The 107,888-nt window shown below is 35.9% G+C and overlaps 2 protein-coding genes across 3 annotated transcripts; one reads left to right on the top strand and one right to left on the bottom strand.

Annotated features, from left to right (window-relative positions):
- Window positions 1-39,029: 39,029 nt before the first annotated feature.
- Window positions 39,030-57,443, bottom strand: LOC149835775 (uncharacterized). The gene is made up of 5 exons (XM_090010659.1): window positions 57,343-57,443; window positions 55,427-55,550; window positions 52,124-52,223; window positions 41,446-41,532; window positions 39,030-39,442 (listed from the first exon to the last, which is right to left on the bottom strand). The coding sequence occupies exons 1-5, from the start codon at window positions 57,440-57,442 to the stop codon at window positions 39,308-39,310; spliced, it is 546 nt and encodes a 181-aa protein (XP_089866785.1). The 5' UTR covers window position 57,443; the 3' UTR covers window positions 39,030-39,307.
- An 11,272-nt stretch (window positions 57,444-68,715) lies between these two features.
- On the top strand, window positions 68,716-97,800 carry LOC149835774 (serine/threonine-protein kinase/endoribonuclease IRE1b-like). 2 transcript variants are annotated; one of them, XM_090008740.1, is made up of 7 exons: window positions 68,716-69,225; window positions 69,832-70,099; window positions 70,191-71,806; window positions 72,639-72,811; window positions 72,957-73,203; window positions 73,331-73,634; window positions 97,314-97,800. In XM_090008740.1, the coding sequence occupies exons 1-7, from the start codon at window positions 69,017-69,019 to the stop codon at window positions 97,458-97,460; spliced, it is 2,964 nt and encodes a 987-aa protein (XP_089864866.1). In that variant the 5' UTR covers window positions 68,716-69,016; the 3' UTR covers window positions 97,461-97,800. The 2 variants fall into 2 exon arrangements, with proteins under 2 accessions (XP_089864866.1, XP_089864865.1); XM_090008739.1 differs by having other exon boundaries at window positions 68,753-69,225; window positions 69,829-70,099.
- The last annotated feature ends 10,088 nt before the right edge of the window (window positions 97,801-107,888 follow it).

The following is a 107,888-nucleotide window of genomic DNA, read 5'->3' as shown; positions in this document are numbered from 1 at the left end:
CTTTTTCAATCTTTTGCACATACCCTGACCAATCCTGAATATGTAGACCCCTTTAAGACCTTCCTAAAACTACTGCATAACCCATGAAATTGATTACAACCTTAGCTAAAATCCTACCCACATTTGAGACCCGAAACGCCAAAATTGCACCCTACTGATTTGAAAAAACATATATTTTGGCTTGTTTAACCTCATTAGCCTCGTTCATCACCCATCTTGATATCCCTAAGCCCTAGAACCTATATTAGACCTCAATACACATCTTTAAGTAACCCAAGAACACATGGGCCAAGTCCTTTCAAATTTGGACCAAAATCCTTACTTGAACCGCTTATCGAACCCAAACCACACTAACTCAACTAGCCGATTGACCTTTTCTGTCCATGTATCTCCTAACCCGAAACCACAAGAAACCTTAAATCACTTCCTCACCATGTCAATCAAGTCTTAGAATCCTAGACACATCAGTCATAGGCTCCAACTGTAGGTATTATCCACACACTTTCACCGGGCCCCAACTGCAATATCCATCTGTTACCGGCCCGGGACTCCCTACCTATCTAAATTTTGAACCTTCTATATTAGATGATTTGGAAGGTGCAACAGTTGTTGTATTTCTTTAGAACCGGTGCATTCATCGACATTGATGAAAAGATCATTCATGCATTTTACGTGCAACTTGTGTAATATCTGAATTATGTCGATGACTTTACATGGGCTAGCTTCACTTGCATACATATATACAAGTCTAACTCAGGTAAAGCAGGGCATAAAAAACTTAGCTAGCATGTTAGTTTTGTTGAAAGTATGAAAAGTAATATCTTGATTTGATTGATACAAAAACATAAATTTGTGATCCTTAATGTAATCCTTGTGGCACAACTTATCCACTTTGCATGTTTGGATATAAAAGAAGATAAACATTGGAAGGCCTTTTAGACGTAACTAAATGCATAGGTTTTCACGTATGGTAATGTAGAGCAGGTCACGTAAGAGAGAGAGAGAGAGAGAACAAAGTTGAAGAGGAAAAGAGAGAAAAAAAGGATGGAAGAGGGAAGAGTTATACCATAGGAAGTGCCCTTTGCTATGCGAAGTTACACATGCTAATTGAAACCCAAGTGAGTATATGTGAAGCAAGAGGTTCTTGATTTTGTAAATAATACAATAGACTTATTAATGATTTAAACTTTATTATGTATGTAACATGGTACCCCTACAGAGAAAATAAAGATGATGACGTGGATATGGTTGTCCATGTGATGGACATATGAATGCATAACATGAATAAAGTTGAATGACAATGGAGAGCCAAGTAGTGCAGCAGTTTGGCTATGATCAACCACCACCCAATTACCCTCATTTTGTGAAAAAAAACATTTCATGTTGTCTAGAGGATCAGTCGAATGATTACCCTACCATGTTCTTGAAGGAACTACAAAACTAGTGCAATGGTAGAGATGACATTTCATACTACTTGATGTAGGTGTTTGGCCAAGGTATGTAGATACTTAAAACCAATAGTTGTCTGGCAGTTCCAGCATCAAGAGGGGTAGTGAGATGGTAATACACATTATATATTTTGATTACCTCATACACACTATCATAGTGCATGATATTCATAATTTTAGTATTAAACTTATATACTTTATTTACAAATGCAAGAGGACAAGCAAATCGAGGTTATGAGTCTGAAACATAGGACTTCAAGTGAAGTGGGAGTTGCAACTGATAAGATGGAAGCAAAGACAAAATTAGCCATTGTAAAGGCTAAAATCTCTCAATTGCATGCAACTCCAATGGACTTGAATCAATTACTTTTGACAAAGGAGAAGCTTCTACAAGCATAGTAAGGTGCACTCGCTACAAAAGAGAAACTTTAACATGCCCAACAAGAGTTGCTCGCCATGATGGATAAAGAGCTTCATGACCTTAGAGCGTGAGTGTAGGATTTGCAGCATCCACATGAGTCGTAACCTATAGATTTCTCAGCTGCGTGATCTTTCATTTTTAAAAAAGCATGAAATGTTTTGTAAATAACATACATTTTTTATACTATGATTGATATGTATGAATGTATTGACAGCTACTTATTACATACATACACATCTAATTCTTTATACAGAAACATAAGGTATTATGTAAATAATAGAATTTTTATATTATATTTGAATGTATGGATATAATGGCAAGGTTTGAATGAATTGATGTATTGATAGGATTTCAAAGAATAAATGTATTTTTATAAATATGAGATATTGTGTAAATAATATTTTTTATATTGTATTTGAATGTATGGATGTATTGACATGATTTGAATGAATGAATGAATGTATTGATAGTGTTTAAATGTATGAATTTATTGGCAAGATTTGAAGGAACGAAAGTACTAACAAAATTTTAATATTTTTTATAAAAACATGAGATGTCTTGTCAATATATTCATTCCATCAAATCTTGTCAATACATTAATTCATTTAAACTGTATCAATACATTTATTTATTCAAGTCCTGCCAATGCATCCATGCATTCAAACCCTACCAATACATATATAAAAATCATATTATTTACATAACATATTATGTTTTTGCAAAAAAAATCATAAAGAATTATAATATTATAAAAGCTATGTTATAAGTAATTGTCAATACATTCATACATATCAATCACATTATAAAAGGTATGTTATTTAGAAAATATTTTGTGTTTCTTTATAAATTAAAGTATACAACAATTCATTTCAAATCTTTCAACATTTCTTTAAGACTAACTTCTTCATCATACACCTATAGCTCTACCTCACTAGCTATATTGTTCATTGTCACGGTTGCCTCTGCATTTTTTTTGGCCTATTCTTGCTTTGCCTTCTTATTCTCCAAATCCTCGTAATATGTAACCATTGACATCCTTATATATTTTACGTCAATCTAAAAAGGCTATTCACAAACAACTATTTAGTTTACATTTTAAACACCCAACAAAACTATATATGACAATGTACCTGCATGAAACTGGGTTACATCATCTTTCTCAAGTACTTTATGTATATTAACATAAATATGTCACAATCACATATGTAAGAATTGCATTATCAAAAACATGCATGTATGCATACATAAGTTAACAATCATTTACAATAATAATCTTGTTGAGGAATCCCTTGCACAAAACAAATATGTCATTTAGTATAAACAACGTAGCTAAACTGCTTTGCAAAATAATATACCTAAAACTCAAGATTAATCATACCTAATATGAGAACAAACTAAAGACATTATTGAATAAGTTAACAATTCATACTAGATCCACGACGTCCTTATTTGCACTCTTAATGGTCTCAATAGAATTATACAACCTTAACTCTTTTGCATTCATGTCCATATCCCAAAGAACCCAATGTTGATTGCCCTAGTTGACATGAATTAAAATGCATGACATAAATTAGATTGAAGACATAAGTACATATCATATTTATTATAAATATAAATGTAAGTATGCACTATAATAGATATTCAATACACCATGAAAAATACCTTGTCACTTTCTGTAAAAGGATACCACAAGTTATAACTCTTCAAAAAAATATGAGTCACAAATTTTTCATCAGGTTTGCTGTAAGCGGTTAGTTTTATGAGTCAGGGGAAAAATAAGATTATCACTTTCGGGATTCACTAAGAACCACAGGTTGAGGTAAATGGTTTTTGGTAACTCATTTTCTGTTGACTGCTCTCTCTTATGGATGCATTCAATTCTGGTCATGAACCTTTTTAAATGCTATATAAACAACATTTGTAATGCATTTATGTTAGATTTAAATCAATGTATATATATACAAGCAAACAAACATGCAAACCTAACACTTACATCACTAGTCAATAATGTCTTCATGCCAAATGCATACTCATGTTTTGTTTCTTCTAATTGTTGTGCTGGCTAGTTCTCATCCAATTGTTTTCATGACAACTTGAAATTGAATATGAACATGCAAATGTACTACAAATAGGGTTGGTAAATGAATCGAGATATTCATCATTCAGCTTGGTTCGACTCACTCAAAGCTCATTTGTAATTGGCTCATTTAACTAATGAGTCGATCACAAGTTGGCTCGACATACCTTACTGAGATAAGCACGAACAACGCATGTTCATCTCGGCTTGACTCGTTTAGGCTCATAATCTTATTGAGCCACTTACGAGTTGTTCAGCTCATCTAATGTTCATAAACTATTTCGGTGAGATTGCAAATATTTTTTATGCTTCACATATGGAAAAAGATAAATTGTGTTGTTCTTCACAGTTACCTGTAATGGGACCCATAAACTATATATGCTCATCATAAAACTGTTTCATAAATAAATTTTTTTAAAATTTTGTTATATAGTGCAACAAAATTTATTTTGTTTCTTATTTTATATAATTTAATTGTATCAAATAAGCACATTTTTTTATTTATGTATTTGAATTCAGGAAGCCGCTCATGAACTTGTGAGTTCATGTTGAGCTCATACGATCTTATGAGTTAAACATGTTCATGATCTTGTGAGTTTGAACTTGAGCCGAGCAGAAACTCAACTTATTTAGTTGTTCGAACTGTTCATGAAATGAGCATGAACACATAATGTTCATGATAGAATGAACTGAGTTCGACTCATGATGAATACAATCGAGTTCGAGTTATACAAAATGTTCAAAGAGCCAAGCCCGAACACCTTTTGTTTGGTTTGTTTTGCTTGATTACCAACCCTAACTACAAATAAATGTATAATCATACAACTTGTTTTCTTATACATCTTACCAACTTTGGTTGCATGTCGACATGTGGTTGTTTGATTGCAATCCTTCTTTTGTCATGTTTTCCTTTAGGTGATTTGTCCATATTTTGTCCACTTAATGTCCCCTATCACAAAAGACCTAAGATATACATAGAAGACATATATGCAGTAAATTTATCAACTCTCAATAATGACATTGGATTAGTTTATTAAAAAGCCTTGATAAATACATAGAAACCATTCATTCAATAATACTTAACAAACACACACATATTTTATAAAAAAAAGTATTCAATCATACTTTTATGCATGCTTCCACCTGTTGTGGTCAATCTCATAACACATAATGCACTTGTATAAAACAATATCCTTGAGTGTAGTTTTTTGTCTCTTCACCTTAGGTCACTCTGGTTTATGCATCACCTTTGGTAGATAGACTGGAATAAGAGTCAATTGAAGGTTGTGTGTGACATTATCCACCATTGAAAAAAAATTAATGTATGATATGTAACTATATATAATCAACTTTAAAGTATTTACTGCAATAATCTTCTAGTAGCTTGCTCTTATACAAAATGCTAGCAATTGCATGTTGAAATAGAATCTCACTCACCTACTACTTATTATAATAACATTCTCCCTTCTCTAGATCATTGCTACAACTTTGACATTAGTCACGGGCCTCATACTGACGTTGGTGGCAATGTTGACAACCACACATATTTGTTGCTGTTTTTTAAGTTCCTCTATATTTTTTTTCTACCTCAGGCACAATAATGCCTGACATTTTCTATCAGATATTCTTTTTTTTCTCAAATAATGTCATCAACATAATATAAAACCTTTTAAAAATAGGCACTAAGAGCTTGTCATATATGAGGACAATCCATAAATTGAAGTTATATGTTATATTAGATGTTAAACACCTATGTTTTTTTCTTGAAAGTGATATGTAGCCAAAAACTTTGGTTACATGTCGGTGACAATATAATCATATGCACTTTGATTTTGCTACCAATTTTTTTTAAGAAAATATGTGCACTATTGTGGCATGACTGCTTGAGCTATGCTCTACCAAAGTGCACTGAGTGGTACTCCAATTTTTTTTGTAAAGTTTCATGTAAAGTGTTTCATGCAATATCCAATATAACAATTATGCCATCTGTGGGAGATAATATACAAAATCCCTAGGTGACTATCTGAGATAACTTTAAATTATATTCTCTCTCTAAACTCATCATAGTGTATGAGTTTTTGCTCCAGATACTCTAGAAACTATGCCCATAACTTCTTAGACTCCTTATCTACAACTATAAATATTATATGAAACATTTCACTAGAAGGATCAATATTATGTACTGACAACAACATACTCATGTATTTTTCTTTTAAAATATGTCACCTAACATAAAAACTGGAGGGTATCTTTTTAAAAAGCTATCAATGCATGGATAGAAGGATAAAAAAATATACTTAAATCAACATTTTTTATCAGTCTCAATGGCCCCTAGAGTTTTTGAGTTTAATTTATCAAATGTTCTAAATAAGTAGAAAGTGTAACGACCACAACTCGTACCCATTTAAAAGAGGCATTTTTTTTAAATAAGTGCAGAAACATTCCCAGAAACCTAGGGCTCATACAATTAAACACAACCACCACCATAAGGGATCTTATACTCATCTTTCAAACCATACTAAACCCAAACTTTATTTAATAAAATGCATAGAGTTTGAGACATAAACAAATAAAATATAAATAAAGAAAAAAAATAGTCATGTTGTCCAAAAGAATCTGCCAAGCAGTTGTGTAGTCCTCTCGTAGCTCCCCTCAAAAGAAAGTCGTCTCACTGGGCATCTGAGGCTGCGAAAGACACAAAAATAGGGGTTCAAAATAAAAAAAAATCTATGTACGAATACCTCTAATAAAATAAATGAGTAAAAAGAACACAAATAAGATTAATACAATATTTTAGATAGATGCAACTATGACAAATTCATAATTCAAGTAATTATTTAAGCAACTAAGAATAAGTGCTAAACAAAAAAGAATAATTAGTATCAATAGAGAATGTCAATTATGCAGTAAAGACATTTAACATGCATTAGGGAACAAACATCATGCATTCACCAACATATAACAATTAAGGGAACAAGTAAATATGCATGATCTAATGGATATTAGAAATATGCATGATTTATATGCACATGCATGAATAAATTATTACCTTTTATTAGAGTTTTCTGTTCATATGCATGTTTCTATTAAATACACACAATTTAAGTTCATCTTTTTAATTACCGTTGCCCGCAGATACTCTAAACGGGTAAAAATTTCTGAGGTCAAGTAGGGTCCCTAAAGTAACTTAGCACACAAGTTGTATTTTATTATTGGGTTTTAAATTTAGCCCTCGACCGATATCAGGAATCAACAATATCTATCAGAACATTGAAAATCAATATCCAATGTCAGCATACTATGAAAATCAACAACCATAATGTCACTTTCTTGGTATACCAAAACAACAACTGTGTATACACACTACCCCAAGGCAAAGTGGAAGATTCTTCCTAAAACCATGGCCAAGAGAAGAACCTCAATATCGGGTTCAGGGGCAACAACAACGCACATGGAGTTTTAGTATCCTCACGGTTCTTCAAAACTATAACGTTCAAGATTCTCATACTATAGAAGGGACATCAAGAAAACGTAGATTATACTGTTCTTTTAATTTATTTTATCTTATTATTAATTCATCTCTTTTAATTTGTAATTCAACATGCAAAATTAATAACACAAGCTCGCAAATCAATATGTGAAGCTCTTCACGGGACCACAGCCCGTGGTGACATAAAACAGTGCAATACGAATACTAATATCATATTTGATTTTTGCAATACATATAACAACATCTCAAACAAAGAGCAATATATGCTCAAGGCTCGCACAACCCATGATGATCGATTTTGATTATCGATGCATTCATATGCAAAAATCATAATTATCATGCCATGATGCATTTCTTTTTAAATGTTTCTCAATGCACATTCATTTATGTCAATTTAAAGATGTGCATGAAACAATAATATTCATATGCATGTATATGAGTTCACACAACAACACCAAGGGCATGCTTTCATTCATGAATCACTTTACTTAAAACATGTGAACACTCATGCAATTATTTACATGCAACAATATATCAATTTTATGTACGCTCATGTATAAGAAAATAACCTTATATTAACACTTTAACTCAGCATAGAATATCCAGTTTAAGCATGTGAACATTCGTGCAATTACTTACATGCAGAACACATCAGTTTCAAGAATGCACGTGCACATAAGAGCAATTGTGCATTAATACTTCAATTAAGCATGATATACTAATGTGCAAGCATGCAAAATTTGTATTCCTTTACATGCATACAACCAAGCACAATTTGAAATAGTGAATCTAGAAATTTAATTGCATAACTGAACACATCCACGTTATGCATGCACATGCACTTAAAACAAAACTTGAAATGACATATTGCTTAAGCATGTCACACCAAGCCAACACGTGAAAATTCCATTCTTAGCATGTATAAAAATCAAAACGCATTCGCCTAACAAAATCTGGGATTTAACATGCATGTTGAATTCAAAATTTCAGCTTTAAACAAACTCAAAGTGTTAAGAGTACATTTTTTTTTTACCCCATGGCAGCCCCAATACATGCCCAGCTGACAGTCAGTCGGATGGGGCTAAAAAATATATATTTTTTATAAGTGTCTGCTCAGCCGAGCCCACTCGACTGGGTCCGTGCGGCTTGGCAGGCTCGTCATGGCACTGCCAGGTCAGGCCAGCTGAGCCGAGCTTGGCTGGTCTACTGACCAGACCGCAACCCAGAAAAAGAAAATTATTTTATTTTATTTTATTAAAAAAAAAGAAACTACACAAAATATGTATTTATATAACATGCAAGAACACACACATTTAGATTCAATGATGCATGCATATGCATGTTCAAACTAGGCTGCATGTATATGGAATTTAATTGCTCAAGTATGCATATAAATACATGAGTCCACTCAGTTTTGACATGCTTTAACTGATTCATATATCAGATATGCACAAGCATACATATATCTATTCAGTTATGCACAATTCACAACAAGCAAACATGAATTTACAAATTTTCAGATTAGGCATGCATCTATCAATACATCAAATTACAAGAACACGTGTAACTACTTATTATTGCACCCCGTTATAAAAATGATACATGCACTAAACCTCGACCAGATTTGCGCTTGTTATAAACATGAAAAATATGTCCCGATTTAGGGATCCACCGATACAAACATAAACATATGTATCTTCCCCACAAAATAACCCCACAAAAGAGAAATATAAAACCCTTATTAGAGTAAATATTCATATTTGCTCTTTTCTCATAGATTTTTACTAAAATCTCTCATGGAAAGCATATCCATGCCCTTTTTCTTATTCGAAATAAGAGAAAGACCCGTACCTTATGCAAAGATCGAAAGAAAGCTAGAATACAATGGTGTAAAATGCCGGATGATCAAAGAAGGAGACTCATTCTTCTTCCTCTTCCTCTCTTTTCTCTTTCTCTCTTTTTCCTTCCCTTTCTCTTTTCTTAGTTTTTTTTTTTGAGGTTTATATAGGCTTTAAGGAGGGTGACGCCCCCCTCTCCCGCCCATCTAGAAGGGGCTGGAGAGAGAGAGAGAGAGAGAGAGAGAGAGAGAGAGAGAGAGAGAGAGAGAGAGAGAGAACTCTCCCCCTCTATGGACTCTTTTCTGTCTTGGGTTTTCCGAAAATTTTGGACTCTTAAGTTAACTTCTTAAAATTTTATTTCAAATAGACTCTAAGTCTCTCAAACCTTCTTAGATATTTATAGATGTGTTTAAGGGCTCTACTAAGAGTCCTAAACAATTGTCAAATTAAATTTTTGGAATGAAAATAAATAATTAATTGATTATTTATTTAATATTAAATAATAAATAAATTTTTAGAAGCTTCAAAAAATTACCAAATTAACTTGAGAGGCTTCTTAACATTAATTAACTTCAATTTAAAGGTTTTTAATGAATTTAAAGGTGGAAAATTGTTGGATATGGATTTAGATCTGGATCCAGATCTAAGATCCAAATCCATCTCCAAAAATTCAAATGGGTCTTGGGTTGGATCAAATCTAGATTAATATCAGTCTTGGATAGAATCCAAATCCATATTAATTTGGATCAAATTCATCAATTCTAATCTGATCCAAATCTGGATCTGAACCGATAAACTCCTCAGTTTTTAAAAAAATACAATTTTTGGGTCAACCATAGCTTGAATCAAAGAGAATAAAATATCGTTATGCTCAGAATTTTAAGATTCATCCAACAATATATAACTCAAATTTCACTTATAAAATTGACCCAAAAATAACTTGAATTTTGCTTGAATTTAAAGGTAAAAAATAAAACTTTTTCTCATATTCTGAGTGGCTCGTTTAGGCCTTGACAATGAGACATGCGCCAAGCCCAGACTCAAAAGCATCAGCTTAAAATCAATAATCTACCAATTTTTCTTTTATACTTAGCCAAATTTTTGAAAATCTCAAATTTAACTAAGTGTTGAAATACATAATATTACAGAAAGCATCTTGAAGGACTCTTCATATATACCACATAGCTTTTCCTTCAAGTGTTCTCGTCCACACCATGCTTGTTTCTAACTAATATCTACACCTTCCTCATGACGGTTGTCATTGATGATTTTTTCTTGAAATTATCTTCGGGTTATTCTGTAGGTGTTTGCGAATAACACTTACAATTTATGCGAAAGACACTTTTTTCACTCGAAAGTTGTCTAATGAACCACTACATATATGTTCTCTTTCGTGCATTTTTACTTGAAAGAACATTATTATGTGCACATTTGTATAATAAATCTTTCAGGGGCAATCAACCATAGCTTGTGGGTTCTTTCTCGTGCATATAACAATCACTCTATTACTGCAACTCTTCAAGAATTTTATTTTATAGTTATGCTTGATCATATTATCTTTTAAAAATTCACTATAATTCTTTAGATCAGTGTTGTACATAATACAATATGGTACGACGATATCGTTACTTTTGGGTTTTGCAATATGATACACACTCATATCATGATACGAGTGTGTATCGTACCTATATCGAGTATATCATATGAAACACCCCTATATCGTGTTGTATCGTATGATACAGAGTGTATCATAAGATACACCTTCGACGCACTTTAAAAAGGTCAAAAATGATTCTTTTTTATTTTGAGTTTTAAATACCTTTTGAGGGTCGACTTCTAAATTTGTCTAGAGGCCACTAGAAGTGCATTTCCACCATTTTTTCACCCAAAGAAGTGAGTTAAGGTAAAAAAAAAAGTGCATTTTCATGATTTTTTCACACAAAAAAATGGGTTAAGGTAAAAAAATCTTTATTATGAGTAAAATTACAAAGCCAATCTTCAAACAAAATTTGCCTTGGGGGGGTACGACCCCTACTCACCAGAAGTTGGATTCACAAAAATTAAAGATTTATATCAAAGTAAAAATCTGGTTTTATACTCTTTCAACAAAGATGGCATTAGATGATCTGGCATAGTAATGTGGCATTCGAGTAATGAGTAAAAATCAATTGAAGATCGAGTGCAACTATTGCCATAATATTTTTATTTATGTAATATGAAAGTATGAGTCTTGTGGCATGTTCTTAATTGTAAGATATTTAATATTTTGCATTGTTCTTATGAGATAATTGAGGTTTGATGATGTCTTATGCAACTCATAGAGACATAAATGCTTCATATGTGATTTTGTGGTTGTATTTTGTGCAATTCATTATTGTCTTATGTGATATGATTTTTTTTTAAATTGCTATATTTTTATTTTTCCTGATTTTTTGAATCTTTTAGAAAATTTTTAGTAAAAATTTATCATACGTTTACATTATGATACAAAATGGTTACTTTGGACCCAACTGATATGGGTAATGTTGTGATACTTGCAACCTTACTTTAGATCATTAGATCTTTGGTCAACATCAATGTCTTCATCATTTGAGTATGTTGTTATCCATTGAAAAGATTTCTAGTCAATAAGTTTTTTGTTACTCAACTCATCAATTTTTTTAGATGACTCTGCTTCAATGATTTTTAATTATTTTTCATTGTATGAGAATCTACAGAAATAGAACCAATTTAACCCTATCTCATTAGTAAAATATCAATTTTACTGATCAATAAATGTTCATATAGCTTACACAATATACTAAGGGTTTGACTTTTCAATTGACATTTTTGCATCATTTAAATTTGTCATTAATTGTCCCATGTCATTAGTGTCTTAGTCCTCTCCTATTATTTGTATAAGACCCACAAAATTTTAGTAAATTTAAACAAGACTTTTTGAGGAAATTTCATTTCACCTATTCAAGTTAGTCGTGTGATGAATTCGGGAAAGTATCTAAGTTCTAATTTTTTCATAAGCATTGTGATAATTATTGTTCTAACTTAGACTAATAATAATAATAATGAGAAAATCAATCAATTAGCCAACCAGAGGAAAATAAAAAATTGGCTATGATAGTGGATTAATACTTTGATAAAAAAATTTATTACCTAGATGCATTGACCAAAACTATGATTGATGATGACTTATACTAAGTATAAATGAATTAAGTAAGCTTGAATTGGACTGGACCCAATTAGAGTCGGATCCAATTGTAGACCCAATATAGAAATTTTCTAATTAGGGATTTCTAAAATATGAATAAATGAGATAAATAACTTTAAGTAAAATAATTATATCAAATAATATAATAACAAGGTTAGTTGGACTTAGTTGGAATGAAACCAACTAAGCCAACGAAGGTGGGGTGATTTTGCCTAGAGAACCAACCTTGGAAATCATGTGAGGGGTGAGAACGAAAAAGCCTCCTCACATGGTATCCCAAGGGAGGATCTCTACTTTCCCAAGGAAAAACAAAAGTAGCAAGGCATGTGGTAAGGCCTTGTAGTAGCTTACCAGTTGTGTGAAAATTCTCATATGAGTTGAGAGAGAAGAAGTCAAACATGAAAAAATGTTTTTAGAGTAGAAGATGGACTCTACCACAACCCTCCATCTTCCCTCTTGTGTGCACAATTACACATCTCACATGGTCTCAAATTTTCTTATAAATACCTCTTAAAAAGAAGACTAGAGTCATTCTTTCTCTCTCTCTCACATCTGCCGAATTTTGGAGGACTCTTCTCCTCTTTTTTTCACTCAAGTGTAGTGTGGGGTACCTTAGAGGGACTTTATTCTACACAAGTTTGTGGTAGAGGATTATTTTCATAAGGTCAAGCAACATTTCATCAAAAAGTGTAAGTTAAATCCTTCACTCATATAGTATTTGGAATATATCTTAGTTTCTTCTCATTTTCATCCATACATACATGCATTCTTGTAATGCATGTGGGTGTGGACAAGGATCTTTATGGAAAAATCCATGAATGCACATACAAATGTGTTTCCTCTTACATTAATGGTATTTTTAATTTAGAACCATGATAAAAAATGATATCCACCAATCTAAATGGCGTTTCATCATTTTGACCCATGTCTTATGTAAGAAACCTTATTCTTATGTGGTTTATTGTGGTCTTGTCATTTTTTAAACACATTCATGGTTAGAAACCTTGCGTATCAATTATACATTATGTTTTTTCTTCATTTTGAAACATATTCATGGTTAGAAATTGTGTTTATGAATTATTTAGTATGTCTTATCATTTTTTAAACACATTGATGGTTAGAAACCTTGTTCATAAATTATTTAATATGTCTTATCATTTTTGAAGTACATCCAAAGATAAAAGCCTCGTCATGAATTATTTATTATGTTATATCATTTTTGAAGCAATTCATTGTTAAGCACTTTGTTTATATATCATACATACATTGTGTGTTATCATTTTGAAGCACATTCATGGTTAAAACCTTGTCTATTTACTATTCATTATGACTTATCATTTTTGTAGCATATTCATGGTTGGGAACCTTGTTTATGTGTCATACCTTGTGTCTTATCATTTTTGAAGCATTTCCATGATTAGAAACTTGATCCAAAGATGATTTAAACTTATAAGTCAACTCAAGTGCCTCAACACCAAGGTCCTTTAGCTAGAGCTTCCCTCAAGATACTCTCACAACAACACAAGAAAAACCTCAACCCATTCAAACCAAGCCCTTGGTAACATATTTTCATTCTGGGATACCCTCGAGCTAGACTCGCGGTAACATACTCCCCTCGGGAGTGCCCTTGATCCATATCTCTCTTGAGGTTAAAGAGTATATATGCATGTATTACAATTATCCATTACAGGGTGTACACCAACAACACAATGGTTTCATCAAACCTAGGCTCATTCTTGAGCCATATGGACATAGGGTCCCTCATGACCCATGTCCCATCCCACATGCTTTGCATACAACTTTCAACACAATAGATGATGGACATACCTTATAAATAAATTATTTATGCATTATTCATGTAATTTATCATCATACATGGCTTATCTCATCATGATTCATCACATCATGATTCATCACATCAAGTAACATGACATTCACCATAATCATCATACATACACTTATCATGTTGTCACATATCAATCTTATACATTTTATAGACTATACACAGATTCATACATTGACTATGTGCATGTGAGCATGATAGGCATTGAATCACATAGGACCATAAAACATAGTTAAAATAGTAATTAGCATAAATCACTTTGTTGTTATAGGTACTACTACGGCTCATACAGAGCTCTAACAATCAATCAAACATTGTAGGTAATACGTACAAGTGTTCCCTAACATCTCGAGTTTACAGATCCAGAAATCCTCTTATACTTTTACTGTAAAAATTTCTGGACTAAAACTAGTTTTCTGTCAACAGACATAGGTGCAGAATTCTGCTCCATGAAGAAATAGTGATTCAGTAGACTATTCGATGACCTATAATTTTTTTGATAATAGCCTTATCTGTTACCTTTCAACAAATCCATTCTTGTTGCAAAACCCCTTGCCAATATTTTTAAATTTATTTAGACCGACCTCTGTTAGGGAATTATACAGGTCTTGATTTCGTATAAGTAATATATTTTCACCAACTTGGATGAAGTTTCGATACTTACTGGAAAGAGTTATAATTTTTTCCTTATTTTTTATAGGATGTTCAACATGTCTAATAATACATGTCCAAAAAACAATAGAAAAATACATAAAGCAGATTTACTGGATTTTTATGGTAACTTCTACTAGATCTGGCTCTATACACATGCTAGATTTCCTAGTTTGTGTTATAGAAACAATAACTCTCAAACGATATAGATCTTCTGGCCAAACCCTATTTACTGAGACTTTGTGTATATGTCTACATGACCCATATAAAAGGATTTCATCAGAATCTAAATTGTTTGAGCGCTAGAATTTTTCCACCGACGTTGCTCAGTTAGGAAAATATAAATAACATATATCCAATTTTCTGAATTAAAGTATTTACATGAAAATAATTATGTAAATATGCTTAACATGGATTTCTAAGCATGATACACACATAATCTATCTAACATGATGTTGTAACATGTTAAAGAAATCAATACATTCTTTGAAACATAATTGAATTCATGCTTTTGTCAAGATCTAATTCACATCTTTAGAAAAATACCATTTTCATGAAACCACATGGGATTTTAAAAAAATGATTTTATTTCAAATCATTTAAAACCTCTTACACAATATTTTCAACATCATTCATTATTTGATTATGCGTACAAATCAGTAACATGCTCATTCAAAACTGATTTGCATCTAAAAAACAAAACTACATATTTTTTTGAATATCGATTTTGGTAAAACCTTGAATCAAATAACATTTTTAAAGAAATCGATATTTTTGAAATATATCAGCATGAGATACGTCATATATAAACATTTAAAACCTCTCTAATGCAAGATATATGGTTGATCCACCATGAATCACCCTGGATCTTGATTTTGCATTTTGTACGTACCCGAAATCCATTTTTGAGCCTATATGATAAAGGTACCTACCTCAAACATGAGTTCCAACATATTAGATGTCTCCTCCACTTGATGAAACCTTCAATTACAGTTCCAATGGTTGTTGAAACCTCCCTCAAAATTGAAGAAGAAGAGAGAGAGAGAGAGAGAGAGAGAGGGGTGGGGATGCCCCCACCCTTATTCTCTTCTTTTAAAGTGAGAGGGCATGGCTAGGCAACTCATTGGCTTGCCTTAGCAACCTACAAGGAGAGGAGAAGGATGGCCGGTGTTTACATGCAAAAGTTTCGCTTTTGCATTTCAATTGACCTTTTAAAAAAGTTTTTGTTTTAGAAAACTCGCCTCCATTTTAAAAACTGCAGAAAAACTTGAGAGATGGGATCTCCCTATGGGTACATGGTTCAACTGTTCCTGGCACCTTAACCAGGTGTAATTGAACCAAGGATTGAACAATATATCTTGTTTATTCAAATTCCTAAGAAATTATTCTAAGTCCTAGAATACATACATAAAGAAACAAACACACATATGATATGTCCTTTGAAAAAGTTTATTGAAAACATGATGCAAGCTTAAAATTCTTGAAAAATATTTTGAAAGGAAATTTGAAGAAATCTTTTGAGATATTTTGAAATTGAATTTCTAAAAGGGCCAAATAATTGGACGTGTGGCCTTGCAAGCCCATGCATGATGCAACCTAAGTCTAAATGATGCATAGATATAATTTACTAAAATACCCTTTTAAAAACTTGATAAAATTAATATACAAATTCTTTTGTTTTATAAAACTCTTTCGATGAAAAGGAGTTTTGTGCCTTATAGAATTCAATAAAGATGGATTTGCCACATATTCATGACTATGGCCATGAGTATGTTTTAAATACATCTTATTAAATTCTAAAAGGAAGGTTTTAGAAAATATTTTGAAAGCCTTTAGAAATATGCAATGATTTTTGAAAAATAGCCTAAATATTTTAGGCTTTTGTGACCTAAAAGATATTAATAAAACTATAATTGTATTTGTATTTTGACTATGGCCACAAATACAAACCCGATTAAGTTTTATTAATTTCTAAAAGGAGGGTGCACGTGCCATTCGTGTTTCACCATTATGGAATTTATAATGTGCTTATGCATGACAAACAATGATAATTAATATTAAGAAAATAAAATATATGCTTATACAATCCTAACTATGCATAAAAGAAATAAAAGAAATTCTACTATATTTGGCCTTTGATTACAATTTACATTGAGTAATTGAATAATTGAATAACAAAATAAAGAAATAAAGGAAAAAATAAAACTTTAAACTTTCTTGCAAAATTAACACTCATGTTAGTTGAAAAATGTAGGATTTTTGAGATTTATCCAACAATATCTAGAAATTGTAGGATAAATTCCAAAACAAGCCTTTTCCATGCATTTATAAAGTAAAATTCCTAAGTGGTCTAAACGAGAATGCATTATTTAATAGACTATTATCGAAGCCCATTTCAAAAAATAAAATTTTGGAACTAAGGGTAAAAGGACCAAAATATCCCTAAAAACTTAGTCTAATTGCCAAAATTATCCTAAATACTAGAGTTTTAAAGACATATTTTGAAATATACCTAATTCTGAAGATTAAATAAACTCAAATGGATACCAAATTTGGGGGTAGGCACCCTGACACAATCAGAGACATAATCAAATTTAAAAATCATTAGAACAATTCATAAAATTGAAAATGTAAACAAGGAAATGTCAAAAATGCCCCTATTTCTACAGAATGGAATTATGCAGAAAATCGAGTTTGGAAAAACAACAAAATAAAATATCAAACAACATCCTAAAATTATGAAAATTGGTAAGAATATTTCTAACAACCCTAAATACATCATACAATCAAAAAATAATTTTAATAAATACCCAAGAAAAAGATACTAAATTAACAAGTGGAAGTGGGTTACAACACAAAACATTTTATAACCTATCATGGTTCTAGGATAAAATAAAATAGCAAACAAACATGAAAAATTACCAAACTTACCAGGAATAAACTAAACATGACAATGAAGAAGTCCCTATTTACGGATTTGGAAAATCATCTTTGGTTAGGGAGATATGACTCTGACAAGTTGACCCTGACTATGAACAACGACCTGACAATGCAGTAAAACAGGTCCCGGTTTCAATTTTTGAAATTTGGTCAAAATATGTTGAAAAATAGTGAAACTTAGCCAGACTCATGTGAACACATGGATGTACACCTCACAAAAAAATTAGCTTAAAAAACTAAAAATAAATACATAAAATAACAACATTAACATCAAAGCTAGAACCAAAATTTCATAGCAGTCGTTAAATAAGATCAACCTAATTTATCAATGCATAAAAAAAAATCAACTAACTATTGTTGATTCTATATGGATGTAAAAAGTAATGCAAACTTAGATCTAGGATATGTACAAATTAAAGGTAATAGCTAATGCACGAAAGGTATTTTGTTGTAGCCGATTAAAAAGAGAGATTCGGCCTATGAGAAGCCGAATTCCAACCTTCTCATGGCTGTAAAAAAAAATGCAGCAGACTATAACTAAATAATAACAAATAAATGAAGAAAGAAAATAAGAAGAAAAGGAGAGGAATTACCTGGATTTGGATGGCTTGGAAGGAGTTGCGCTTGGACGAAGGTTGACCGATTTGTGATGTTGAAAGGTTGCCGACTATTTTACAAGCAGCAGCTGATGAAGGTTGGTCGACTGCAAGGGTTGTACAAGACAAAGAGAGGCCTGTCAATCTGGCTAGGTTGGAACTCCTCCACACCTAGCTAGACAATTGTTGGGCTTCACTTCTTCCATGTTGGAACATAGAAAGAAAATATAGAGAAGAAAAAAAAGGTGCGTTGGGAAGAGAGGGAGAGCCAACAAAAAAAAAAGAAGAGAAAAATAAAATCAGGAAGAAGCAACCACCCTCCTCCCCTCAACGTAGATGCCTCACCCTTTTTTATAGTGCTGCCATAAAACAAGAAAGAATGGAAAGAAAGAAAGAAAGAAGGGAAGAAGGGAAGGAGAAAGAAAAGAAAGAGGAAAGTTTTTTATAAAAAATTTAGGAACTTGGAAATCTGAAAAAAAATTGACCAGAATAAAAAAAGAAATAGAAGAGTTCGACCTCCTTAGTAAGGTCCATTTTGGATCAATTTTGATTTTTTCTTTCCAGCCTAAATAAAAAGTTAACATAAAGAAAATACTAAAATCAAAATAGAAAGTAAAGAATGTAAAATACACTTACTAAAGTGAAATTATAACACAAAAAAGAAACTATGAGCTACAGGACTCTAGATGTGGCACCACCTAAGTGGGCCCCATCTAGATTGGATTGGATCTAAGATCCATCTTGGGATCTAAACCTAACAAAATTCCAAATAAAAAATCCAATCTAGATCTAGATCCGATACAAGTTGCTTTTTTTGAAAAAGATAGTTCAAAATACCAAAATCTGGAAATGTAAAATCACTAGATTTAAAATGTTTTTAAATCAATTTTTGAATCTAGATTAAAGACTGGATCTGGAGAAAAATTTGAATCCAGATTTGAATCCAAAGTTTCAAATGACAAATAGATTTGGATCTCAGACAATAAGCATGATCCATGCTAAAAAATGGTGGACGGACACTGGATCAAGAATAAGCTTTCAAAAACTGATCTTGGACATGATAAGGTAAATAAAATAGATCTTTGATCAAAGATGGAATTGAGAAGTGGATCCTGGATCATAGATAAGGTGGTGGAGACGGATCCCGGATACTAGATAAGAATTGCAGAATGGGTCCTGAATAGCAAATGATTGATGGGTGGACCCTAGATACCGAATGAAAGGATCTGGGTTCAGAAAACAAATTGGACCTTGGTACCAATAACAGAGTGAGTTGGGCAAAAAGATCCAGGTCCAAAATAGAAAATGGATGTTGGACATCAGATTCAATATTGGATCAGATCAGGTATCCAATGTCCAGATTGTTACATGGGTTGGATCTCGAATACACACAAGATATCTGATAACAAAATTGATCAGAGTCCGGACCAGAAATTGCCCCTGGTATAAAAATTGATCAGACTTCCCCTGATTGAGAAATGACCAAGAATATAGACGATTTTCCCTCCTAGGTAGGGGCGTGAGGTGGGGTCCACCTCAGGGTGGGGCCCTCTCTACGTCCCACACTCTAGCTATGTTAAAATACCCTTGTTTTTAAAGTTTTAAAATTTCACTGGTAGGTAACTTTAAAACATGTGTAAGTGAACAGTGATAGTGAAGTAGAGTGAAGAATGACACTTAAAAAAACAAAGTTTGAACTGAATTGAATAGAGTTCTAAGGTTCCTGAACTTCAGTGAACTAAGAAGCAATTGTCTCAACTATACTCCCAGACCATACAATTGAAAACAAACACAATTCTAAGTAAAATAGTGAGAAATTCACTATAGAGTAAAGTAAGCAACAAGAGTCTACTAGGTGTAGTGAATAAAACACTGGGTTTGAACTAAAACCACAATCAACTGAACTAAGATGCGCTAATCTGGAGCTTAAACAAACAAAATCCTAGCTAGGTCAACTAGGGTTAGTTCAATTATAACTGAAATAAGCTAAGTTGAGCTAAAATGAATTCCAACAATGTGAAAAGCAAGTTTGAACTGAAATTAGACCACTTGAACTTCTGATGAGATCAAGTTAAACACAGGAGAATAAGATCAACTGAAATTGACTAATTCTGGGATAATTGGATTGAGTTTGAGCTAGAAATGAGTTCATTTCAGATGAAATGAGTTCATTTCACATGAAATGAGTTCATTTCACATGAAATGAACCAATTTAGCTGAAATGACGAGGTCTACTCATTGTGAGTTCAGGAGAGATAAAAATAACTGATATTCTAGCTCTTTTAAGCTTAAAATGAGTTTGGTTGGGTCTAACTGACAAGGATCTAGGGTTACCTAGGGGCCAAATGATAGTTTTTATGGTAAAATGGGGTGAAATGATACCTAAATTGGAATGGTCTTAGAGGTTAGACTCCTACACTATGCTAAAGAGGTGGTAGTTGTGAAAGGAGATGTCTAGAAATAAACTTGGAAAATTTAGGGTGTTTACAGTTGGTTGACCCCCCCCCCCCGCCCCTCCTTTTCTCTTTTTGAATTTCAAAATCCAACACAACTTGGATTTCAAAACTTTCCTATTTGTAACTTTTTTTCTTTCTTCCTTGACCTCCCAAGAGGTAGGGACATCTCATGTGGTCCCTTCTTGCCTTGGTTGCTACATGGCAATACATATGGGTCTCAAGGCTTCACATATTAATCCTTGATTCTCATATAGTATATTTTGACTTTTTTCCTATCTTATTTATTTTTTTGATATAATCAAAGAGGACATTGATTTTTAGTAAGTAAGGTCCAACCATGAGAGTGTGGACCCACCTAGGGGCGTCCCACCGTCTTTGGTAGTTTACTTAATTAATTTTAATTGATTTTCTTTTATTTAATTATGAAAAACCCAATATTTCCAAATTGGATCCTGGATCCATATTAAGTCTTGGATTTCAAACTAAATCAAAATCCAATAAATTTTCAAACATAATTTGGATCCAAACTCACATACTATATAAATCCAAATTTAAGTGAAATTAATTCCAAACCCAAATTAAATTTGAATTCTAGTTAAATTCTAATTTACACGATTATAACTACAGGGTTAAATTCGAATTTCATTTTTACTTTCGACAAAATTCCAATTCACCTAAAATTTTATTTTCAATCAGTGTACCACATAAATTATAATTCATAAGCATATTTAAATAAATAAAAGCCATGTTTAAGATAATATATTATCTTTATTTACTTGAATAATTATAAAAAAATTTGTGGGTATTACAACATGAATGAATTTGTGTGCCAAATAGCTAGTTGAGTGGTTCGACAATTTAGCTTTGTTCAACAACCACCCAATTGCCTTTGTGCATTTAGCATAACATCTTGTACACATGGAAGGACCAGACAAAGGATTACACCACAATCTTTATCTTTGAACTTGAAGACTAGTCATCCATGGTACATGCTTGTGATGATGAGAATGTAGCTGCTGCCAACCTCTAGTTTGCTGGCAATCCCTCCATAAAGAGGGTTATTTAGGAGAAGGAACTTAGGGTTAGGAGTTTGAAGCACATATGGACTGCAAGTGGATTAGATAACCAGTTGGCTCTTGCACTGACTGAAATCCACATGTTGAACGAGCTACTTCAAGTAAAGGAGTCCATTATACAGATTCAAGCTAACTTTATCGCTAACAAGAATCGCATCGTGGAGGACCTATGAGCGCGCATAACTCATCCATAATAGTGACTTTTGTCTTTGATTTATATATATATATATATATATATATATATATATATATATATATATATATATATAACAATGATTCATTATAAATCAATATAATTATAAACGTTTGAACGTAATAATGATTAATTATAAATTAGTATAATTGTAAACATTTGAATGTAACAATGATTCATTGTGTATTTTCTGTAAATTAAATTTAAATTGAGTAGGTGAATTTGAATGTAACAAGTGAATTGACAATGAATTGTGTATTTGCTACTAATATGTTCACAAAAAATATAGATGAAATAAGGACCGTACTAATATTGGACCTTCTAGATATAACAAATTGAACTTATAAGATTGTTGGAATTACAGAAAAAAAAACAATAGGCATTGCGAACAATGATCAATTTTTGCAAGGATAAGGAAGTCGAAAAGAAATATTTTATGCACACAATGACCAATATTTATGAGAATGAGAAAGTTTGCAAAAATGATCTGCAAATGATGACCAAGATTTATGAGGATAAAGAAATCTGCAAAAATAATTACATGCATAATGACCAAGATTTGCAAGGATTAGACAAAAACAATTATGTGCATAATGACCAAGATTTGCGAGGATGAGGAAGTCTATAAAATAATTATGCGCACAATGACCATTTTTTTGTGGACTTTCTCATCCTCCAAAAAATTGGTCATTGTGCACATAATTGTTTTTGCAGACTTCTTTATCCTCACAAATCTTGGTCATTGTGCACATAATTGTTTTTGCAGACTTCTTTATCCTCACAAATCTTGGTCATTGTGCACATAAATGTTTTTGTAGACTTCCTAATCCTCTTAAATCTTGGTCATTATGCACAAATTTTTTTTTGCAGACATCCTCATCCTCGCAAATCTTGGTCATTGTGCTCATAATTGTTTTTATTAATGACCTCACAAATCTTGATTATTGTTCACAAATCTTTTTTGCGGACTTCCTCATCCTCGTAAATCTTGGTCATTGTGTGCATAATTTTTTTTGCAGATTTCCTTATTCTAGCAAAAATTGGTCATTGTGTGCATAATTATTTTGCGAACTTCCTCATCCTCGCAAATTTTGGTTATTGTGCATACTTTTTTTTTCGAACTTCCTCATCCTCGTAAATCTTGGCCATTGTTTTCAAAACTTTGAAACAGGCTTTGTGAAAGACCATTATAGAAGTGTTATACAAAGATCTAGGCATAAACTATTCCAATATTTTTATATCGGATGGCGCACAATGTAATTTGCTGCTTCTTTACATCTGAGAAGCTTATAAATAAGGATATTTATATAATATTTGGTTTTATTCCAGTTTTAGACTTGGTTGATTCTTTTACTTTTACTGTAATGCACTTTTTTGGTTTTTAGCTTCTTTTGGGATTTGATATTATTGTTGTTGTGCAAGATCAATAATTTAAAAATATCAAAAAATTATCAAATTTATATAAAAATCTATTAAATATATATTAAAAAATTTGTCAAATTTATATTCAATAATCTATCAAATTTATATACAATATTTTACAATAGTAATCAACATATAATCATCAGAATTGCCCATAACTCAACTTTTGAGATCTCGTCCCCCATTTTTTATTTGCTCTTTGGTCATTTTGTATTTTGTTGTGATCTTTTTTGGTTTTTCAGCTCCTCCTCAGCCTTCTTTTTGGCATCCTCCAAATTCATCTTCTCTCTTATGAGTTTATAGAATTGAATTATAATTTCTGTACTCTATTATATCATTATAAAAAAGAGTTGTTAACAAACAACTAACTATAAATTACATCATAAAAACTTAACAAAACAACACATACCTACGTAAAGATCAATTCTTTGTTTTTGCCCAAATACTGCATGTACAATAGGGCTGATATACTATAATTAAACTTGTAACAATCATATACCAAGTCAAGAACATGTACATGTATGAATTGATTTAATAAATATATACAAAGTAATTATTGATTTTTTGTTGAGTAATATCATACACGGGACACCATTTAATCAATGTAACAATCGTAGTTAAACCATGCTAAAAAAAAATGAACCTGCAACATCAACATTAAACCTACATGGTACTTTAACGTTCTTATCTACATCAGTTGTGTTGTTTGTGAAATTGTGCAACTTGAACTCCTTAACATTAATATATATTTCCCAAAGAACTCAATGTTTGTTGCTTCAGTTGACAAGAATTAAGACCTGCATCTTAAATCGAGTTTAAATTTGTTGTACACATGCAAATTTATGTTTTGTAAGTATACAAAGTTGTAGACCAGATACCTTGTCAACTTCATGAAAAGGACACGACAATTGGCTGATCTTCAAGCATGAACGAGGCCCATCTTGCATCTCTTTAGTTTCGACCAATTGTTGTGAATAGTTAATGTTTACCAATTACTTTCTATTAGTCAGTAGAAAAACATCAGAAACCTCTCTTTCGAGACTCACAGAGAAATAGGGAGTAAGGTAAATGGTCTTTGACAGTTCATTTCCATCTACCATGTCCTTCTTATGGGTCACTTTGAGTCTTTCTATGATTCTTGTTAGATGTTACATAAGAACAATATTAGATACATCCTTATTAGATTCAAATGAATGTACATATCAACATAATAAAGAAATAATCAAACAAACATGCAAACCAAATACTTATGTCACTTGTCAACAAAGTTTCTTTCTAAAAATCATGCTCTTTCGGTTCTGGTGGTTGGTGCCCTTTGCTTTTCGTGCCAATAACATGTTCTCATCATCAATTGAATAATGAATGTAAATACATACGTAAAATTATACCACTAGTTGTATACACACATGACTTGGGACATTGATTATACCTCAAACACCACAATTGGGTCTTTGTTTGGGGGTTGGGATGGGGGGTTGGATCATTTTATGCTGCCATGCTTTTTTTATGTTTATAAGTATTCATTGTGAACTACCTAAGATAATGTAAATGAACAAAAATGACTTTATAAATGATTCAACGAGCATGCGTACTTTAAAGAATTTTGCAACGTATTATATACATTGATCGTCACTTATTTGCAGATTTTATCAGTTACTTAAATGTGATTTTCACGACCCTATGTGAACTTATTAGAATATTTATGAAGTTTCTAAGGTTTCAATGACTAGAAATTTGCATGTTTGGTCATGCAAACTTCGTACAATATGTGCGAATTTAGTAAAATATTTGTGAAAGTTGACAAGTTTGAGTTACAGGAGGTTTGCAAATTTGGCTATGCAAAATTTGTGAGGTATATAAAAAAATAGTGTGAATCTACATTTAAGTGAATGTTTGTGATAGCCAATGAGTGGACTGATATATCATGTGAACTTCAAGAGGTCCACTGTGTGAAGGGTAAAATGGTTTAGGCATTTGCAATTTGAACATTTGGCATATTTTAAAAAATTATAAGGTTTTTTTTAAAAACACATCATTTTTTTCATACAATACAATTATTTTCTGTTTTTAAAATATCTGTTTTGAAATTATTGCATTCTTGTCACGATATTATGAGATAAGAACAATTTTTTTGTTGTAAATTGTAAATATTATTATTTAAACTTATATTTTTTAGAACTTGCCAATATTTTTTCAAAAACCATAATTTTTAAAATACGTGAGATTTACCCTTGACAACATTTTCCTAAGAACCAGATTTATGACATTGCCTTCCATAGATCCTGCACATGTTCCTTGCCATGGAATGGTGGGCATGGGGCCAGCCCAACTCGACCGAAACTTTCATACCCCAACCCGACTCTTAGCAAATAGACCGAGCCATAAGCCACCAAGTTGCCTAGCACATTCATGGGTCCACATGAGCTCGAGATACATTAGCATGTCAAACCTAAGCTCGATCCAGGCCAAGCTGAGACTCCAAGACCTAGCCCAAGCCTGTCCCAAATCGATCGGACCGCAGGCAGCATGGCCTAGTGGCCAACCTTACAGACAACTAATGGGAAGAAAAACGAATCTATCGATTATCGATGGATGCATAGCTGGATTGAAGTTGGCTCTTAAGTGGGTCCGAGTTCAAATTGGGCCTTGACGAACCCTTGCTAGATCTAGTCTTGATTGGTTTCAAGAGGGTCAAGATCAATGTCCCACTAAGTGATGCAAATCATCGAGATGAACCAATTAAGGAGAGCATTGAAGCCGAGTTGGATCCAAATCCAACTCTCCAAACCCAATCCGGGCATTATTACCTAAGGTAATCCACTCGCTTGCAGGACGTCTCTGGTCCAAGTGGATCCTCGGCTTAGCTTATGTTCGTCGATACTTGCTTTTGGATGTGTTGATTCTATGATGACAAGCTTGGAATCATTTTGAAACAGTTTTTCTTAATTTAGTTAATTGTTATTTTTATTTTTTTTAGGTGCCGAATTCTACGAATCCAGATAGTTCTGGTGCCCTATAGAAATTTTTTTTTGTGGCACTAGAGGGTGTGTGGGGGATAAAGGGTAGTTTTTTTTTTTGCATTTTAATTTTTAATGCATTTTTGTCTGCGGGTCCGGATCTTTAAACAATGTTTGGATCTTGTCTAAGATCTAAACTCTTGTTGGACACCATGGGTGGTGCCACTTAGAGTGGACGTCCATGACCATATTTCAAATTTCTAATTTGACTCAAAGTCAAATTAGCTGTTGGTTGTGCTTTAAAAGCCTCATGCTATTTTTTGGCTTAGTCAAGCCTTAGAAGAGCCCTTACTTAGGGAAAGAGTTTTCTCTCTTTAATGAGACCCCTTTCCCATATGTGATAAAGAGAGGGGGACGACCATGGTGGAGGGGGGGCTTGCTTTTGATTCAAGAAAATCTTTAATTTGAGAGGAGGTTGTTCTTGTTGTGTGAGAAAGAGTGAAGAAGGAAAACTCATTTTTTTGGTGTGAGAGTTATTGGTGAGGAAAGGCTTGTGCGTCAGTCCAAGGTTCTATACATTGAACATCCATTGGTGCTATCATTTGTCTTGGTGAAGGCTGTTGAACATCATCTTCGTCGATCTTGTTGCTGCAAACAAGATAACATCTTCCAACTTGTTGTCTTTTGTTTTGGTATCTTGCATATTAGTTGTTATTCGTATGCTAGATTTTCTGTTAGAACTTGTGAAACTGTTCTCCAAAGTGATAAGAAATGTATTTATGTGATTTTGTTGTTCTGCATCTTGTTTGTGGTTGTTGTATGTTTGGTTTGCTTGAATCTCATTTCTGCAAAAGAAACTCATTTCTGTACTTGGGTCTGTCTGACACAGTCCCAATGTTCGGGTCGTATCTCCCTAGATACTAGGCCAAATCGTATGATCTTTGGCTTGCTATTCTTGTGAATCATCCTTATGTGCCTGCAAAAATTACTGGCAAATCTTTGTCAGTCAAACAAGACTCAAGTCTTGTTCTGAGCAACATAGTTCTATTACTGTTTCATATTTTTAGCATATCTTTTTATTATTGAATAAAAAATTATAAATCATATTTTTTTGGAAAGATAACATTATTAGCTACATCTTTCATGTTTATGATATTTTCTGAATCGAATCCATTGTTTGTTATTTGTTTGAAAGCCTATCATATTTGTTGTGTATCTTCGTCATCCATGCTTAGTTTTTTGAATTGAAACCTGATTTAAAAAGATAGTTGTCTGCTTGAAAATATTCATGTTTTGAGTTTTTGTTGAGTCGATTGTTTGATATATCGAAAAGTTGTTTGTTTTGCTATATGCTAGAAAATCTATTATGCATCTCGGAGTAGTCTAAAACAGAAAATACAACTTGATTTAAGCATAAGTTGCAAAATATTACTTTAAAATTTATAAACTTTGGTTCGTTGAAAAGTTAGAAAAATTTTGCAGAACTTTTCCGTTCTGAGTTTTCCCAAATCTGGTCATTAGAGGGATCATAAATCCCCTCGGAATAATCAGACTAGTCACCTGACAGTGTAGGGTGTCCGGTCTATCTACTTCGTTGAATCTGTCGTAACTTTGTCTACGCAGATCTGAATCCAGTGTTTTTGGATTCGTTGAAAAGTTGTGCGTGTCACACAACTTTCTTGTGTTGGTTACCTCTGTTAAAACATAATGATAAGGTTTCAAATAACTGATTGTTTGAATCATGTCTGGACTCCCCTGCTTAGTTTAGCTTTCATGCGTGTTTTGATCTTGGATCGTGAATCGACTCCCACGTCGATAATTCTACCATTTTTGGTGTTAGAGCTTTCGTTGTCGCTACATCATTTTGGTATCAGGGCTTCTGCTCACTAAGCTACCGAGTTCATGATCTTTTAGGCCCCACTTTCCAATCTTTTTTTTTTTCAAGAATCCTTACCATGAATGTGGACACCACCTATTGTGTGACCACGAAGATAAGTAATCATCAAGATTGCATGATGAGTTACAATTAAGCGTCCTACTTCGTCTGGAGAGAAAGTGCTGACTACTTCATCTCAGGTTAGACTGCTACAAGGTGTGAAGGTTCCTTTCATTGGTGGGCTCCATAAAGGCTTGGGTGTCGGCAACTTCACCCAAAAATTACCTGCTTTGGCTGGTAACTTCGTCATCAAAAAGTTATTGTGAACTTTTGGCAATAAGGCTTTTGCAAGTTTCGCTTATCTACCAACGGCGCTTGTTTGGTAGAACCTGTTAGTGCACGTCATCTTGTGTTGGAAGGTTGCAAGTTCAAATCCCAATGGTAGGATGTATAACCTGGTGGGGTCTGCCTAACCCAGCTTGCCTATCAAAATAAAAAATTCCGCTTGTCTGGTAAGGTGGGGAGGGGGAATTATAAAAAAAAAACGCTTTTGCCAAGTTTCCATTCCCTGCAACAGTGCAAAACACAGATAAGATGATGTGACAAATCACCGGCAGCTTTGGCATCCTCACCGTCCATTGTGGTGATCAACGGCTACCATCGTGGCCACTGATGATGACATCATGCGTGCTTTTATGGTGGGCCCTGTCACTTGCACAAGTAGGGTCGTCAATGAGTTGGATATGACCCAATCATGACCTGTACAGGATCCGTTGGGATATGAACATGGGAATATATGAATAAGTTCGTTTAAGAGCTCATGTAAAATCCATATGTCCAGTTAGCATATAAAATTTCACATCCAGATTGACCCGCTCTGAGTTCCGGTTGAGATATGCAATTTTTTGATGTAAAAAACATAAAAATATTAATTTATCAGGTATACACAGGGACAATGTGTAGTTTATCTGATCCTTATATAACCCAATTATGATTCTTTTTTATGGTAGGTCGTCCAGCTGAACCCAGGTCGTTGGATCCAGTACTAGCACTTCGAGTTGGACCTGGGTTGGGATTCACCAGCTGCATTAAGTAAGTTCCCGTCTAGACCTGATACCAACACCTTATATTTGGATTCATGGACCTAATCCGTTGACCTACGCATAAAGGATGCTTTTTTTTTTTTGTCAACAAAAATTACTTAGAAATGCTTCATTTTCACAAACCTCTCGGCTCTACTTCTCTTGTATGTAACAGGGACAGTCATTTTGGCCCCGTGTTTTTTGGACACATTATGACACACTGATTTGGACATGGACTTGCATGGTCATTATTATAATATTTTAATAAATATTATCATTTAAATAAAAATTATATTAAATATTAAAAATATAGAAAAAAAATGAAAAAATGGCCGGTGTCTTCCTATCCTCATGTCTTTGTGGTAGCTTTTTCCCTGACAATCTACTCTCCAAATTGCTTTTTTCATTTTTTTTTTTTATGACTACGTTCCCACCAAAACGTGTAATCTCCGGGTGAGGGGCTCTGTCTGTTTTGTAAGAGCAGTTTGTGCAAGTCACCATGTGATGGGACATTGCAAGTTCGAACCCTACTGGTATGGGTGGTTGTATAGCCACCCGTAGGGCTTCTCCATCATTCAATGTTATTTTCACAAACTTAATTACATGTCCTAAACTCTCAACTAGTTGTCTGTCTTATTGGCGCACAAAACCCTAAATGCTCAAACAGCAAGTGCAATAAAAACCATTAGATAGTCACATGGATGTCTAATTCGTATCATGCTTTTGATATATGTGTACAACTTGTGCAGAAGACACGATAACTCAACCATAATGGAGTTGTGGGGGCCCAACACGAGGAATCGAATAATAAAATTTACTAATTTATTAACTCCTAGGATGTATCTACAGTACCACACTGTCGACTTGAAAGTTGGCGAGAATAATAATAATAATGAGGGTTTAGGCCATGGCCCCATTGCAGTACATTGTCCTTGTGTGATTATAAGAAGTTAGTCGATTGGGTCATAATGGGTCCTGGATATGAGTATGGGACCGATGGATCCAAGTGGATCATTATCAGGTTCAGTGAAGGTCCATACAATATTTTCTTGGCAGGGATTGGACCGATTGATCCAAGTGGATCATTGAGATCTGAATTGAGAGACAACCTGGATCAAGGTTTAGCTTATTTAGGTTGGAAATTATTGAGACCACCTTGGGCTTGAGCATGATATTTCCTTATTATAGATGAAGGCATACACAAGTGATCCAATTAATAGACTAGCTTCACTAAGACTAATTAGATATTCTAATGCTGGACCATTCCGAACTTGTGCAAAAGAAGAAACAATATCTCTCAAGCATTTCATGATTTCCTTTTATGTAAGCTTGAAAAAATGAAGTTTTGACCGTAATTACCATAATAAGAAAATGCCTTTGGATTCCTTATTTCTGCCTTATTTGTTTTTTGCAAAATGATCCGTGGATGAGGATAGAAGAGTTATTTTCCCACTTTTTGCATATTAGTCCCTACATTATTCATATTTTGCAAAATAGTCCTCCACAAGGGCAGAACTATCGTTTTGTCTGCCCTTAGCGGTTACCGTCAAAGAATATAACATATGTTAATCTCAGGGACCAATTTGCAAGAGTTAATACAAAGGCAGAGATCGATATGCAAAATCGCATAAGGTGAGGACTGATTTGCAAATTCCTGAAAAGGAGGAACCACTTTGCAAAAAAAACTATAAAAACACAAAACTAAACTTATTCACATTAAAAGAGAAAAACAAACCTTCTAATTTTTGGAAGTAAGCTTTTCATAAGGTTTTGGAAACATGAAAAAGTATATGGTTTTAAAGTGAGTTTATGAGGTTTTTAGAGGTCTATGGTGACTTGTTTTGATAAATGATTGTTCTCAAGTGTATTGTACAATGGAAGTATTTTCTTAAAAAGTCACCTCTTTTCTTTTTACTTCAAAATACCTATATATATATATATAGAGAGAGAGAGAGAGAGAGAGAGACCGTAACAGTGACTTCTCATCGAACCAGTGGCAAACAATGCTCATTCATTGATATAAGGTCATTAGCAGCAGTCACAACCGCTGCTAATGACCTGGGCAGAAAAAAGCAGAAATTAGTGGCGGTTGTGACTGCCACTAATTCCTGTAACAATTAAAAAAAACCATAGCCGTTGATTCACACAGGATCAGCGGTGAAGAAGCATCCACTAAAAGTGGACACTTTGTGCGTCCAATGTTACTAGCTTATATATACAGAGGCTCACTAGAATATAAGAACTAGATTGTGAATTGAGATTTTCAGTCTTTTTTTTTCTATCTATTGGATATTTTGAATGGCATTACATAACATTTTATTAAATTCATGAATATTCAAATATGACTTGGATTATGTTCATAAATGCAACTATGACTTATGCAAGATCTTATCTTGGATTTTATCGATTTTGGTTGCAAGGACTAGCTTGTTTAAAAACTTATATAAGTTGTGTCAATTTGAAGATAGGAAAAACCCCAACCTTAGAACTGAGCCTTGGATGTCTCACATCCTAGGTTAGAAGTAAATTTAAAGTGAGTTGGGGTTATGCCTTAGTGGACACTTGACATGGAATTTTATGAGTCTGCTCATCATTTAGGGCTTCTAAATTAACTCAACAAACTTGGTGCTCTATTTGGTTTGTCTCATCATTCAAACCTAAAAAAAAACTCGTATTTAGTTCGATATGAGCTTGTCATACTAAACAGGTCGTACTTGAAGAAGAATTACATAAGTTGCAAAGATAACATATGTACGACTTCTTCTTTTACTGAAAATAACTATTATGAAATAAAAGAAGAATCATGCACATAAGAGCATAAAGCATGGTGATGATAATATTTATGATATTAATTTATAAATAAATTTGTTGTTAGCTCAATAAGAGCTCCACACATTTGGCTAAGTCGATCGTGTTCAGACTAAAGGACATCAAGAGTTTGAGTTATACGTCAAGGCATCATCATTCTTTGCCGAGTCTCACACTTCAAAACAAAGTCTCCCTAGGTTACATATCAAAAGAAAAATAAATTAGTTGTTTTGCATCAAGCATAATGGATTGGAAGTTTATTTTACTTTATCATTCTTTTAAAACCAGTAAATTGTATAAATGGGCTACCCATCATGACAAAAACACTCTTACACAAAGAAAAAGCTCAAGAGAGAAGCACTAATTAAAAAACACAAATTTATTGGATAATACCCTTCATGTATATAGAGAGTTGAGGTTTCTTTCTAAACACTTTTCATGCATAAATGATAGACGTTAGCCTCTATTTCATGAGCTATAACTCTAACCATTAAATTTCAACTTAACAACTACTAATGACATGCACCACTATGACCACTACTTGCATGATTGAAGAACTTTTGTTATAGGGCTCTTTTGATGAACTTACCTATGTAGATGTTAAAGTCAAGTCACTTTCTATGGGACTTAAGTAATCTCTAAAACATGGGGATAAACATAAGACCGTAATGTGTTAAGTTTAACAAATGGCTACATGAGCATTTGAAATACTGTGTGATATATCTAGTTTATCAACTAGAGGTTATGAATTCAAGATTTAATTTCACTCTAGCTCCTTGGTGAACATTGTTGTATTTACATTAAATGAATGTTGAAACCCACAAAGTGCCTTCAATTATGCATATTATTTTTTGATAAACTTTGAGTTTCATATTTCAATTATTTTGAAACTATAAATGAATATTAAATTAGTTTTAAAATAATATTTAAAAGCTTTGAGTTGTTTTGAAATGTTATTTGAGGTTGTTCGTAAATATTCAAAAGTTTTAAACTCATATCTTCTATTTTGTCTTTTAGTGTGATACTCTCTTTAATGACTGTTGTTCTTTTTATAAGCACTATTTCATATGTATGATTTCAATTTAGCTAAAATGGTTTTTCGAGAGTTGCATCAAGTTATTTGATATTCTAAAAATTTTAGTCTTATATTGATGAGTGAGAGGAATTTAAGTGGGTTTAATCTAAGTTTGGTTTATAAGGTGTTACCTTTTGAGTAGGCCCGGGGTGAAGCTGAGTTTGAAACTAGGATCGAGTTAGGTTGGCTAATTCAAACAGGTTAAGGTCAAAAAAACAAGTTCTGAAATTTCTTACAAACTTTAGAAAAAGTGTGATTTCTCCTAATTGGTTGAATAAAAATGATTTAAATTTGAAGGGTAGCTAATGAAAACATGGGGGAGACACTGCAGCAAACCTCAAGGTCAAACTTTACCTGATTGGGGATTTATGAGTTTGTGGTCAGCAAAAAATTTGCCCAGGTCTAGTTTTCAGTTTTGATAGGTTTCGATAAACAAAATGATTATCTTAATTAGTTGAGAGTTTAGGGCTGATTTTTTGAATGATAGGGTGGAGACATATAGATTGAGTTAGGGTTCAAATTTGAAAGACAAACTTGTTATGATTAGGAAGATATGACCGAAGAAAGTTAGGCTAACTTTTGTAAATCTCAGCATGCATAATGGATTGGGTTAACTATATCCGGTTTTGATCAAGAAGATCTATAAATGGGTTTGAGCCTAGGTGAGGGTGGGTTCGACTTACCGAATCCTAGGAGAAACGTCTTAAAATACTGGGCAATGTCTGGTCTTCATGGCTAGGATTGAGGATAGCTTGAAACACTAGCACGATCACGAACCACTTGTGTGAGCCTTGGTAGTACTTTGGTCCACTAAGTGGGCTTGACCACAAAGATCGAGCACACCTAAAAGTTGAGCCAAGAGAGAGACTTGGCTAAAAAAAATAAAGGCCTAGGAGGTTAAGGTGCCAAGAGCCTAAGGGCCAAGAGAGAGAGAATAGACAAAAGCTTAGGGACTCAAAAAAGAGAGAGAGAAAGATGATTTTTCAAAAAAAAAAATAATTTAAAATGTTTAGCTACTTTTTTTTAGCACAAGAGAGCCTCTATATATAAGCTTAAGGGGGCTCATTAAGCCAATACTCTTTACAAGAAATAATAAAGAAAATTAAATAAGAAATCCAACTGTTTCAAAATCAAGAGACTTCCCAAACCCAAGGGAGCCTCTTAAGCACAAAAGACTCTTTAGAGTCTCTCCACTTGCATGCCCTTATAGGTCTCTTCAGCTGGACCCTTCTTGGATCCAGTTTCACCTTGGCTGCTCCACTCCGCTTCACACCCTGTTCCGCGCTTCGGTTCGCCTAATGCTGAATTGGGTTGGATCTTTACTTGCTCTGTTTCATCCATGTTCAATACATATTGGATCACCAATGGATCTGTATCATAAAGCAAGGTCCCTCTGAGGGGCCAAGGGTTATGACTCTTTGTAAGAGTTCAGGGAGAGTGTACAACATTTTAGAAATGGCAACATTGCAGAGGAAATGTTTGCACACCAAACATTGAAAAAAAATTCGCCCCTCTCAATGCACAAATTTTCACACTGGCAGTGCTTCAACTCAAACTCCACTCAAGCTTGTGCTGAAGTGGGCTTGGGCTCAATATCAAATTGGGAGTTGATGCAACAAAATACGCATCTCTCTCTCTCTCTCTCTCTCTCTCTCTCTCTCTCTCTATATATATATATATATATATATATATATATATCATGAAATAGGATCCATTCTCCTTCGTACAAAAACAATTTTGGGGACTCAAAGCTTTTGTGCAGACGCACATGATATGAGACAATCCTTACCAACACCAACCTAACTCTCTCTAGATTCCCTACGATGTGAGGAACCCAAAAATGCCTTGCATTATTAAGAAAAAAAACTACAAGCTGACAAGATCTCAAATTCAAAGCTTACGTAGTGAATATTGCTTATAGCTGGAATGTTGTCTTGCCTTAATTCCTCTAAAAGATATGCCTCAGTGAAATGTACTTTGATATCACGTGAAATGTGTCATGTTGCAGAAACATGCCAGATTTGAGCCAGATCCGGTAGGTCAAGTATGGATGCTTTTGAGACAGAGAGAGAGAGAGAGAGATGTAAATGAAAAGACAACTCATCCAAGGAAAAAATATGACTATGTTCCAAGGATCTGATGATGTTGGACTTGGAGTTGGGATTTGAATGATGATAACAAGTGGGGCCTCGCAAAAGTAAAGGGATTATTGCACTCTGCGTGATTCCAAATCAATCTATACAAAGTGTAACCATCATCATGATCACAACGACCCTTCAAGCCACTACCCCAAGGAAAATTCAAACAGACCGAATGTGAGAAAAAGAAGTGGGCAGAAATCTGGTTCACGGAAAAGATCGAGGGAAAATATCAGGAAACTTTCAAAATTATGCTTTTCTCAAGAAAATCTAACCAAAGGAAGGTCCAAAATCTACAACTAATGATGATGGGACGGCTCTTCTCCAATGTTTGAGTGTCTCTAGATAGGATCTTATATATATTATAATTTATTAAGTAAGAAATATGATTTACATGAAGATTCTATAACATGTTTTTTAAAATATTGAAAACTCAATGGCTCACAATGCATTTGAAAATTTAAAATACAAAGTATTATGGGCAGTTAATTTTCAACACTTTAAAAAAAAAAATAAACATTGAAAAATTACAATCTAAAACATGTTACTTGCTAAGCAAAGAATAAAAATCCAATATGTAGAATCTGATCAATGAAAGAAACTTAATTGTTAGAGAAAGAGTGCAATCTGACCATCACAATATATAAAAGAATAACAAGAAAAACTGTTTTTGTTAATGTTGATATCACAATAAAAACACTAACAACATGATATTCACAAAATAGAAGATATTTGAAGTGTTCCACATTTTATATATATTGCAGTTGAAAATTTTGTGAGATATTACAAAATATCCCGATATTAGTGACATAGGCGAGGAGGATTGCTAAAAACCTACCTGTGCTTCGGAATCAAATGATGCAAGAGTTCATTCTTATAAAATCAAACACGCACAACACATCTGTATGGTCATATTCGAGAAAAAATATGGAAAAAAAATCCTTCAAAAGCCCTGTAGGCACGGATTGGTATAAACAGCTATTCTCTTGCTGTTTGGCAAATGATGATCCCACATTTTCTTGCAAGTTCCAGGCTAAGTCCTAATAGTACATATGATATAACCCCATTTTTGGAGAGGGGAGTTGTGAAAACATGGGGCAGTGGAGTACATTTTCTCAGGTGACCCACTTTCCACGTCATTTGTACTGTTCTGGTTGTCTTTTGGCCTTGTTTGGGGGTTACAGAGTGTCTAATGTGGGAAGAGTGCACTGGGGAGTGATTTTTGGGCATTGAGTCACCGTAGAGGGGCTTGGCCTTTATTCTCTTTGTCCAAAAGGAAAATCACAAATCTCTCTTACAGAGTGGCGATGCTTACAAATTCTCTCTCTCTCTCTCTCTCTCTCTCTCTCTCATATCAATGCCTCAGATCTTACACCCTGCTACTTTAGTTAGAACTCTGCTTGGGAGGGCATTTTTGAAATATTTGAGCATCAGGAACCAGGAGATCCAACAGGGAGAATCAGCAAATATCAAGTCATACTGGTGGATTTTTGAACTCTACAATTGACAAAGCTGATATCAAAAGGCCAAATTGCTGTGAAAGCCATACTTATTTCTATAGCTGCAAGTGGGTTCGATCCAGATCCAATATTCGAACCGATCAAAGATATTTCAGACAGATTATAAAATAATGTATGTATTATAAATGGGTCGGATTCAGAACAAATAATAAGTTCAAAATAAATAGGTTCAAAACCGGGTTAGAACCAACCCATTTTATCTGTTTCACATAGAATCAATACACTTGCCCTATTTTATGTGAACCCAGTGTCAGAGAGGGGGGTCGGATTATACCATGAGTTATGGATCAGATCCACATTCAAAATCAGATCCACTGATTGAAAGTCAGATCCAATGTCAGGTCAACCCCGACTAATAACTGACCGTTTGCAACCCTGTTAGTCATTTCCCAAAATTCCATTCCATGCAATTGTTCGTCCCAAACAAGTAAAACCAAAGGGATTTAAAACCATCTCTCCTTAATGCCCCAAACCTCCCCTACCCCTCCTGCCAAACAGTACATTATTATTAGATGAATAAAAATGACCCAAAATTTTGGCTAACATGGTTCCTCTTGCCCATAAGGGTTCCACACACCAGACTACGTGAGTCAACAAAGGCATTCAAGTAACAGGACATTGAGACTTCAATACCCATGTAGGGATGTCAACGGTTCGGATTCAGGTCGGATGTAGCCAATACCAAATCCAACTAATTGGATATTGGCTAACTGGAGTTGGAATGGAAAAAAGCTAATACGAAATCCTAGAAAATACAAATACATGTAATCGGATTCAAATATCTGTCAGAATCGGATATCAGTCAGATTCTATCATGAAATCCTTATACCAAATCGGAATCTGATTACTAATCGGATTTTTTTTCCCTAACTGTATCCAACTAATTGGATTCAGAATCGGGTCAGATATACCCAATCCATTGATATCCCTATACCCAAGGTAGGTGTCCCTTGCTGTAAGACTGGAGCTAACAAGAAACTATCCCTGGTGTAAGGAGGGTATTCGTGGGGTTGTACACTGCAAACAACAGAACAGGGCCACGATCAATGTGGTGATTTCTCTTATTAAAAAAAATGGTTACTCTTAAGATCTGACTTTATTTGATGTTCATACTTGTTTGAAGCAGACTTAGATGCCTATACCCACGCAAATACACGCCTAAATGCAGCAAGGTGCAACCAAGACAGGATTTAAACATGCCATATTTGCCCAAACTCAAACTGTTCTACTCCAGTATGCCTACTACATACTTGCTGGATGTTCAGTGAATCGGTTCCTCAAAAAAAAAATGATAAAATCAGTCCGATTCAAATCGTTTTTTAATCGGAACTTTTTAAAAATTTGTTTTTTACTCAAAAAACAGAAAAAGACAGAAAACATTAAACATTTAATAAATGCAGAAAAAAAAATACGATGACGTGCGCTATAGAGTTGAGTCCAATTTTAAAATATGGCTTGAAATCATTGATCTAAGAAGGGGGAGAGGGGTCGAATCAACCTCTGTTTCGTTTTGGAAAGGGGCCGATTTGATCTGACTCGGCCGATTCAGGCTGATTTTAACATTGGTTCATTAGCGGGTCGTACTTATCCTAAACTACAAACTTAAGCAAGCAAGAAACTTTCAATATGCACTCTGTAGCAGCTTAAAGTTCAATGTCAAATCAGCCATGAAAAAACACGATATTGGGGGTGTGAAACCCATTATGTATTAACCCCATTTTTGAAAAAGCAAATAAGAACCGCATTTTTTGCAACTTGCAAGTTTACGCCTAGGGTCAAGATGGTCCCTGCAAAACAAGAGAGCCAAGCTACGAATGTATCCATCGAAACCCAGTCATTCACCTGCTCGAAGATTGCACAGTGGTTTGCAGTGGAGCAATACAAAGCTTGTTTTTTCCCCAGTGCTGGAAAACATTCTCAATCACTAAACGTGGATGTCATTTATATTCCAAAGAAATACAAAGTTCTTTTTTTTCAAATGTTGGAAAACATTCTTAATCACTAAATATGCATGTCATTTGTAACACAACGAGAAACAAACCTTTAAAGTGGCATAATCAAAATGCAGTCGCAGAAAGATATCCTGCCGGGTAGGGTTTTCCGCCTATGGAGAGACTGTCAAGGCTTTGTATTACAGTAAAAAAGAAATGATCTTTGCCTGTGCTGACCGTCTCTCGCATCAAGGATCATCATGATCATATAGCAGCTTCAACTTCATCAGAAGCCACTGCTGCACCATTTGTCCTGTCATCAGCCCCAAGCTGAGATGAAACCTCATCAATTGCAGAGTTCAGCTGAGCTATCTTCTCTGTTAAGATTTTGCGTGTTTTCTGCCATCAGTAACACCAACCAAAAATTGTTAATGAAGATGGAAATGATCATTATTGCATTCAAACTCAATAATACTGCAAATCATTTAGTTTTTACAAAATTTGTCGTGCAAGACATGTTGCATGACAGACCAAACAAATTTTGTTAATGAAGATCGAAATGATTATACAAGAGCTTGTGTTTCGAACTCAATTGTGCTGTATAACAGTACAGATGTTTAGTGTTGCTAACATTTTTGTGTGCAAAACAGGTTGAATACCAAACCAAAATGAATTTTGAATATTTTCAAGCATACCTCACAACCCAAGCCAGAAGGTAACAGCACTTCATTGTGAAAATCCTACTAGATTAAGCAGAATTTTTTTCCAAAAGAAGCTTAATCATACAAAGATGTGGCACCCTGAGATCCACCCATATGGTGCGTGTAAAACCATTATAATGATACAAGCAAGCTGTCTATAATCTGCAAAATGCACACAAACATATGCATACAATTACACACACTCACCCATCCAGACACACACACACAAGAGACCATATTTTCAAGTTACATAAATAACTAGAAGTTACGCACAATCCACAAACAAATAAGCGATAACCTCCATACACATCCACTAATCCCCTTAAATTCTATCACTTGGTTGCTGGCCACTTGATTGTGGAATCCAATAAGATTTTATTGAGGTATTGATGATCTCCAATACAAGAAGAAATATGTGAGTGTAGCCTCAAAGTCACTGAACAAGCATCCTAAGAAGCTCAGCAAGTACTGAAATCAAAGAACATTCAACTTCAGTAAAGGATCCAGAAAGAATTCTTTCAAAAGAACAAGATTCCTTCCTCGAAATAGCAGAATTATGAACCAAGCTCTTTGTACCAATAGCCGAATCAACACAACAATAAAAATTATGGATGTAAAAAGGATACATGCATTTTGCAAATGCTACTTCCCAGTTCCTTTCAAGTTCCCCCTCGTGGTCATTAATACATTCACCAAACTGATAAGATATCAAATATGAATATCATATGGCATCTTACAGTGAACCTTTTTTTATCAAAGACTAATAATTACTGGTTCTTATTTAGGTATGAAAAATAGAAGGAACAAGTTTGGTGCAGTAACTATAGTTACAGGAAGTGCCCTTAGGGGTGGGGAAGCACCACGCTTCCCCTGAAGAGGGGGAAGCATGGGGAAACTCACTTCCCATGTAATGCAAGTGCTTGTCCCCCTCGCTTCTCAATTTGCTTTCTGCTCGTTTCCTCTTTGTTTCCCACTCATTTCACCCTTGTTTTTTGTGTTTTTCATGTTAATATTTATTTATTTTGCTTCCCACTTTCTTCTTCCTTGCTCCCCCCTCATTCCACCATTGTTTCCCCTTTGTGTCCTTCATGTTTCTTTTTTTGCTGTTCACACCATCACACGCTTCCACAGTCACTTTTAAAACGAATCCTGCTTCACACTTCATGCTACTTTTGAAAACTCGCTTCCCCGCTTCCACTTCATGCATCGTTTCTGTATCCATTCCGCTTCCTGGTAACTATGGCAGCAACAATAAATTTTTTTCTTGTGTTCATACTGAACACACCGGGTGGCTTTTACAGTTAAGATTATTTAAAACTAAAGGATAAAATAGTACATAATAAAACATCATTACAGTGGTTTCCCTTGTCCAATGTGTTATGCCCACAGGAACTCTCTCTCTCTCTCTCTCTCTCTCTCTCTCTCTCTCTCTCTCTCTCTCTCTCTCAGTGACACATACACCACAGCTGGGCAATGCACGGTCAATCAACTAGTGTTTCAATACAATAAAGTTATAAACTGATGTCGTGATTATATATCTTACCAACAACTGAACGCACATAACAACTTGCATCTAGCAAAGTTCATACAGATAACTAAAACAAGATTAATCTAATTATGAAAAGTTTGATTATTTGGCAAGAAATTCTGCTAGGAGAGTAATCTACAGAACCGGCCATTTAACCTCTAATTAATGCTTACCTCCAAAGCCTTCTCCTCATCATATATGAACTTTGGAAGCTTTCTCATCAGATCCTTTCTGTCTGCTCCAGCCAATGCTTTGCTAATCTACAATGGACAATGATAGACTAAATTAACAACCACATCACATACATGGATAAGATTTAGACACCATGAATATTGATTATGGCACTTACAGAAAGCTTCAATTAGAAGAAAACAAATCTGAAGCAGCATTTTAGCATTTTAAAGCAGTAAAATTTGAGTTACCAGGGCACATACACTAAATTTTGAGTCCTGAATATATTTAAGAACCTCTGTAACCATGTACTCCATGAATTTTATGATATGCCCTACGCTAATGAAGTAGGCCAAACCATAAGCAGATGACGTATATCAACAAGATATTCAAAAAAAGAAAAGAACTCGCCTGAAATCACACAGGAAGTTTCTCATCTTTCACAATTGCAGTTGAACAATATCATTAAATGTGGCATGATGATGGCCTTATACGAATTTGCAGATATGGTTGGCAAGAAGGCATAAAAACTTGAAAGCATTTTTCTTTGAACCAACAGTCCAGATGATTAGACCGACAATTCATGTAGGACCTATCAGCTATTTGTTGTTAGATTGTCAGTCCAAATGGCCAGCTAAATTAGATACATTGTGCCCAGTCATGATACTGTTTCTCACAAGCCAGAAAAAGTTGTTTCTCAAAACCTAGTAGTTCCAATAGTCACAAAACATAACTTTCAGAGCAAATATTCTGAATATCTAACAAAAAACATATAAATGAACAGCATATCTAGATACCATTCCAGACAAAGCTGCAACCATCACCTACAAATCTCTGTCACCAAGATATACATATAAGATCTGCACCAGAAATCAGTGTGTAAAGAAGAAGAGAGGAAGAAGAAAAGGGCTGCAGCAAAATATTTCTCCACAGGCATCATTAGGGTTGTGGGTTACTTTAAATCAATAGACATTTTACATGACAAAGATACCCCTCATTAATATACAAGAGGCATTACAAACAAAAAGGATAATATGGTCCAATACAACTTCGTACATGCTAGGCCGTACGTGGATCTGGATCAAATCCAGATCCAGACCAATAGAGATCACCTCTCAATATACATGCTGGGACGTCTATGGATCTTGATCTAAATTTAGATCCAGATCCAATAGAGATCACGTCTCAATACCCTCCCTCAAGTTATGCATGGTAAGAACCATAAACAACTTGATCTTCAAATACCAGAATCTCTCCTTAGTTCATCCTTTTGTAAACAAATCTGCAACTTGATCCTAAGTCCCAACAAATTGAGTGAAAATCACCCCACTTTCAATTTTGCTTCTAATAAAGTTTTGATCTCTATATGATTTGTTCTTTCATGTTGAATAGGATTGAGAGATATCTTGATCGCACTTTGATTATCACAATATGACTGAGCCACTGCCTTTTGTTTTTTACTATTCCATGAAACTAGGTTCTTCCCAACAAAAACACAATACCTAGAGACATACCTTCTTTCATCTGGATCCCCTGCCTAATCAGAATATGAAAATGCCATAACAATTAAAACACCTTTATCACCATTATTTTTTAGATAACGAAGCCCATCACCAAGAGTGTCTTTTAAATATCTAAGGATTCTTTTGACAACCCTCATCATGATTCAAATGAGGGCAATGCATAAACTGAAAAACTTGATTCACTACATAAACAATATCAAGATGAGTAAAAGTGAGATATTGGAGCATACCCACAATACTCATATACCTTCTATGTCACAGGGATTCGGCTAGCAGGGTGCCGCACCCGCGTCGATGCGACTCGACGCGGGTGCGGCACCGGGTGCGGTCAATGTAATACCCACGATTTTTATCAGATAAATAAATTTAGATTTTAAGTCATTAAGGTGATACACGAATATTTTATTGTTTTAATTATTTATTCGAATTTGGATCTTGGATAACCTATTTGGATCCTTGAAGTAAATCGGATTTTAATGAGAAAATTTCTACAACACTTTAGTGAGAATTGGTATAGCTTAAGGCGATGTTCGGATCCACAATATTGCATTTGGATCTTCGATATCAGAATTTCAATATATATCTGGATCCTTGTATTGAAACCATAAAGATCAATGTATATTTAGTTGGATCCATAGTTCTAAATCATATAATTAAAACTTCAGATTTCTGGATCCAGATTTATTAAAAGGATTTACGAAGCACAATGGATCCTGGATCCATATTAAGTTATGTCAATTTTTGGTTAACGTAAATGGATTTATATTAACCTATGAAAGACCCACAAGATCGTATCGAAGAATAAACCAAATGTATTAAGAAAATAATATTTTAAAGCTTGTAATATTTTGAATCCTTAGACATATCCAAATTGCCCAACTGGGTGGTTTCATTAAAGATTTGGGTTGCGGGTCTCAGTGGTGGCCAAACCGAAACCGTACCCGATTGGGGTGTAATATATATATATATATATATATATATATATATATATATATATATATAGGTGTAATATATATATATATAAATAAAAAAGATAGTAATAATAATACCAAGTATAAATATATACTTGGATCCACAGTTGGATCCGTATGGGTTCAAATTGCAGACCCAAACTGTAGGCAAACCACAGTTACACACCGCAGCCGGATCGTGGGTCACGGACCCGATCCCAAGCTGTGCCCCGAGCATGTTACGCGAAAAAAAAAACGAACCCTGGTCGGATCCGGACCCGTTAGGGTTAAAGCTAAGGGGCGAGAGTTCTTTTCCCCTCTTATGCGCCGCACTCTTCCGTTACGGAAAAAAAGAAGGGGAAACCCTTTTTTCAGGTTTCCTGAAAGGCACCCCCTGTGTTTTAAAAAAACACGCAGGGGAGAGGGGGCCTCACCTCGCAGCCCCTCTCCTCCTCCTTCACTTTCTCTCTCGTCCCCCTCCTTGCTGCATCTCCAACGAGCCTTGCACGATCCTTCCTCGACAGCCGCCGCCGCCGCCGACAGTCCCCATCGGCGACCCGCGACCAAGTATCATTGTCGGCCGACGTTCCCTTCTCCGATAGCCTTGCCAGCGACCCCCAACAGCATCAGCCTCCTCCCTCTCGCCGGACAAGGTAGGAACTCCGTAGCTTTTCCTGTTGGGTTATGGATTGGGTTTGGCTGGGAATTGGGTCTGTCATGGGGGTGAAGAGAAAACCTATTATCGCAGGTTCAGTTGATCCTGATGGGGCTCTTGGCTGCCGGAAACCCAAGTAGGTGAGTGGGATTTTCGGCAGCTGCAACATTTTGATTTGGGGAACTTCTTGGTAACCCCAGATTTTTTTTGGGGGTTTCCGATGGTAGCATTAGATAACTTAGATCTGAGGATTTTCAGTTGTAGCATTCGGATAATCCCAATTTTTTTTTTTTTTTGGGGGGGGGGGGGGGGTTACTTCTAGTTTTGGTGGAAGGGAATGTGTATTTATGTCAACAAAGCATGTTGTGTCTGTTCTATTTTGTAAATTATAACCTGAGTATGATAAATCAATGTTGGCCAATAACATATGTTTTGTTCTGAAAAATATAATCTGGTTATATTAATTCCCATTAGCCGATTTTTACTGTTTCATTTTGTAAAACATAGCATGTTTAGGTTGGCCGATTGTGTCTATCTCATTCTGAAAGAAATCGTAACGTGGTTATGAAAAAAAATTATTGTTAACAGCATGCCTCGTTAGTGTTAACTGAATACCTTGGTACATGCTGATCAGTTCATGTTAATGGATTACCAGGTTATGTGCTGATCCGTTAATATTACATGTATACCCTATTATATTCTGATTATTATACCCTGTGATACATTGACTAGCAGACCTTGTTATTCTCTGGTGTCGTGACAAATCTACATGAAATACCATATGCTTAAACTGTTTTTTTTGTTGTTGTCAGAAAATGTATTATTTGAACTGCTGGAATGTTGTATGTTAGTTGGGTTGAGGAATGGGGTTGTTAAATTGGTTTCACACATACGATGGAGTATATAGTGATATATGGATATGTGCTTTGCCTAAGAGGGCAATATATGAATGAGTTACCCGACATGGGTACTTGAGTTATTGGCTTGCGTGCTATGTTAATAAGAGTGATAAAAACCTATTTGTAATTATAGTGGGCTAAGTATGGCTCTGAAAATGTAGACTTCTCTCAATTGTTGATTCCTGTAAAATGGTCATACTAGCTATACTAGTATTGGATCTCAAAGGAGGATCAATGTTAATATATTTTGTTGTTTCATCATAGGATTCTCAAAACTTTAGTTTAACTAGCCCTGTATGTGATATCAATGATTTCTGTTAAATGAAATCTATAGGTTCACAACATCATGTGATAGGATTAGGAATCAACATGCTTATTTTATGGGATCGTTAAAATTGTTTAGAAATGGATTGAAACATTTGCTATTTCTGAATATACATACCTGGTAATCTGTTGTGGGAGAAATCTTGGAAGCAAGTATACATGAGAATCTAGTTGGATTCATGTTAAGTTGAAATTTAAGTTAACATTTATATGCATATTCAGTTGATATGTAAATTCCTATTTAGATGCTTATAGGTGGATGTTCGGGTCCATATGAAGCTGCATATTAGTTAGATGCTCAATGCCTATGTAACTGCATAGTAAGTGTATGTTCAATTTCGTACAAAGCTGCATATCAAGTTGATATTCAATGCAAACTTAACTGCATATTAGGTTGTTATTCAGTGTTACATGAAGCGGTATATTAAACTAATGCTCAAATGCTTATTTAGCTCAAATGATTGTTTAGCTGCATGGTAAAATGATATTCAATTTTATATACTAAGCTGCATAAGTTAGTATGTTCAAATGCATATTTCTTAAAATAAGCAAAATGCCATTAAGTGTATATCATCTAGAAGGTTCAAATGGCCATGAAGATGTTTATTCTCCAATGTTCATATGCATGTTAAACTGTATATTTTTTTAAAGTACTATTGTCTAACACTACATATTTGCCGAAAGTATCAAATGCCAACTAAGTTGTATATCTTGTGGAATGTTCAAATGAGAATGTGGTTGGAGAAATGTATATAGTTGTATTACCAAATCTCTAAGATTACACTGCATGCTCAATAAAAGACACCAACAGTGTCTCTACTTGTATAGCAGAGCTTTTAATACATGCCACCCTGTATTGGGATGTCACAAGTCAAAACCTAATGGTACGTTGAGGCAATTTGTTGTCGAAGAATAAATAAATAATAATAATGGTGATGAATGATGATCTGGTAACCGAACCTATGGGTCGGTTGGTTGTGGACATATGAATGTCAAGTCAGTGTGTTGAGGGTAATGCATAGACCATCAAAGTTATGATGTGAATCCACATGAAAATGAAAATATAATATTGTTGCCCGACTGGTTTAAAGGCACCGGGGCATTCGTGCTCAACTGGTTTAAAGGCACCGAAGCACTTTGGGTAATAACCATAACATTGATGAGAAACTTAAATTTAATTTCTATGGCCTGACTGGTTTAAAAGTACCGAGGCTTGTGTGCTTGACTGGTTTAAAGGCACCGGAGTACTTTGAGTGGGTTTAAGCAATCAATATGGGAAAAGGATTTGGATGGTTTATTCACCTTGGTAAAATGACTAAGGTTGGGATCTACTGCTAAGGTAGTAGAAGGAAGTTGGGGAAATGCCCTGTACTTCGGGAAAATAATTAAATGAAAAGATTAACCCACTCAGATTCGGGCTTACCTTGGAGAGGGTAGGTGGTACAAAACTCCGGGGACATGTTTATTTGTTCGAGCGTAAAGCGACTCGTTGGTCCCCAGTCCTCGGAGTTTGGGGGGGGGGGGGACCCGGACTACCAATATGTCCTAGGTGGTAGCTCTTTGTTCTTCTGCAGAAGTTAGGGATGCATCCTGTTTTGGTTTTGGCCTTTGAGAGGTTCTCTCGGTCACTGGCCGCTCCCTTGGGATTTCAGTCACAGTTAGAAGGTTCGGGTTAATAAAACAACTTTGAATAATATACCTCCGAACGTTCTCTTCTGTGATGGTTACCTCGGCCCGTGTGTACCCGCGGGATAAGAAAAGATAAACATCAATTAGAACATTTAGGTATCACAGTGATGGAGTCATTAAAGAGAAAATTTCATATTCTTTCTAACATGCTTTATGTGCTGAGCGTGTGATGAAATGCAGATCCTGAAATGTGTGGATATGAGATAATTGAATTCGTATTGTGACTATTACCTGAAAGATATGCATGTTATTGTCATTGCTACCTGCTTACTTACTTAGACATATGTCTCTTATGGCTAGTGCATAATCTGCTTTATGTGCGTTGGTATATGCTAAAGATTCACACTTGACACTCACGTCACATGCTAGATTCATGATATACCTGCATTAAGAGTTACGGTTTTCCTACTTAGACGTGGTAGTCTAATTCCAATCAATTTACTATTTTTCAGGTAAAGACTAGGATTTGTGAGCAGCTGCTGGATGAGGCATCGGATCGAGATTTTTGGATTTATTGTTCCAGGGATCGCTTGGGTTATTGAAATTTTTAACGGTTCATATCATTTAAAACTCTGATGATTTTCATTAATATTGAAATGAAATAAATGTCTTGGGTTTTCTCTCCACCGTAATGTCTCGAAATGCTTAACCCTATTTTATTTCTTGTTTCCGATGTTATATATATATAAAAAAATCCTCTTAAATTTGGGGTTATAAATTTGGGGTGTTACAGTCAACCCGATCCTGGGTGCGTTGACCGCACCCGGGATCATTTAGGTCCATTTTTTTTTTGGATTTTTTTTTTTAAAATTTGCCCAAATGGTCTGCGAATTTTTTTTTAAAAAAATTATGCTGACAGCTGCGAAATTTGAAAAAACCCGCATGTTCCCCCGACCCCCTTTATATATATATATATATATATATATATATATATATATATATATATATATATATATTACATTTTTTCCCCTATCGCACCCCCGCACCCGGGTTTTTTGGAAGTGCTGAATCCCCGCACCCGCACCCGCACCCGCACCCATGTGACATAGTATACCTTGTAGGATCAGCGAAAATGTCCCTTTCACCACATCCAAGTTTTTGCTGCAAGACACTTGGAGTAAATATTGGTTTGCAATCTTTCATTCCAGCCCAGTTAAGTAAATCAATAGAATACTTATGTTGCATCAATACTAATGAGTCTTTTCTTCGATCAACTTCAATGCCCAAAAAATATTTGAGATCTCCCAAGTCTTTCATTTTGAATATGCTATTTAGCACTCTCGACAACATCGATATGTTCTTTGGAATTTCTTGAAACTATGATATCAGCAACATAGATAAGTAATATTCTAATCCATTTATCACCTTTATAGATAAATAAACCATGCTGATGAATTTCAAGAGAGAAGCTCTCAAACCATGATTGAGAAGCCTATTTTAGCCCATATATAGCTTTGTTCAATCTACACACATAGTTGGCTGAATCTTTCTCATTATACCCTTGCGGTTGCTCCATATACACCTCTTCCTTGAGGTCTCTATGTAAAAACACATTTTTAACATCCAGTTGACTTAAATGTCAAGCATGATCCATTGCTAGAGAAAGAACAACTCTGATAGTTCTCATCTTTACTATTGGATTGAACGTCTCTTCTTAGTCCAACCCATGTTCCCGAGTAAAACCCTTCACCCTTGCCTTGTATCTCTGTATGCTGCCATCTGGTTTATATTTTATTTTAAAGACCCATTTTGATCCAACTACATTCTTTCATGTAGGCCGTTTTACAACATCCGATGTTCTACATTCATGTAAAGCCTGCATTTCCATTTGTTGGATTTTGAGGCTGATTGTATGATTGAGGCTCTTCATGTTGAGATATAAGAGTTAAAAAGACTTGATGATCCATGTTGAAATTTTCGTAACTTACCCACCTATCAATGGGATGCCGCACTCTTCCAGATCTCCTGATTATTGCTTCTTGTTCAATGGAATCATTTTCATATTCAACATTTACTTGTTTCAGGCTACTCTCGAATACATTTTCAGATTCAATATTTTGAATCCTGCGGCTGTATGTAATTCCTTTGAATCTTCCTTCCATGTCATCGGAATGATCAACTTGTTGTCCCCCAACATTTTGTTGATCTGACCGCATGTGTGCACCCCCTAATCTGTCATTGTTTGCATCATTTGCCGCTGCTGCCTCAATAGAGAACATATCATCAAGGCTGATATAGCTATTTTGATTGCAGTTGAACACTTTGTACATCGCTGCCCTTTGAAACAAAATCAGATTCATCAAAAACAACATTTCTGAAAATAAGAATGCATTTATTTTCAATGTCCTAGCATATGTATCCCTTATAGTCATTTGTGTATCCAACAAATTTGCAAACATGGGCTCTTTTATCAAACTTGTTTCACAGAAATGCATCAAATGCAAACATAACATATGCAATTGTATGCCTTTAGATAATTATAATCAGGATGCTGGCCAAATAATTCATGATTTGGTGATTTATATTGCAGCAATTTCATAGGCAACATATTTATGGTATGTACTGTTGTATGGAAGGCTTCTGTCCAAAGAAATAAAGGAATGGATTTTGCATTCATCATGGCTAGTGCACTCTCAACAATGTGCCCTTGTTTTCTCTTAGCAAGTCACCCTTCTATTAACTCCATTCTCCTTAAGATATTGAATAAAGTCATTTGAAGAGTACTCGCCCCCACCATCACACTGGAAATTAAGAATGGGTAAAAAAAACTTATTTTGAACCATAGCATGAAAATTCTTAAAAATTGACATGTGATATATGCCACCAACGCCTGATCGTGTTTCATCCAGGAAATGAAATTTGGATTCCAAACCCTGTAAAAAATTGATAACAACCCCTTTTTTCATCATTTTCTTCCCTTAATATAAATTCTGGTGGGGTCTGAGTCAATCCATCCAAATGACCAAAAAGGTCTTGGCTCCGAATAAAGGGAATAATTTGTCTTTTCCAAGTAAGAAAAGTTGAGGTATTTGATTTTTTGGAAACTAATTGATTAAGAAAGCTTGCCAAAAGAATTGAAGAAGAAGAAGAACCAATAAGGAGGATGAAAAGTATCAGAAAAAGAACGACGTAACAGAATCTATCTGCGTTTTTTTTGCAGATCAGAGACAACTCACGAAAATATCAGGTACACACAGTAATAAGACAAGAATGATTAATAATCATAAATAAATGATTATTTGAAGGTATGTGATATTAAGAAATTAAATATCGCAATAAATATATTGACGTTTCAGAAGATATCTGATCCGATACAGATCTGATTGAAAAGCAGTTAGATAAAATCAGATTTGAAGAGATCGACCAAGAAAAGAAACCCAAAATCTTATCTAGGGTTTTCGATACCACGATCAAGAAAAGAAACCCAATCAAGAAAATAAATCCAAACTCATTCTAGAGTTTTCGATTGAAAGGGACACAGATTTTCCAGATCAGTTTAAGACAAACCAATCAATTAGCAAACAAGAAGATAATGAGGAAATAAACTTAGATCGATATACTCGATCTATATGTTTTCCCCCCTTTTTTTTTTAGGAAACGTTGAGGGAATAGAAGAAGCGACAAGAACGAGAGAAAGTAGAAAGAAAAGGAGGGAGAACAAAGATGGGTGGAGGAGCCAATGCTTTCTTAACTCACCTAGATGGAGGAGTCGAAACCCTGCTCTAATACCATATAAGATCTGCAGCATGTAGAGAAGAAGAGAGAGGAAGAAGAAAAGGGCTGCAACAAATTATTTCTCCACACCCATCATTAGAGTTGTGGGTTACTTTAAATCAATAGACATTTGACATGACAAAGATACCCCTCATTAATATACAAGAGGCATTACAAACAAGAAGGATAATATGGTCCAATACACCTTAATACATGTCAGGATGTCTGTGGATTTAGATCCAGATCCAGATCAATAGAGATCGCGTCTCAATATACATGCTGGGATGTCTGTGGATCTGGATCTAAATCTAGATCCAGACCCAATAGAGATCACGTCTCAATAATACATGCAGGATATATGTGTAGCTAATTTCTTTGGTAGATTCCACCAGAAATAGCGGAAACATGTGTGTGATTGAAGTGGATATATGCAAGTTGCGGCCCCAGGCTGAGAACACTATTTATGTCATCATGATTATAAAGCATGGCTGACATGGCATACTGATCAATTTGAGATGTGGTGTGTATTATTAGCATGCTTTAAGCATACCAAAAAAATCCACTGTGATCCCTTGCACAAGAATAGAGAAAAAAAGATTATTGAAACACAAGCACCTTAACATGAAAATCTCTTAGCACAAATAAATGACTTGGGAATTATAGAAAATATTCTACCATGCAAATCTGTAATGAACTCAAGGGAAAGAGAGAGCTTAACAGCCATAGTACCATCTGAGTTGATTTGGTTAATATATCCTTTCCACTAATATCTTGATTACAGTTTTTATCTTCCCTAGAATATGTTCATCTTCAGGAAACTATGTGAGAGACTGAGAGTTAATTCCTAATAAAAGATCTTGGTCCAGCCAAACATAAAATGGTTGTGAACCATGTTTAAGCTTGTAGGGTTATATGCAAGTAATTACCTGTGGTGCATATATACAACCAAGAGTTCCGACTAAGATGCCTCCCAATATGAATCCCCCAACAAAGATGCCAGCCCTACTTGTCCTTCCACCATCTCCACTGTACTTGCAAAGCAATAAAGATATGTCAGAAGGTTTAACATAAAGTGAAACTAACTGCAACTTTTACAAAAAACTGGGCATTCAGATAAATTATGCGAAACAACAGCAAGGATGCAAAAGTCTAAGAATCATAAAGCATTTCCTTATTTGAATTCAACTCATTATTTTCCAAATAATGGAACCAACTAAGGATCATGAGAAGTCTTTTTTTCCCTCAACACCTTAAGCAATTTAAAGGAAAATGAGTCAAAAAGAGTTTTATCTTTACAAAAGCAGACTTTATTATTTAAAAGAGATAATTAATTAAAAATCTTTGTGTGAGCATGTGTCGGTTTTCAATTTTGCCCTGTTTGGAGCTCCACTCCTAACACTTACTGCCGAGCAACTACTACACATTGATTGGAACATAAGATGGATAAAGTGGGTCAAGTTAAGTTCAGAATCTAGTTGACCTGTAATAAAAAATATCCAATACCAGTATGGGTATGACATAGGTAGGGCTTGGTAGAAGTACCCATGTTAATAGTAAGAAATACACTCCCTCTAATGCAATAAAGTCTTTCTGACTAGGCCATGGACAACATCATAACAAGCACAAGGGTTACTTATTAAACACAATCAATTGTATCATGTAACCAGACATTAAATTCTTCAAGTCTTCAAGTAGCTGTAAAGAGGATCAAACATTTGTATAGTAACTTTTCATCGAGAGATCAAATTCTTGAAGCAGTTATGAGGAATTGCAAACAATTATGCAGTAACTTTATCGGTCTTGGTTGATGACCCACTCAACTATGTCAAATGGATGAATGATAGATCAAGAACTTTGTTTAGTTGTGAATATTACACAATCTTACAAGAAACTTACACCTAGATTATATTATTTACATTTTCAATTTGTATGAACACTTCATGTGTTGATTTCTACTTTGTGAATAGAATGTGTATGCATTTATATCTGAATCCCACTAAATGTATGCTGGTATACTTCAGCATTGAAGCACCGGAGTTGAACCACTTACAATAAGCTCAACTGGCAGGCAGTGCAAGCAAGTGTTAACGCGTATTCATATGCATATAGAAATCACCTAAAATGCTCACACCAGAGAGATTGTATTTGTTTAATATAACATAACCTAGTGATGCACATATTCATATGCATAAAGAAATCACCTAAACCAATCACATCAGAGATATTGTATTTGGTTAATATAATGTAACCTAGTGATGTTTGGGCTGTTCACTGTTTTGTATATTCTTGTGACACCTTGTCACAGCTTTTTTACACTTTTAATAAAAACCTCTAAAAAAATAAAGAACCTTATCATAAATTTTAATGTCCTACTTACTTCCTTATACTTCTCAAAGTTACCAGCTAAATTATCATAATCTTTTTCAAACATACACAAGACATCATGTGGGAGGCAAGGGCGTATTTTGAGGGCAACAGCTTGGATAATTTCAACATCTTAGAAAAATGAGTCCAAGATGAGCATTACATGTGAAACTAGGATGACTAGAGGAACACAGAAGAAAAGCTTACAACAGAGATAAAGAATAAAAGATCAGAACTCAACTGAAAAAGAGAATAAGAATTCATCACTCAAATAATACATGATATTATTTTCTAATAAATTTTTTATCAATTTAAGTTGTGAAAACTGCTGTGTGTGTGTTGCTACAGAATAATTGCTGATTCTCGACATTCATGGTAAGAACATTAAGAAAAGCCTAGGTTCTATGAGTATTATGTTACTTTAGATATCAAGCCTTTTGCAGAAAGATAAGGCCATTGGACTTAGTCAGGTTAAACTAGATCAAGACAGATTTAATATGAACACCTTGTGCGAGGCATATGGATTCGAACCATGCAGATCCGAGTTGCCACTAGGTGAAATCATGTTTAGTACAATTTGCACTCAGGTATATCAAAACATATGGAACTTTCTTGGTTCAGTTCCAAAATAATTCAGGATCCTAATATTTAATTATAGGGCTAATACAGGACGTAAGTCATTCCCATTGTGATCTATATCTGACACGTGTAAATCCTGGTTTGGCCCATAGAACACAGCAGGTTGGGTTGAATCTGCGCTAGTTTGAGTTACCAATGTTGAGTTAGACTCTTAAACATTATATGCGGAGTAGACTCAAGTACTCCTAAGCAAAAGGCATAAAAGGAGACAGATAAACATTACTTTTATTTATGATTTATAAGCAAAAGGTAAACGAGCAATTAAAAAAAATACACATCCCAAAAACCTACTTTAGTGTTGACTACAGTGTTAATAGGACACAAGCAACAATGATATGGTAGTAATATTTAGAACCAACAAAAAACATAGCACATAAACTTAGACTATCCAATAATTTTGACATCTTATATATCCTTGGAGATACATTAGAGAGGATAAAATTCATGGTTAAAAAAATGCCCATGGATGATGTAAGAACAAACATCTGAAAATAGATCAATAAAACCCAATGGATAATAAAGAAGATCAAATTTCTTGAAGACGAAGTGTGTTGGTTATTGGTAAATAGGCAAGACCAAATGAAGAAACAGAAAGTTGGAGTTGAAACAACTGATCAAGAAACCCAACATGGAAAAGCCAACACTATGGACAAAGTGCAGTGGAAAAAGAATATGCGGAAATTTGTGTTGGTTCAATACAATGGTCAACACAATACCTTTCATAAACAAGCTTAAGCCGATGAACAATAAAATGGGAAATACCCAGTTAACTAACGCAACCTTATTTAGGACATCTTCAAACTGCACAAAACACCAAGACCGACATAATAATGGAAAATGAAACAAATAATACATAAGAAAATGGTCATGTTCCTAAGTCTGACTGCATTCAGTTCTGTATCCATATGCAACTCAATACAACAAAGCAGTATACAACAACAACAAACAACAACAACTACGCCTTCATCCCAAAACAATTGGGGTCAGCGATATGAACCAAAAAAAGAAATTCATTTTGGGTCTTCCTATGTGTGATTAAATTATAATGTTAGGGATCTGAGCAAAACCGAACAGACTAACATAGATTAAAATGAAGTGACAAACACAACATCATGGCAGCAAATGCATGAGTCCTTTTGCAGAGATAGTGCATGAAGCCTGATTTGTACTATCAAACATTCCTTAACAAGACGAAAACCGAAGATTCAGACACTGAGGACAAGTACCTGTAACTGGATCGAACAGTAAATTTGCTTCTATAGTTCAAAGGTTTTACTTTCTTCTGGCGGAGGTTGCATGATAATTGAGCAGGCACAAATCTGTGCTCCAATGGCCTAAGTGGAAGTAAACCTAGAAAAGAAAATTGGGGATCCATATTAGATAGACTAATGGCTTGTCAAGTTCATGCGAACCAGGCCAACAGAAAAGTACAATGTAAACATAAAAACATGCAATCTCCTTAAAATCAAGAGGTTCAGCACTGCATGAGAAAAATCAGAAGGGTTCAGTATTGCATGAGAAAGCCCATCACTTGGGTTAATGTTAAGTAGCAAAGTGCACACTTTTGGTTGGATATGGGTTTCGGTGAGATCTGGTGCCAGTTGATAGGCCACCCAGAACTAGTGGTGGGTGGGCCATTTCTGACAGTCCCCAGACATTGCAAATGCTCTGTTTGCTTTCAACAAGAATAAGATCACTATTAACAGAAGAAAATCAGTAGCCAGAGCATGACAACAATGGGCCAGAGGAAAAGGGGTAGGTGATCATAGGAGGCAATACATTTTCTTTAAGCGCCAACAAGGAAATCAAAAGGTATGAAGAGTGATGATCAATCAAGTAGATCTGTAAATTAAGAGAATGACTTGATAGGTGAAGCAATCAAAAATAAAGAAAACTTAAACTTCAGATGTGGGGTTTAAAAATGCAAAGCATTTTTCACTAACAGAATAAGGCTCTGTTTGGGAGCCTACTGTGGGAGCACCATTGGAGTAGAAGTGTGGAATCCATAGCATCAGATTTTGTTTGGGAGCATGGAGAAATGGTATTTGAGGGTGTTGGCATAGGAAATGCCACCTCCAAATCCTTAAATCAACTACCACCACGGAGAGGTGGTGATTTGCAAATGTATTGCCTACACCCACTCCAGCATCCACTCCAATGGTGCCTTCAACTACCACCTAGTTCAGTTATAAAGCTGCATTGATTGACTGTCCCCCTTCCCAAACACCTCTCATTGGAAATGGAAAAGAAATGACTAAACTATTCCAAACAAATACTATAAGAAGTGTCAAATCCATGTTTTTTACTTCATGTGTGGAACCCATGCGTCTGACTCCTAAACAGAGCCTAAAAGACAACCAAGTGGATCCATCGAGTAGGAAAATGACTTGAAATTGTAAAATAAAAAGGAATACAAAAAAAAACTTACGCCTGGTGTTAAACAATGCAAGGCATTTTTCAATAGCAAAAGAAAAACAAAATGGAGGAAAGGAACACTCGCATCAACACAATATCAAAATCGACTACTAGCTCGAAACAACCTAAACTCCACAAAATTAACAATCCAAAAATGCACAACGATGTAATAAAGCATCATCATAGCCATAGAATATCAACTCATTTAAACTAAATCTCATGACCAACAAAACCAACCATAAATACAACCCTTCGCGATGAATTTCATGAGCTAATTAACGCCATTAATCACCAAGAAACAGAAAGTAACCTAAAATCTCGCACAACCAACCTAATTTACGGCATGCAAAACCTCAAAACCCCAACGCCAACGATCAAATGGAATCCACAACTTCAAGAAGCGTCCGCTAAGAGCCGACCGACAAATCCATCTTGATCAATGACATAATTTACAGGAATTAAATCCCTCGAAGCAACACATGAACGTTAACCATTCAAATCAAATGCACCATAACAATCTTGAACCCAATCAAACGGAAACCAAAACGAGGGAAAAAAACGGGTCCAAGGAAACCTTAAATAACGGGTAACAGAGATCAAAAACCCTAGAATCCCCAGCAAACTTTAATCAGATGCAAAGGAACGGCAAAACCTCCACGATAAACAGCAAGAAAACGTCAAAAAAAGAGAATCATAGGAATCGAGTGGGAGAGGAATGCTTGTTTACTCTGAACGGAAGCAGCGGAGAGATCGAGGGTTGAGCACGACGCCATCGTCATCCCTAGAGAGAGAGAGAGGGATTCATGCAGCGCTCTCACCTCACGCATGATGATGGATCGGGTAAAAACCGATTAGATTCTGTACCAAATCAATAGTAGTCAAACTTGGATAGTTAGATCCAATGTCACGAATCTTGTTGTTGGAATAACCTTGGCTTGAGAAATTCACCCGATATTTTGAATACTATGGTTTTTCTCAAGAGAATCTTGGGATGATATCGCATGCATAAAGATATACAAGAATGTAAACCAAAATATAGATCATATAAAATGCTATAAAACTCTTTTTATTGTGTTACTAGCATGACAAAAACATGATATTTTCAAAATATGTGATATTTTAAACATATCACAATTTTTTGTATATATTGGCTTTCTAAAAGTGATAAACCTAAATATTCTGAAAATATGAGAGCTGAGTCCGATTAATAAATCAATTGGGTGGGATTTCGGAGCATCTGGTTTTCAAGTGAGTAGGACTGGTTCTTACCCATCCATGATTCAAGATCCAAAACCTGTTCTGGACCTGCCCAAGCCAAGAACCGAGGACCCGAATAGGATCTCCTTATGGCCCATCAGATATCTTGTGGTTACGGACCCACTGGATATCGTTCTTACGATGATCAGAATGCATCAAAGTCCTTGAAAAAAATGCCCTCTTTCTGATCATGAAACTACTGAGATGCCATCCACAAACCGTTTTCTTTTTTTGATAACCGAAAAAATCATCTCACTCTCTCTCCGACTCCGTTCTTTTCCTCGAAAAAAAAAAGACACAAAACTCTACGCTCTCTAACTGGATAGTTGGTTGTAAATTTTCAAATATCTACCAAAATTTTAGGTTTTATTCATATATACACCAAACTTTTGTAGCTTTTCAAAATTTCCTCAGTTTTTGTTTTGGTTAAGAGAATGGCATCCAAGTTAATTACCATCAACTTTTCCATCATTTACTACAATGATCAACCCATCCATGCTCTTTTAAAACAACTCATTTCCATTTGAAAATCTGTTGGTGCTAAAAAGCTTGCCTACGTCAAACCCTTCTACGGTCTCCCCTAATCTAAACAACAAATTGCTTTCCAACACGTCACTTCACACACACTCTCTCCTTATATATATATATATATATATATATATATATATATATATATATATATATATATATATATATATATATATATATATATAAAGTGGTAGCTGCACAACCCTTAGGTAGGCAACTACCTAAGCAATTGTGATGGTCAGCTCAAAAAATGCTAAAAGAATTTTTAAAGGCAGGCAAAAATTAGAACTTTAGCGACAGTTTTTTGACCGCCCTAAAGGCCCAATTTCAGCTGAAACCTTTAAGGGCGGTCAAAAAACTGCTAAAAGGGCAAAAATGCACAAATAGCACGTGTTGCCCTTTTTTCACATTTTTTTATGGCCATGTGATGGACGGCCAGCGCAATTGTGCAGCTACCACTCACTCACTATATATATATATATATATATATATATATATATATATATATATATATATATATATATATATATATATATATATATATATATATATATATATATATAGGCTAGTTGAACGTTTATCTTCTTGAACAAGGATTGTTTCATAAGGGGAGTGGAATTTGTTTTTCACTGTGCTTTAGAACCCATTGCTTGTGGTATTCAGGATCGATTCTAGGTTCACATCAGCACAGAAAAAAAACATTAAAAGATCATTCCAAATTGGCATCTTCTTTTTCTTCCTCTCCATCAAAACTCAACATTTCCCCACAAGAAAACCATCTTTCTTGTGGAATGTTACACTACAAACACCAAAACATGGTCATGGTCAATGTGGAACCTTTTAGCCTACAACAGGACGTCTAAATCATAACGATGGCATCTCTCCATTAACAAAAAAAAAAAGAAAAAAGGTCAGACATTTTCTTAGAAGATTTGATCAATTAGTCTGAGTTGAATAGAGTCAGATAATTTCCAATAAAAAAATGACATTTTGGTTAAAATTAAGAAAAATAAAACATAATAAAGGTTGTAAAAAATTTTAAAACAAAAGTGATTTTTATTTAAGTAAAGAACATCTTAGAATTTTTTAGCTTAACAAGCTTCTTATTACACAAATATGTTTTCAATATTAGTATGCGTCTGGATACACAAATTTGTTTTTCAATAAAGTTTGCTGTTTATTTGCATGAAGGAATGATTGATTTATGGTTAGATAATGCATGCTTATGTTTTGTCTAAACATGTATGAAACTTGTTTGAGCAATCAGTGAGCTCAGCCAGCGATGTTACGAGCAGCTTGTATAGTATAAGTGAGCCAAGTATGAACAAAGAGTATTTGGCTCAGCTTGGCTTGTATAGGTTGGTCTAGAGTGTGCCTGTAACCAACTAGGCAAGACTTCCATTCTTATTTTGGACATTATTAAGAAAAAAAATTGTTTATTATTTATGTAAGGAAGCTTGAGCTTAGGGATGTCAATAGGTTGGGTATGTATTTGGTTCCCGACTGTAGACACCCCAATTTTGGCTCATTTGGATCTTGGTAAATTGAATCTTGGATCGGATTTTTGCAAACAAGGTGTTTTGGGTCTAAAATAGGGTAGATATAATTTGCAACGTTATTTTGACCATCAATATGACATTTTTTACATTTTAGCCATAAATATTCTGGAGTATCTTACCTTCCAAATAAAATAAATCAGTCAAAATTGACACTTATGGATGAATTTATGACTAAAGTAGTTTAGTCTGTCTAAGACAAACCTTGATTTTCAGTTGGCTCCACTTAGAACACATTTTTGTCCTAACAAATCACATTTTCAGGCCTTGAGCCCAGAAAAAGTTAAAGATAAACATGTTATCTGTTAGACAAAACAAATTACATGTGAATATCAATTGTATTTTTGTAAGATATGGTGAAAATAATAAAAGTTGTTCAGAACCTACCTTATTTGGCATGAAACAATGCCAGGAAGGAATCACCTTGTCAACCTTATCTAATCCTAGATTTGTATGACAGAAACCTTCTAAAACTCACTTCCTTAGCCTCCAAGCATGCTCAAAATAAAGCCTTGATCTCTAAGAAATTAGCCCAACCAATCATGGCTTGCCAGTTCATTTTTTAACCAATCAAAACATGGCTGATGTGTAGTAGCCAGATCTGGATAGTTAGACCCAAACCCAGCAAGTTTGGGTCCAAGATCTACCTTAAAATCTATAAATAGATAATCTTCTCTCATTCTAGACATCTAGAACACTGATTTTAAGCTCAAAAAATGGCAAAATTCAAAAAAAAAAAAAACAAAGAACAAAAAAATAAGACAGATTTTCAACAATACCAAGATCGTTGAAAAATGACATACGGGTGTTGAGATACAACCCCAAAAACTGAGAGATGTGGGTTCCGCTCTTCAAGTTGTGCACCTTTTCTTCCTCTCTTGAGCAGGATCAACCACACCAAGAACTCCACTATTGAAGTGAACAAATAGCATTGCGCACCATTTGGAATTGATCAGGTTCAGAATATGATAGACCTGATCTCTCCCTTACAAGTCAATCATCCTAATCTGAGCATACTGTTTGAAAGAATTATTTGTGTGTGTAAGATTTCTATTTAGTTGATATTGTAATTGAAAGATCCCTATTTGTTTTTTATTGTAACTCATCTGTTTTTGCAGTCAGAGAGTTGTCGACTTAGCACATTTGGTAGCAGCTAAGTGGCCAGGGTTAGAAGTTGCCAAAGGAGGAGATACATTGGAAGAGATCTGCAAGACAGACCCAGGCAATGAGGAATGCAAAGTCTATGAGGATTGATAATTTTGTAGACACTTTTACATAAGTTGGTGAACAATGTTGCTCATTTATTGAATTCAATAAACATGGAAGTTTTTCCGCAATTCGTAGAGGATGACAGAGTTTTGCATCTCCAATAAAAGCTGTGATTTTTATTTGTGACAATCTATGTCACATAAGTGCGGGTGCAGATGCGACGGGTGCGACATTGCAGTTTCAAAAACTTGGGTCTGGGGTATATATATATATATATATATATATAGTGTGTGTGTGTGTGAGAGAGAGAGAGAGAGTGCATACCTATTTAAGTATATACACTACAAGAAAAATGTTAATTAGCGACGGAAATTTGCGACGGATTTTTTTCGTCGCAAATTAGCGACGGATTAGCTAGAGAAAACTTTCTTCATAAATCCGTCGCTAAGTAGCGACGGATTAGCGATGAAAGTTTTCTCTAGCTAATCTGTCGCTAATTAGTGACGGATTAACGACAACAATTGTTTCGTCGCTAATTCTCAATACCGAAAAAACATTTTAGCGAGGGATTTAGCGACGGAATTTTTCCTGAATGGTCCTGGGGGGACGAAATCCTCGATAATGATACGACTGAATGATAGGAATGAGGAAATCGTGATGGGACTTTGGATGCAGTTTCCGGAATGATGAAAAATAAGAATTTTGATCAAGTCTCATGGGTGAGACAAGATCAACTCTTGGAATGACTCAGGTTTAGCCCTTAACCTGGTTGGGACGAAGATATATCAAGATGATTCGGATGGGGAAAGGAATATAAGCAGACCTCGATGGGACATTTTGAGAGAGATGCCTATAAATAAGCCCCCCTCTATCTTCTTTTATGAAAATCAACCCCCTCTCTATCTATTTTTTGTTCTCTTTCTAAAACCTCTCCTACCTAGCATAGACCTCCTGAGCCTGCTTGACTTGGTCTGAGCCTGCTTGACCTAGTCTAAACCTACTTGACTTAGCTTGATCCCAGCTAGGTCTAGTCAAAGTTAAACTCCTTTTTTGTTCTAACTCGAGTTTGGTTTACCTAGCCTACTTGGGCTAAGTTTGAACCCACCTGACCCAGTTGACTTGGACTGAGCCCAGTTTGCTCCAAACCACTTGGGTTTAACAACTTGACATGCTCTTCCTCTTTCTCAACTAGGTCAAACTCATCTAACCTAGTTTAGCCTTTCGAAAGAAGGTTCGAACCTAGTTCGAAGCAGACCAAGCACATCAGAGTCATTCTTCACCAGTCAAAATGTAAGTTTGATTCGTCGATCTCTCTCTATTAAATATTTGTTGATTGTTGTGGTGTGATATATGTTCTTAAAAAGGGTATCTGACCCTAGTCCTTGGTTTATGTCCTTTAGAACACTTCGGTATTCACGCGCATGCCTTGTGACTATCGTCTGATATTTATATTGAATACTCACTATATAAGTTCTTAAAAATGGTATCTAGCCCTAGTCATTGGTTTACGTCCTCTAGGATACTTCGGTGTTAATATGTATGTCTTGTGACATCATTGAATATTCGTTCCCGAATATATACGTATTTGAGATTATCGTCGCATCGAACGATGTCAAGGCTCCTGCTTTCTGCAATTTAATTTATGTATTTAAGATTGTCGTCGCGTCGAACAATGCCAAGGCTCTTGCTTTTTGCAATTTACTTTATGTATTTAAGATTGTTGTCAGATTGAATGACGCCAAGGCTTATGCTTTCTACAAATATATATGTATTTGCTTTTTGCAAGTTATTTAGTTCGATTTTCCCTACAAAACACTAAATATACTTCCGATTACACCGCCACACTATATAGCATAGGTTCATGCTTATATTAAATAATTGCGCATATATGAGCATTCAAATGGATATCAACTCCAAATCGCCAATGCAATTTTATATGCCGCTCTTCAATCAAGATTCTGTTTGACAAAAAAAGCCCCTATTGGAAAGGCTTTGCTCTTGCGCAAAACCATTTTTTTGTAAAAACCAAAGTCACTTGTGCATGGCTTAGCTAAGGCCTAAGGTTCTAACGAACCTCGATGGATGCAAAGTACAGAGAACGGTGCACATCCATCTTCGAGTTAAGCATAGCGTTCTTCCATCAAAGAGAGGAAGTGCTACTGAAATTTCTAAAAAGATGCTCATCGAGCTTAAAAGAAATGCACGCTTTCTCCATCAAAGAGAGAAAGTGCTGCCAGAATTTTTGAAGAAGCTCAACTAAGCTAAGAAAAAAGTGCAGTGTGTTACTCCGTCATACAAAGGAGGTGCTACCAAAATTATGCCTGGTACTTTCTATAAAGTAAAAAGGGTTGTCTCGCTTCCTCCGTTTAGTAGATGAAGTGTTGCCGAAATGTTTGGCAGAAGGCTTGCCTAAATGGTGCAAAGATGCCCTGTTGTCGAAACTCTGCTGGAATGGCTCGTTTCACTATCGCCAGTAAGAGCACCTTACTCGTAAGGGCCGGTGTGCCAAAGCAGTGGTTATGCCTTGACTAGGACAAGTGCTCATTGCAGTTATATACGTCAAGCATTCGATCCGTTGAGATTGTGTCATATGTATGCTCATGAAAAATATTGTTGCACAACTAGACTTGTAAGGGTCAGAGAGCCAGAGTTCTATATCCACCGAAAGGGGTGAGGTGCTCGTGATGGTCGTAGATGCTGAGAGCAGAGTCAAGCATGCATATGAATAAAACTTAAAGGTCTTCGGGACCACACAGTTAGACCGTGCTTCAGAATACTAAATGAGGTTGGGGTACATATTTTTTTAGTGCGAGATGCACTAGTTTGCTCAAGTGACATTCAAATATTTGACAAGTAACAGTTAAACCGTCAGACCCCTTCAGAACTATTGCTCACTGTGGCAGACGCTGATGGTACAACCGCGAGTGACATGTATTTATCATGAACCAAAGAGTTTAAGGGACCTTCTGTCACTTAGGAGGTTTGGAGGTCGAGGTTATCCTTAAGATCTGAGAATTGAACCTTACTACTGTAGTAGATGATGTATCCAAACCGACCTGGTAGGGTTATCTCGGTATGGGTTTTACCACCCTACCATGGACATGATCAACATGCCTTTGGGGTATCTAAAATATATAGAACAATAAACCTCCAGAACGTCGTGTTGATGCCGAAGTTCAAAATTCTCTCATGTATCAGGGGATGAATGGTTAATATCGAAACAGTGCACTAATTCTAGGTTTAGCGATGTAGGAATAAATGAGCGTTGTTTTGTCAAGTCCTGCATAACCTTGTAAAATGTGTCAAGTTTGCTATACTACTGGAATGATAGGATAAAAGACCCGTGTTGTGTTTATACGACTAAGCTAAGCTTAAGGAGCTCGCACTTGGATTTATGGGATACAGATATGTCAAGTCTTAGAGACTTGAGCTTGATGTCCCAATTGAGGCCCATAAGAGGCTCACATGATACATGCAAAGTCTTAGAGACTTGAGCGAAATGTTTCAATCATAGCCCTGAGGAGGCTTTTGCGATATACGTCAAGTCGTAAAGACTTGAGCATCGTTATTGCGATCTATGACCCTGAGTAGTCTGTGCATTTTCATGTATTTTTACGTAATGTGATTGAATATTTTTTTACCGGACCAGTAATGGTTCTGTCTCCGTTTAATGAGGATTACAGGTGTTGAACCTGCGACGCGATATGCGAAGCAAGGCAACATCAAGTTCCAGGGTTTCTCCAGACAGTGTTGCACAACTTCCTTTATAAAACTAAATATTGTTTTTCCAAACAGTGATGCTTGTAATAAACAACTTGTTTTGATAAATGAAACACATTGGTGGTCAATGAGTGCTTGGCCATATACTTGTGACTTGCCCGATGTTTTCTAAAATCGATGACTCATTATCATCCATTTTAGCTGCTAAAACATTTTCTAAGTTCCGCTGTATAGAGAAAAAAATCTATGATTTTTTGACTTAGAAATTATTTTGAAAATCCAGGGCATTATAGTTTTCTTTAGGATCCGTTCAGCTAGTTATTCGAGATAATTGAAAATATTTGGCATAATAACCCTCGAATGGTCTCAACTGATACTACGAAAAGTATCTCTATGAATAGCTGTAGGGAGAATGAATATCAAAAGAAAAGATCTTAAATTTAAACAACTATTTAGAATGAAAGAGTGGACCTAGGCATTACTATGAATGCCTGAGTTATCATTTGTTGAATGCATGAGTGGTCATCTATATTATATTAAATGTTTAATTGGATATTTGTATTATATTAAATGCATGTGTGGTTATTTGCATTATATTAAATGCTTGAGTGAACATTTGTGATATATGAGTTGCTCAAGTAGAGCTAAATTATGACACCTCAATATGTTTTAATATTCCGAGTTACTTAGAATTGACATATACCTATTAGATTTTCACGAGTTTGAGTGAAGAATAATAATGTTGGATGTTGCGGTGTTGTCGATGAACCAATCATTTTTCTTTTTCGAGCATTGAATTAAGATATATAATACTATGATATTGATTTTGTAATATTATGTACTTTAGAATGAAAGTATTTTAAATGTGTCATATTATTCATATTTAAACTCAGTATATTTTTTTTTTAGTGAAATGCAACCCACTTGTGGTTTTAAACCAAAGTTAAGAAGTTTTGGCTGATAATTTTTAAATATAAAAAAAAAGTTTTAATTTTCACATGTTAATATCTCAGGGTGTTACAAAATTAGTTTAAATACGAATAGGTTAGGCTAGGTGCATCACCACCCACGGTACGCAAAAGGGGAGAGGGTGGTGGGTAGTTAGGTTTTTGACCTCCACCTTCTACCATCAAAGTTGGAATTTAGCTACAAGGACTGAAGTTCTTGCATCCCCTCTTTCAGCTTCCGGAGGTATGCAAGATGAACATGCGAATGTCAGCAGGTCTGAGTTCTTTACTTGCAGACTTGGGAAGGCCAACATGTGTCGTGTGAATCTCCACAAATTATGATCAAGTTCTGTACACGAGGGGTAAAATAGTCCTAAATAAGTTGAGAACCAGAAATTTTAAGTATTAGGATTTTGACATATTTCTTAGTATTTTTGTAAAAAATAAGGTATTTTGGGGGGATAATACTATTATTTTTATGAATTTTCAATTAAATGGATATGCTAAAAATCATTCCAATGGTAAGATTTTGCTTTTGGAGATTAGTAAGTCAAGTTCAAGACAAACTTGAGCGGCTTGATTTGAGTATCACCACTACTCATGATTCATGAACATGATCAAGTGTGTTCAGGACCAGCTGGCCTCTTTGATATTTGAGGCCACGGCTTAGGGCCTCAAATGAGAAAAAAAATATAACTCTTATATTTCACATGCTGGCCTACAATGAAACATGCCACATGCCTCGTCCAATGAAAAAAAAACATGGATATATATGGGCCTCCAATGAAATATGCCTATTTGAGCTGCCCCTGAGTATGTTGAAGGTTCTTTTATAATGCATGTCCAATTTTTATTTCATACTTGACAATTTTTTTGAGATGACATACTTGACAACTCAATTTAAAAAACATGCCTAGTTTACTCCAAATATGACTGAGTTCTACTTATCCTTACCTATCTTTAGTTTAATTTTAGTAAATGATTAAATAGTTTATTAAATGCCCATAATACTTCCGCTGCAAACTAAACACATACACTCTCTCTCTCTCATCAATTCCCATTGACCTCTCTTCTTACAACACCCTGCCATCAAGATCAAGGTGGGAGAGATTAATAGGGGAACGACCCCAAGTAGAATGTGTGTGTTGGACTTGCAAGTTCAAAATTTCTTTTTAGAAAATAAAACATGAGGACACGAATTTGTTTAATTTTTTAATAAATAAAAAAACTACTTTTGATGTTTTAACATTTAAAAATGCATTTTTATTGAAATATTATTAAAAATGTTTCACAGTTATTAAAAACATTAAAGTAAATACCTGTATGTGTCAGCATGCATGATCATATCACGAGGGACAAGAGGCCAAAATGAAGTGTCCCTGTGACATAGAGATCAATTTATCCAGACCATCGTGGTGGAATCCATTTGTATGGATGAAAAAGAGAAGAATGACCCATAAAAACAACAGCAAAACGAACAGGATCTTGGATGTGTGAAAGAGAAGGGCGCTCATAACATGAAGGGTGATACTGGTATTTTCTTTGACAACATTTTAGAGAGAGCATCAAATACCTAATGTAGGTAGTTAAGATCCACGACAATTAACCAAGGAGAAAAGTGAATATGCTTTTCAATATTTTTCATTTTTGGTATGATTATGAACCTGACTTATCTCAAAATTCTGGTTATGTTCTTGTAAGTGGCAAAAGGTGTGCTTGAGACCCTCAGTTCTCCTTTATAACTACATCTATTTCGGGTCTTTGAAAAGTAAGATTCTAAGATAAAAAGTGTTTGAGAACCTCAGATCTTGGCATGGGTGTTGCTTTAAATTTTGTGCCACTTCATTTTTTTTTTTAATTTATGACTCGAACAAACTGCACCCGGCACAAAGACCTGGTCACTTTAGCTTTGTGAATGTTGACGGGCACACCCCACCCTCATTGGGTCACCACTTCAAATACTTGAATCATAGATTGGGGCTCTCAATAGCAACCAAATACTTTTTATTGGTCATTCTGTGAACTTCAATTATAGTTTTCCTTTCCATAAAGGGACTATTTGTTTCATTTTCTTGGAAGGGGACGAATTTTATAAAAAAAAATATCATGCCAGCTCAATCTTCTAGTGAAAATGTTTGTATAGAGAAGAGGAACCGAAGGATTCATAAAATAAAAAAGGTAGGTAGTTGGAAAGAACTGAGACTCACTTATGTCAGCATGACATTTTCTCATCATGATGATTTGGGGTAAGTTTGGAAGAAAAAAAAAATTATAAGAAAAGAAAGTTTTGCCTACGAGAGTTTTTGATATGAGAGGTTTTCCAAAAAGAAAGTTTTTTGCTTGTTTGTGTAGCATGAGAAAAACAAAGTGTGAAAATGTGAAAAAATGAGAGAAGAGGAGGTGGGTGGTGGTGGTGATGGTGAGATGGGGAGTGTAAAAATAAAAGAATGTAAAAAATGTATTTTTTAGAAAAACTCTTTCAGCAAAAAAAATCTCTCTTATTTGGAAGGATCTAAAAATATCTATGGATGTTCGTAAAGAACAGAATTTTTTTTTTTACCAGGTCAAGAGTTTCCTTGAAAGTTACATGGCTTTCCCAGAAACTAGTTAATAAAGGTTTCGCTTATCTGGAAGGGGCAGCAGCTGTGAGTCCAATGTCTCTTGTCACATATGCTTCCTCGGGTTTTTACGAGCGAGTGACCCGAAAATAGAAAAGCTTTTGCAAGAACCAGCGGCGAGAAATATCGGGCTTGATCCCAATGAAGCACCAAAAAAAAACCGTGTATGACTCAGGATGTAACATTCAGCTACAGGCAAGGGCCTCACGCAACGCGGCGGCTCCTTTCCGAGCCGTTAGATCGAGGAGATGACGACCCCTTTTTGACGAACATGGAAATAGATAAAACGAGGCGAAGAAGAAAGCTCAGAAGGACGTTCCCGATTCCTCCTGCTCCTTCTCAAATTCCCTCCCTTTCCAATTCATTCTCTCCCGCTACCTTAATTTCATCATTTACTTCTTCTTTCTCCCCAATTCTTCCTCCCGATTCCATGCCCTAACTCTCGATTTTTCCTGATTTCCCCTCTTCTATGGGGTTATTCTCTGCTTTTCTCTGCTCTCCAATTCGTTGTTTCGTCACTCATTTTCGTATTCATCCTCTCCGTTCGTCTCCGTGTTGCTTGATTCATGCGTAAGTCTGACATGGCTTCTTATTCGGCTCTTCTGGTCTTCAATTTGCTGCTCTTCCTCGCTTTTCTGGGCCTCGGGTTTGGCTCGGAGAAACCCCCTTTTGTTGCGGAGAACGGAAAGGTTTCGGCATTGAAGGCGCTTCCTGATGCCGACGGCGGTGCCGCAGGTGCGGGGACTAGACTGCTACTGACCCATCTGCCCGTGAGGTAACTGGATTTCGTTTAGTTATCTGTATTCGTTGTTTTGGTTTCTGTCGCTTTTTTCTTCGTGATTTTGAATTTTGTTATATGAGCGTAGCCCTGTCATGGTTTTTCGAGATCGATAGTACAATTTGCCTAGTGTTTTGATCGAACTAGAGTAGTTTTGTGGTTTCTGAAATCGGTCTCCGGTTTTGATTGCTACGAGGTTTCTCTGAACGGACTGTGATCTTGTGATTCGTGGTTGGGACTGTATTGCGATTGGGAGAGGTTCCGCTAAACTGGTTTGCTACTGTGAATTTCTGAACTTGGTTCAGGACAATTGTGCTAACTCTCCTAGTTTTGTGATTTCTGAACTTGATTCATGTCAATTATGCTAACTTTCCTGGTTTTATGAACTCTGAATTTGGTTTCGGTTGCTATCTTATGACGTTTGTTCTTAGTTCTTTGCTGGACTAGCTCTTGTTTTTCTTCCTATCGGATTAAAATTTTGCATTGTACTTCTCTGGATTGTTATCTTACTTCCTCCTCTCTTTGATTACATTGCATATTTCTGCATACTAAACAAGCCCCCTGTCCCTTCCTTTATGTGTTTGTACTTTGTACTCAAAGCAGCGAGCATCGGACATCTCTTGTTGCTCACTTGGATGGGGAAGTGCATTTAGTCGAATTAGAGTCTGGGCGATCCCGCTGGTCATTCAGATCAGGGCCTCCACTTGCTTCATCTTACCAAAGGCCTGAAAATGATGGGGATGATTACAATTATTCTTCTGGACTTGGTGGGAAGTATGAAACCAAGGAAGCAAGATCAGAGGGTGACTTCTACATATACTGTGGTGAGGATTGGAATCTCTACGTGTACTTCAGGAACCATGGTAGCAAGGTAGGTTTGGAATGATATGCCCAATTTTTTCGCTTTTTTGAGCTGTGACTTGGAGTATTGCTTTTTATGACTTGTTTATTATCCCATGCAGAAGCTGACATTTTCACCAGAAGAATTTGTGTCTGTTATGCCACATATATCAGATAGTGGGGAGGTTACTGTTGGGTCAAAGAAGACAACTGCTTTTCTTGTTAATGCGAGGAATGGGGAAGTGATCCATAGATATGGTTCAGATGATGCTGATGATAATGATAAAAAGGTGAAAGTGCAAGCGCAGAATGAATACCAGGAAAGTCTGGCCATGTCCAAGGAAGATATTGGAGCTTGGATACAACCAAGCACCCTTAAACCTGTCGAACCAATTTTCATCACAAGAACAGACTACTCCTTGACGTCATATGCACCGAATAAGACAGTTGTGTGGAATGTAACTGTTTCTGAAATTGAAGCTGCTTTTCTTTGCCAAAATCCACCAAGTGGCTATGCTGGGATACAAGGCAGTACGGAGGATGAACCTAACCTGGAAGGTCAAGACGGTTTTAAGAATCCAATTAAATGCCAAACAAGGGTTTCAGTCTCCCGTACTCGTGGTCCTAAGATTGTAAAGGATGGTGTGACTTATGTTGTTCTTAGCAAATTGCCGTCAACTGAACTCACGGTTCAACAACATTCTCTGGACAGTCATAACAAGAATTTGGAGGCCACTAGAGTGCTGGAGAAAAATAAAATCCTTTCTTATTTGCAGTCAAAGGCATTTTCTCCTTATTTGCCAGCAGCACAAGGAAATCCTTTGGCACTGTTGCCATCTGATTATGACAAAGTAAAATTCAACATTCTGAAGGGGGAGTTTGGAAAGGAATCTGTCCATGATCCATCAAGAGCCATAAAAGTATATGAAGGAAAGGATCTTGTTTCACAAAAGGATAAAATTCTAGATGAAGAAAAGGATCCTGTTTCACAAAATGGCAACATTCATATATTACCTGTTCCTATATATATCTTTCTTATTATTGTCCTATTTCTGATAATATTGGTGATGGTATTTCTAAATATAAGTTATCGTAGTAAACAATCAAATACAACAAAGAAGACCCCTGTGAGCAGCAAAAAGAGAAGGTCTCGTAAAGTTGGTTATACCAAAAACACCACGACTGATGTTCCGGACAAACTTCCTCCAACTGAAAATGTAGAGGCTGAGGTGCATGCACATACATATTCTGAGAGAATTGATAATGAACCACTACTTAATATTATGAAAGGAAGTGAAGGTGGGGGACGCACAATTGGTAATCTTTTTGTGTCTACCACAGTAATTGCAAAAGGAAGCAATGGTACTGTGGTTCTCAAAGGAATCTATAATGGCCGTCTTGCTGCTGTCAAGCGCCTTGTGCTTGCACATAGTGACATAGCTAGCAAAGAAGTTGAAGCTCTTCTGCAATCTGACAATCATCCAAATATTGTCAGATGGTATGGCGTAGAGTATGATGCAGACTTTGTTTACCTTGCGCTAGAGCGTTGCTCTTGCAGCCTTGGTGATTTAATTGAACTGCATGCACCACTTTCACAAGATGGTTCTTCTTTTGATAGTTCTGCTTCAGACATTAAGACTGGGGAAGATTCACAGTTGGAGTCCATTGATGGTATTCGGGATATCGTACTGTGGAAAGAAAATGGTTATCCTTCAACTGAATTGTTAGGATTGATGAGGTTTGCTAAGGAGCTTTAGCCTTCTTTGAGCATTTCTATGTTGTTATGTTATGAATATATTGCATGCTGTGCTCCTAAGTAGACATTCAATCTGTTCATACACGCAAGTTTCATTCTTTACTTGTGTTATGCACATGTTCGTCTCAGACATGATGCGATCATTTATTGGAGGCACCAAGCAAGTTTTCTGATTATTTTTTTTCTGATAATTGTCTGATTATTTTGGTTCTTCATAAGTGTCTTACAGCAGTCAAATTCATATCAATGATGAGGAACTCCTTGAATTCATGGAAGATAGCATGCACCACTACCATCAATCTAAATTTTTAAAATTGAATTTGTTCAATCGCGTTTTGGATGTACATTGGGAAACTAAGAAACTAGTTATTTTCAAAGTTTGTACATTCTTCATTCTTTGGGTGAATCCTATCATTTTTTTTTCTATCATGCTGGCCTGTAATTATTTGACAGAGAGAAGATTAGTTCTCTACTAAGGCTCTCCCACAATTTCATATGTTTTTACTTATAAATTCTAGTGCCATCTACTACCAACTCATTCCTCTGTTTTTTAAAAGTTTTACCTGAATGCACGAGGATTTTACTTGTCGATGGTAGTTTGATGTCCAAAACAGTAGGATTGGGTTGGTTTCTGATGTCAGTAATTCTTGCATATACTCTGTATTAATGAATACTGATATAATTTTTCTTTTTTTTCTTGTTTTTGTAATTGTTCTGTATTATTTTTGTCCGGATTTTCATTGGTTGGGCATGGTCACTATTTTAATCTGATGTGATGCTTTTTTGCGTATTGTTGTTTTATGCTTTTCTTCAGGGGTATGGTTTCTGGGCTTGCACATTTGCACGACCTAAAAATAATTCATAGGGATTTGAAGCCCCAGAATGTATTGATAAGTGCTGGAAAGCCTGTGTGTGCAAAAATGTCTGACATGGGTATAAGTAAAAAGCTTTCTGATGGAAAATCTTCTCTAACAAATAATGCTACTGGTGAGGTTTCCTGTCAAGGAACTAATAATTTCTTTCCCATGTGTCTGATGACCTAATTGTATATTCGTTAGAATTGGGCCATGTTATCTGAGGTTGCATTTATTATAGCAGCTTTTAGTTGATAATGTGCTATATGTATTTGCAGGAAGTGGTAGTTCTGGATGGCGAGCACCAGAGATCCTTCTTGGAACATCTCAGACATTCGCATTGGATTTGTTCAGTTTAGGATGTGTTCTTTTCTTTTGCATCACTAAGGGCAGACATCCTTTTGGAAAGCACTTTGAACGAGACATGAATATTGCACATAACAGACTTGATCTTTCTTTGGTTGATTGTATTCCAGAAGCTGTTCATCTTTTCTCTCAGTTGTTACAACCAGACCCGTTACTGAGGTAAGAGATCCTTCATGTTCTTCCAGCTTTCTAGTCTTCCTTTTGCTGTACATAAAGGTAATATTTCTTTTGTATTACATATTCTACATAAGTATGAATATTGTGTTGTCTGAAATGGTTATATCAGACGGACGGCACATGAAGTGTTGCAGCATCCCCTCTTCTGGAGCTCTGAGGTGCGTCTATCATTTCTCCGAGATAGCAGTGACAGAATAGAACTAGAGGACCGAGAGAAACAATGTGATCTTTTGGAAGCAATTGAGCGCATTGGACATGTAGTTTTTGGTGGGAATTGGGAGATTAAGTTTGACTCTGTGTTCCTCGCAAGCATTGGTAATCACAGACGATACAATGTGAACAGTACACGCCATCTTCTAAGGCTCATTAGAAACAAATGGAATCATTACATAGAGTTTCCGAAACAAGTACAGGTTTGTGCTTATTCAATTTTCCCTTATTGTTGTATGCCACTGTTTCGCTACATATGTTTTACTAATTATGTAAAGTGGTTGTGTTAATCTTATCACATTCCTTGTGAAGACTGAAAGTTTCCAACAATGATCTTAGCCATTTACTGTGATTGGCTCTGCAAAATTTTGTTTGATATTTTTTTTGTTTGCTTATTTCATTTACTTTTTCTTTTCATCTGAGTTTGCCTTGTCTCCTTACAAGGGTCTTTTTAGGCATCTATTTAGATGTGAAGCAGATTTGTTTTGTCTTGTCACAGGGATTTGCCCCGCACCGGCATTGATGCGACGTGACTCAGGTGCGGGTGTGGCACCCGGTGCGATCAAAATGACCTTGAGTGCGGTCAACCACACCTAGGGTCATAAGTGTTCAAAATGGATTCAGTCAACTTTGATCGAGTCCATTTTGGGCCAAAAAAAAAACTACGAAAGGGGGGTTGGGTGGGGGATTAGGGAAAATCGCCCTCCCCCGACCCCAATGCCTCCCCCTTCTCCTCTTCCACGACGACACTCCCAGAACCTCCTCTTCTTCGACGGACAACGACGGCCTTCCCCGAGTCCTCCTCTCCTCCTCCAGTGACCGCAAGGTCTCTCTCTCTTCTTCCTCCTCTTTTCTTTCTTCTTCTCTCTCTCTCTCTCCCTCTCTTCTTCCTCCTCCTTCTCTTCTCTTTCTTCTTTTGGTTTGGGTTCAGCTCCCAACACTACTAGGTTGGGTTCGGCTCCCTTCCCTTGGCTGTCGGGGTTGGGTTCGGCTCCCAACCCTGGCAATGCTAAATCCAGGGGTTCGCCTCCGTCGAACCCCTAGGTTGGGCTTTCCTGAGCTAAAACCCTAGGTTTAGCAAAGCCAAACCTAGAAGTGTTCCGCTCTGCAGAGCTGAACCCCTGGGTTGGGTGGGCTCTGATGAGTTGAATCCCTGGGTTTAGCAGAGTCAAACTAAGAAGGGTTGGGTTCAGCGAAGTTGAACTCCTGGGTTGGGTGGGCTCTGTTGAGTTGAACCCCTGGGTTTAGTAGAGCCAAACTAAGAAGGGTTGGGTTCAACGAAGTCGAACCCCTGGGTTTGACTTTGCCAAACCCAGCCCTACTCATGCATGAATTTTATTTTATTTGGTTCTGAAGAACCTCAATTTTATTTTAATATTTTATTTGTTTTAAGGACGAAAATGACAGATAAAAAGAAATGACTCACAAACAAAGGGAAAGAAATTGCGTTATCTTCATCCCCACATGTAAGTTCCGTTGGTAGTGGTAGTGGTAGTGGTAGTGGTAGTGTTGATTCTCGTTCGTTGGCTGCATCACGTGATGATGAAGGGCCACTATGGGCACATGTGGATAAACTTGAAAAAGATGGAGGAGGTGGTGGAGATAAGAGATTTCGATGCAAGTTTTGAAAGAGATATTCTGTTGTGTTGAAGTCAGCTAGGGTTTCTAGCAAATCAGGAAAAAGAAAGAGGGAGAGAAAGAGAGGGAGGAAGAATCGTTAATTCTCATTAGGTCTAATCTCACTTAAATAGAGAGATTAGACTAAAACATTGTTTACAATAATGCCCCTGACCTCTTAAGTAGTTACCAAACTACCCATATGCATATGTACGATGACTGTTTCTCAACACTCTCCCTCAAGCTGGAGCATATATATCAATAAGGCTCAACTTGTCACAACATTTTGAAAATTTGAACTCGCTAGGGGTTTTGTGAAGACATCAGCAATTTGGTTCTTTGAAGATATGTGCTTGGTGCAAATGTACCCAGTTTGGACCAGGTCACGTACATAGTGACAATCTACCTCAATATGCTTTGTCCGTTCATGAAACACTGGGTTATTTGCAATATAAGTAGCAGCTCTATTATCACATATCATCTCTATAGGTAATGAGACTTTCACTTGGAGATCAGTCACCACATATTTAACCCACATCATCTCAGCATCAGTTTGAGCCATAGCCTGATACTCTGACTCAACGCTCGACCTAGCAACAACAGTTTGTTTCTTACTTCTCCAAGTAACAAGATTCCCTCCAACAAACACACAAAATCTAGTTGTGGACTTTCTATCAATAATCGACCCTGCATAATCTGCATCTGAATAGGCAGTAACATCTAAAGAGGGGTTTTGTTTAAACCATAGTCCTTTGCCAGGGGAGAACTTTAGATATTTGAGAATCATCATTGCAGCCTCCCAGCGAGCCTTTGTAGGTTTGTCCATAAATTGACTTATCTTGCTCACGACTAAGGATATGTCAGGTCTGGTCACAGTCACATATAATAGCTTGCCGACCAAAGAGCGATCACTGCTACAGTCCACATACTCGGATTGTTCATCAAATAAATGAGACTTGGGATCCATAGGAATCTTTGCAGGTTTGACACATAACATCCCTGTCTCCTTCAGCAGGTCCAAGACATATTTCCGTTGTGACAGAACCAATCCTTCTTTACTCCTTGCAACCTTTATGCCTAAGAAATATCTGAGTGGTCCCAGATCCTTAGTCACAAAGTGCTTATGAAGATGGGACTTTGTCTCAGAAATATCTTTTTCACTGCTTCCTGTGACTATAATGTCATCAACATATACTATCATGACCACAATCCTTGTGCAAGCTTTTTTAATAAAAAGAGAGTGGTCAGAAGCAGATTTGACAAACCCAAATGCTGACATGACCTCAGCCAGCTTGGAGAACCACGTACGGGGACTCAGTTTGAGACCATAGATTGCCTTGTTCAACTTGCATACCTTTTGACACTCCCTCTGAACCTCAAACCCCAGAGGTTGCTGCATATAAACTGTCTCCTCCAAGTCTCCATACAGAAAGACATTTTTCACATCAAGCTGACATAGAGACCAACCATGGTGCACTGCGACGAACAAAACAAGACGAATAGTCCCAAGACGAGCAACAAGAGAGAAGGTTTCAAAGAAGTCCACCCCATAAGTTTGAGTATAACATTTTGCAACTAGGCGAGCTTTAAACCTTTCAATGGATCCATCAGAGTTATACTTAATAGTATAGACCCATTTACAACCAACAATATCAACCTCAGGTGGAGGATCAACTAAGTCCCATGTTTTGTGAGAAAGCAGTGCGTCCATTTCATCTTGCATGGCCGTCGCCCATTTGGGGTCCAGAAGGGCGTGATGATGATTGAGAGGAACTGCTGCAGTAGATAAGGCGAATACAAAATTCTTCATATTTTCACCAAGTCGTGCTTCAGAAACAAACTGAGAAATAGGATGAAGTGTACATTGCCTTCTTCCTTTCCGAAGAGCAATAGGTAAATCACCATCAATAAGAGGATCATCAGTAGGGTCAGGAACACTCACTTCTGGAGAAGCTGATGGCACAAGCATAGAGTTGGGTGGAGCTCGATGTGTGTACACCATAGGAGGATTTTTGTAACGAGACCAGAGTTACCGGAAGCACCTAGGTAAAAGGGGAAGCGCGAAACATCGCGCTTTCGGAGCGTGAGGGGAAGCGTCCCCCTTTTTTGGGAAGCGCACTTCCCTTTTATGGGAAGCACACTTCTCTTTTATGGGAAGCGTGCTTCCCCCACGCTTCCCCCTCGCTTCTCCATTTTTTTTTATTTTTTCCGCTTCCCCCTCGTTTTTGGTTCGCTTCCTAGGTCGCTTTCGGTTTGCTTCCTAGGTCGCTTCCGGTTCGCTTCTTAGGTCGCTTTCGGTTCGCTTCCTAGGTCGCTTTCGGTTTGCTTCCTAGGTCGCTTCCGGTTCGCTTCCTAGGTCGTTTTCGAGACGGTTCAGAATTTTCTTCTAAGTGCCTCGCTTCCCGCTTCCTCGACTGGTAACTCTGAACGAGACAGAGTCAGACTGGAAACAAGAGGCTCAAAATTGACAGATTCTAATGGAAAAGGAGGAATAGGAAGAGGGAATGAATCACCTTGACTATCATGTATTCTCGGAGAGGTACTAGAAAAATATGGGATAGACTAAAAAAAGGAAACATCCGCACTGACATACTCTCTCTGGGATATGGGATCATAACACCGATATCCTTTTTGGTGCTTGGGATACCCAACAAAAATGCATTTGATAGATTGGGATGACAATTTATCGCGGTTGGGACCAAGTTTATGAACAAAGCTCACACAGCCAAACACCTTTGGAGAGAGAGAAAAAATAGGAGCTCCAGGTCTGAGAATTTGAATGGAAATACGACCCCTCACAGAGGTTGAAGGCATACGGTTTATTAGGTATCCCGCAGTTAGAACCACATCTCCCCAGTAAGACGCAAGCATATAAGATTGAATCATAAGACAACGAAAAACATTTAGAATGTGTCTATGTCGGCGCTCCGCTACTCCATTCTGTTGTGAGGTATGAGGACAAGAAGTCTGAGATTGGATCTCAAGATTTTTGCAAAATTGTAATAATTCAGATGATTTGAATTCAAGAGCATTGTCAGTGCGAACAACTTTGACGCAAGAATTAAATTGAGTTTTTATTTCAATAATCAAGGATTTAAGAATAATAAGGGCTTCAACCCTATCTAGATAATCTGGAAAAATCATCTACAATGACTAAATAATAATGACACTTAGAACGACTAAGAATTCTACTTGGACCCCAAACATCAACATGAAGAAGATCAAACAAATTTTGACTTGAAGGACTCTGACTAGACGGAAATGAACTCCTATGATGCTTTCCAAGCTGACATGCTTCACACAGTAGAGTAGTGGACGTCGAGATATGAGGAATAACTCTACGAAATTTAAGCAACGGAAAATGACCAAGACGATGATGCCAAAGCAACAGACTAGAAGAGGACTCAACTGCGGAATGAACAGAGCCAACTGGTTGGTGTAGATAATAGACTCCACCTTCCTCGTAGCCTCCACCAATCGTCTTCCCCGTCAGCAAGTCCTGAAAAGTGCAACAGGCAGGATCAAATATTACTCGACAATTCAACTCTTTTGCAACACGACTAACTGATAACAAATTTTGAGGGAATAAAGAAGCATGGAGAACATTTGATAATTGAAGAGTAGGGGAGATAAAGATATTTCCCTGACCAACAATGGGAGAGGAACTCCCATCGGCAAGAACCACCTTTTTATGATTAGCAACACTATGCAAGTTCGAAAAATCATATTTATTTCTACATAAATGGCTGGATGCCCCTGAATCAATAATCCAACAACTACCTTGGCAAGAAAATTCATCAGCTGCAGAGCATGCAATATCAGCCACGGGAGAACTAGATGGAAGATATGCCAACAAATCATCATACTCAGCATGAGTGAGAGTGACTGAATCACTAGGAGGAACAGTGGGGGACTCGGGTTTGGCCACTTGTGCTGTAGGAGCAACTTTAGCAGAAGATGCAGGAGGTCGACCATTCTTGTCAAAACATCTATCTTCTAAATGCCCAAATCTCCCACAATAGGTACACTGGAGCTTGCCTCGTCCTCCCGTGCCTCGACCACGTCCACGACCTCGAGAATTAGGAAGAAAACCTTGGCCTCGGCCATAAGAGACAGACAAAGCAGAGGTTTGTGATTCCGATTGAGATGAAGGAAGGGACATAGCAAGCCTGTTCAAACAATTATATGCCTCAGCCAGAGTGGGAACATCTGAGCCTGTCAACATCTGAACTTTGTCAATGGAGAATTCAGCTGACAAGCCAGTCAGGAATCGTGCTACCATGGTATGCTCTTGGTGTAGTTTTTGTTTGTCACAACATAACGGTCTATGAGCATTCATTCTCTCAAAAGCTGCCTTCACGGAGGCATAATACTGGGTTATAGTTTGCTCTCCTTGCCGCAATTTATAGATCTCCTGTTCTACTTGAAGAATACGCCTAACATTAGTTTCTTGAGAATAAGTATCTTGCAAATTATCCCACATTTGTTTTGCAGAGGTGTAATAAATAAGTCCGTCAACTATGTGAGGTTGCACACTATTCATAATCCAAGACATACAATATCATTGTCTTCTTCCCATGTAGCATACTTCCCATTTTTGTCCATAGGCTCATTTTCCAACAAAATATGTTTTCTACGATGCTCTGAAGCAGACATCATGAACGTACGCGAGCATCTAGCATAGTTAGTCTCATCCAACTTTACAAATGATCCATATGAAAAAGGGTTTGCAAAGGCTTTATAATCAGACATGGTTTCGGTCTTCATGTCTTACTTCTTGATTTCAGCCATGGAGATACAACCACACACAACTACCAGCTGCTAAAAACTTGGATCTGACGAGCACACCAACTATCAACTGAGAAACCGACTCTATCAGATTTTAATCATACTGATAAAAACTGATATATATATATATATATATATATATATATATATATATATATATATAAACTTGTAATACGCTGTTCAGATCCAACACTAACGTGCACATCAACTTCCAACTAGGAAGCATACTCTACCATATTTTAATCACCCTAATAAAATCTGAACTATTCATCTTAAAAGAAAACTGCAACAACTTGCATACCACGACTGCCACAAAAAAAATCTGACAACTTGCATACCACGACTGCATCATGATGGAGACTACAGGCCTTTTTAGCATTCACACAACCATCATCAGCCACCATCGACACGGTCAGGGTCTCCTTGTTGCTACGCGCACATACTTGCTACTACACACACAACGCACGCCCGATCAACGTTCCTGCTGGAGAGGTTAATCACTGTTCAGATCATAGAGCGCCACGCTGTTCAGATCATGTTCCTGCTGGCTAGAGAAGTTCCAGATTGCGGTACACCCTGTACACAACAATCGTTGTAATCACTGCACACAGTGATCAACTTTGATGCTGTTCGAATCGCTCTTCACGATGTGCACAACACCACCCGATCAACGTGTGGATCGATCATGTCAGATGCCCAGAGCTACGTCCTGCTCTGATACCATGTTGAACCCGGCTAGGGTTTCTAGCAAATCAGGAAAAAGAAAGAAGGGGAGAGTGAGAGAGAAGAGAGAGAGAGAGGGAGAAAGAATCGTTAATTCTCATTAGGTCTAATCTCACTTAAATAGAGAAATTAGACTAAAACATTGTTTACAATAATGCCCCTGACCTCTTAAGTAGTTGTAGAAACTGAACCGAACCAAACTACCCATATGTATGTATACTGTGATTGTTTCTCAACACTCCCCTTCAAGCTGGAACATATATATCAATAAGGCTCATCTTGTCACAACATGTCTTACACAAGAGTTAAGGCTCATTTGTTGAAGATATCAAGACATGACATTTCAGGATGCAAAAGAGTTGATGAGGCACTACGGAGACAATACAAAAAAATACAAGATGAATATGAGAAGATGAAGACAATGAGTGATTCTTGTGCAATCAAAGTACCATTTTTAAGCTACCAAGAAGATGATCAAAGGAAAAAGAAAAGTGGATGTAAGAGTAAAAGTAGATGAACGATTAAAACATCATTCAATACATATGGAAGGGAGGTGATGGATATAAAAGTAGGGAGATATTTTTATTCTAGTTCGCTTTCATTTAATGCAGCTAAAAATTCTTATTAGAAGAATTTAATTACTTCACTGAAAAATTATAACTTGAGTGGTTGTGTACCTCAAAGCTCAAAAAAACTACGAATGACAATTCTTACAGAAAATAGAGCAAATAATGAGAGATTGCTAAAGATTAAGAAATTTTTATGAGAAAAAATACAGTTTCCATTATTTTTGATGGGTGGACAAATATTCAAAGGCATCCACTAATTAATTTCATTGCTTCTTCGCTTAGTGACCTAATATTCTTAAGAGCAGTTGATGCATCTGAGCAATATAAAAATATTGAGTATTTAAATGAGTTGTTTATAAAAGTAATAAAAGAAGTGGGTGATTAGAAAATAGTGCAAATCATGATAGACAACGCTCCAGTTTGTAAAAGTGCAGCATTGAGTTTGGGGAGTGAGTATCCTCACATTTTTTGTTCTCCCTGTGTAGCAGCATACCAGCTTGAATCTGACTCTCAAGAGCATCTGCAACCCAAAAGAAAAAGAAAACTCATCAGCATATGTTCTATGTTTATGGATTGAAGAATTAGAAAAAAATGTCAAAAGCATTAGGAATTTTGTTGTCAACCACCATCCTAATGTCATATTTAATAGGCATTCTGATTTGAAATTGTTGAGGTTGCTGAAAAACGTTTTGAGTCCATCATTGTGATGGCGACAAAAAGTAAGTCAAGAATACTTTGGTTAACATGGTGACTAATGATAATTGGATATTCTATCGTGCCGATGATGTTGTCAAGGCTCAAGAAATTAAGAAATTCATTATTGATAATGAGTTTTGGGATAAAGTCGTGTACTTTTCTGAGTTTACGCAACCTATTTGGGAAATACTGAGAGAAGTTGACAATGATGAGCCCATGCTTTACGGAGTTTATAAAATGTGGGATAATATGATTGAAAAAATTCAAGTGGCAGTTTTCAAGCATGAGGAAAAAATCCAACAGTGGATGATTCATAATTTTTTAATCATATACATTCAATTTTAATTAGAAGATGGGATAAGAGCAACACTCATTTGCATTGCATTCTCTTAATCTCAAATATTGTGCAAAGAAGTGGCAAGACGGTGGTGTTGGTCCTATCCCTTCAAATTTATTTAGAACCAGAGTTATCAAGGCGTAGAAATATGTGTATGGCGAGACTTTATCGAGAATCAAGTCACATAAGAGTTTAATTTTTTTTTCTCTACGAGGTTATATGGACATACATTAATACCGAGGGAGAAAGAGGATATAAATCCTATCACATGGTGGTTAATATATGGATCAAAAATAATTTTTCTTCAACGTCTTGCACTGAGATTGTTATCTTAGCCTGCTAGTTCATCTTGTTGTGAAAGAAATTAGAGTACATATACTCAAATTCACAACATAAAAAAAAACAAACTCACCAGCAAGCATGCAAAGGATTTAGTCTTTGTTCTTTCTAATCTTCGATTACTTTCACGAACCAATGAAAAATACATGTATTAATTGCTCTTTTAGTTATTTGACTATTTCTTAGTTTATTCATTTAAATATACAAGTATTTAATATTTTTAAATTTTAATTATAATGCAGACAATGATCATTCAAATCTTGGGATGTACACCCAGAGGAGTGTGACTTAGAAGGAGAGTACAATTTTAACATTATAAACATGGACTTATCTGAGTTTAGTCTTCCTTCTTATGATGAATTTGATGATAAAGCAAAAAATTATTAGAATCATTACCTCATCGTCATATACATTGTGTAGGATATACTTTTGATATATAATTACGCATTGTTTGTTTCTTTTATTAGTATAATTTACTTCTTTTCTGCTTTACTTGTTTGATTATTTCCTATTTTCTTAATTCACTTAGCGTAGTCATAATATATTTAGGTTGATTTAATTGTAGTGTTAGTTTTTATTGATGAAAAATAGCAATTGTAGATCGTTAATTTGATTTATTGCATGCATGATGAATTGATGATATGATAATTGCCTCTTATTTCATTAGTGTTACTGTTAACTATTAAAAATTATATATATAACTATATATATACCCCTCCGCACCCCTTCACTCAAGTTTTTTTAAAGTGCCGCATCACCGCACCCGCACCTGCACCTATGTGACATAGAACAAGATTTGAACCACTAGATGGAAATGATATCACATCCATGCATGAAAAGCAAATTTTATTCAAGACTATTGATACATAAACGCATCTGTCAGCAAAAGAAAAATGATAGTTTCTATAAAATGTAAACAAGCAGAAGACAGCCAAGCCATAATTTGTAGGTAATAAAGTTCCATTAATTTTTAGAAATATTGAAAATTGTCCTCAGATAATGTTGATGAAAAAGCCAAGTCGCCTAGGGAAACAATGTGAAGCATAAAAATATAGTTGCTAGCAAGTTTGCGTTACCTAACTAGCAAGGAGAACTATTAACCAAGAAATAGCTACAGTATGTAGCACACACACTGAATCAATTATAGGACAAAACCTGTCACATAGGTACGGGTGCGACGACGCAACCCTTTAAAAAAACTTGGGGGAGGGAGGGTATATATATATATTTTAACAGTTAACAGTAACACTAATGAAATAAAAAGCAATTATCATATCATCAATTCATCATGCATGCAATAAATCAAATTAACGATCTACAATTGCTATTCTTTGTCAATAAAAACTAACACCACAATTAAATCAACCTAAATATATTATGACTACACTAAGTGAATTAAGAAAACAAAAAACAATCAAACAAGTAAAGCAGAAAAAAAGTAAATATTACTAATAAAAGAAGCAAACAATGCATAATTATATACTATTACAATGTATATGATGATGATGTAATGATCCTAATAATTTTTTGCTTCATCATCAAATTCATTATAAGAAAAAGTAGGCTTAGATAAGTTCATGCTTATAATGTTGAAATCATGCTCCCTTTTAACTCACACTTTTCTGAGTTTACATTTCAAAATTTGGATGATTCTTTGAAAGCCCAATTAGCTGCAACTGTCAATTTATTTGAAACATGAAGGATGTCAATGTGTTTCATGTACACATTGAATGCGGCTACTGCTCTTGGTCATGATATATGATCTAGATGTTACTTTCCGTTTCACCTATTGTCTACAGGATACTGCCTTCATGGTGGCAAGGCCTTGTTTGAATGTATTGGAGTTTGCTGTTTGGATCGTGTTTTTCTGATAAAAAATGAGATTTTATGAGCTTTGAAATTTATGAAATTTTTGGATTGTTGCTTTTGAAACCTTATAAAAAACTGCTCACATATCATATTCTGATGATCCAAAAGTGGATTTCTACTAAACAAATCATGTAGATCACATCCATAAGGTCAGACTAGATAAAAAAACCAAGAAATGAAAAAATTTGAGAAATCAAAACCATCCATTCCCGAGGAACCAATCTCTCTCTCTCTCTCTCTCTATATATATATATATATATATATATATATATATACCACACACACAAATGTGTCCAGCATATTCTATTTGCTAGCAATCAACTCTTATATTATGTTTTGGCGATGAAAAAATATGATTTTATGATTCTGTAAATTTATGAAAATTCTGAGCTGTAGATTTCTGAAGCCTTATAAAAATTTGCTCACCTGTCATAATCAAATGATCCCAAAGTAAATTTCTACTAAACAGATCATGCAGATTGCATATATAAGGTTAGATTCTTAGGAAAAGTACTAAAAAGTTGAAAATTAAGACTGTCCACACCTTTCTCCCGTTAGGAAAAACCAATCACAATCACAATCTATATATATATATATATATATATATATATATATATATATATATAATACAGATAGCTGCCTGCTCCAATCCGTGCCCACTGTCAACATATCGTACTTCTGAAAGTTTTTTTCATGATTTTCTCAAATCTGATCATACATATGTGTTCTACATGCTTGATTTTATAGGAATGGACTCTTGGATTGTCCGATTCTGACACGTGGGTAGGTTTTTATAAGGTTTGAAAATTGAGGGTCCAAAATTTTCATAAATATTCAAGCTTAAAAATTCAAGTAATTGAAAAATACGATCCAATTGTCATTTTTTGGCAAATCCACTATGCCGAACACATCTACAGGGTCAGATTTGCAAAACACACCCTGAAAACCCCGTTCACTTTATATATATATATATATATATATATATATATAAAGAGAGAGAGAAAGAGAGAAGGTGGCAGTTGCTAACCACTTTTCTAGCTAACTGGGCTTTCAAAGTTTTTTCCCATGTTTTACCTAAACCTGACTGTATAGATGTGTTCGGCGCGGTTGATTTATCAGAAAATGACACTTGGATCATGTTTTTTCTATAAAAAAATGTGTTTTTTAAGCCTTGATAGCCACCATTGAATTTTTAAACCATATAAAAACATACCTGTGTATCATAATTGGATGATCTAACAGTCGATTTTTATAAAATCGAGTGTGTAGAACACATCTGTATGGTCAGATTTAAGGAAAGCCCTTCGAAATCCTGGTTAGCTGGGTGGTTTAGTAGCTACCACCTCTCCCTATATCTATATATATAGAAAGTGGTAGCTGCCTACCACCAACCTACCAGGTTTTTAAGGTTTTTTGCATGTTTTCCTTAAATGTGATTGTACATTTGTGTTCTACATGTTTGATTTTATAGTAATCGACTCTTAGATTTGTCGGTTTCCAACACGGTGGTAGGTTTTATATAAGGTTTAAAAATCAATGGTCTAAGATTTCATAAATATGCAACACTTAAAAAATCATTGAAAAAACATGATCAAAGTGTTGTTTCCTAGCAAATAGACCATACTGAATACATATGCAAAGTCAGATTTGTGGAAAACACGCCGAAAAACACCTGCTCACTCACGGTAGGCTATAAAAGTAGGCAGCTATCACTTTTATATATATATATATATATATATATATATATATATATATATATATATATATATATATATATATATATATATATATATATATATATATATATATATATATATATATATATATAGTCACTAGAATACGAGAACGGGAAATATGAGATACCTTGTGAACCACGATTTTCATGGACTTTTTGTTCTTTCTCTTAAATCTCAGTGTATGGATGTGATCTACATGCTTGGTTTTATAAGGACCAGCTCTTGAATTATCTGATTATGATGCATAAATGAGATTTTTTTAAGGCTTTAAAATCAACGACTCATAATCTTCATAAATATTCAAGCATTCAAAAATCACATTTTTATTGAAAATGCATGATCCATATTGCACGAGCCCTCATATACGGGTATCTCGTACCATATCTTATCGTACGATAAGGGAAAAAACTTGAATTAAAAACCACAAAAAATATAAAAATTACAAAAAATTCAAAAAAATCATAAAAAAATTATAAAATATAATAGAAAAAAACATGAATATATGAATTATGAGTAACTAAACATAAACATGCACTAGTAAAACATTGGATACGATACTGATAACACTCCTAACAAACATTTAATAAAAGTCACAAGTCACAAGCATGAATGTTTGATATCAAAGTTATATATTACATAACAAAACAAAATAAATATCCTAATCTATCAATCATTATGAAAATGATATTCAAATAATGGTTCTTCTTCTGAGTTGTCTTCTTCTCCGCCTTTATCCACATTCATCTCTGGGCCAACATAATCATTGTCATTATCCACCTATGCCTTCATCTCAGCCTCCAGTTGCCTCCAATCCCCATCATCATCCAAGTCAACAGACTCGTCTTCTACCCACTCATATAATATATCAAGGTTGTCAATATTGATGGGATCATAGTTACTTCTCTGGCGTCTTCTTGATTATTTTTGTATTTGTCTGCAATATTCAGATATTAGTTAGAATACAAGTTGTATTAAAGTGGATCTACTAACATATATCTAAATGTTATATTTGCTTCAATCTCATGTTGTAGCGACAAATATAAGATCATTTAATCTAGAGTGCAATCTATTCCTTTTCTTTGTGTGGATGCTTAAAAGAAAACTCCAATTTCTCTCGCATCCACTTGTACTGCATCCCTGACTCAATATATGTTGTGCAAACCTAGATAATGAAGTAGCATCTCTATCAAACATATTCCAGTGTTTATCTAAACCAACAAAAGAAAAATATATCATGAGAGAAAATCCTTACAACACAAAAATACATAATTAAATATAATAACATTGAATTTCAAATTCATACCTGGCTGCAATGAGCTACACAATTGGATTGTATTCTTTTGTTCAAAGTCCCCCTCGTTTTATTCAACTTGTTTCAAAATCCTGCCCCTCAATGCATGATATGAAGGCATCTTGTAACCAACTCCTATACTGGCTATTGCATCAGCCATAGCTTGAAAATGATCCGAGTTTGTAGCATTAAATGGTGTGCAAGTCTCATAAAAAATGCCTCCATGAATCTTCTTCTTCCAATAGTTGCACTGGTTCAACATCCTATTTCCTTCAAAAACCATTGTACAATGTTCCCATGCCCGATCTCTTTATGTAGCCATGCTCCAAATATATTGAAACAAACCCTTTAGGGTTCAAATTTGAGGGTTAGAGGGCATAAAAATGTGTGTGTATGATGAAAATGGCCAGATTAGGATAAATCACGCCACTAGGGCTTGGATCTAGCAAAAGCCCCAATTTCTAGGGTGGGGTAGGGTGAAAATGGGTGAGATTTGAGGGTTCGAAGTAAAAACAAATGTTGGGTAGGATGGACATGGGTGAGATTTGAGGCAAACCACACTTCTACGATTCAGATCTAGCAAAAGCCCTAATTTTTAGGGTGGATTTGATCTCAAAATAGTGTGGGTAGGCTTAAAAAGGGGCTTGGGGAGGGAGAGCATGAAAAAGCGGTCAAAATGGCCCTTGGAGGATAAAAACTGCCCCCCATAAGTGACCACTTTTCCAGCACCGAAAAAGTAAAAAAAAATGGCTCGACTTGTACGATACAGGGTGTATCATACTTGTACAATACACTCGTATGATACATTCTTGTATCATATGATACAGTATGATACACTCCTGTATCGTACGATACATATCGTATCGATATGATAATCATACCAATTATGATTTACTACTTAAACCAGAGTTAACAGTCGAGGAAGCGGGAGCAGGAAGCGATACGGGAAGCGGGAGCAGGAGCAGGAAGCGAGGCACTTTCAAAAATTTAGGAAGCGGGGAAGCATGGGACCACTTAGAAGAAAATTCTGAACCGTCTCGGAAGCGACCTAGGAAGCGAGGGGGAAGCGAGGGGGAAGCGAAAAAAATGGAAAAATGGGGGAAGCGTGGGGGAAGCGCGCTTCCCAAAAAAGGGGGACGCTTCCCCTCACGCTTCGGAAGCGCGACGTTTCACGCTTCCGAAGCGCACTTCCCCTTTTGCCTAGGCGCTTTCGGTAACTCTGACTTAAACTGTATTAGTTCTACCAATACTATTGTATATCGTATCGTATTGTATTGTACGATACTGACAACACTAGATCAAAAAGTTGATTCCTAGCAAATTTACCATGCCGAACACATCTACAGGGTTGAATTTGCAAAAACAAGTGTTGGAAATGGCCATATTTCTAGTTCTCATATTCTCTCTCTCTCTCTCTATATATATATATATACCAACCGGGGTTAGACAGATATCTACCAATTCAATAATGTAACCAATAGTACAATCCAATGCCACAACGTTACAGCTTTGTATGGTTTCTCCTTCTATCCACTCTTTTTTGGGGTAGAATTCCTTGTCTAGCTAGCCTTCTCACCTTAAAATAATTTTTCTCATGTAAGTGAATACTTAGAAAACCTGTGAAGGTTGTAGCCTAGCAACCAGATTTGGCTATCCTCTGCCCTCCAATGTGTTGTTAACCAGGCATACTACATTCTTGGACAACACAAGAACTACGTTGCAGGGATACTTCAAGTTGCCCTCATGTTGTGTCCCCTTGTATACTGTTTTTGATGGAAAACTATACAATAATGACGGGTCCTGCATCCTTTTTTCCATGTCCATGTGGCATAGCTGAAGAATTGCTTTAATATCCTTCCCAGTTCCATCTGAAATTTGCTGCTAGCAATTGCACTCTCTTTCAAATGTTTGTTTCTCATACTGCCAACAAACCCTCTGATGATTACGAATTGTAAAAGCCAATGCTCAGTCTCTGGATACAATGGCTCTAGATGTTGATTTTATGCCGTGACTGCCGTCCTTGGGGAGGGATCCACCTGATGGGGTTACTAGTTTATGACATAATTCTGAGAGTTTGCTCTGTTGCCACATTGAGGATAAAGACAGAGGAAAGCAGCAATTGTGGCACACTAGGGGAGGACTGGAATCCTCTACAGCTAGAGGCACACTATGTAAACTGTAGAAGGAAGGTCGATGCACAGCCACCTGTGTAGAGAGAGAGAGAGAGAGAGAGAGAGAGAGTCGGCTGCACAGTAAAGAATTTCGTTACTTTGGATTAGGGCTTCTCTCTATATTAAATAGAGAGAGGCTAAAAGGAATAATTACATCTAAGTCCATTATGAAAACAAAATTTCAAAAAAACCTCTAATATAAAAAGACTTAAACTAAAAACCACCTATTTTCAACACTCCCTCTCAAGCTGGATCATAAATATCAATCATGCTCAACTTGTCACAACATTTTGAGAAATTTGGCCTATCTAGAGGCTTTGTAAACATATCTGTAACTTGATCTTCCGACTTTAGATATTTGGTAGTGATATGACCAGCTTGAATCATATCTTTTACATAGTGGCAATCAACCTCAATGTGCTCAGATTGTTTGCTATATATGTTGCCGCTTTGTTATCGCACATCATGGTCATTGGAGAGGAAACCTTCACCTGAAGATCATGAAGAACAGTGCGAACTCATATCAATTCAGCAGCTGTTTGGGCCATAGCCCGATATTCTGATTCTGCACTCGACCTGGAAACCACATTTTGTTTCTTACTTCTCCACGAAATCAAGTTGTCTCCCAAAAACACACAGAATCCTGTGGTAGATTTTCTATCTACTACAGATCCAACATAGTCAGCATCAGAATAGGCTACTATCTCCAGAGTTCCACCTTTTCTGAACAATAACCCCTTTCCAGGAGAGGATTTTAGATATCTGAGAATCATTATGGCTACATTCCAGTGTACCTCAGTTGGTTTGTCCATAAACTGGCTAACTTTGCTTACTGCTAAAGCAATATCCGGCCTGGTCACAGTTACATATAATAGCTTCCCTGCTAGGGAGCAATAGCTTTTGCTATCAACTGGTTTTGACCCTTATTCAAACAACTGAACTTTATGGTCCATGGGAATATTTGTTGGTTTAGCTCCCAACATGCCCGTTTCCTTTAATAAGTCAAGAACATACTTCCGTTGAGACAAAACCATCCCTTCACGGCTCCTGGCAACTTCTATACCCAGAAAATACCTGAGTGAACCAAGGTCTTTTATAACAAAGTGTTTTTGAAGATGAGCCTTTGTGGCTTCAATAGCTTTCACATCATCTCCTGTAAGAATGATGTCATCCACATATACCACCATAACAACTATGTCAGAGCTAGTTTTCTTTATAAATAGTGTATGATCTGCTGCTAACCTATTAAAGCCAAAGTTTGACATCACTTCAAACAACTTTTGAAACCATGCACGAGGACTTTGTTTCAAGCCATAAATCGCCTTTCTCAATCTACACACCTTCTGACACTCCCCCTCAACCTCGAATCCTGGAGGTTGTTGCATGTAAACGGTCTCAGATAGATCCCATATAGAAATGCATTTTTCACATCTAATTGGCACAAGCTCCAACCATGCTGAACAACTACTGAGAGAACAAGACGGATGGTACCCATCCGTGCAACAAGAGAAAAGGTTTCAAAGAAGTCAATACCATATGTCTGAGTATACCCTTTCGCTACTAATCTGGCCTTGTACCTTTCAATAGAACCATCAGATTTGTACTTTATTGTATATACCCATTTACATCCAATAATGTCAGCATCTGCTGGGGAATCAACTAGATCCCATGTATGCTGAGATACTAAAGCATTCATTTTTTCTTGCATAGCCAACTTCCAGCGATTATCAAGTTTTGCCTGTTGATAGTTCAGAGGAATAGTTTCAGCAGATAAGGCTGAAATAAAAGACTTCATCTGATTTCTAATTCTGGCATCGAAGACAAAATGAGATATGGGATATAAGGTACATTGTTGTGTCCCCTTTTGTAGAGCAATAGGCCTGTTATCATCATCCTGAAGATTACTATTGTCAGTAGAACTTACCTCAGGAGAAGAAGAAGATGAAGGCTCTTGCGGAGGTGGAGCTCTACGCACATATACCAATGGAGGATTATTAAATCTGGAAGAGGATGAAGTTTGGTTCAGTAATGAGGGCACAAATTCCAAAGGAAAATGAGGTATAGGTAATGGAAAAGACTCAGCTGGATCAACCTGCAGCGGGGAACCAAAAATAGAGTAATATGGAGAGAATTCCAAGAAAGATACATCCGCACTGACATACTCTCGGCGAGAAATATGATCATAACATCGATAGCTCTTTTGATTTTTTGGATAACCTATAAATATGCATTTTGTAGCTTGAGCGACTAATTTATCACGGTCAGGGCCAAGTTTGTGTACAAAACAAACACATCCAAATATTTTTGGTGAGAAAGAAAAAAGTGGGGCATTAGGTTTTAGGATATGTAATGGAATTTAATCACCCACAGAAGACAAAGGCATGCGGTTGATCAGATAGCAAGCAGTGGTAATCGCATCACCCCAGTATAACGCAGGAACATTGGATTGAATCATAATGGTCCTGGCAACATCAAGCAGGTACCAATGTTTTCGCTCAACCGCCCCATTTTGTTGAGATGAATAGGCACAAGAAGTTTGGGGTTGGATGCCATGATCTTGGTAAAATTGTAACAGACCTTTGATTTAAACTCGAGAGCATTATCAGTGCGAACAATCTTGACAATCGATTCAAACTGAGTTTTTATTTCAAGAATTAGGGATTTGATAATACTTGGAACTTCAGATCATTCTTTTATTAAAAACACCCATGACAACTTAGAGAAATCATCAACAATAATAAGATAATAACGACACTGAGTCCTAGTAGGAATCTTACTAGGACCCCATACATCTGCATGAAGAAGTTCAAAAACTTTATTACTAGACTGACTCTGACTCGAAGGGAACGAACTTCGATGATGCTTTTCCCAACTGACATGCTTCACACTGAAATGATGTGGTGGAAGGAATTTTAGGAAAGACCGAACGAAGCTTTGACAATGAAGGATGACCAAGACGACGATGCCACTGAACATGACTGAATGAGTGTTCCACTGCAGCATGAACATTACCCATTGGATGATGTAGGTAGTAGACTCCATTTTCTTCATAGCCTCCACCAATCTTCTTCCCCGTCAGCAAATCCTGAAAATGACAACCCATCGGATCAAATATTACTCTACAATTTTGCTCTCTTATAAGGCAACTAACAGAGAGTAAACTTTGAGGAAAGTTTGGAGCATGAAGAACATTTTGCAACTGTAATGAGGAGGATATAGAAATATTTCCCTGACCAACGACCGGGGAGGAACTCCCATCGGCTAATGAGACTCTTCGATGAGCATTAATATCCTTTATATCTGAGAAAACAAGTGAATTTCCACACAAATGTCTGGATGCACCAGAGTCAATAATCCACTTACTGTCAGTCGGATGAAGATGATTTCCGGTTGAATAGGCAACACCAGCTACAGGAGGAGTGGAACTCAAAGGACGAAGAGCTATCAACTCATCATATTCAACACAACTGAGGATGATACTACGGTCACTTGCAGAGATATTCTCCTGTACATTTGTTGCCTCGATAGTAGTAACATTTGCTTTAGGAGTATATGACTTTGATGAAGAAGAGGTTGGCCGACCATGCTTATCCCAACAACAATCTTCTAAATGTCCAGATTTTCCACAGAATGTACATTGAAGCTTTCCTCTGCCTCCCATACCACGTCCACGTCCTCGTCCTCTGATATTCTGAATATTTCCACGCCCATAACCAGATGAGACAACAAGAGCAGATGACTGAGTCACAGACTGAGATTGTGGCAGAGAGATCGCCAGTCTACTCAGACGATTGTATGCATCAGCAAGAGTGGGAACATCTGATCCAGTCAACATTTGAACTTTTGCAACAGAAAATTATGAAGAAAGACCTGTAAGAAAACGAGCAACCATGGTTTGTTCTTGATGATCCTTTTGCTTCGAGCAACAAAGAGGCCTGTGAGCAACAAACGAGCAACCATGGTTTATTCAACCTTACGGAAGAGCCGTACGAGAAGGGGTTGGCAAAAGCCTTATACTCCCCAATATGTTCCATTTTAGAATCACGTTTCGAAGTTTCAACCATACTGCTCACTTGAACAACAAATATTCAAGTAGAATTTTCCAACACTGTAAGGAATCAGCCCTGCTGTTTTCAAAAAAAAAAAACAGCCCACAACCAGCAGGGAATCACTCCTGCTGCTTTCACGACAGAGGGATAACTTAAACTAACACAGCACAAAACAAAACTCGACACAACAGGGAATCACGACCATTGCTGCGCCCAAATACACCACGACCAACAATAATATTCAGTTGCAAAACAGATGATCACGACAACTGCTGTTCTCCAAACATATAAGGCATAACAACCAATAAGTCTTCAGGGCACAATTAAATAGATCAATCATATCTCGATCACACGCAACAAGCACAGGAAATAAATTTCAGAATCACGGCAGACGCAATCAACACAGAAAAATGAAATCACGGCAGACACACAACAACAAAGAAACTTGCTGCATGACCCAAACAGCAGGAACAACCAACAGCACAACAATCACGGCAGGCACGCAACAGCAGGAACAAAACTCGTCAATAACCAAAAATCACGTCACGGCTGGAACAGAACTCGGCAACATCCAGGAAATCACGACAGGAGATCACGAAAACAAAAAAAAAACTCCAAACTGAGGAGAAAAGGAGGTTACGGCTCCAGGAAATCCTCACTGGGAGCTCCATCCTTAGATCTGACGACAGATCTGGGTAACACCCCAGATCTGTTATCAGATCTTCCACAATCGTGCAACATCAAACCTGATTTCACGCAGTCGAATTTTTTTTTTTCGTTGGTGAAGATCAGTCCTCTCGTGATCACGCTCCCGAGATCGAGGGCTCTGATACCATGTAGAAGGAAGGTTGATGCACAACCACCTGTGTAGAGAGAGAGAGATAGATAGATAGAGAGAGAGAGAGAGAGAGAGAGAGAGAGAGAGAGTCGGCTGCACAGTAAAGAATTTCGTTACTTTGGATTAGGGCTTCTCTCTATATTAAATAGAGAGCGGCTAAAAGGAATAATTACATCTAAGTCCATTATGAAAACAAAATTTCAAAAAAAACTCTAATATAAAAAGACTTAAACTAAAAACCACCTATTTTCAACATAAACCATAAGAGTGCACAATATTCGACCTCAAAGGGAAGATTTTAGTGGAAAATAGTTGGGGGTTGAGGAGATGGCATGGAAACACTGAAATGTAGGCTGGTCGACAATCCTCCAACTCTTGATTCCAGCTAAACATAAAGAAATGTTACAGCTGTTTTTATGGACCCTTTTGACTGGTCCTTGGTCTTTTGAAAAAGAAGAGAATGGAACTCAGTTTTAATTATAAAAACTTTGGGAGGCTGTGGTCAAGTATTCCAGAATCCAAACATAAGGTTTTCTGCGGATTGTAATGGACTTTTTTCGGTTAAAGTGGATACAGAAACGAAGATAGAGTGGAATTTGAGGTGGAAGGTGGCCAGTCACTGATGGTGAACAAGTGGAAAACCAGGATGGAGCGGAAACTTGTAGTCACTAAAACAGTTCCACTATGAATTTGGATAACAAACCTATTGCTGAACAAATGGATAGACTTCTTCAAAGGTATCACAACGTTCATGGAGGGGAAGCTTTTGGATGTGGACCAATAAACAAAGAATCTCAAGGGAATCCACTATGCTAGACTGTACTTTTAGGTTTTGGTGGGATACAAACCTGTGAACCAAATTGAAATCCACATAGAGAATTGCATAGCATTGTAAAAAATGTTGGAAAGTGAAACTTTAGATTCATTTTGTTTTATATGCAGAACTCTATCAGAATCATGGTATATGTTGTGATCAGAGGATGACTCAAAGAAGAATGGAGAGTTCCAACAAACAAAATAGTGTGGCGGAACTAGAAGTTGATAATTAAAATAGAAGGTCAATGTCAGTCCACCTGCATGTGTTTGGTATTTGCTTGTTTGATGTTCATATGTTAAATAAACCATTTTGGGCATTGTAGCCATTGGTTTACTTTTGGAAGTCGTCTCAAAAGGGCCATTTTCTTTGGCTGGTTCGAGTCATTTAAAAATGTTCAAGTTGTTAGATCTGTAAAAGCCACTTGTTACCTTCTCTGTTATTGAATAAAAGAGTTTAGAATTTATTTGGCATTGTTTACTCTGATTCTGGGTCCCACCACCCAAAGAATCCATTTTTGTAGTAAGTATTATGTCGCATCATCCTTCACAAGTTTAATGGTATTGTCAAAAATAATTTCTCTGCCTCTATTTTCAATTTTCAATGGTGGCGGTAAGTATTTATAAGAAAAATTTATTGATCTACAAGAAAATTGAATTAATAGAAGACTTTCTCTATGTACCTAGAGGTGCCGTCAAAAAATCATTGTATGAACCAGAAACTGTTGACTGCAGGCATTGAAACCACAAAACATCCTAAAGCTAACATTCATCTGTACGAGAAACTAATAGAGGGGCTTATAAAATAAGGTTTTTTTGCAAAATAGTCCTTGCCTTATGCCATTTTGCAAATCAGTCCTTGCCTTTTCATTAACCATTGCAAATGAGTCTTTGAGGTTAACAGCCGTTAGCTTCCCTGACGGTAACTGTTAAAGGGCACAAAAATTTCGAGTTCTGCCCTTACAGGTGAATAAAGTAGGGTCTAATTTGCAAAAAGTTAATAAACTAACAACTATATGACGAGGGACATTTTGGTGACCAGTTAACCACGGTCAGTGTTTGAACGTGGTCAAACTAACAGCTGTTGACAGAAGGACCAGTTTGTAATAACGGAGAGAAAGTCGAGGACTAGGGGTGGACATTGGGATGGGCAGGCAGGACCGACCCATATTGAGGTCCGAGCCCGGCCCGACCCAGTTACAATCGGTTGGGCTCGGGTTGGGCAGGGCCCTTTAAGCTCGACCCAGTTAACTGGCCGGGCTTGTCGGGCCCTGTGCATTTTGCACATGGGCTCGGCCTGACTTTATTCGGGCCGGGTACCCAAAGCCCGTCGGATGGCCACCCTTATCCAGGACCGATTAGCAAAATGGCATAAGGCAGGGACTATTTTGCAAATTGGCTATAAGGCAAGGACCAAATTGCAAAAAACCCTATAAAATATTGAGAACAATCGTTAGTAAAACAGTGCTGAATGCCCTCACGTTGGTTTCCCCATCTTGCACTTACAGCATGAGTGAAATCATCTTCACAAGTGGATGATATGTTTCTGAGGGGATACCTAATGCGTGTAACAAGTTCCATCTGAAAAATGGTGATAATATTGCACATCAAAGACTGTTGCTAATGTAATCTCTCCGTGAATTAGGGCAGCTCAGGGTCGCAAGAGACTTTGCATGTGGATACTCAGGGTCCTAGACCTCAAGGATGTGCCAGCTACGTGGTGGTCTTAATACCTTAGCAAATGCTGTGTTTTCTTCATAATCAAGTGAAAATGGAGAACAGAAACATCAACACGAATTATATTTCTGTATCATACTATCAATTAATCTAGTGATAATAGAGAACTGAAGCATCAGTAAGAATTATATTTCTATATCAATTAAATCCATCTTTCCCTTTTCTTCCTGCCATTTGCACTTATATATAAAAACATTGTGACATTGTTGTCATCTAATCCATTGGGACATGATTACTCGGTTAGTGTTGTTTCCTGTATGAAAGTGTTTTGCTGGACCTGTTTGAGTTTTTCCTGAATTGATGTAACAGGATTATCTGGGAAATATGCCTGAAGGATTTGATGACTACTTGACACGCCGATTCCCTAAACTCCTGATCGAAGTTTATAAAGTTATATATGAGTACTGCAGGGAAGAAAAGTACTTTGTAAAATACTTTAAAAGCAAGAATGGGTAAGCGTAGCACAGGGAAGCGAAGTGTAAGACTGTAACTGTTCGGCTTGATATCCAGGAACAGAAGTGGGCATGTTCACTTTCAGCTGTGATCAAGACATTTATTTACAGGATGAGAACTGCCAACTTCAAATGCAGGGCATGTATCTTGATTTACAATCATGGAATCCCTACATGTAATGTTATTGGTCTTGCAATACCACCTGTACAGGTACGTGCATGTACTTTTAGTCTTTTACAAAATGTACTTTAATGACAGGAAATCTCAGATGTATATACAAATAGCACGTGTCACTATTTTCATTGTTCAACTCTGACATCCATTATATATTTCAATTCACAAATGAAAATTTCACCGGATGCTTCTTCTCGTTTGGTATTTAAGGTTCACTGGCTTCAGTTTTGAAGTCTAAATTTAGGATTTTATCCCTTGAGGACTTCCAAGTGCACTGTTACTCAATGGAAACTATAATCAACAACTTGATTGGCATGCTTCGGATCTTGAGACCACATATTTATGTCTTGAAACATGAAAAAGGTAATGATTCCCTCTTGGCAGGTTCACAAAGATGTTTTACTAACTGTTTTGCAGCATATGCATGCAATTGCCAAAAGACCAAACTCTTGCAGACATATACAAATGTACCCAAACAGGTCTGGTAAACGAGCTGAATGAACTGAACATGAAGCATTCAAGCTGGGATCATTTTTATGATGAGTTGAGCCAAGTTCGAGGTGGTTTGTTAAGAAAAAAAGAAGAAAATACACTGTTCCCAGGCTAGATATATAATCGGATTTGAATTTTAGTCCTATTGAGTCAAGCCCAAGCTAACTCATATATAGACAAAAAATGCACTACACTGAATCAGAACTGGAATCAATAGGATTTGAAATCTGAACTTATTGCTTGCATGCTGTTGAATAGTGTAATATAGGTGTATCATACGTATTACTAGTCTTTGGTGCTACCCCACTCAAGTGTACATAATATTATTTATTAGGGGCATTCATGTAATTTTCAGGTGGTTAGTGAATCAAAAGAATTTGTCCTGTAGTGTATCCAAGGGGGTCGTCCCCTATATGTGGTATCTCCTTTACTTTTCTTGCCATTGAAGTCATAACTCTTCTCCATCTTCTTGTTTCTTTCTTGTGCTCCCATGGATGTCACTTTTACCATCTGTTTTACATTAGGTTGTATGATATCAAACGTATACAAATTATATATCTATTGCTACTTAATGAGTTGAACCAAGCCCAACACCTGTTCATGTTCAGCTTGTCGAACCTATTTTACAAGTTCTGAGTTGTTTACAAGCCAGGCGACAAACTGCTTGTCTTGTTTCCCAGCCATACTCAAAACAACAAAAAGGAAAAGCGAAGAACTTCAAAATTCTTGCAAATGTCCCAAATGGCTGCAAGTGAAATCAAAGCAGTAATCTATAAATTTTGCAAAACCGTTGCGAAAACAAAATTCACACCTGTTTCTTCATGACAAAGCATTCTCTTGCCAGCATGTATAACTCTTGTACTTGGCTATGATTTTTTATGCTCATCAGATTTAGCAGATGCAAGTATTATGCCCGATGGACTGAAGGTATGTATGCTGTAGGCTCTACATTCTATTCTGTGTGGATCTGGGAATGCCTTGCTTGCTGCTCTTGAATTGTGATGTAGGGGTCATATTGGGGTTTAACAGTTGAAAACACCTCCTTTTAAGAATTTGAGCTCACGCCCACAGGGACTCTTCATACCTGGTTAGGCGGGTCGTCTTAAGACGCTCCAAGTTGAAGGATGCCGCGAGTTTGATACTTAGGGTGCACATCTCTCACCACAAGGCAAAAGCAGACAGAGATGGGGTACTCAGGTTTCATGTTTATGAGGGCAGGTTGTCAAAGGACGGTAGAGGTCCTTGAAGGAGCATGCCCGTCAATCCTTCCCCAGCTGCCCTGCACAGTTAGTTTTTTTTTTATCATCCAAAAAAAGAATTTGAGCTCACGTTTATCCAAACATGAGAATTATTTAACTGGATCCTGTTTGGCTCTTATATGGCCTGGTTTTTGGCTGCTAGGACTATCTTAGGGCATCCTAAAGATGGGCCTTCAACATGCGGACCCGATTTAGTACTTGCTACTTTTCCAAAGTAGTCCGCCGACTGACTGAATGCCACGCATCCCCCACTGCGGTCAGATCACTGAATTCCCCCTCTTCGACATGGTTTTTTTTAGAGATTGCTTGTATATTTATCTGCATGTACGTTTTGTCTTTGTTTGTATGTAGGGATGTGAATGCATTGGATTTTATCCAATATCCAACTCAATCTGACTCCTTTTAGTTGGGGTTGTTCCGCCAAAACCATATCTGATTATAATAGGATGCGTATATGATTTTAATTTTTTCCTACTGAATCTGTCACGTGTCTGAATTTGATGGATATCCAAACCTGATTACATGTGAGGAGGAAAGAGGAGAGATTTTCGAAAAATCTCAAAGAGGTCAAACAAGGGTGTGTGTGTGTGAGAGAGGCTCCCTCTTTATGGGGTTGTTGCTAACTTTTCAACTTTTCAATCTCATTCCCAATTCCAACCCATGGTTTCCTTAATGCAATTTTTTTGTAAATTCCAACAATTGGCTTTTTTGTTAATTTCATATTTTAACTAGTTATATATTTTTTTTTTAAGTTCTAAAGCTTATATTATGTAATCTACCTATATATATATATATGCATTGGCTTATGAACCTGTGTATAATTGTTTAGTTATACACTGCCAGTCCCAAGCCCGGATAAAAGAGGAGGGTTGCGGTAGGCCTGTGACAGCCAGCATAAAAACTTAGTCATATCCTATGATTATGAACCAATATGAGAATTTCGTTGGGGCGTTCCCTACTGAGCGACGCACTGTACTCTATAGGCCCGGAGGCAGTGATAAATAGGCAAGGGTTGTTAGGTCGTCGCCCGGAAGCGACACGTCACACCGACGCCCGGGTGTGGTGTCAAATAGGCAAGGGTTCCCTCACTTTGTTGGACGGGTGAGGGTAAAGAAGTCAGTCCAAGACCATAAAATTAGGTTAGCCACTTGGAACATAGGATCTTTAACTGGTAAGTTGGTAGAGTTAATAGATGTTATGTGTAGGAGAAAGATTGATATTTTATGTCTGCAAGAGACCAAATGGGTAGGTGAGAAAGCAAAAGTGATAGAACCTTGGGGATATAAGATTTCGTATACAGGAATAAATAGGAATAGGAATGGAGTAGGGATTGTTATGAGTCGTGAGTTTATAGATAATGTAGTTGAGGTGCGTAGGAAGGGTGATAGAATTTTACTTATTAAATTAGTATTAGGTTCAGATATTATTAATATTATTAGTGTTTATGCACCTCAAGTAGGTTTAGATGATTCCATTAAGCGTCAATTTTGGGAAGATTTAGATGGAGTAGTACAAGGGATATCTTATGGAGAAAGGTTTTTCATCGGCGGTGACCTTAATGGGCATGTAGGCATTAGTAGGGATGGATTTGAGAGCCTCCATGGAGGCTATGGCATAAGAGAAAAAAACGAAAGTGCAGAAAGGATTTTAAATTTTGGTTTGTCCTATGATATGATCTTAGCAAACACTTGGTTTAGGAAGAGGGAGTCTCACCTAGTAACATTTAAAAGTGGGGTTAATACGAGTCAGATAGATTTTTTCCTACTTAAAAAGAGAAATAGGGGTTGTTGCATCGATTGTAAAGTTATACCGGGAGAAAGTGTAGCTACACAACATATAGTCTTAATTTTAGATCTTAGAATTAGACAATGCCGCAAAAGGGATAGACATAGGATAGATCATAGAATTAAGTGGTGGGCACTGAAAGGAGCTAAACAAGGAATGTTTGCAGAGCAGGTAGTTAAGAAAGCTGATTGGTGTCTCGAGGAGGATTCAGAATCAACGTGGAATAAGATAACAGGTGGCATGAGAAAGGTGGCTAAGGAGGTATTGGGTGAGTCTAAAGGCGGTGCACCGCTAGGTAAGGATACATCGTGGTGGAACGAGGATGTCAAATTAGCTATTAAGGTTAAAAGAGAGTGTTATAGAAATCTAAGTAAGAGTCGTGATAATGAGAATTTAGAGAAGTATATGATAGCAAAGAAGGAAGCTAAAAAAGTAGTTCGGAACACGAGGGATAAGGTATATAAGGAGGTTTATGACAAGTTGGATACCAAAGAGGGTGAGAAGGATATTTATAGGCTTGCAAAGATGAGAGATATGAAATCGAGGGATCTGGGTATGGTTAGATGTATCAAAGATGAAATGCAAAGGGTTTTAGTCAAAGATGAGGAGATTAAGGAGAGATGAAAAAATTATTTTGATAAGCTATTTAATGAAAGTCATGCTCAAGATCTTGGAGACTTCTCCATTCCTTTTCATGAGATGAATCGTGACTTCATGCGCAAGATTCAAAAGAAAAAAATTGCAGAGGCTTTGAAGAAAATGAAATCAAGAAGAGCAGTTGGCCCAGATGGTATACCTATCGAGGCTTGGAAATGCTTGGGAGATAAAGGTTTAGAATGGTTGACAAATCTTTTTAACAAGATTTGGCGGACAAATAAGATGCCTAATTAGTGGAGGAAGAGTACTTTGGTGCCTCTATATAAGAATAAGGGTGATATATAAGATTGCACAAACTATCGTGGTATAAAACTCATGAGTCATACTATGAAACTTTGGGAGAGGGTGATTGAGTCTAGGTTGATGAAGGTTGTCATGATATTGGAGAATCAATTTGGTTTTATGCCTGGAAGATCAACTATGGAAGCTATACATCTTCTTAGACAACTTATTGAGAGAAATAGAGAGAGGAACAAAGATTTGCATATGGTTTTTATTGATTTGGAGAAGACATACGATAGAGTACCTAGGGACGTTCTCTGGTGGACAATGATGAAGAAAGGTGTTTCTCTCAAGTACATTAGTATAATTAAGGATATGTATGAAGGAGTAGTAACCAATGTCCGCACTTGTGGAGGGGTGACAACCAATTTTCCTATAGCGGTTGGGTTATATCAAGGATCTGCTTTAAGCCCTTTCCTATTTGCTATAGTGATGGATGAGCTTACGAGATCAATTCAAGAAAATGTGCGGTGGTGTATGTTGTTTGCTGATGATATTGTTTTGATTGATGAGTCTAGAGCTGGGGTTAATGCTAAGTTAGAATTATGGAGACAAACATTAGAAGCAAGAGGTTTTAAGTTGAGTAAGAGTAAGGCAAAATACATGGAATGTCGGTTTAGTAAGCAACGAAGTAGTGATGAGAGTGTAGTGAAGCTTGGTGAGCAAGAAATACCGGTGGATGATTGTTTCAAATATTTGAGATCTATCATTCAAAAGTATGGAGAAATTGATGGAGATGTAAATCATAGGATAAAGGTTGGGTGGATGAAATGGAAAAGTGCAACTGGAGTGTTGTGCGATCGTAGAATGCCATTGCGGTTGAAGGGAAAGTTTTATAGGACGACTATTAGGCCCACTTTACTATATGATACGAAATGTTGGGCTGCCAAGAGACATCATATTCAAAAAATGAGTGTAGCTGAGATGCGTATGCTGAGATGGATGTGTGGAAATACAATAAAAGATAAGATTCAGAACGAGGAGATACGTAAGAAAGTAGGCGAAAATAAGATGAGAGAGAATCGTTTACGGTGGTTTGGACATATTCGGCGAAGGCCTAATGATGCTCCAGTTAGAAGGATGGAGAAATGGGAAAATATATTAGTTAAAAGAGGTCGGGGTAGGCCTAGGAAGACATGGATGGAGGTGATAGGAAAGGATATGAATGCTTTGAACCTCACCGAGGACATGGCATTGGATAGAAATGATTGGAGGAGAAGGATTCATGTGGAAGACCCAGAATGATTTTCTTTTTTGGTTCATATCGCCGACCCCAATTGTTTTGGGATGAAGGTGTAGTAGTTGTTGTTGTTGTTGTTGTTGTTGCATTGGCTTACCTCTTTTAAGAGGATCCAATCATGAACAAGAGGTCCCACCAAGGGGGGCATCCCCTTGTGTTTGAAACTTACCAAAAATTAAAACCCTAGTCCTTTTTAGTCTTCCTTCTTTATTTATTTAGAAGGTTTTGACTTGATTTTTTTTCATGCTTGTTTCTTTATTTTTTTGAACTAATGTCCAACGAAATCGGAGGGCCCACTAGGATGGGGCGTCCCCTCCTAAGGAGTCTCTTACTTGACTCAAGATAGATGTTTTCCCTTTTAATAAAAATCTAATTTACTCCCTTCTTAATTAGGCATCCCATTTCAATTTAATTTGGGAAATGTTTAGATTCCTTTTGACTTAGATTTAATAAACTTTATTATACATATTTTTTTTCTTTTCCTATGTAGGATATCCATAGGTTGGGCCCACCTAGGGGGGCGTCTAGCCTGTAGGACTCCAAACACAATGTAACATTAGTTTATTTTAAAATTCCAATTTCATATATTTGCATATTTGCATTTTTTCATGGATTTCAAATCCAATTGAGATCCAATCCAATTTAGGCAAACCATATCACATCCATATCCATACTCAATTAATAAAACCCATATCCCAATAAAAATCCAAATTCACCATAAAATTTTCTTGAATTAAATTAAATTCTACATGTGACTTAAATCCAATTTAACGCCAAATTTAAATTCAATATTAAACCCTATTTATACTATGGCTTGATTCAATATATAGTTTCGAATTCAAGTTGGCATTAGATAAATTTCCAGTTCTACCAAATTAAAGCATAATATTTATATTTTAATGATTTACTAATTGCTAAAATTCGCAGGTATTACAATTGACACTTCTTTGCCCACATGGTTCCATATCCTTTGCAATGATCCGTTAATTATGTATTACATCAATATCGTTCACTATTCGAGTTGAATAATTGATAAATGACTTAGCTCCATAGATGGTGCCTGAGATACATGCACATTCTCCACGGGATTCACATCATTTCATTGATCAACTACTCCTTGTTTAACAACTCTTTCATTAACTTTGCATAATTTCAAGTAAATATCACCACTAAATAATATTGATTCTATATTCTCCTCCTCAATGTTTATCCATATTTCTTGGTTGTTTAAGTTTGGAGAATAACTATACCAGAAGCGCTCAGTAAGTCTATCGTATATCTAGTTTTACGAGACATCTAAGCCACAAATTCCTTAAAGGTAATATTTTTAGAGACCACTATAGATTTTCAATTAGTGTAATCAGTCTTATGGTAGTGTACTTTTGCCCTTTCAGACGCCATCATTGTCTCCCTACAACCACGATAGTGTACTTCAGCTCTTTCAATGCTGGCGCACAATGAACCCTAGCCCCATTACACCAATACAAAAATAAGAAATATTAAATAAAAGACAAGCAAATAATCATAAATAATCTACAATAATATATATTTTTATAAAAAAATTGTAAGCATAGTAAACCTTATATAGTAAATTCAGTGACTAGAAAAGTCGATGACAACACAAGGAAATATACAAAAAACATCTGTAGCAACAATCAAACACAAATGTGCATGGAGCTCGATTCGTTCATATCGCTGATTGTAGGTTGCCATAATAAATAGAAATACGTATAGGGATACACATATATATTATATGGAGCTCACCTTTCAAACCTGTAGATGGGAAAGTCGATCACAAGGACGATACTGCAACCAACTCAAAATATAGGAATCGTTGCAAGGGTTCTATAGAGAAGTTCTTTACATACACAAATGAGAAAAAGAAACTCTTAAATAAAAAATGAGTATATATATGATTCAACAAAATTACAAAGATTCAAAAAATGCATATAATAAAATTTTTGTAAATATTTAAGTAGGAGATTTGAGATTTTGTTGTTTCCCTTTAAGTGGAGTTTTGCATATAAATTTATGTGATTTCAGAAAGTATATAAGAAAATATAGGATATTTGTGAGAGGTGTTTCACAAATATATTTATGCAAAATATTGACTTATATGCAAAAGAGTAGGCTATTTATGATTTTGGTGGTCTTAATTTTAGAAAAAAATCATAAATAAATTTATGCGAGTTCGTAAGGTCTTCATAAAAAAACCTGTGATTCTGGATTTAAGTGAGAGTTGGACCTAGTTGGCAGGCGACATAATTTTATTGCAATAAGGCCTAAATTCATAGTTATGAAATGTAAAAGGGTCTTAACGATGCCAGATATTGACGAATTTGGACATTGAGATAATATAAAAAATTATAGGGTTTTTAAAGAATCGGGTCAAATTATCCGTACAGTAGGTTGGATATAATCCATGATAGTTGGATCTAATTAGGGATGGATTGAGTTGTATATAACTCAGGATATTTGGATCCAATCTCATTGGATTGAACCCAAAGGGTGGGACGTTCACAACAATGTTATTATTGTTTCAACAAGAATTTTGATGGATCGATAACCTATTAAATTGGAGTTGACGTCGATGTTTCTTATTTCAAGGGCATCGAAATTGACTATCTATACTTCCAAATTGGTGTCGATTTGAGCATTTTATCATCGACCGAAGTTCATACCTAATTGTATATCAAAAATCAACATTTCTTAGCATCGACTAAATTTTTTTGCCAATCAGTGTGTGTGTGATTAAATCTAAGACTACCACAATGATTTATGTTTTGAGGGCTATAAAATCAACTATTTAAACATTGAATTCTATTGAGTCTTTGGGTTTGTAGGCATCCTAAAATGTTATCATATTTTTTACTTATTTTATTAATAAAGAAAATTAATGGATATTAATCTCTTATATTAGAGATGAGACTCTTACCTAGACCCATCTATAAATAGAGGCCCTCACGATAGGGATGTGCATCTTTTCCTTCTTCTTCCTCATATCTTCTTCTTCCTCCAAGCCATTAAGAAAGTCCAAACCTCTATTAGAGACTTGCAACCACCTTGGTGAAGGTCTAATCCATCCCAGAACAAGGTACGAGTGGAGAAAAAAACAACAGTGTAGTTGCGAGAAGCATGTTTTTGGTAGGGAATCTCTACTTTTGTGATGCTCGATTTCGGGATGCATTAGTATACCCTCTTTTTTATCTAGGGCTTGGATTTACATGTAATCTATACTTATAACATCTATGGTTCTTAGATCTACATGAAAAAGATTTTCAAAAACCCAAAATAATGTTTTGGTAAGATCAATTTTGAGAAAATGATTTGGAAAAAACTAGATTTAAAACTCTAAAAAGCAAAAAAATGGTATGAATAGATAGATCTGTATTTTATTTGATTGTTTAACATAAATAATGAATGTAGAAACATGTTTTTGAGTATTTTTTCATGGATCTTGATGCTATAAATGTCTTGCATAAATCTTGAGTAAAAATACACAAAAATTATTTTGAAGATTTTGCCAAAAACATTTTAGGATTTTGATGTTTTATGATAAAGAAAGTTAATATGATCATATATGGTAGATTAAGACATATATAACATGATTAAACAACATGTTATTGCATAAATAATCTATAATTCCATGTTATTTTTATGTGGCTTGTGATTCTTACATAGATAAAATTATATTTTAGATATTCTATGAAGGTTTTGTGTTTTTTAGATTATGTTTGTTAATGTTTTAGCAAGATTAATATAAATATGATCAAATATGTATTATATGATGTTGTGAATGTGTTTAGAGCATCCAAAAATCATGATTGTATGAGTTTCACCATGATTCGTGTTCTTGCCAAATAGATCTTGCATGAGTTTGGATCTTGGTTATTCTGTCCTCATTTTTTATTTCGACGAGTCTCAAAAAAAATGATATCTCTTTGAAAACAACATCAACAAATAAAAATAAAAATAATAGAATATTCTATACATCCAGGGCTTGAATGTAGAATCTTGTTTCATCCTGTTTGGTTCAGTTTTGAGGCCGAAACGTCCATTGCAACAGATCATAGATTTTCTGCCCTATCAGCATGACTGTTCCAACCAAAGATTTTGAAAGCTCTAAAACCCTAATTAAAACTAATTAAAATAAATCATAAAAAATCTAGATGAAACGTAATATGTATAACAAGAGTCTGTAAAAATTATTTTATCAAAAGAATTTTTTATAAATCTTGAGAAATTCCTCAAACCAAAATAAATTTATAGAGTTGACAAAAACTGTTTGATATTTTTTTTAATAGGGTTCAATCCCATTTTTTTTTTATTACAATGAATTTTGCAAATCTGTTTCTTGAACTGTATTTTAAAGATGATGGGGCAATCCTAGTAAAATGTTTAAGATTTAAATTTAGTTCCTGTAATTTTTGGTAGATTTTCCAAAATCAGGTTAACAAGGATCTGAAGTGCACCGTATGACATGTATTGATGCTAGGTTGTATTTTATTTTGTGCAACATGTTTATTGATGTTTAAATGGTAT

Source organism: Nuphar pumila, chromosome 6, assembly GCF_984573655.1.
Source record: "Nuphar pumila chromosome 6, dmNupPumi1.hap1.1, whole genome shotgun sequence".
NCBI lineage: Eukaryota > Viridiplantae > Streptophyta > Magnoliopsida > Nymphaeales > Nymphaeaceae > Nuphar > Nuphar pumila.
Note: the sequence above shows the minus strand (reverse complement) of the source record. Positions and strands in the feature narration are given on the sequence as shown.

Excerpts from the sequence above, each read along its gene's own strand:
- LOC149835775 (XM_090010659.1), bottom strand. The coding sequence starts at position 57,442 with ATGCGTGAGGTGAGAGCGCTGCATGAATCCCTCTCTCTCTCTCTAGGG. Across the intron at positions 52,224-55,426 it reads ACTGTTCGATCCAGTTACAG|TGGAGATGGTGGAAGGACAA; the intron begins GTACTTGTCCTC and ends TTGCAAGTACAG. Across the intron at positions 39,443-41,445 it reads ATGAGGAGAAGGCTTTGGAG|AAAACACGCAAAATCTTAAC; the intron begins GTAAGCATTAAT and ends TACTGATGGCAG.
- LOC149835774 (XM_090008739.1), top strand. The coding sequence starts at position 69,017 with ATGCGTAAGTCTGACATGGCTTCTTATTCGGCTCTTCTGGTCTTCAAT. Across the intron at positions 71,807-72,638 it reads GAATTGTTAGGATTGATGAG|GGGTATGGTTTCTGGGCTTG; the intron begins GTTTGCTAAGGA and ends GCTTTTCTTCAG. Across the intron at positions 72,812-72,956 it reads TCTAACAAATAATGCTACTG|GAAGTGGTAGTTCTGGATGG; the intron begins GTGAGGTTTCCT and ends ATGTATTTGCAG.